The sequence below is a fragment of the Eleutherodactylus coqui genome, chromosome 2 (assembly GCF_035609145.1).
Source record: "Eleutherodactylus coqui strain aEleCoq1 chromosome 2, aEleCoq1.hap1, whole genome shotgun sequence".
Taxonomy (NCBI): Eukaryota; Metazoa; Chordata; class Amphibia; order Anura; family Eleutherodactylidae; genus Eleutherodactylus; species Eleutherodactylus coqui.
In genome coordinates this window covers 37,929,574-38,073,752 of record NC_089838.1, presented here as the reverse complement: position 1 = coordinate 38,073,752, position 144,179 = coordinate 37,929,574, and the positions used below count along the sequence as shown (strand labels likewise).

The window sequence follows — 144,179 nt, the reverse complement described above, 5'->3', positions numbered from 1 at the left end:
AGAACAGAAATCGCAGATCGCACCTATCTGCGATCTGCGATTCCTGTTCTCTTCTCTATATGCGCTCAATGGGCCGGCGGCAGCAGCGCCGACCCCAATGAGAGCATATAGAAGACAAATCATTCTTCTCTGCCACAGCTGGAACAGCTGTGGCAGAGAAGAACGATGTTTGCCCATTGAATTCAATGGAGCGGCAATACAGCCGCTCCATTGAAAGCAATGGGCTGCCGGCGTGCGCGAGGTTAATTGTCGGGAAGGGGTTAAATATATAACCCCTTTCCTGCAATGCATCCTGAAAAGTGAAAAAATAAAAAAAAAGGATGTACTCACCTGCTCCCGGCAGCCTGAGATCCCCGCGGCGGTCCTGCAGTGGGTGTGAAGGGGGTGTGACTCAGGCTTGCCCCTGATTGGCTCAGCCTGAGCCAATCAGAGACTGATCTCAGTCACACCCATTCATGAATTCATGAATGGGTGTGACTGAGACTTGCTTCTGATTGGCTCAGCGCTGAGCCAATCAGGGGCAAGCCTGAGTCACACCGCCTTCACACCCACTGCAGGCCGGCCGCCGGGATCTCCAGCTGCCGGGAGCAGGTAAGTACATACATTTTTTTTATTTTTTCACTTTTCAGGATGCATTGCAGGAAAGGGGTTATATATTTAACCCCTTCCCGACAATTCATCCCACACTCGCCCGCAGCGCTTGCATTTAATGGAGCCGCTGTATTGCCGTCTCCATTGAATGCAATGCGCTGGACAGCTCCGGCCCGTTTCTAATGAAACGCGGCTAGGAGCAGATTTTCGGGCGATTTTTGGGCCGATTTTTGGGCGCCGGTCACGCGATTTGCGCATGCGCATCCGTCATGCGATGCGCAAATCGCGTGAAAAAACGCCCGTGTGACTAAGGCCTAAGGGTGACTACATATGAAAGTTATTATACTTAGGGTGACTACCCTTTACAGTTCTTTTTCACTGCGAAATTTGCAGTGGTTTTTTTCTCCAGGGGTCTATGGGACTTGTTAATGTTAAAATCACAATCGGGATCGAAATCGTGATTTTGCGCGATCGCGATTTTAACATTAACATGTCCCATAGACACCTGGAGAAAAAAAATGCTGTGAATTTCGCAGTGAAAAAGAACTGTAAAGGGTAGTCACCCTGAGTATAATAACTTTTATATGTTGTATGTTGTGTCCATGACTAGAAAAATGCTTTGCCACAGGTAAGTCTGTCTTTCCCTCTTTAATCATGTGGTGTCTTTAGTTTTGTTCCATTATGCCTGAGGAAAAACCCTGAGTAGGTTCAAAAGCTTGCTATAACATCGTGTATTTTTGTTAGCTCTTAAAAGATATCATATCTGCAGGATTACTTGGTTTCTCTTACTGAGAACAATCACATTTTGCTCTACTGGCGAACTGAGTAGTAAGCTTTTTTCATTAAAAAACAAAATGCGGCAAATTTAAGTTTTTTCCTGTTTGGCTTTTGGATTTTGATACAAAAAAGGTATTTTTTTTCCAAAAAACATATTTTTATTGTAAAAAACTACTAAAACATAAAAACTATATTATATGTATTTAATTAACACTGTGTGACACTTTTACTGTTAATACTTTGTCAAAATTGTGCATTCTGTTTTGTGTAATTCAGCTTCGACACATGTATTATTTATTTGAACCAAACATAACTGATATTGAGTTTCACTATAGACTTGTCAAAAGTGTTAAGAAAAGGCGTCATTTCAGCTGTGTTAGGTATTAGGCATTAGTCACACGGGCGTTTTTCGCGCGATTTGCGGATCGCATGACGGATGCGCATCCGCAAATCGCGTGACCGGGGCCAAAAGAATCACCCGAAAAATCTGCTCCTAGCCGCGTTTTATTAGAAACGGGCTGGAGCTGTCCAGCGCATTGAATTCAATGGAGCCGGCAATATAGCCGGCTCTATTGAAAGCAATGCGCTGCGGGCGAGCGCAGGATGAATTGTCGGGAAGGGCTTAAATATATAAGCCCTTCCCTGCAATTCATCCAGAAAAGTGTAAAAATAAAAAAAATCTACATACTCACCTTGTCCCGCCAGACGGAGTTCAGAGCAACCGGCCTGCAGTGGGTGTGAAGGGGGTGTGAGTCAGACTTGCCTCTGATTGGCTCAGCGCTGAGCCATATGTTCTCAATGGGGTTGGCGCTGCTGCCGCCGGCCCCATTGAGCGCATATAGAGAAGAGAACAGGAATCGCAGATCGCAGATAGGTGCGATCTGCGATTTCTGTTCTATAATTTATCGGACGAGCGCATAAAAAGCGCTCATGTGTCCGATACCATTGCAAGGCAATGGTTTTTTAAAATCGCCGGACGCATGCGCAAATCGCGCGAAAAAACGCCCGTCTGACTAAGGCCTTAGACTGACTTATGGATTGCAACTTTTAAAAAAGTTGCAAAATTAAGTGTGATTTCTCTGCAGGGATGGCAACTCCAGTTTACCTAGTAATCCAAACTGATGTCAGTTGCAACAAATTTACCATACATTGTGTATCTTTTGATAAATGTGTAACAAAGAATGGCAATGCAGCCTCCAACACAACTGGCTTTTAGAAAACATACATGATAACTTCCCCCATTAGTTATACTGCATTGTAAACAGTATTAAAAGTGTTTGGAAAAAACTATATCGGAATTGCCTTTGTTACCACATTCCCTACCAAAGAATTTATAAAAGTTAATCAATAGATTAAACATACCCCAAAATATTTGCAATAAAACTAGAAATTCTCCAGTATATAGTTTTCATTTGTTTATGATGACTGGACAATAAAAAAGTTATGGCTCTTGGAATATAGCAATGGGAAAAAAAGATCAGCTATGTAAAATTTGCATTATTCATGGGCTTGGAGTGACAATCGCTGTTGCTAGGGGTAACATCAAAGAACATACGAAGTTTGAAGTGAAAAAAGAAAGTTCAGACTTTAAAAAGCAAGTTCAAGTTCACACAAATATTCAGAATTCAGAGGTTAGATTTAGTAGAGCTGAACATGTTATTCTGACACAAGAAAACTTAATTTGCAATAAACCAGATACAGGTTAAGAGACTGGCGAAGAACAGGTACATAGTCATAGGGAGATTAGGATTGACCTATTAACAGAGCTGAACATTTAGAACAGCGGGGCATTCCAGTTCAACAGCAGGAGTGGTTATCTTCAATGGAGCATAGTTTATATAATGTTTAAATGGAAGCTGTCACCTTCAAAGTTCTGTTTATTCTGCAGGCACGATGCTATAAAACAAAAGTAGCTGAGCAGATTGATGTATGTTTTGGTGGGAAAAGATTCAGTAGAACCTAAAAGGGGTTATAGCAGAATATCAATTTATATTATAACTGCTGACTGGAGGGGGTTTTATTAGGAGCACTTCATAGTTCGAAATTTTAGCCCATCAGCTGCTTTATGCATTATTAGGGCTCAGCCACACGGGCGCATCCGGGCGCCGATGCGCCCGTGTTACTGCAGGATAAGACGGCCATACTGCAGGTGCAGACGACTCTCCGCACTGCCGGAAAAAAAGAACACATGACCGGCTCCATTGCCGGTCATGTGTTCTTTCTTCCGGCGGTGCGAAGAGTCATTCTCACCTGCAGTGCGGCCGTCTTCTTCATGCAGTAACACGGGCGCCCGGATGCGCCCGTGTGACTGAGCCCTTACAGCGAGAAATAGTGTATCATCATGATTTTATATTAGGCATTTCTAAATAATATTTTTGATTTTCTGTTATGTTCTACATTATGTTTAGAAAGAAATTTTAGGATATATTATTACATGAATTGCAAAATGAAATACTTTTAAACAAATGAAGGATTTCTGTTTTCTTTCAAAAATATAAATAAGAAATATAAATTTATATCAATAGAAATAAAAATATATTGATGAAGGCAAATATAAAAGAAGATATTAAAATGAAAGAGTTATGATACAAAGGGAAACAAATAATAAAACAACATTAGTATTAGTTTTCATTACACTTTTGATTTTCTGTATTGTTTGCTACAAAGCCACAAATAAAATGATATACATTGATAATGAGGGAAAATGAATCAAGTTGTTAAAGGTTTAGATTGCAATAAAATATGATACGATTTATGATATAGTTTACTATTTATAAACAATATATACAAAAGTTTGATATAGTTTATTTACGATTGTAAGAATAGCATTGCAGTTCTTACATTTCACCTCATGATGGCACTGTTGGATAAGATGGTAGACAAGCTGAATATTCTGTGTGTAGAGCTGGTGATTTTTGGAATACTCATATACTGCAGATCTTAATGAAGGATAGTGACATTGCTACGCTTCCTCCTTGAATTTGGATATTTTTTCCCTATGATTTAAAATCATACATTGCAGTTTTCCTTGGATCTTAAAGAAAAGTAGAAGACTTTTCCACTATAGACAACATGACCTGGCAAGTAATATTTCTATGTTTTGCATTATGTCCTGTGTCTGCTTCTAACCAACTTCACTATTCAATTCTAGAGGAGATGAAGATAAATGCTGTCGTTGGGAATTTAGTGAAGGATTTGGGATTAAATACTAATGAATTAGAAATAAGAAAATTGAGGATTGTATCTCATAACAATAGGAATTATTTCAATGTGAGTTTGGAAAATGGCAACTTATTTGTCAATGACAGGATAGATAGGGAAAAGCTGTGTGGATCAGAGCAGAGCTGCTTTATGGACCTGGAGCTTCTGGCCGAAAATCCTGTGAATGTTTATCCTGTCAAGGTGGAGATCCAAGATATAAATGATAATTCACCATTATTTTATAAGAGTACATTTGAGCTAGGAGTAAGTGAGTCTGCTTCCCCGGGGGCACGGTTTATTCTGGGAAATGCACTGGATCCAGATATTGGGACTAATTCCTTACAGAGCTATACTCTGAGCCCAAATACACATTTTGCTTTGAATGAAAAAACTGACAGTGAAGGAAAAAAACATCCAGAGTTGATCTTGGAGCAAAGTCTAGATCGTGAAAAGCAACAAAAGTATGCATTAATTCTGACTGCATCCGATGGAGGAAAACCTCTAAAGACTGGAACTGCTGTTATTGTAATTGAAGTGCAAGATGTAAATGACAATTATCCTGTGTTTAGTCAGGACACCTATAGAATCAATTTAAATGAAGATTCACCAGTTGGGTCTGTTGTTCTTCAGCTTAATGCTACTGACAAAGATGAAGGATCCAATGCAGAAGTTACATATTCATTTAGCCATATGTCTGAAAACGCCAATAATGTATTTAGTATGGAGTCTGGAACCGGTATTATTAAAACAAAAGGAGAACTAGATTATGAAACAACAAGAAGTTATGAGATGATGGTGGAAGCAGCAGATGGGGGCGGCCTTGCAGCCAAATGTACTATCATAATACAAATAGTGGATGTCAATGATAATGCACCCGAAATAATGCTTGCTTCACTGACAACACCTATTCCTGAGGATTCTACACCTGGGACACTTGTGGCATTAATTCATATTAAAGATTTAGACTCTGATAAAAATGGTGAAGTTTCATGCCAGATATCAGAAACCATCACATTTATATTGATTCCATCATCTAACAATTACTACAAACTTGTGACTGCAACCCACTTGGACAGAGAGAAAAACTCTACTTATAACATCACAGTTATGGCTGAGGATGGAGGCGTCCCTCAAATGGTTACCAAGAAAACAATTAATCTAACCATTTTTGATATAAATGACAATTCTCCACTATTTGATAAACCAATCTATGTTGCTTATATTCCAGAGCATACTCCAGCAGGAGCTTCATTGTACACTGTCCATGCATCAGATCCAGATGATAATGAGAATGCCAATATAATTTACTCTATAATAAATATGAATATAGATAATATTCCAGTCACATCTTATATTTCCATCAACTCAATGACTGGAGTTCTCTATGCCCAGAGATCATTTGACTATGAACAGTTGCGGGAATTCCAGTTCCAGGTGATGGCTAAAGACAGTGGATCTCCTCCTCTAAGCAGTAATGTCACTGTGAGGATATGTATCATTGATAAGAATGATAATGCCCCTAAGATCCTCTACCCATCACCAGACACTGAGGGGTCGGCATTGTTTGAGTTTATTCCTCACTCTGCTGAGAAAGGTTATCTAGTCACCAAAGTGATTGCAGTGGACGCTGACTCTGGACACAACGCCTGGCTCTCCTATCACTTACTACAAGTTCAAGAACCATCACTATTTATCATTGGCCAACATACTGGTGAAATCAGGATTGGAAGAGATCTTCCAGATACAGACTCACTAAGACAAAAGATTATTGTTCTGGTGAAGGATAATGGAGTCCCATCTCTGTCCTCTACAGTCACAATAACAATGGTTGTAGCAGAAACCTTTCAGCAGGTCTTACCAGAGATAAAGCGTCATCCCAGTAAATCAGATATTCCCTCTAACGCCACCTTCTACCTTGTAATCGCCATTGGTTTGATCTCCTTATTGTTTATTATAACAGTATTGATCACAGTTATTTTTAAGTGCCGAAAGTCAAGTATTCCACCAACTTTTGGAACATATAACAGAAATATATATCCTCAGTTCACGCTGGGATGTCCTTCTGAGATCAGTGATACAAGTTTACCTTTCCCATTCTCATATGATGTGTGTGTGACTATGGACTCAAAGCAGAATGAAATTGCTTATCTGAAACCAGTGCAGAACGTCCCTACAGAGAATCTCATAGACACTAATGATTCTGTTGTTGGTGAAAATGTTTCCACTAAACAAGTTGCACAGGTAAGATATGTATTTTTTGCTTTATTTTGAGAATTGTAGAAATCTTCCACTCTCATGATTTATTGAAAAAATAAGGAAACCTGTGAGAACAGGAGATTGAGGTAGGGATCTGTATAAAAGAAAGAGATTCTGGATCTACACCTTAGACACCAGAGTCCCAATATTACTTAATTTGTAGACCACTCTTATGTATATTTATTCTTATACTGGTTTGTTCCATATTTTTTATTTATGGCATATAGTTATATAATAGTTGATTTCATTATTGTGTTGTGTTGTGCCAATATGTATGCATACAGTATGTAGCCACCTCTGATTGTAAATGGAGTGTAAGGTCATATATTATACATAGGATTAAAGTGTACAATTTGCACATGGGTGGGGGGGGGGGGAGAAAGGTGGGTAGAATTGTAATGTCCGCTGTTATGTTTAATATGTTTTTATTGAAATTTTAACATATTTATACATATAGACAAAGAAAAAAACAACCTACAGCAGGTCACACAGGACCATAGCATTGGCTCAAAATTTAGGAAAGGCAAATATCTTAATAAACAGAACAGGTGAAGCCTCTGTTAAAAAGTCTTGCCGCTACATTCTTAATGACTGTATGTATAGAATACTATAACATGACACCAGAGTCTCTGAACCAGCACTTCCTCCTACTTTCAATTGATTCTATAATTACAAATAAGTGAAATCATAAAACAAATTAAAACTAGAGCCTTTAAAGGAAACTAGGAAAGAGAAAAACAGAGAGACACACATAGGATGCAGAGAAAGAGAAAGTAGGAAGAGGGGGGGGGGGGCGCCCGAGGTCGCATGGGTAGACAGGAACACTCTGTAGAGAGGGAGCGCAACCCTCTGTTGCAGCCCATTTGCCACTGCTTGGTACTTCACCTCACCCCGACCACATCACTACCCCAGCCACCCCCCCCAACCTCTGGTGTTAGATAAAACGAAAAGGATGTGAAAAGAACTGGTATGGAGGCGCAACACTCTAAGCTACTGGAAGATGTAGATCAAAGTCCAATGTGTGATGGTGAAAGCACTTCTTTTTTATTATTTTTTCAGAAATTAAAAACCAGCAATGGAATACGCGTTTCGGGGAAGAACCCCTTCGTCAGTTCGGCTGGATAGGACAACAGGATGCCTAGGGGTGACACGATTCCAAAGATGTATAGAATGTGTCGGAGGTCCTGTGTGCAGGAGGACAGGGGAGAAAAAAAAATGCTTTAACCTTTTTTTTTTTTTTTTTTTTTCTCCCCTGTCCTCCTGCACACAGGACCTCCGACACATTCTATACATCTTTGGAATCGTGTCACCCCTAGGCATCCTGTTGTCCTATCCAGCCGAACTGACGAAGGGGTTCTTCCCCGAAACGCGTATTCCATTGCTGGTTTTTAATTTCTGAAAAAATAATAAAAAAGAAGTGCTTTCACCATCACACATTGGACTTTGATCTACATCTTCCAGTAGCTTAGAGTGTTGCGCCTCCATACCAGTTCTTTTCACATCCTTTTCGCTACACTTACGCCCACACTGGTGGAGCGTCATCTGGTTGGCAGCACCTCCACCATTCAAAATACTCAATCATTGAAAACTCTTTGTACTCCATAAATATTCCACTACCCTCACTGGGTCTTGCTCCACCCTCCTTTTTCATTTCTGGTGTTAGATGGTAGGCGAAGTTATTACTAAGAATGCTGTGTTTGGTCTTAAGAACATTTGAATCTTTTTCCAAAGCTCTGCACTGATAATGTTTATAAGGTAATGGGAAAGGTCTAATGTTTTTATGAAGAAGAAATGAGTGCTGAATTCTATTGTTGCTTAGAACTTTCACATTGTATCCGTGGCCAATGGGTGGTTTTCTCCTGCACATTTGCACCATTTGAAATGTGGATTGTTAGCAGTGGGCTGGCAAACAAAAATTCCATTTTCTTGCTGAAATGGTCTCATCATACTAAATGCTGTAAGAGAAAGGGATTGCAAAATGTCTTCGCAATAAACCTACTAATAATCTTACTGTAAAACTCTGGAATACTTGTGAATGTATGTTATAAAGAAAAGACCCTCTGGTTCCCTAGAACAGCAACTTGTAAAAATTAGGTAGTATAGTATTGACATAAGGTGAGCTGATCCATGTCCATATGTTAAGCCAGTGGGAGGCATATATAATTAACAAGAATCATGAATCTTTGCATGTAACCATCTGACAGATTCTCAGGATTGACAGTGCTTAACGTTAGGTTATAGGGAGGGCATATGGAGCACCCACACTGTGGGCCTACCACCAAGGCCATTAATGGGCCTTTGCCATTCCTGCATAATATATTTAAAATGGTTTCAGGCATTTTAAAAATAATAAAACTTCATCAACCCTTCTTGAGATAGTTACATATGAACTTCAGAAAGGAAGGACAATTAAAGGGCCTATGCATGCAGCGACTGTAGAAATTATGAGTGCTGGATGCTACACATGGATTGGAACCGTGCTTCCGCTCGGAACCCAGTGTATCCCGGCGGGCACTGTCTGGATAGCCCCTTTAATGACATCATGGTAACGTGACAATTGGTGCACTGAGAGCAGCACACTGGTCTTTTACTTAGTCGGTGGAGCTTCTGCAGGGGATATTTCATGAAGTAGGATTAATGCATATACAATGTTCTTGTGTGTGAGCTATATATGTATGTGAACTGCATGTGTGTGAAATGTGTGTTTAGGAAGTGTGTTAACTGTATATGTATGAATTATGTATTTATGAAATGAGCATGTATGAACTGTGTGCGAGGTATATATAAGGGTTGCCAGCCGTCCAGAAATTCCTGGACAGTTCATAAAATAAGGCATTGTTTTCCAGTGTTTTCCAATTATCATTTTGCAGCTCATAGTGTATGCTTATAATGCATTCGTATCAGTTGCTGATCCATAATTAAGTATCACTTATAATATTTATGGTTTTCCTATTTGTAAAAAATATTGTCTGTCCTTAATTTCTTATAAGTTGTCCAGAAAAAAAAATCTGATTGGCAGCTGTGATGTATGTTTAGGAGGTTTGTAAGGTGATTAAGTCTATAAGATATATGTATGCTTACCATCATTTTAAACACCAAATTCAATAAATGTAAGCACTGTCCCCAGAAAACCTTGAGAAGGACCTCCAAAATACCCAGTAGAGCCTCCAAAATGCCCACTTTTTGGGGATTGTTATGCATACTTTCACCCTGTTTATAGTCTGGTTTGTGAGATTGTCCAGCCAAAATTGGGGCTATTGGCAAGACTGACTATATATATGCATGGTACAGTGTTTGTGATATTTGTGTGAACTAATGTAAATGCATTTATGGGCTGTTTCGTTTATTTATACTAGATACCATACAATCTGACCTCGCTGCCCATAGCAATAAGAATGAACACCTTGTTCTAGCACTATTTACACTAGACTTTGGAATGTTTAATAGAGATGAGCGAACGTACTCGTCCGAGCTTGATATTCGTGCGAATATTAGGGTGTTCGAGATGCTCGTTATTCGTAACGAGTACCACGCGGTGTTCCGGTTACTTTCAGTTTCCTCTCTGAGACGTTAGCGCGCTTTTCTGGCCAATTGAAAGACAGGGAAGGCATTACAACTTCCCCCTGTGACGTTCAAGCCCTATACCACCCCCCTGCTGTGAGTGGCTGGGGCGATCAGATGTCACCCGAGTATAAAAATCGGCCCCTCCCGCGGCTCGCCACACATGCCTTGTGAGTTAGCTGAGGGAAAGTACTATCGTGCTGGTGCTGCTGTAGGGAGAGCGTTAGGAGTCAGTGTAGGCTTCAAGAACCCCAACGGTCCTTCTCAGGGCCACATCTACCTGTGTGCAGGCTGCTGCTAGCAGTGTTTTGTTTTTTTTTTCCTCAAAATCGGCAGTGCAGAGCATTGCACCCGGCATTAGGGACAGAAGTGGTGTATAGGCAGGGAGAGTGTTAGGAGTGAGTGTAGCCTTCAAGAACCTCAACGGTCCTTTCTAGGGCCAAATTTAACCGTGTGCAGTACTGTGCTGGCTGCTGTTAGCAGTGTTGCATTTTTTTTCTAAAAATCGTCTGTGCAGAGCATTGCACCCTCCATTGATACTACAGGGACAGAATTGTGTAGGCAGGGCCACAACACAGTTATTGTTCATTGAATATACGCAGTGGGTCCTTCCCTTTGCTAAAAAGGACAAAAAATTATATTTGGCCAGCCTGTGTCAGTCCTAAGGTCTCCGTGTACGTGTGTGCTGTGTGGAGAACGTACAAAAATCAGACGCAACCAGCTACGGTTTATTGCAGGCTTGCGCCATTGTCTTTCCTGACTGGCAAATACCTGCTCTGCTAGAGTTAATGACTCTGCTACACTATAGTTGTGTGACACTTTTTGAGGGCCACACCACAGATATTAAACTTCTTGTTCATTGAATATACGCAGTGGGTGCTTCCCTTTGCAAAAAAGGAAAAGAAATTATATTTGGCCTGCCTGTGTCAGTCCTAAGGTCTCCGTGTACGTGTGTGCTGCGTGGACAACGTACAAAAATCAGACGCAACCAGCTACGGTTTACTGCAGGCTTGCGCCATTGTCTTTCCTGACTGGCAAATACCTGCTCTGCTAGAGTTAATAACTCTGCTACACTATAGTTGTGTGACACTTTTTGAGGGCCACACCACAGATATTAAACTTCTTGTTCATTGAATATACGCAGTGGGTGCTTCCCTTTGCTAAAAAGGAAAAGAAATTATATTTGGCCTGCAGGCTTGCGCCAATTTATTTCCTGCCTGGGAAATCAAATCACTAGTAATACAGCATGCTGAGGGGTAGGGGTAAGCCTAGAGGACGTGGACGTGGCCGAGGACGCGTAGGCCCAAGTGAGGGTGTGGGCACAGGCCGAGCTCCTGATCCAGGTGTGTCGCAGCCGACTGCTGCGCGATTAGGAGAGAGGCACGTTTCTGGCGTCCCCACATTCTTCGCCCAATTAATGGGTCCACGCGGGAGACCTTTATTAGAAAATGAGCAGTGTGAGCAGGTCCTGTCCTGGATGGCAGAAAGTGCTTCGAGCAACCTATCGTCCAGCCACAGTTCTGCGCCGTCCACTGCTGCAAATCCGAATCCTCTGTCTGCTGCTCCTCCTTCCTCCCAGCCTCCTCACTCCACTACAGTGACACCTGCTCAGGAGCGGGAACACTCCCAGGAACTGTTCTCGGGCCCCTGCTTAGATTGGGCAGGAGTGGTTCCTCTCCCACCAGAGGAGTTTATCGTCACTGATGCCCAACCATTGGAAAGTTCCCGGGGTCCGGGGGAAGAGGCTGGGGACTTCCGCCAACTGTCTCAAGAACTTTCTGTGGGTGAGGAGGACGATGACGATGAGACACAGTTGTCTTGCAGTGAGGTAGTAGTAAGGGCAGTAAGTCCAAGGGAGCAGCGCACAGAGGATTCGGAGGAAGAGCAGCAGGACGATGAGGTGACTGACCCCACCTGGTGTGCAACGCCTACTCAGGACAGGTCTTCAGAGGGGGAGGCAAGGGCATCAGCAGGGCAGGTTGCAAGAGGCAGTGCGGTGGCCAGGGGTAGAGGCAGGGCCAGACCGAATAATCCACCAAGTGTTTCCCAAAGCACACCCTCGCGCCATGCCACCCTGCAGAGGCCGAGGTACTCTAAGGTCTGGCAGTTTTTCACAGAGACGCCTGACGACCGACGAACAGTGGTGTGCAACCTTTGTCGCGCCAAGATCAGCCGGGGAGCCACCACCAACAGCCTCACCACCACCAGCATGCGCAGACATATGATGGCCAAGCACCCCACAAGGTGGGACGAAGGCCGTTCACCGCCTCCGGTTTGCACCGCTGCCTCTCCCCCTGTGCCCCAACCTGCCACTGAGATCCAACCTCCCTCTCAGGACACAGGCACAACCGTCTCATGGCCTGCACCCACACCCTCACCTCCGCTGTCCTCGGCCCGATCCAGCAATGTCTCGCACCGCACAGTCCAGCCGTCGCTAGCGCAAGTGTTGAAGCGCAAGCGCAAGTACGCCACCACGCACCCGCACGCTCAATCGTTAACCGTCCACATAGCCAAATTTATCAGCCTTGAGATGCTGCCGTATAGGGTTGTGGAAACGGAGTCCTTCAAAGCTATGATGGCGGCGGCGGCCCCGCGCTACTCAGTTCCCAGTCGCCACTACTTTTCCCGATGTGCCGTCCCAGCCCTGCACGACCACGTCTCCCGCAACATTGTACGCGCCCTCACCAATGCGGTTAGTGGCAAGGTCCACTTAACTACGGACACGTGGACAAGCACAGGCGGGCAGGGCCACTACATCTCCCTGACGGCACATTGGGTGAATTTAGTGGAGGCTGGGACAGAGTCAGAGCCTGGGACCGCTCACGTCCTACCCACCCCCAGAATTGCGGGCCACAGCTCGGTGGTGGTATCTGCGGCGGTGTATGCTTCTTCCACTAAAGCACCCTCCTCCTCCTCCTCCGCAACCTCTGTCTCGCAATCTAGATGTGTCAGCAGCAGCAGGACGTCGCCAGCAGTCGGTGTCGCGCGGCGTGGCAGCACAGCGGTGGGCAAGCGTCAGCAGGCCGTGCTGAAACTACTCAGCTTAGGAGATAGGAGGCACACGGCCCACGAATTGCTGCAGGGTCTGACAAAGCAGACGGACCGTTGGCTTGCGCCGCTGAGCCTCCAACCGGGCATGGTCGTGTGTGACAACGGCCGTAACCTGGTGGCGGCTCTGCAGCTCGGCAGCCTCACGCACGTGCCATGCCTGGCCCACGTCTTTAATTTGGCGGTTCAGCGCTTTCTGAAAAGCTACCCACGCTTGTCAGACCTGCTCGTAAAGGTGCGCCGGCTCTGCGCACATTTCCGCAAGTCCCACACGGACGCTGCCACCCTGCGCACCCTGCAACATCGCTTTAATCTGCCAGTGCACCGACTGCTGTGCGACGTGCCCACACGGTGGAACGCTACGCTCCACATGTTGGCTAGGCTCTATGAGCAGCGTAGAGCTATAGTGGAATACCAACTCCAACATGGGCGGCGCAGTGGGAGTCAGCCTCCTCAATTCTTTTCAGAAGAGTGGCCCTGGTTGGCAGACATCTGCCAGGTCCTTCGAAACTTTGATCAGTCTACCCAGGTGGTGAGCGGCGATGCTGCAATCATTAGCGTCACCATTCCTCTGCTATGCATCTTGAGAACTTCCCTGCAAACCATAAAGGCAGCCGCTTTGCGCTCGGAAACAGAGCCGGGGGAAGACAGTATGTCGCTGGATAGTCAGAGCACCCTCCTGTCTATATCTCAGCGCATTCAGGAGGAGGAGGAGGAGGATGAGGAGGATGAGGAGGAGGGGGAAGAGACAGCTTGGCCCACTGCTGACGGTACCCATGCTGCTTGCCTGTCATCATTTCAGCGTGTATGGCCTGAGGAGGAGGAGGAGGAGGAGGATCCTGAAAGTGATCTTCCTAGTGCGGACAGCCATGTGTTGCGTACAGGTACCCTGGCACACATGGCTGACTTCATGTTAGGATGCCTTTCTCGTGACCCTCGCATTTAACGCATTCTGGCCACTACGGATTACTGGGTGTACACACTGCTCGACCCACGCTATAAGGAGAACCTTCCCAGTCTCATTCCCGAAGAGGAAAGGGGTTCGAGAGTGTTGCTATACCACAGGACCCTGGCGGACAAGCTGATGGTAAAATTCCCATCCGACAGCGCTAGTGGCAGAAGGCGCAGTTCCGAGGGCCAGGTAGCAGGGGAGGTGCGTAGATCGAGCAGCATGTACAGCCCAGACAGTGCAACAGTCTTTAAGGGCCTGGCCAGCTTTATGGCTCCCCAGCAAGACTGTGTCACCGCTCCCCAGTCAAGGCTGAGTCGGCGGGAGCACTGTAAAAGGATGGTGAGGGAGTACGTAGCCGATCGCACGACCATCCTCGGTGACGCCTCTGCCCCCTACAACTACTGGGTGTCGAAGCTGGACACGTGGCCTGAACTCGCGCTGTATGCCCTGGAGGTGCTTGCTTGTCCTGCAGCTAGCGTCTTGTCGGAGAGGGTGTTTAGTGCGGCTGGGGGAATCATCACAGATAAGCGTACCCGCCTGTCAACCGACAGTGCCGACAGGCTAACACTCATCAAGATGAACAAAGCCTGGATTTCCCCAGACTTCTCTTCTCCACCAGCGGACAGCAGCGATACGTAAGCAATACGTATTATGCACCCGCGGATGGAAGCTACGTTCTCTCTCACCATCCAAAACGGGGACATTTCTGCTTCATCAATCTGTGTCTAATATTCCTCCTCCTCCTCCTGAAACCTCAGGTAATCACGCTGAATGGGCAATTTTTCTTAGGGCCACAAGGCTCACTCATCTAATTTTTCGAAACAATTTTTATATGTTTCAATGCTCTTAAAAGCGTTGAAACTTTAACTTGAACCAATTTTTCGTTAAACTGGGCTGCCTCCAGGCCTAGTTACCACTTAAGCCACATTAACCAAAGCGATTAATGGGTTTCACCTGCCATCTTGGTTGGGCATGGCCAATTTTTACTGAGGTACATTAGTACTGTTGGTACACCAATTTTTGGGGGCCCTCACCTACAGTGTAATCATAGCAATTTGTATGTTCTTCACCTGCACTCATGGTACAGAAGTGTGTGTGGGGTTGGCCTACACTTTAGCTACATAAATGTAACTTGGGCCTTGGCTATACAGCAGCTACTGAAATGGAACGAAGACTGCGCTCCCACTATACTGCTGCTTCGGAATTATTACTGGGGCCTGTCTTGAGTGCTACTATTGCTGAAATGGAACGAAGACTGCGCTCCCACTATACTGCTGCTTCGGAATTGTTACTGGGGCCTGTCTTGAGTGCTACTATTGCTGACATGGAACGAAGACTGCGCTCCCGCTATAATGCTGCTAGTGATATGTTAGTGGGGCCTGTCTTGAGTGCTACTATTGCTGACATGGAACGAAGACTGCGCTCCCGCTATAATGCTGCTAGTGATATGTTAGTGGGGCCTGTCCTAATGCTACGGCTGAAATCTTACGAATTCTGGGCTCTGCCTATACCGCTGCTAATGGTATGTCTCTGGGGTGTGGAAACAGAGGCTTCCCAAAGACATGATGGCGGCGAGGCCATTTCCCACCAACGCGGTTACTGTAAAGGTGCATATAACCACGGACACGTGTAGAGGACACGTAGTGCCTCAAAAACATCCCCCTCCTCCTCCAACAGGGAAAACAAACATTCTTGGCAAATGCCTTTGCATTGGTTCGTCTGGTGGCAGTCCAAGAATTTCACCTTTACCGACACTACAAGAGAGACCCCCCACCATCCCCCCGCCACGGCCCACTTAATCCTGGCCACATTCCGAAAACCAACAAAATAAAACCACGCTACTAGGTCCGCAGTCACCACCACATTACCACCAACGCGGTTACTGTTAAGGTACATATTACCAGTCTGACTGGGGCATGCAGAGACACCTTGACAGAATGAATAGTGTGTGACACATAGGTTCCCCATTGCTATGCCCACGTGTGCAGCTCCTGATGGCGGTGGCACAGGATTCTATTTCTCATTGCTTCTGTACAGCATTGTGGGCTATCGCCCCGCCACTTTTAAAGAGGGTCGCTGCCTAGCCGTGCCAACCTCTGCAGTGTGTGCCTGCGGTTCCTCCTCATGGCAGACGCACTTCTAAATAGACATGAGGGTGGTGAGGCATTAGGGTAGCTGAAGGCTGCGCAGGGACACTTTGGTGTGCGCTGTGGGGGGGAGGGGGGGCGGTTGGGCAGCATGTAACCCAGGAGAAGTGGCAGTGGAGTGTCATGCAGGCAGTGATTGTGCTTTGTTGGAGGTAGTGTGGTGCTTAGCTAAGGTATGCCATGCTAATGAGGGCTTTTCAGAAGTAAAAGTTTTTGGGAGGGGGGGGCCCCACTCTTGCCGCTATTGTGGCTTAATAGTGGGACCTGTGAACTTGAGATGCAGCCCAACATGTAGCCCCTCGCCTGCCCTATCCATTGCTGTGTCGTTCCCATCACTTTCTTGAATTGCCCAGATTTTCACACAAGGAAACCTTAGCGAGCATCGGCGAAATACAAAAATGCTCGGGTCGCCCATTGACTTCAATGGGGTTCGTTACTCGAAACGAACCCTCGAGCATCGCGAAAAGTTCGTCCCGAGTAACGAGCACCCGAGCATTTTGGTGCTCGCTCATCTCTAATGTTTAACCTCTGTATTTTCTGTATTTACACCAGAAATCTGCCTGAACACTAGAGATGAGCGAGCATACTCGCTAAGGCAAATTACTCAAGCAAGTATTGCCATTTTTGAGTACATGCCCGCTCATCTCAAAAGATTCAGGGGCTGGCTGGGTGTGGGGGTGGCGGGGAAGAGCAGGCAGGAACGGGGGAAGATCTCTCTCTCCCCCCCCCCCCCTCCCCCTGCTCACTTTTGCAACTCACCGCTCACCCCCACCGGCCCCCGAATCTTTTAAGACCAGCGGGCATGTACTCAAAAATGGCAATACTCACTCGAGTAATTTGCCTTAGCAAGTACGCTCGCTCATCTCTACTGAACACCAAAAATGATTTGCTGCAATGTTTTTGTCCTTGATTCTCATAGCTTTCAAATGTTATAGAAAAACATCCAAGCTGGGACTTGCTGGGAATAGTAAGCTTGGGCAGTGTTTTCATTTAGATTCTCTAGTCTTCTCTTTCTATTTACGTTGTGAATTCTGGAGTGGTTTGTGTTGATGAATAGGTCAATCAGAGACATGGGGTTTAAAGGAGCAAAAGAATAGCATATCCTCAATAGCAGAGGTTGCAAATGTGATCTGAACTAAAACTCATAGATGTTGGTCATACCTATGACAATTTTAGTTTAGGTATCTTTTACTGATGTAGTGCTAGTTGTTGGCATTTTTAAAGGGACTGAGGACTTTTTGGAAATGTATCCTGCTGGTGGACTAAACTATTTTTTTTTTAAATGTTTTACTCCAATATACTGCTGAATCCTGAAACAAACAGTTAGGATAAGGGATGCATAAATGATTTTAAGTTTTTTCATGTAAACTTATTGTGATGAAAATATGGAAAAATAGCTTTTTTTGTTAGCTAAATAAATTATATGCTAAATGTTTTTAATCTAATGTGCTTTTGTTTTCTGATAGTCTATTGAAAGTTTTTTTTCTTTAAGTTCCTCCATAAAGTTAAGAATATAGAATATAGTCAGATTATATCTGTATACTCCAGCTGACATTTTTTATTCTGTATTGTGCCATTATTTATTTTATCTTCTGGTCTAAGATTTTGTAAACACCTATAGAATTAAAATTAGCCACAATGAAGAAAACGATCCAATATCATATTTAAACGTTTATACTTTTACAACACAACATGTCATTAAGATGTTTATAAGGGAGATGGAATAAATCCTCCACAGTAATTAAGATGTTTTTAATACATATGTAAAATATTTCCTCATTAATTGCTAATTGTATAAAAATATATGTTTGTAAATATATGCAGTGTATCTCAAAATAAGTGTATTATTAATCATTTAGCAAACATTGTATTTCCTCTTATTGAACAGCTTCAATGTAGTACCTAAATAAATGCTCACGATGGTGCTATTGCCTCAATGTTCAGCACAGCTATTTGAACAGCATGTGGAGCTAGTGATCCTTTATAACACAAATACTGCAGATCTCAACAAGAAACCAGACTGTACTCCAGTATATCTCCTTTATATTGTGTTTTGGACAATAACCTTCAGTTTTTACCATTTTTGGATGTTAAGACAGCAGCTGCAAGGATTCAGCATTTAACTTCACACACACCATGGCTTGGCAAGTATTATTTTTCTACTTTGGTTTCTTTTCTATGGCTCTTTCTAATCAGTTCTACTACTCAATTCTAGAGGAGATGAAGCTGAATTCTATTGTTGGAAATGTAGCAAAGGATTTAGGACTGAACAGCAGCAACCTCAAACTGAGAAAATTAAGGATTGTTTCTCATCACAACAGAAATTATTTTAACATCAGCACTGAAAATGCTAATTTATATATCAGTGACAGGATAGACAGGGAGGAGATCTGTGGGTCGGAGCAGAACTGCTTCCTGGATCTTGAAATTTTAGCAGAAAATCCAGTGAATGTTTTTCCTTTAAAAATTGAAATACAAGATATTAATGACAATCCACCAAGTTTTTCCAAGGACAGCTTTACTGTGAGAATAAGTGAGTCTGCTTTGCCTGGAGCACAGTTCGTTCTTGGGAATGCGCGAGATCCAGATTTAGGTTCTAATTCTTTACAGAGTTATAATCTTACTCCCAATCCATATTTTTCACTGGTAGAGAAGTCTGAGTCAGAAAGGGAATATCCAGAACTCATCTTAGTGCAGTCTGTAGATCGTGAGAAACAGCAAAAATATGAATTAACACTAACTGCATTTGATGGAGGAAAACCTTTAAAATCTGGAACTGCAATAGTCAGGATTGCGGTTCAGGATGCTAATGACAATTATCCAGTGTTCAGTAAAAAGCATTATAAAGTGAGTTTAGATGAAAATGTACAGATTGGTTATACAATTTTACATGTAAATGCCAGTGATAAGGATGAAGGATCCAATGCAGTAATCTCATATTCATTCAGTCATATCCCTGAAAATGCTCAGCAAGTGTTCACCATGGACTCTCAAACTGGTGTCATCCAGACAAAAGGTGAACTGGACTTTGAAACAGCACAGACTTACGAGATGACAGTGGAAGCTACTGATGGTGGAGGCCTAGTTGCACAAAGTTCTGTTTTAATACAAATTGTGGATGTTAATGATAACGCTCCTGAGATTACGATTGCTTCACTGTCTACACCAATTCCAGAGGATTCTGCACCTGGGAGTCTTGTGGCCTTAATACATGTGAAGGATTTGGATTCTGGGAAATATGGAGAAGTGAATTGTCAAATAACTGATACTCAAGCACTGAAATTAGTTCCATCATCCAATAATTATTACAAGCTTGTAACTGCAGGTCTGCTGGACAGAGAAAGAACCTCAGCATATAACATCACAATTATAGCAGAAGATGAAGGCTCTCCACCAATAGTAACTAAGAAAACAATCCACATTACTGTTTCAGATATGAATGACAATCCACCAGTCTTTAATGTGCCCTTTTATATTTCTTATATCCCAGAGCACACCCCAGCAGGAACATCAATACAGAGTATTCAAGCATCTGACCTCGATGAAAACGAGAATGCTAGGATTACATATTCTATCATGAACATAAATATTGATGACATTCCAGTTACATCTTATGTTTCCATCAACTCAATGACTGGAGTTCTCTATGCTCAGAGATCATTTGACTATGAACAGTTGCGAGAATTTCAGTTCCAGGTGATGGCTAAAGACAGTGGATCTCCTCCTCTAAGCAGTAATGTCACAGTGAGGATATGTATCATTGATAAGAATGATAATGCCCCTAAGATCCTCTACCCATCACCAGACACTGAGGGATCGGCAATGTTTGAGTTTATTCCTCACTCTGCTGAGAAAGGTTATCTAGTCACCAAAGTGATTGCAGTGGACGCTGACTCTGGACACAACGCCTGGCTCTCCTATCACTTACTACAAGTTCCTGATCCATCACTATTAACAATTGGCCAATATAATGGTGAAATCAGGATTGGAAGAGATCTCCCAGATATAGAGACTTTGAGGCAAAAGATTGTGGTCCTGGTGAAGGATAATGGAGTCCCATCTCTGTCCTCTACAGTCACATTAAACTTGGTTGTGGCTGAAAATTTTCAACAAGTTGTACCAGAGATAAGACGCCAACCCAGTAACTCAGCCACTGCTTCTTTTACAACATTCTACCTTATGATAGCTATAGGACTGATCTCTCTGTTATTTATTGTGACAGTGCTCATTGTAATGCTATATAAATGTAGAAAAGAGACCACTCCAACATCGTTTAGCGCTTATAGTAGAAATGTGTATCCTCAGTTCACGCTGGGATGTCCTTCTGAGATCAGTGATACAAGTTTACCTTTCCCATTCTCATATGATGTGTGTGTGACTATGGACTCAAAGCAGAATGAAATTGCTTACCTGAAACCAGTGCAGAACGTCCCTACAGAGAATCTCATAGACACTGAAGATTTAAATTCTGCAACTAATTCTGCAAATTCCAACTTGCCTACAAGCACCGAAATCCAGGTATGAATCAGAAAATTATAGAAATTTGAAAAATTATATTAATTTACTTTTCTGATTTAATTATGGTTCTACATGTTTTCTTATAACATAAAATGATTTCTTTAATATAACTTATTAACATTACTTTATGTAAGCTTTCTACAAGTTTCAAGAAAATATATGAAAACGTAAGCAGTAATCAAGGTCCATCAAGACACAGGTCAACATTATATTCTAAGCTGGGTATCAGGGCAGGACAAATTGACTATTTGACAATACTGTATGGCCAGGAAAATGTAAAATTATATCTTTTTGTTTTAATAAAATCTAACTATTCAGAACTATATTTGGGCCCTGGCAATTCCAACAGCAACTAAATTGATGCATATATTTGTATCTAAAGTTCTTCCTTTCTTACATTTGTATTTAAGTTATGGAAACATGAATACATGTTGTGGATGATGTGTAAAGGACCATTTTTGAAAATCAGCTTGAGCTGTTAATTTTTGCAGTAAAAGCTTTTAGATGAGGTAGTTACGCTTCGTCTTGTCCCTATACCTGTAGTGGGAAAGACAGCTAAGAATCATCAAGTAGCAAAAAACTTAAATAAAATCTCTTTTATTTTGGGGGCATTATTTTTGAACATTTACCTGTAGGCTTAGTACATGCCTTCCTACCCATTAGCATGTTTTTTTTTATGTCATTCTTCTATTTGCTTCTATTATCATCACTAAGAAATTCGAACATTAATCTTTCTATAGACATACAGTACCTTGACTGTATGTCCTAGTTTTTTATGAATATAAAGTTCGTCATTACTTTTAGGTAAATTATTGGTATTTTTACATTGATTAGTTATATGGAGTTTTTTATTAAATTGATTGTTGTATATTCCGCCCTTTTTCATGAATGTATTGAAAATCTATAACTTTCTATATTAGTATATTGAAAAGACATTCAGTTTTAGGTAAGTGTAAAACACTACCATGCTAGTTTCAAATAAACTGAAAGAACTGAAAAACAGTGCATCAAACATGCCACGAGTACAGTGATTGCTATGTATTATATGACTATCCTTAGTGGTTGGATAATGTTCTGAGTATTTCGAAAAAAATCTCTCTTTCATACTTTATTTTTTTATGTCTTTCATTGTAATGCAAAATGTACATTTAGACAATGCTTCTGTTTTAATGACAAAAATTAAGATTAATTATAAGCTCATTGTTCTGAAGGCAGTGATCTCATTACTAGTGAAAATGGTCATTTTCACCAGTGAAGTTTTAGTTAGAGAGTTTTGCCACCGAAAACTTTTATTCCATTTCAACAGGATAGGGGATTAATGTCTGAGTGCTGAGGGTAGACTGCTAAGACCCACAGAAATTCCAAGAAATATACCTTGCAATGCCTCTGTGAATGGAGCAGTGTATGTACATGTAGACACCGTTCCATTAACGTCTACGGTATAAATTGAGATTGCCGAGCGCATTACTCTTCACCTGTCCCATAGAAGTGAATGGAGGAGTGGTTAAGCATGCACAACACTGCTCTATTCACAGAGGCCGTAAAAGGGCAGCTCTCAGGATCAATAGGGGCTCCAACTGTTTGACCCCCCCAGCAATCAGAAATGTATTCCTTATCTGTGGAAAATAGATAAATGTCTTTGGTGGTAAAACACCTTTAGTGTTAATTTATATATTCCATTTAATTTCTCTAAAGGCATATAGCTTACCATTCTGGCACTACAAGAATTATTCAAGAAGCTGGTCAACATATCTTTAGGCTGATAATATTTTTATGCCTCTATGTTGAGCAAACAGCTATATTGAATATGACAACTACCATCAGATATATTATCTCTTGTGCGTCTTTGAAATGGTCACACAAAGGATTCTCCTTTCACGTGTTATTGGTGGCATATTTCATATTCTTCTAACTCTTCAGACATGTGTTTAATTGAATCTATGTCTATAGTATTCTAGAAGGAACCAAAGGGTAACGTGCCCTGGGGTCCTCACCATATGAGAAGTTTCACATCATGTCTGAGCTCGGTAACCTGGGAATTGAGCACTATTACTTGGATATTGTTTGAAGGCTGTGTACACCTTCATAACCTATTTTTATTATCTTAATGCATCTAAAATGAAAAATGAGTGACTTTTACAGTATGTTTAAGTTAATAATGTTTAATTCTGGGTCTGTTACTCTAGTCAGACCTGTCTAGCTACATGGTAACATACGATGAACAAACCTTATATAATCTGATTCTGCTGTCATACTTTCTTACATTTGTTCCAAACTTTGCTAAGATATATTCAGCAGGTTACCAAAAAGTAAGGGACTGATGGAGAGCTGTATGACTAAAGGATCAGACTACGCAGTATTGGTTTGTTGTATGTTATAATGGAGATGTTTAGGCTTCCATAGGAGCTGTATAAACTAAATGATAAGAAACTGTTAATTCTTACTTGTCACTTTATTTTTTTATATTTTTTATGCAGCAGCATAATGATACTATTGTTTATGCACTTTTTAATACATTAGGTTTCGAAAGACTATGTTTAGAATGTAGACCTAATTTTCATTTAGTCCAGTAGGACCACAGAGAATGTTTTACCTGGGGTCTTCACACACTTTGTTTAAGCTCGAAACATGGTAAAGTTGGGTAGCTCACTCATTCAATGGCAGCATGTGTTGTTAATGGCTCCAGCCAACCATTCAGTATACCTTAAACACCAGTAATGAAGGATATAGGTAGTAATGCTTTAGTTTCCAACTTTGCCACTTCAACCTGTTTGGTGCTAATACACAAAGTATAATCTTTATATGATGCATTACTTTAAAAAATAGAGTCTCTTACAAGTCCTGAAGCAATGACCTGAGACAATGACCGAAAAGTTTTAATTGAATTAATAAGACTTAATATTAATACTTTAAATTGATTTTATTAAATTAAAAATGTAATTAATCATATAATTGTGCTTTCATTCATTATATGTTTGCAAGTTAATTAAAAGAGTATGTTTAGTATGTTGTAAAAAAGGTATTGTAGTTCCCATATTTTGCCTCATGATGCCACTGTTGGATAGGCTGGTAGACAAGCTGAATATTCTGTATGTGCATCTGGTGATGCTTTCAATACTGATATACTGCAGATCTTAAGAAAGGGTAGTGGCATTTCTACTTCTTTTTAAATTTGGATAATTTTACTCTTTTGATTCTGGATCAAGCATTGCGGCTTTCTGTGGATTTTAAAGAAATACAGAAGACTTTGCCTTTATAGACAACATGACCTGGCAAGTAGTATTTCATTTTTTTACATTATGTTCTGTGGCTTTTTCTCATCCACCTCACTATTCAATTCTAGAGGAGATGAAGATAAATGCTGTAGTTGGGAATTTAGTGAAGGACTTGGGGTTAAATACTAATGAATTAGAAATAAGGAAATTGAGGATTGTTTCTCATAACAATAGGAATTATTTCAGTGTGAATTTAGAAAATGGCAACTTATATGTCAGTGACAGGATAGATAGGGAAGAGCTGTGTGCATCAGAGCTGAGCTGCTTTATGGACCTGGAGCTTCTGGCTGAAAATCCTGTGAATGTTTATCCTGTCAAGGTGGAGATCCAAGATATAAATGACAATTCACCATTATTTTCTCACAGTACATATAAGCTTAAAATAAGTGAGTCTGCTTCCCCGGGGGCACGGTTTATTCTTGGAAATGCACTGGATCCAGATATTGGGACTAATTCCTTACAAAGTTATACTCTGAGCCCAAATCCCCATTTTTCTTTAGGGGAAAAAACTGACAGTGAAGGAACAAAGCATCCAGAGTTGATCTTGGAGCAAAGTCTAGATCGTGAAAAGCAACAAAAGTATGCATTAATTCTGACTGCGTGCGATGGAGGAGAACCTCAAAAAACTGGAACTGCATTTATTGCAATTGAAGTGCAAGATGCAAATGACAATTATCCTGTGTTTAGTCAGGACACCTATAGAATCAATTTAAATGAAGATTCACCAGTTGGTTCTGTTGTTCTTCAACTTAATGCTACCGACAAAGATGAAGGATCCAATGCAGAAGTTACATATTCATTTAGTCATATTCCTGAAAAAGCACATGATGTCTTCACTATGGACTCTCAGTCTGGAATCATTAAAACAAAAGGACAACTAGATTATGAGTTAACAAAAATGTACCAGATGACTGTGAAGGCTGCAGATGGGGGAGGCCTTCTTGCCAAATGTACTATCATAATACAAATAGTGGATGTCAATGATAATGCACCCGAAATAATGCTTGCTTCACTGACAACACCTATTCCTGAGGATTCTACACCTGGGACACTTGTGGCATTAATTCATATTAAAGATTTAGACTCTGATAAAAATGGTGAAGTTTCATGTCAGATATCAGAAACCATCACATTCATATTGATTCCATCATCTAACAATTACTACAAACTTGTGACTGCAACTCACTTGGACAGAGAGAAAAACTCTACTTATAACATAACAATCACTGCTATAGATGAAGGATCTCCTCCTATGGTAACAAAGAAAACAGTAAATATAATTATTTCAGATACAAACGACAATTCACCAGCTTTTGAGAAATCATTTTATAATGCTTACGTTTTGGAGCATACCTTAGCGGGAGCTTCAGTGCTTCATGTCCATGCATTAGACCCAGATGATAATGAAAATGCAAAGATAATATATTCTATTATAAATATGAATATAGATGACATACCAGTCACATCTTATATTTCCATCAACTCAATGACTGGAGTTCTCTATGCCCAGAGATCATTTGACTATGAACAGTTGCGGGAATTCCAGTTCCAGGTGATGGCTAAAGACAGTGGATCTCCTCCTCTAAGCAGTAATGTCACAGTGAGGATATGTATCATTGATAAGAATGATAATGCCCCTAAGATCCTCTACCCATCACCAGACACTGAGGGATCGGCATTGTTTGAGTTTATTCCTCACTCTGCTGAGAAAGGTTATCTAGTCACCAAAGTGATTGCAGTGGACGCTGACTCTGGACACAACGCCTGGCTCTCCTATCACTTACTACAAGTTTCTGATCCAACAATATTCACCATTGGTCTATATACTGGGGAAATCAGGATTGGACGAGATCTTCCAGACATCGGATCTTTGAGACAAAAGATTGTGGTTCTGGTAAAAGATAATGGAGTCCCATCTCTGTCATCTTCAGTCACAGTAACAATGGTTGTAGCTGAATCCTTTTTGCAGGCTGTACCGGAGATAAAGCGTCATCCCAGTAAATCGGATAATCCCTCTAATGTTACCTTCTACCTTGTAATTGCCATTGGTCTGATCTCCTTACTGTTTATTATAACAGTATTGATTACAGTTATTATTAAGTGCCGAAAGCCAAGTATACCACCATCTTTTGGAGCATATAGCAGAAATGTGTATCCTCAGTTCACCCTGGGATGTCCTTCTGAGATCAGTGATACAAGTTTACCTTTCCCATTCTCATATGATGTGTGTGTGACTATGGACTCAAAGCAGAATGAAATCGCTTATCTGAAACCAGTGCAGAACGTCCCTACAGAGAATCTCATAGACACTGGGGATTCTGTTATTGCTGGTGAAAATGTTTCCGTTGAACATGTTGCACAGGTAAGGTATATTTTTCACTTCGTTTTCAGATCTATAATAATAGAATTTGTATGCTTTTTTATGTTCTTAGAGCAATAGTTTATGAAATGACTTATGATTGCACATACCATTAATGTCATTTTAGACACCAGGAATCCTTTATAAAATATATTATGGAGTACTGATCTAACACCGCAGCTTGTAAAAACTGAGTCTACTGTAAGCATAAGGTAATTTAGAACAAAAGGATGGAAAAAAACCCTATATGGGCTTGGTCACCTGAAAATAAAATTCTGTGCTGCTAGTGCACAAAAGCTCCTATGGGAACCTGAAAAGTTTGCAGCCCGCACCACAGAGTATGTGAGCGGGCTGCTTCATGGAGCTGAGGCAGCCTGTTCACACAATCCTCACAGCGCTGTTAGCAGCAAGCAGTGCTCGCTGCTACCAACACAGAATTTTACTTCCCTGTGACCAAGCCCTAAGACTAACCTACTTTGATAAAAGATTATAGTAAACTAGGACTTACTTGGATAAGGGAAGTCCCTATTTGGAAGGGAACTTATCAAAGTAGCACAGTTTTATAGAGTTTTTAAAAAATCCTTTTTACTATTGTTGCCTGGATCACTTAGTGGGTTCTGGTGTCTCCACTAGACTAGCAGCTCTCCACCATCCAGTGGATTTTACAAATGCCATTAGTCCCTTTTATTGGTGAAGGTTTCTTCTTTACTTTGGTCAGTTAAAATCCCCCTTTGAAGGGGCCCTGACTTCTCTCTATATATTTAATGGTTATTTGATACTTTTTACCAAACCGCTCTCCTTTCTTTTTTCTTAATTTGGATAAGGTAATTTGATTTACTTGTAAATATGTCGTACTAAGAGCATAACTAAGCTTTTGGGTGATTTCTCAGAATAAGCTGTCGTGTGCGTTTTTTAGGAATCACATTATTTCTGGCCATGACTTATATATGGCATTATTCACCAGTTTTCACCTCTGCATGCTCTATCTCTAATTCTCAGTCTTTCCCAAGCTGCTGAGTAGAGTATAGCTACTATGCCTCCTATACAAAGCACACACAGAAGAGGGGGTCTTGCTTTTCCATATTTCTATGTCACATGCTCAGAAAAAGCAGCAGCATAGAAGACATTTTACAACATTACTTCAAATGTGATTCCAGCACTGAAGTGAGATAAAACTCTTCCTAAAAGCTTCAGTCATGTCTCTATGTGAATTTCTCTCTGCCTGCTTCCAGTAGCTCATTCTTTCTCCTCCCCTATCCTCTCCATACAATTCTCTGGTCAGCACGAGACACCAACCAGCAAAGCTGGCTGTGCGTGAATTGGTACTGAAAGGGTTCTTTTACATGGGACTACCTATCAGGCACAGATGCTCGACTGGTTGTTCCAGCAATAATTGTTTTTGTGCTCTTATACAGGAAGGATCTTTGCTTAGTGAATGGAGGTAGAGCGGGCCGGGAATCGTTCTGCCATGCCTCCATTCACAGTAAACAGGCAATTGTTCATAAATGAACTACTGCCCATTTATACTGTCTGCTTTGCATTTCAGTTTTATGCATGCAGAAATTGAGTAAGAAGTGAACGAATTGTCATTCGCCGCTCAGTCAGTGCATGTATTTAGACTGAACAGTAGAGTTGAGCGAACATACTCTGCCGAGCTTGATGCTTGATGCTCATTCGAGTATTAGCGTACTCAATGGTGCTCGTTACTCGAACGAGCATCAAGCCGTGTTTGACCCTACCCCAGTTTTTGGCTCCTCCCCACTGTGACGTGCCTGCTTTGGCCCCTCCCCGCCACGACGCAGCGCGCGTCATTGGCAAATTTTTGTCTGGCAGGCAGGAGTAAGAGAGAGAGAGAGAGAGACGGATGAACCTAGAAGAAAAAAAAGAAAAAGCTCGGCACACGGCGTCCCACATACAAAAATGCTCGAGTCTCCCATTGTAGTCAATGGGGTTCGTTACTCGAGTAGAGCTCTCGAATATTACAAAAAGCTTGACTCGAATAACGTGGACCAGAGCATTTGGGTGCTCGCTCATCTCTACTGAGCAGCAATCATTTAGATTTTTGCTGGATGCGGGAATCTGAACTATTAAATGGCCCATGTAAAAGGACTACTGGTTTAAACTGTGTGTTTGCTAACTGTGTGAACTTTGGTCCATATTGATCATTGTGGTTACACATTTATAGTGCTGTAAACATTGCTTGAACGGCCTACTTCAAGCTACTTCGGAACCTATTGGTTCCTATTAGAAGCACATTCTGTGCACTGCTAACAGCACAAAAACAGCGCTTGTCTGAATGAGCCCTGATATAGAGAGAAGACATCACACCAGGCTGAAGGGGGGACCATATACATAGTCCCTCAAAGCCAGTGGGTTTTGTTGTGGAGGTGTTGTTGTTTATTAGGGTTCGGATGGAGCTATATATTTGTAACAATTCTAACCAGAGATGTCCTGGGATGGAGTATTTGTCTATGAATTGTTGTGGTGTAAGGAGTTTGCATTGTGGTATGTAATAGTAGAGTAAAGTTAGGCCTCTATTTCGCCACCAGAGGAAGCTATTTTCTTGGGAACTTAATGCAAACTCTTGATTGGGGATAATGTGTAGCAGTGGGGGAAGATTTGACATCAGCGAGAACTTGAATCTGCATCTACTCCAAATAAGAAAGAGATGGTAGGTTAGTGGTGATAGGTGGATGGCTTTGAGCAGCTATTTTTAAGTTGCAAATGTATTTTAACAATTAAAAATTTCTACTGATTATTTAGATTCCTAATTGCTTTTGTATCCTATAATTTTTCCAGTGCCTTTTCAAGGAATATTAGAAGATTTAAAGTAACTTAAACAATCAAACTTGTGTAAAATGAGACAAAATAAAGAACGCCAAAGAATAACTAAAGTAAGTAAGGGTATATTAGTGGATTATCTAAAATATATTGGAAAAATATATATAAAGAAAAGTATGATAGTTAACTTTAAAATAAAAGTAAAAAGAAATTAAGGATTGGAGCATTTATACCAAATGTCATAAAGAAATTACCACCCTGAGTTACTCTGATTTCAAGTTTTACAAGCTTTATTCTTCTTTATTCCATCTATCTCCTCCCTTTTTTTTTTTACCTTGCACTATTTATTTTACTTGAGTAATAGAAATAAAAAATGCTAAAGGAAAAATCTTATCAAGAAATTAAATTATTAAATAAATACAGTTTCCAAGACAGTTATTTAATATATGGAATTTTAAACAAAATACTGTCAAGATAGACTTTAGATAATTAAAAATATTTCAAAATGTAAACCCTTTGCTGAGCAAATCCTTTACTACAAAATACGTCATTGTGTACATACAGTATTTTTAAAATGTAAGTAGATGTAATAATCGTGTATTGGAAAATATGTTTTGGCATCTTTTTTTTTCATTACAAATAAATGTTTCATGACTAGAGAATGCTCAAAAACCAATGCAACTACCTACATCAAAAAAGTTATTTTTTGATAATATATGTATTTAAAAAAATATTCAGAATAATGAGTCATTTTAATTACTGTTTCATTTTAATAATAACTAAACATATAACATTTTTTAGAATAAACAATATTCTTACTAAAAAAAAAGTTTTCCGGTAGTACCAAAATTCATCCTCATGATGGTGCTGTTGTATAATAATACAGAGAAGCCATCTGAGCATCGTGTTGAGCTAGTGATTCACATCTAATACATAGACATTGCAGCTATCAATAAGAAGAAAGGCTGCGTTTCTGTATTTCTCCATTATATTGTGTTTTGAATATTACGCTACAGTTTTCATCTGTATTTGGATGCTAAGAGAAAAACTGCAAGGATTCAGCATTTCACTTTACATAGGACATGGCTTGGCAAGTATTATTTTTCTACTTTGGTTTCTTTTCTTTGGCTGCTTCTAATCAGTTTCACTACTCAATTCTAGAGGAGATGAAATTAAATTCTGTTGTTGGGAATGTTGCAGAAGATTTAGGATTGAGCAACAGCAGCAACCTCAAACTGAGAAAATTAAGGATTGTCTCTCATCACAACAGAAGTTATTTTAATATCAGTGCAGAAAATGGCAATTTATATGTCAGTGACAGGATAGACAGGGAGGAGATCTGTGGGTCAGAACAGAGATGCATTTTGGATCTTGAAATTTTAGCAGAAAATCCAATAAATGTTTATTCCATAAAAATTGAAATCCAAGATATTAATGACAATGCACCAAGTTTTTCAAATGAGATATTCAATATAAGAATAAGTGAGTCTGCTTTGCCTGGAGCACAGTTTGTTCTTGAGCATGCACGAGATCCGGATTTAGGCACCAATTCTTTACAGAGTTATAGTCTGAGTTCCAACCCATACTTCTCATTGGTGGTAAAACCTGAGATTGGAATAGAATATCCGGAACTTACTTTAGTACAGTCTGTAGATCGTGAAAAGCAACAAAAATATGAATTAATTTTAACTGCTTCTGATGGAGGAAAACCATTGAAAACTGCGACTGCAATTATCAAGATTTCTGTTCAGGATGTAAATGACAATTATCCAGTGTTCAGCCAGAAAATGTATAAAGTCAGTTTAGAAGAAAACTTACCAACTGATTATATTGTTTTACATATGAATGCCAGTGATAAGGATGAAGGCTCCAATGCACAAATTTCATATTCTTTTAGTCATATTCCTGAAAATGCACGACAGGCATTCACTATTGATTCTCAAACTGGAGTCATTAAGACAATCGGAAAACTAGATTATGAAACAACACAGACTTATGAGATGACAGTGGAAGCTGCTGATGGTGGAGGCCTAGTTGCCAAATGTACCGTCTCAATACAAATTGTGGATGTTAATGATAATGCTCCAGAAATAACAATTGCATCCCTGTCTACACCAATTCCAGAGGATTCTGCACCTGGAAGTCTCGTGGCCCTAATTAATGTAAAGGATTTGGATTCTGGGAAATATGGAGAAGTGAATTGTCAAATAACTGATACTCAAGCACTGAAATTAGTTCCATCATCCAATAATTATTACAAGCTTGTAACTGCAGGTCCGCTGGACAGAGAAAGAACCTCGGCATATAATATCACATTTATAGCAGAAGATGAAGGCTCTCCACCAATGGTAATTAGGAAAACAATTCACATTACTGTTTCAGATAGGAATGATAATGCACCAGTCTTTGACAGAACCTTTTATATTTTCTATATCCCGGAGCACACCCCAGCAGGAACATTAATACAGAATGTGCAAGCATCTGACCTCGATGAAAACGAGAATGCTAGGATCACATATTCTATCATTAACATAAATATTGATGATATTCCAGTGTCATCATATATTTCCATCAACTCAATGACTGGAGTTCTCTATGCCCAGAGATCATTTGACTATGAACAGTTGCGGGAATTCCAGTTCCAGGTGATGGCTAAAGACAGTGGATCTCCTCCTCTAAGCAGTAATGTCACAGTGAGGATATGTATCATTGATAAGAATGATAATGCCCCTAAGATCCTCTACCCATCACCAGACACTGAGGGATCGGCATTATTTGAGTTTATCCCTCACTCTGCTGAGAAAGGTTATCTAGTCACCAAAGTGATTGCAGTGGACGCTGACTCTGGACACAACGCCTGGCTCTCCTATCACTTACTACAAGTTCCTGATCCATCACTATTAACAATTGGCCAATACAATGGTGAAATTAGGATTGGACGAGATCTTCCAGATATAGAGACTTTGAGGCAAAAGATTGTGGTCCTGGTGAAGGATAATGGAGTACCATCTCTGTCCTCTACAGTCACATTAAACTTGGTTGTAGCTGAAAGTTTTCAACAAGTTGTACCAGAGATAAGACGCCAACCCAATAACTCAGCCACTGCTTCTTTTACAACATTCTACCTTATGATAGCTATAGGACTGATCTCTCTGTTGTTTATTGTGACAGTGCTCATTGCAATGTTATATAAATGTAGAAAAGAGACCACTCCAACATCGTTTAACGCTTTTAGTAGAAATGTGTATCCTCAGTTCACCCTGGGATGTCCTTCTGAGATCAGTGATACAAGTTTACCTTTCCCATTCTCATATGATGTGTGTGTGACTATGGACTCAAAGCAGAATGAAATCGCTTATCTGAAACCATTGCAGAACGTCCCTACAGAGAATCTCATAGATACAGATAGTTCTGCTGTTGGTATTGATTCAACAATTGTCAACTTTACAACAAGCAACAATGTCCAGGTATGAGGAATTTATTTATTTATTAGTGTTTTGCTGTAAGGTGATATTAGTGTTGTGAGTCAACTTAAAAATGCAAAGAATGCTTAATTTTTGCATTATAGTGTTTAGGCCTCATGTTCACGGGGAAAATCAGGCCCGCTACGGATTCTCCATGGAGAATCCGGAGCGGGTCCCTCCTGGCCCGCGGACATGAGCGCTGAAAATAAGAATAAATCAGAATTAACTCACCTCCCGCACGCTCCGGATCCTTCCTTCGCTGCGGTGTCATCTTCTCTGCGTCGCAGCCGGATCTTCTTTCTTCGGCCCGGCGGATGCGCAGGATGACGTCGGTGACGTGCCCCGCGCATGCGCCGGCCCGAAGCAAAATGATCCGTCCGCGACTGAGAGAAGATGGCGCCGCGGCGAAGAGAAGAAACGGAGCGGGTGAGTAAAATCTGATTTTTGTCTCCCGCGGATCCGGACGGCTTCCATAGGCTTCAATAGAAGCCCGCGGGAGCCGTCCCCGCGGGAGACCCGCACGAAAATGGAGCATGGTCCAGATTTTTTCATGCTCCATTTTTTTTTAAATCACTTTTATTGACCATCTGCGGGTATTTATCTACCCGCGGGTGGTCAATGCATCCCTATGGGGTGCGGATCCGCGGGCAGGAGAAGAGTTAAAATCTGCTGCGGATTTTAATTCTTCTTTTGCCCGTGGACATGAGGCCTTAATGTGTTTAATTTAAAGAAATAGTAGTGCTATCTACTTTAATTTTATTTCCTCTTGTTGCTTTAATGTTCAATGTGAAGAGATCCAAATTCATAAAACATTCATATAAGATATAGGATAATGGAATGAGCACAGATTTTTGGCATTATTGCTTTTAAAAGAATGATATGTAACTCAAGAAATCATCTCTATCAAATCAGTAACCACTTTTTCTGACATCTTCCCTTCACTCTATGCCAGTAGTTATATATGTGCCTAATTATGACAGTAGTCTATTCTAGTAAATAGGTGTATGTAGGTGTATATAGCAGTTTATTACATATAAAGCATTGGACTGTAAAATCAATTGGCCATCTATGTAGTGTGTTTTGCTAACTTCTATAGACTTCAATGGAGAGGGCCATATACTTGGTCATTTCACCATTGATGAATTTAGAGAGTGTTTTTCCAGCAACTTAAGAATGATGGTCACTTCACTGGAAAATGAGTGAAACCTAACCCATTTTCTCCTGATAGGTGAAGATCGCAGAGGCTGGACCCATATACTGCATATCAGGCATTTTTGATGTTTCTTATGAATATACACTAACTGTGTAAATTGATTCTACCCTTTTAAGGATAAAATGTAGTAATTATAAAAACATTAACATCATGTTTTACCTGCTAAATTTGGACTGGGTTTAGTAGTTCAGGAATATTATTGATTTTTTTAAAAAAAGGGTCTACACAAGTGGTATGAAAAAGTCTCAAGCTGTGACTACTATGTTGTGTAACCTTTATGTAGCATGATCCTGTCATCAGGCATGGCCAGCACCATGTTCACTGTATTTTCTGTGGCAGACACTGCATCTCCTGTTAGTTTCTGGTTCCCATTGAGTGAGAGTATGCAACCAGTCTACCTCTTAAATGGTCAGCGTACGTTCCCAGTTTTCCAGTCCCCAATAAATTCTGACTGGTCCTCGACTATTTAGGACTGCTCCACCCATCAGCAGTTGTCTCAGAAATTGGTCTCCATACTGAGACTGATGGGTGCAAGTTTGTTTCTTTTTGATCTCCTGGTATTGTATCCATGCCTGAACCACTCTTTCTTGTACTCTCTAATCCCGACTTTGGCATGTTATTTGACTACATTTTTCTTGTATGCTATGTGCCCTGATCCTTTGCCTGGCCTACGTTGTGAAAGTATTCTACCTGCTCTGACTTCAGCTCGGTTCTGACAAAAAAAAGCAACTTTGGCAGCATCAATAGGTGCAAATACCATAAATCCGTTTATTCTTCCATAACGCACAGATACAGGCCACATTTTGACCATTGTGGTATTTGTCTTCAGTTTTCAGCTCTTTTCTGTGACTACACATTCTGAAACTGTATTATGGAGAACCTGACCAAGTGCATCAGCTGCCTCTAGCTGTGATTGTTCTATGTAAGAGAAAGAAAGTAATTGTGTGGATAGGATACCTTTAATTGGCTAGCAAAAACACGTGATGTTACAAAACGACTTGGGTTTCTTACTCAAGCTTCTAATAAGATCTCTCTCACACTTTTTTTTACATTTTGTTATGTTGTGGCCTTCTGCAAATAAAATAAAATGATTCAATTATTTCCCCATCATATTGCAGTCAATACTCTATAATTCATAGAAACATAGTATATTAGGCTGAAGGGAGACAACGTCCATCTAGTTTAGCCTGTTTCCACCCCCCCTGTTGATCCAGAGGAAGGCAAAAAAAAAAAACACTGAGGCAAGGCCAATTAGTCCCCTTGGTGGGAGAAGATTTCTTCCCGACTCCATTATGGCAGTCACAATAATCCCTGGATCAACTTTCAATAGTTTCTACCTGACTCTAAGACCTGGATCAACAACCCCGCTTGTTATTTAATGTCTATATCCTGTAATATCATAGCGCTTTAGAAACACATCTAGTCCCCTCCTAAACTCCTCTATCAATTTTGCCATCACCACATTCTCAGGCAGAGAGTTCCACGGTCTTACTGCTCTTACAGTAAAGAACCCCTTTCTATGTTGGTGATGAAACCTTCGTTCCTCTAAACATAGAGGATGCCCTCTTGTTACCGTTGCAGTCCTAGGAATAAACAGATCATGGGAGAGATCCTTGTATTGTCCCCTAATGTATTTATACATAGTTATTTGATTGCCATTTAACCGTCTTTTTTACAATGTGAATAATCCTAATTTTGACAGCATTTCTGGGTATTACAGTCCTCCTATTCTGTTTATTAATTTAGTTGCCCTTCTTTGTACCCCCTCAAGCACTGTAACATCTTTCCTGAGCACTAGTGTCCAGAACTGTACACAGTATTCAATGTGAGATCTGACAAGGGCCTTATATATTGGAAGAATAATATTCTCATCCCTCGCCCCTATACCTCTTTTAATGCACCCCAAGACTTTATATGCTTTTGCAGCGGCTGATTGGCATTGATTGCTACAGTTAAGTCTACAGTCCACTAGTACCCCCAGGTACCCTCAGGTCTTTTTACATATCACTTTTCCCTAGCAGTACCCCATTTAGTGTATATTGGTGACATTGTTTCTCCTGCCCATGTGCATAACCTTACATTTATCAATATTGAACTTCATTTGCCATCTTTCTACCCAAGCCCCCACTTATCTAGGTCCATTTGCAGCTGTACAATGTCCTTCTTTGTATTAATTACCTTGTATAATTTCATATCATCTGCAAATATCAATATTTTACTGTGCAGTCCCTCTATCAGGTCATTGATAAATATATTGAACAGAATGGGGCCTAATACATTTATTATCAACCTCTACTTTCTATCTCTGAGCCAGTTCTTTATCCAGATACACACGTTTTCACCCAGACTGAGCTGTCTCATTTTATTTATTAGCCTATTATGCAGCATAGTGTCAAATGCTTTTGAAAAATCCAGATATACAAGATCAATAGACACTCCCGGGTCTAGCCTAGAACTTACTTCATTATAGAACCTGATCAGATTGATCTGACATGATCGACCCCTCATGAACCCATGCTGATGAGGGGTTATACTATTGTTTTCCTTGAGGTATTCCAGAATGGCATCTCTCAGAAACCCCCCAAATATTTTTCCAAATATTAAAGTGAGACTTACCGGACTGTAGTTACCAGGATCCCTTCTTGACCCCTTTTTGTATATTCAAACCACATTGAGAATACGCCAATCCAGTGGTACAACCCCAGTTTCAATAGTGTTACTAAATATAAGAAATAGCTGTCTGACTATCATGTCATTTATCTCCCTTAGAGCCCTTGGGTGTATTCGATCTGGGCCCGGCACTTTGACGATTTTTATCTCTTTTAACTGGCTTTGCATGTCCTCCTGAATTAGGCAGGTAATAATGACAAGTGAAAACACAATGTTAGAAATCTTTGTACATTTTTAAAAATTGAAAACTAACATTTTGCATTAAAATAAGTATTCAGATCCTTTGGTATGACACAAGAAATTTAGCTGTGGGGGTCTCTCATTTCTCTTAATCATCTTAAAGATGTTTCTACACCTTGATTGGAGTCGCCTGTGGTAAATTTGTTGACTGGGCATAATTTTAAAAGACACACCCCTGTCTATATAAGGTCTCACTGCTCACAATGCATATCAGACTCAAACCAAGCCATGCGGAGGAAATAACTGCCTGTAGAGCTCAGAAAAAGAATTGTGTGGAGGCACAAATACAGAGAAGGATACAAAATCACAGTGCCTTCTATAATTCTTGAATGGAAGAAGTTTGGAACAACCAGGACTCTTCCTAGAGCTGGCTGACTCGACAAACTAAGTAATCAGGGGGAGAAGGGCTTAGGAAAGAGAGAGGGCCAAGAATCCAGTGGTCATTCTGGTTCCAAACATCCTTTGTGCAGTTGAGAGAAACTTATAATAGGTCAATCATGACTGCAGCACTCCACTAGTCTGTTAGCGTTGTCAAAGTGGCCAGAAAAAAGCCTCTCCTTAGTAAAAGACACATGAAAGCCCACCTGGAGTTTGCCAAAAATCACCTAAAGACTGTGAGAAACAAGATTGTCTAATGAAACAAAATGTAAAAGAGTGAAAGGGTCTGAAGACTTTCCAAACCCCTTGTATACACATAAAAGGGCACAGATAAGATGTGGATAATTTGCATTTAAAACAATAATAGAACAGTATTAGCTGTATAGTAAATGCCTTATTAGTCTACAGATATGAATGTAAGAGTTTTATAGTCTTTAAATTTATGTCAGTTAAGAGGCTTAGTGCCCCCTTTATCTCTGCACCAGATTGCTCAGATAGCCTCTTCAACTATAAAATCCTGGGAAATGTTCAGAACTGTGTTGAGAGCATCAAAAACGGTCAGAAATTTCTATCCACAGATTGCTCAGTGTCATTGGAATTTGAAATTGCCCTTTAATATAATAACCAAAATTCTCAGCCTCAGGTAACTCAGTTTTAAGCTTTTACTTTAAGTTTTTGTCCTGTTTCTCCAAAATAAAGGTATCATATCCACAAGACTACTTTGCTTCTCTTACTGAGAATAATCACATTTTGTTCTACTGGCTAACACAGTACCAAACTTTTTATTTCTGCCTCTGAGATTAATTTTAGGGTAACGGCCTGGGGGTCCACGCAGTGAAGACCAGATCCTGAATGGTGGGGGGAAACCCAAGTGCAGCCCCTGGAACAAGCCCTAAGTCATATCAGTTCTGAGGTACAGCGAATGCACATCTGCTGTTGTAACATTGATGTTTATAGAGTACATTTTTTGAATTTTGAGCTTCATTGTGGTAGTCACTTTATTTGAATCAGAAAGTGTGTCTTGTTATACTTGAACTAATAGATTAGGCAGGGCTGTAGATACTATATAGCTAAAGGAGGGAAATAGAGGCTGAGATTGTGCTGCTGCTTCTGGTAAGTGTTTTTTCTCACTACATTACTGGATTCATATATTCACTCCAAAGCACCAATATAAAAGTTAGTCATATTAGCTCCTTCCCTTAAAAAAATATCCAGCAGCCATATTTGGCCTTTATCAGGCTAAATACAATGTAGACAAAAAGACGAGTCTTTATGTAACGAATTAATAAACTAACTTTTATACTTAAGAAGCTGGCGCCTTAAACTCCATGGTGTCTGAAGAGGAGCAGGGAAATTGGAACTCTAATATAAAAACAGAGCTCAAACTTTTATAAAGATATGTTTTGAAATGAAAGAGCACTGATTGCACATGGAGTGTCTTTAAATTAATAAAAAGAAAGAGATATACTTCAAATAATAATATAGTCAGGATGTTGATTTTAAATCACCAAGTAGCAAAAGTAATTGATTTATGTATTAAAATTTGGTATCTAAGAAAGCTTTATGTTGTGAGAAACCTTTAATTGATTACAAATCTTGAATTTAGTAAGATTTTTAATTATGCATCATTGTATTTGTTCATAAGTTTAGGCAGGACTGTAATATGGTACACTTCATGTAAACTTAAAAGACTTGAGAATTTCTGAATGTCAGGATAAGTAATACATCTACATAGAATCATGACATTAAATTAGACCATGATTAAATGACGACCGTCATGGCATAACTCTTCAGGATGTATAACGTGTGTTAAAATATGTTAGAATAAGTGTATAGAATTGAAAATAAGATGACTGCAATACCTTGTTGTGAACTCTGAGTGTCACTAGAAGACTATAAAATGGTTTTATTCTGTATGGATGAGGAAACCACTTAGAATCTTAAAAGTGTAGAATAAAAGACAACACTGCAGTGTTAAAAGCCTTCCTTCTCCAGTTTGGATTACCCTGATCATCTTTAAAGAAAAACATTGGATATTTTACATTCATCCCAAGTTTCTGAGGAATTCCTCAAGAAGACAGGCAGTAGAGACAACCTGCTTTATGATGAAGAACTCCAATAGAGAAAGAAGCATTCCAAGATTGATTGCTTGGCAAGTATTTATCTCTCTGCTATTTTCTTTACAGCAGATTTCTGGCCAGTTACAATACTCAATATCTGAAGAAACAAAGAAGGGATCTGTAGTTGGGAATGTGGCTAAAGATTTAGGAGTAAATGTTAAGGATTTGCAATTAAGAAAAATGCAAATTGTTTCTCAGACAAAGAAACAGTATTTTGCTGTCAATTTAGAAAATGGAGATTTAATTATTTCAGAGAGAATTGACAGAGAAACATTATGTGGGGTTAAACAAATTTGTTTTATAAACATAGAAGCCGTGATTGAAAACCCTTTGAACTTTTACACAATCACTATAGAAATCCAGGATATGAATGACAATGCACCTATGTTTTCTAAAAAGCATTTTGATATAGGGATTAGTGAGTCTTCTGTTCCTGGAGTACATTTTCCATTAGGGAATGCACAAGATCCAGACATAGGTACCAATTCAATACAAAGTTACACTCTTCCTGAAAATGAATACTTTAGGCTTGGAGAAATAACCACTAAGGATGGTATTAAATATCCAGAAATTATACTGCAAAAATCATTAGACAGAGAAACACAGAGTTTCTATGAGTTCATATTAACGGCTTATGATGGGGGTAAACCTCTTAAAACCGGCACTGCCATAATTAAGATCACCGTTCAAGATGTTAATGACAACTTTCCAGCATTTGCCCAGGACACATATCACATAAGATTACCTGAGAATGCACCTATTGGTTTTCTAGTGATTCAATTAAATGCAACCGATAAAGATGATGGCGTTAATGGACTGGTTTCATATTCTTTTAGCCACATTACTGAAACTGCTCAGGAATTATTTACTATAGATTTATTAACTGGAGATATTAAGATAATAGGAAATTTGGACTATGAAACTACAGAAACATATGAAATAACCGTTGAGGCTAAAGATGGGGGTGGTCAAGTAACACATTGCAAGTTGTCAATACAAATAATTGATGTCAATGATAATTCACCTGAAATAAGAGTAACCTCTTTATTAGCATCACTCCTTGAAGATTCTCCTCCAGGAAGTGTTATTGCAATTCTAAATGTGCGCGATTTGGATTCTGGCATAAATGGTGATGTTGCTTGTCAAATTTCAGACACATTTGAATTTCAATTAATTCCATCTTCGAGCAGTTATTATAAACTTGTAACTGCAGTTAGCATGGACCGAGAAAGAAAGTCTTTATATAATGTTACAATTCAGTGCATGGATAAAGGATCTCCGCCACTGTCTACCAATAAAACCATTCAGTTGATAATCTCTGATGTGAATGACAACGCTCCAATCTTTGAGAAAACAAACTACATTGTCTACATTATAGAGAATAATCATCCAGGGACTTCCACTCATAGTGTCCATGCTTCAGATCTTGATTTTGATGAGAATGGGAAAGTCACATACAGCATCCTGAATAACAATATAGAGGATATACCTGTATCATCTTATATTTCCATCAACTCAATGACTGGCGTTCTCTATGCCCAGAGATCATTTGACTATGAACAGTTGCGGGAATTTCAGTTTCAGGTGATGGCTAAAGACAGCGGATCTCCTCCTCTAAGCAGTAATGTCACAGTGAGGATATGTATCATTGATAAGAATGATAATGCCCCTAAGATCCTCTACCCATCACCAGACACTGAGGGGTCGGCATTATTTGAGTTTATTCCTCACTCTGCTGAGAAAGGTTATCTAGTCACCAAAGTGATTGCAGTGGACGCTGACTCTGGACACAACGCCTGGCTCTCCTATCACTTACTACAAGTTCCTGATCCTTCATTAGTCATCATTGGACAGCAATCTGGAGAAATCAGGATTGGACGAGATCTTTCAGATCTAGAGGCTTTGAGACAAAAAATTATAATTTTGGTGAAAGATAACGGAGTTCCGTCTTTGTCATCTACAGTCAGTATGAACTTAGTTGTTGCTGAAAACTTTCAACAAGTTGTACCAGAGATAAAAAGACAACCCAACAATTCAGAATCATCGTCTAAGATGTCATTTTACCTAGTCGTAGCTTTAGTTCTTATATCATTTTTTTTTATTGTGACAGTGGTCATAACAATAATTTTAAAATGCAAGCAAAGTAATACGCCAACATCTTTCGGAGCATACAATAGAAATGTCTATCCTCAGTTCACACTGGGATGTCCTTCTGAGATCAGTGATACAAGTTTACCTTTCCCATTCTCATATGATGTGTGTGTGACTATGGACTCAAAGCAGAATGAAATCGCTTATCTGAAACCAGTACAGAACGTCCCTACAGAGAATCTCATAGATACAGAAGATCCAGCTGTGAATGATTCCTCCAGCAATAAGTTGAAGTCTACCAATATTGCACAGGTATGAAAAAGCTATTTAAATATCCGAAGAGTCTGTCCATTACTAAGTGTCTAAGATAAAAAGGGAACCAGCCTTACATAATTTTGTGGGTAAAAGAAGTAGAAAACAAGATGCAAAATCCTATGATAGTAATACTTCAGCACTTAACTATAAGTGAAATTATTTACCCATTACTATGACATTTTGATGTTCTAGTTGCCTTTTTCCCTGAGTATTGGAGTGCTGCAGTACCTGTGTGGAAGGTATTATATCACTCTGCTCTTTATTTGCATTACAAATTTTACTATTTTGAGCAGTATTTGTCCCATAGTTAGTCTCTAATTCTTATATTCCTATGTGGAAAAGCACTGCAGTACTTACTTCTCTGTAGGTATGCTGTTTCTCCTATCATTTCTATCGTGTGCTCCCCAGCTCTGCATAGTTGGAAGCATAATGTTGAAATTCCTATGCTGAAAAAATTATAGTATTTTGTTCCCTGCTAGTATGTAGTCGATATTCAACAGTACCATCAATTAGAATTTTATAAACGTGTAGCCCTCAAATGACTGCTTTGCTTCTGTCTCATTGGGTTTTTTTTCCCTTCCTCTGGGTCAACAAGGGGGGTGGAAACAGGCTGAACTATATAGACATTGTCCCCCTTCAGTCTAACACACTATGTTACTATGTAGATACCTGCAGAACATACTACATAAATACATGAAAGCAGCATGTGATCCTGTTGTCTGCTAACAGATGATTTGCTTGGTGTGTTCTCTAACAACATACAGCACAGAGCTACTCTCACCTGAAGATGATAAATATCTTTTGCAGTGGCTATCAATAATCAAATTGAGGAGCACTAGTGAATATCGGATAGATATCTGTCTGGGATTATTTAGTGAATCCTGCACTGAGCAGGGGGTTGGACCCAATGACCCTGGAGGTCCCTTCCAACTCTACCATTCTATTATTCTATGAATATAATCTTGAAATTATCTGGATTGTAACTTTTGGGCATAAATTATGTAATTGATAATATTTGTCTATTTAAAATCTTTGTTATAAGCAAAGAGTGGCATCTTTTGTTACTGTATCTTTCAACAGCTAGGCCTCAGTTTAAATAGTCACTGATAAGGGAGTAAAGGTTTTATGGTCCCTGAATTAGTATTGGAGGGGTCACCAGCGCAGCAGTGTTATCTCTGCTATAGATGTCTTATACTTTGCAGTCACATATGAATCCACATAAAGAATTTAACACTCTATTGAAAGTGTCAAAAGTTGTTACAAATTTATATTCCCAAATTCTTCTATGGCTTCGTGACTTGAAATTGTCTTTCAGCATCATAATTTTCATATCTTCTATGTCGCGTCCATGACTAGAAAAGTGCTCGGCCACAGATAAATCTGTCATTCTCTGTGTAATTGTGTGGCAGGTGAAACCTCATCTTCATTTTCAGTTTTTATCCTGTTTCTCCAACATAAAGGCCCCAAACAGGACATTTACTGCACATGATCAGGTACACAACATCAGACGTGGAATATGTGAATGTCCCCAGGATCTTAAAGTCCACGGTCCGTACATGTGAGCAGGTCTTACAGCTTCTTACCTTACATGGATACGTTCCTTTTTGTGTGTCAGAGGGCAATGCTCTCCTGACTATAAAGTTACTCAGACTTGGAGATTGCCTGTAACACAGAAGGAGAGGGTCCCAGAATATGGTGATTAGATGGTAATCCTTGTGTAGGGTGTGGTTGAGTTTCTTTGTGGTTTTCCTTAGTACCTCTAGCTGTGAATTGTAGGTCACTACTAGAGGTACACAATTGTTTATTTCCTTCTCTGTGTATTGGAGTAGTTGATTCCTGGGTATCCTGCTGAATAAACCCCTTCATGCAGTTTGGTTTTTTATAAAGTAAAGCTTGTATATTTTACATTCGTAACAGAGGCAATTTATGGCTTAGTAGGCATCAACAAATGTTTTATTATATGCCATTTTTATGTACAATAATATATTTTTTATTAGTTTTTGTTTATTAAAAATATTGTAAAACATTATTGTGATTGTAAGCTGTATACATTTTTAAAACATCTTATTAGCAATTACTAAAATTGCTATATTCATATGTTTGCAGTAAACCTAAGTTTTTCAAATAATGCTATTTAATCCATAATTAACATGTTAGTTATTATACATAGAAGAGAAGCTGTATTTTGACCTCTCATTTATTCTACCTTGTGTTATATACTGAACGATATGCTATGATATTTTACAATTAAAAGAATTCAAACGTTAAAAGAAAACCAAACAAAAAGGAATGCAAAATTAAACCTTAAGTCATAAAGTCTGCAAATCTGCTTGCTATAGAATAGCTGCAGTTTTTAGTTTAGAACACTGAGTGGCACTATAAGACTGTGTATGAAGTTTTGTACAACCCAGAAAGAAAATCCACTGATTTCACTGTAGTCTAACAGAACAGGATATAGGGAAACATTGCAAGATATCTAGAGGACACAAAGACTCTGCTCTATGGGAATAATCTTTGCCAAGGATTGTCCATTTTAAAGGAATATATTCCCCTTCTTGTGGATTATAGCAAAAGAACTTTTATATAAGAGTTTTATGAAAATGGATCACACAGCAAGTCACCGAAGAAAGCAGTGGGAGCAGATATATCAGGTATTTTACTTAGTTTTCCTATTTATCAATGATACCTATGGTCAACTACAATATTCAGTACCTGAAGAAATGAAGAGAGGGTCTGTGATTGGGAATGTGGCAAAAGATCTTGGATTAAGTGTAAAGGAATTGGCAGATAGGAAATTTCAGCTTATTTCATCAGAAAAAAAACAATATTTTGATGTTAATTTTGAAAATGGAGGCTTATTGGTATCAGAGAGAATTGACAGAGAAACATTATGTGGGATCAAATCAATCTGCTTTATAAACCTAGAAGCTGTCATTGAAAGTCCTTTGACATTTTACACAATCACCATTGAAATCAAAGATGTGAATGATAATGCACCGATATTTTCAGAAAATAATTTTGAAGTAGAAATCAGTGAAGTCACATTGCCTGGCGCCCGCTTTGCTTTAGGAAATGCACAAGATCCAGATTTAGGCACCAACTCTATAGAAAGTTATACACTGACTGGCAATGAAAACTTTGGCCTTAGAGAGAAAATAACAACAGATGGAATTAAATATCCAGAAATTATACTAGAAAAATCACTGGACAGAGAGAAACAAAGCTTCTATGAGTTAATATTAACAGCTTTGGATGGAGGGAACCCACAGAAATCAAGCACTGCTACAGTGAAGATTATTGTCCAAGATTTTAATGACAACTTTCCTATGTTTAGTCAAGACACATATCATATAAGATTACAGGAAAATGCAGCTATTGGATCGTTTATAATTCAGTTAAATGCAACTGATGAGGATGAAGGCTCTAATGCTCAAATTTCTTATTATTTTAGTCATATTTCTGACAATGCAAGACAATTATTTACTATAGACTCACTAAATGGCAACATCAAAGTATCACGAAATTTGGATTATGAAACGTCAGATACCTATGAAATGACTGTGGTGGCAAAAGATGGTGGAGGTCATGTGGCACATTGCAAGGTGTCAATTCAAGTCATTGATGTCAATGACAACCCTCCCAAAATGACAATGAAATCTATCTCATCAACAATTCCAGAAGATTCACCACCAGGAACTGTTATAGCATTACTGAATGTCCGTGACTCGGACTCTGGGATGAATAGTGAAGTTGTTTGTCATATCTCAGACACATTGGCTTTTCAGCTAATTCCATCCTCCAGTAGTTATTATAAACTAGTAACTGCAGGTACCATGGACCGAGAAAGAAATCCTTCGTACAATGTGACAATACAGTGTATGGATAGCGGATCTCCTCCACTGTCTACCAACAAAACCTTTCACCTCAACATCTCAGATGTAAACGATAACGCTCCAGATTTTGGGAAGATGAACTACATTCTGTATATTGGAGAAAATAATCAGCCTGGTACATCAATATACACTGTCCATGCCTCAGACAGTGATTGTGATGAAAATGGGAAAATTACTTACAGCATTCTAAACAGCAATGTAGAAGAGATTCCTGTGTCATCGTATATTTCCATCAACTCAATGACTGGAGTTCTCTATGCCCAGAGGTCATTTGACTATGAACAGTTGCGGGAATTTCAGTTCCAGGTGATGGCTAAAGACAGTGGATCTCCTCCTCTAAGCAGTAATGTCACAGTGAGGATATGTATCATTGATAAGAATGATAATGCCCCTAAGATCCTCTACCCATCACCAGACACTGAGGGGTCGGCATTATTTGAGTTTATTCCTCACTCTGCTGAGAAAGGTTATCTAGTCACCAAAGTGATTGCAGTGGACGCTGACTCTGGACACAACGCCTGGCTCTCCTATCACTTACTACAAGTTCCTGATCCAACAATATTCGCCATTGGTCTATTTACTGGTGAAATCAGGATTGGAAGAGATCTTCCAGACAAAGATACCTTAAGACAAAAGATTGTGGTTCTGGTGAAGGATAATGGAGTCCCATCTTTGTCATGTACTGTTTCAGTTCATTTAGTTGTGGCTGAAAACTTTCAAGAGATTGTTCCAGAGATAAAGCGACAACCCAATGTGTTACATACTTCTTCCAATGTAACATTCTATCTGGTTGTATCCATAGGTTTTATTTCAATTTTATTCATTGCAACAGTGTTGATTACCATAGTTTTGAAATGCAGGAAATCTAACACTCCAACAACCTATGGAGCATATAGCAGAAATGTGTATCCTCAGTTCACCCTGGGATGTCCTTCTGAGATCAGTGATACAAGTTTACCTTTCCCATTCTCATATGATGTGTGTGTGACTATGGACTCAAAGCAGAATGAAATTGCTTATCTGAAACCAGTACAGAACGTCCCTACAGAGAATCTCATAGACACCGATGAATCTACAGCTGTGAATTGTTCTTCCAGCAATGATCTGAATCCTATCAATATTGCACAGGTATGTAGCAGCGACATTTTATTAAATCATACTTGTTCATATCTTCTCACTTTTGCATAACTTAGTAATATTTACGTGAATTCAAATATGGGGTGTCCTACTTACTGGACGCCTGCTGTACCAATACTTACTGTATTACAAGCAGTTTTTGCTAAATTTACAGAGAGCGAGTATAAAAAGAACTATAGGCCACAGAATGTTAAGAAACATATTGGGTGGTTTTATACAAATTACAAGGCGTCCCAATGGCTGGATGCCCAGAAAATTCTGCTATAATTCCAAGACTAATTAATAAATTTTAATGAAATTTGGTCAAAGCATACCTTACTCAATGAGAATAAGGAACCCTTCATTACACGTGTTGGAATTGTTCCCTGTTGGTGCTAAAGCATGCCTGAACCTAACACTCCTCATTGCTGAATGTTCTGGTTAGCACGTCCGGTAAAAAGCAATCAAAAAGTCGTAGGTATTCCAAACTTGAACCAACAGAAACTACAGAATTTCCTGCACAAAATGAGCCCTCGCACATTTATGTTGACATAAAAATAAAAACGTTATGGCTGTCAGAAGATGGCGACAAAAAAGAATGAAAAAAAAATTAAATATTTAAAAAAAAAAATAGAAGTAGTACAGCAAGAAAGAAACTATGTAAGTTTTGTATCTTAGTAGTCATACTGACCCATAGAACAAAATTATCATGTCATTTGTGCTGCAGTGTGTACGCCATAAAAACAAGACGCACTCAAAAATGACGGAATTTCATTTTTTTTCCATTTTACTCAACATACAATTTTATAAAAGTTTTTAGTACATCATGTGGTACATTAAGTAGTACCATTGAAAAATACAACGTCCTGCAAAAATAAAGCCCTCATGCAGCTGTGTCGAAGGTTAAATAAAAGAGCTATGATGTTTTAGAAGCAGGGAGGAAAAACAAGCTAGGAACCAAGATAGGACATACAAGTGCCAACTCGCATGTTGGCTCAAAGGTGCGGGCAAAGATAGGACATGTCCTATCTTTCCTGCATGTTTTCCATAGGCTCCTATGGGAGCCTTGAAAACGTGCAGCACGGGCCTGGCCTCATGTCCACGGGTAAAATCAGGCCCGCTACGAATTCTCCATGGAGAATCCGCAGCGGGTCCCTCCTGCCCCGCGGACATGAGCGCTGAAAATAGAATATACTCACCTGCTGCGGGCCGTGCGTGTCTTCCCTTCTTCCCGGCCGGATCTTCTTTCGTCAGCCCGGCGGATATGCTCGGCACGCCGGCTGCGTACCGCGCGCACGCGCCGGGCACATCCGCCGGGCCGAAGCAAGAAGATCCGGCCGGGAAGAAGGGAAGACACGCACAGACCACTGCAGGTGAGTATATTCTGATTTTAGGTCTCCCGCGGATCCGGACGGCTTCCTGGCTTCAAGAGAAGCCTGCGGGAGCCGTCCGTGCGGCAGACCCACACCAAATGGAGCATGGTCCGGATTTTTTTCTGCACGCGGATCCGCGTCTGCAGGGAAAAATGACATCGGCAGGTATTTAACTACTTGCAGGTGTCTAATGCATCCCTATGGGGCGCGGATCCGCGTGCAGGAAAAACGCTGCGGATTTAAAATTTAAATTTATAAGTGGACATAAGGCCTATGTTAATTACTAAAAAAATAACTGTATATAATGAGATAAATGGATAAACAAACATGCAATAAACTAATATATATATTTTTTGGTATTTTAGATTGCTTTAGCAACTTGGTAAACTTAAGTGTCATAAAGAATATAATATAATGTAGTAGCAGAACAAATAATATGGGGCAAATATATTTATTGAGCTCTCAGGATCTTGATAAACAATATAAAGTTTGTGACTGCAAATTTTAGCATGCTGAAAATACTTTGCAATTCCGTCCTGACCGAGCGCTGATGTAAGCATTAAGCAATTTCAGAAAACATATGGTTTCCAATTTGTAAAATGTCCTTAAACTTTGAACTGTATGAAGGTGCCAATAGTGATTCAAACATGAGACTAGCTGACAGATGAACACTGGGGTGTACAGAGGCAGCAGTGACATCCAGCTCTGGTTCTGGGAAGGCCAAAAAGCTCTTCAGTCATATATTAATACACAAGTATTATAAGACTCAAATAGTAAGAGGAGGACCTTTAGAGGGGTTTCCAGAGAAAGATTATTGGTGATGTTTCCTTAAGATTGGTCATCAATAGCATATCTGCAGGGATCTGCTGCTCGGTTCCCCCCGCTGCTCAACTAATCAGAAGATGTTGTGGATGGCTGAAATACTCTAAATGTTGTTTATAACATAGCAGCTTGGTTCGGCATTATAGCACTCTCCTATTCACTTCCATGGGAGAGACCTGCAATACCAAACCAGATTACTGCCAGCTAGACAACATTTTGGTCCTGCTGGCCGTCGGCAGCATCTTCTCATTAGCTGATTGGCGGATTTTGCATGAAGTGAAACCTTGTTGATTTGCTATTGATGAAGTAACAGAAATTATAAAATCAGTAACTTTTAATGTAATATGTACTGTACTTGGTAAACACAAGATGAGTTTGGATATAAGATGTTAAAAAGTTTCCTGTTTTATTTACTAGTTATTTCTGGCAGTAAAACAATTATTCATTTGCTATTATGGGGCTTTCAAGCGTCACATAACCAATCCTAGGAATGGCAGTGATGTCTGATTCGTTAAGCAGGAGTAGTTTTCTTAGTTAATCACAAATTAATTGAGGCCAACCCCAATTCAAAAAAAATAAATTGTGTTTTCTGCTCTCTGTTACTTGAATTTATGAATGTGGCTATTTAGGAGTAATATTGCAGGTTAGATACTGGGGCTGAATCATCACAACTGTCTAAAACTAAAATTTGTTGCCCATGCCAACTATTCACAGGACAGTTTTCATTATATCAGAGCAGTCTCAGAAATTAAACCTGAGTTCTAATTGGTTACTAGAGACAACAAAGAAAGTTTTGCTTTAGACACTTTTGATAGATGTTATCTCATAATCTATGTAATGTACCTGGACAGTTTTTATAAAGTAAAGCATGTACATTATACATTTATAACTGATGCAATCTATGGCTTAGTAGACAAAAAAAAAGGTTTTACTATATGCTATTTGTATGTACTATGATGGATTTTATTCGTTTTTTTTTAATTCGAAATATTTTAAGAAATCAAAAAGATTATAATCTGTATACAATTTTAAAACGTCATATTTTCAATTATTAAAACGGTTAAAATTAAAAGAATTTAAAAGTTATAAGAAAACCAAACAAAAAAGAATGCAAACTGAAACCTTAAGTCTAAAATCTGCTTGCTATAGAGAGAGTAGCTGCAGTTTTTAGTTCAGAACACTGAGTGGCACTATAAGACTGTGTATGAATTTTTGTACAACCCAGAAAGAAAATCCACTGATCTCACTGTAGTCTAACAGAACAGGATATAGGGAAACATTGCCAGATATCCAGAGGACACAAAGACTCTGCTCTATGGGAATAATCTTTGCCAAGGATTGTCCATTTTAAAGGAATATATTCCCCTTCTTGTGGATTATAGCAAAGGAACTTTTATATAAGAGTTTTATGAAAATGAATCACACAGCAAGTCACCGAAGAAAGCAGTGGGAGCAGATATATCAGGTATTTTACTTAATATTCCTATTTATCAATGACACCTATGGTCAACTACAATATTCAGTACCTGAAGAAATGAAGAGAGGGTCTGTGATTGGGAATGTGGCAAAAGATCTTGGATTAAATGTAAAGGAATTGGCAGATAGAAAATTTCAGCTTATTTCATCAGAAAAAAAACAATATTTTAATGTTAATTTTGAAAATGGAGACTTATTGGTATCAGAGAGACTTGACAGAGAAACATTATGTGGGATCAAATCAATCTGCTTTATAAACCTAGAAGCTGTCATTGAAAATCCTTTGAATTTTTACATAATGAGCGTTGAAATCAAAGATGTGAATGATAATGCACCAATATTTTCAGAAAATAATTTTGAGGTAGAAATCAGTGAACTGACCTCTCCTGGTGCCCGCTTTGCTTTAGGAAATGCCCAAGATCCAGATTTAGGCACGAACTCTGTACAAAGTTATACACTAAGTGGCAATGAAAACTTTGGCCTTGGAGAGAAAATAACAACAGATGGAATTAAATATCCAGAAATTATACTAGAAAAATCACTGGACAGAGAGAAACAAAGCTTCTATGAGTTAATATTAACAGCTTTGGATGGAGGTAACCCACAGAAATCAAGCACTGCTACAGTGAAGATTATTGTCCAAGATTTTAATGACAACTTTCCTATGTTTAGTCAAGACACATATCATATAAGGTTACAGGAAAATGCAGCTATTGGATCTCTTGTAATTCAGTTAAATGCAACTGATGAAGATGAAGGCTCTAATGCTCAAATAACCTATTCTTTTAGTCATATTTCTGACAATGCGCGCCAATCATTTACTATAGACTCATTAAATGGGGAGATCAAAGTATCAGGAAATTTGGATTATGAAACGTCAGATACATATGAAATGACTGTAGTGGCAAAAGATGGTGGAGGCCATGTGACACATTGCAAGGTGTCAATTCAAGTCATTGATGTCAATGACAACGCTCCCAAAATGACAATGAAATCTATCTCATCAACAATTCCAGAAGATTCTCCAGCAGGAACTGTTATAGCATTACTGAATGTCCGGGACTCGGACTCTGGGGTGAATAGTGAAGTTGTTTGTCATATCTCAGACACTTTGGCTTTTCAGCTAATTCCATCCTCTAGTAGTTATTATAAACTAGTAACGGCAGGTACCATGGACCGAGAAAGAAATCCTTCCTACAATGTGACAATACAGTGTATGGATAGCGGATCTCCTCCACTGTCTACCAACAAAACCTTTCACCTCAACATCTCAGATGTAAATGACAATGCTCCGGTTTTTGAGAAGATTAACTACATTCTGTATATTGGAGAAAATAATCAACCAGGTACATCAGTGTACACTGTCCATGCCTCAGACAGTGATTGTGATGAAAATGGGAAAATTACTTACAGCATTCTAAACAGCAATGTAGAAGAGATTCCAGTGTCATCATATATTTCCATCAACTCAATGACTGGAGTTCTCTATGCCCAGAGATCCTTTGACTATGAACAGTTGCGGGAATTTCAGTTCCGGGTGATGGCTAAAGACAGTGGATCTCCTCCTCTAAGCAGTAATGTCACAGTGAGGATATGTATCATTGATAAGAATGATAATGCCCCTAAGATCCTCTACCCATCACCAGACACTGAGGGATCGGCATTGTTTGAGTTTATTCCTCACTCTGCTGAGAAAGGTTATCTAGTCACCAAAGTGATTGCAGTGGACGCTGACTCTGGACACAACGCCTGGCTCTCCTATCAATTAATACAAGCTCCTGATCCAACAATATTCACCATTGGTCTATATACTGGTGAGATCAGGATTGGAAGAGATCTTCAAGACAAAGACACCTTAAGACAAAAGATTGTGGTTCTGGTGAAGGATAATGGAGTCCCATCTTTGTCATGTACCGTTTCAGTTCATTTAGTTGTGGCTGAAAACTTTCAAGAGATTGTTCCAGAGATAAAGCGACAACCCAATGTGTTACATACTTCTTCCAATGTAACATTCTATCTGGTTGTATCCATAGGTTTTATTTCAATTTTATTCATTGCAACTGTGTTGATTACCATAGTTTTGAAATGCAGGAAATCTAACACTCCAACAACCTATGGAGCATATAGCAGAAATATATATCCTCAGTTCACCCTGGGATGTCCTTCTGAGATCAGTGATACAAGTTTACCTTTCCCATTCTCATATGATGTGTGTGTGACTATGGACTCAAAGCAGAATGAAATTGCTTATCTGAAACCATTGCAGAACGTCCCTACAGAGAATCTCATAGACACTGATGAGTCTACAGCTGTGAATGGTTCTTCCAGCAATGATCTGAATTCTATTAATATTGCACAGGTATGTAGCAGCGATATTTTATTAAATCATACTTATTCATAGCTTCTTTTTTTCATAATTTAGTAATATTTACATGAATTCAAATGTGGGGTGTCCTACTTATTGGACGCCTGCTGTATCAATAGTTACTGTATTACAAGCAGTTTTTGCAAAATTTACAGAGAGCGAGTAAAAAAGGAACTATAGGCCACAGAATGTTAAGAAATATATTGGGGGGTTTTATACAAATTACAAGGCGTCCCACTGGCTGGATGCCCAGAGAATTCCGCTATAACTCTAAGACTAATTAACAAATTTTAATGAAGTTTGGTCAAAGCATACGGAGATTAAGGAAGCCCTCATAACATGTGTTGGAATTGTTCCCTGTTGGTGCTAAAGCATGCCTGAACCTAACACTCCTCATTGCTGAATGTTCTGGTTAGCATGTCCGGTAAAAAGCGATCAAAAAGTCATATGTATTCCAAACTTGAACCAACAGAAACTACAGAATTTCCTGCACAAAATGAGCCATCGCACATTTATGTTGACATAAAAATAAAAACGTTATGGCTGTCAGAAGATGGTGATGAAAAATAATTTTAAAAAAATTAAATATTTTTGAAAAAAAAATAGAAGTAGTACAGCAAGAAAGAAACTATGTAAGTTTTGTATCTTAGTAGTCATACTGACCCATAGAACAAAATTATCATGTCATTTTTGCTGCAGTGTGTACATCATAAAAACAAGACGCACTCAAAAATGACGGAATTTCATTTTTTTTCCATTTTACTCAACATACAATTTTTAAAAAGTTTTTAGTACATCATGTGGTACATTAAGTAGTACCATTGAAAAATACAACATGTCCTGCAAAAATAAAGCCCTCATGCAGCTGTGTCGAAGGTTAAATAAAAGAGCTATGATGTTTTAGAAGCAGGGAGGAAAAACAAGCTAGGAACCAAGATAGGACATACAAGTGCCAACTGGCATGTTGGCTTAAATGTGCGGGCAAAGATAGGACATGTCCTATCTTTCCTGCATGTTTTCCATAGGCTCCTATGGGAGCCTTGAAAACATGCAGCACGGGCCTGGCCTCATGTCCACGGGGAAAATCAGGCCTGCAACGGATTCCCTATGGAGAATCCGCAGCGGGTCCCTCCTGCCCCGCGGACATGAGCGCTGAAAATAGAATATACTCACTTGAAGCGGTCCGTGCGTGTCTTCCCTTCTTCCTGGCCGGATCTTCTTTCTTCGGCCTGGCGGATGTGCTCGGCACGCCGGCTGCGTGCCGCGCGCATGCGCCAAGCACATCCGCCGGGCCGAAGCAAGAAGATCCAGCCGGGAAGAAGGGAAGACACGCACGGACCGCAGCAGGTGAGTATATTCTGATTTTAGGTCTCCCGCGGATCCGGACGGCTTCTACAGGCTTCAATAGAAGCCTGCTGGAGACCCGCACCAAATGGAGCATGGTCCAGATTTTTTCTTGCACGCGGATCCGCGTCTGCAGGGAAAAATTACATCTGCAGGTATTTAACTACTTGCGGGTGTCTAATGCATCCCTATGGGGCGCGGATCCGCATGCAGGAAAAACGCTGCAGATTTTAAATTTTAATTTATAAGTGGACATGAGGCCTGTGTTAATAACTAAAAAAAATAACTGTATATAATAAGATAAATGGATAAACATGCAATAAACTAATATATATATTTTTTGGTATTTTAGATTGCTTTAGCAACTTGATAAACTTAAGTGCCATAAAGAATATAATATAATGTAGTAGCAGAACAACTAATATGAGGCCAATATATTTATTGAGCTCTCAGGATCTTGATAAACAATATAAAGTTTGTGACTGCAAATTTTAGCATGCAGAAAATACTTAGCAACTCAGTCCTGACCGAGCGCTGATGTAAGCATCAAGTAATTTCAGAAAACGTATGGTTTCCAATTTGTAAAATTTCCTTAAACTTTGAACTGTATGAAGGTGCCAATAGTGATTCAAACATGAGACTAGCTGACAGATGAACACTGGGGTGTACAGAGGCAGCAGTGACATCCAGCTCTGGTGCCTGGGAAGGCCAAAAAGCTCTTCAGTCATATATTAATACATAAGTGTTATAAGACTCAAATAGTAAGTGGAGGACCTTTAGAGGGGTTTCCAGAGAAAGATTATTGGTGATGTTTCCTTAAGATTGGTCATCAATAGCATATCGGCAGGGATCTGCTGCTCGGTTCCCCCCGCTGCTCAACTAATCAGAAGATGTGGATGGCTGAAATACTCTAAATGTTGTTCATATCATAGCAGCTTGGTTCGGCATTATAGCACTCTCCTATTCACTTCCATGGGAGAGACCTGCAATACCAAACCAGATTACTGCCAGCTAGACAACATTTTGGTCCTGCTGGCCGTCGGCAGCATCTTCTCATTAGCTGATTGGCGGATTTCGCATGAAGTGAAACCTTGTTGATTTGCTATTGATGAAGTAACAGAAATTATAAAATCAGTAACTTTTAATGTAATATGTACTGTATTTGGTAAACACAAGATGAGTTTGGATATAAGATGTTAAAAAGTTTCCTGTTTTATTTACTTGTTATTTCTGGCAGTAAAACAATTATTCATTTGCTATTATGGGGGTTTCAAGCGTCACATAACCAATCCTAGGAATGGCAGTGATGTCTGATTCGTTAAGCAGGAGTAGTTTTCTTAGTTAATCACAAATAAATTGAGGCCAACTCCGATTCAATAAAAGTAAATTGTGTTTTCTGCTCTCTGTTACTTGAATTTATGAATGTGGCTATTTAGGGGTAATATTGCAGGTTAGATACTGGGGCTGAATCATCACAACTGTCTAAAACTAAAATATGTTGCCGATTACAACTATTCACAGAACAGTTTTCATTATATCAGAGCAGTTTCAGAAATTAACCCTGAGTTCTAATTGGTTACTTACTAGAGATAACAAACTAAGTTTTGCTTTAGACACTTTTGATAGATGTTGTCTCATAATCTATGTAATGTACCTGGACAGTTTTTATAAGGTAAAGCATGTACATTATACATTTATAACTGATGCAATCTATGGCTTAGTAGACAAAACAAAATGTTTTACTATATGCTATTTGTATGTACTATGATGGATTTTATTTGTTTTTTTTAAATTAGAAATATTGTAAGAAATCAAAAAGATTATAAGCTGTATACAATTTTAAAATGTCACATTTTCAATTATTAAAACGGTTACAATTAAAAGAATTCAAAAGTTATAAGAAAACCAAACAAAAAAGAATGCAAACTGAAACCTTAAGTCTAAAATCTGCTTGCTATAGAGAGAGTAGCTGCAGTTTTTAGTTCAGAACACTGAGTGGCACTATAAGACTGTGTATGAATTTTTGTACAACCCAGAAAGAAAATCCACTGATTTCACTGTAGTCTAACAGAACAGGATATAGGGAAACATTGCAAGATATCTAGAGGACACAAAGACTCTGCTCTATGGGAATAATCTTTGCCAAGGATTGTCCACTTTAAAGGAATATATTCCCCTTCTTGTGGATTATAGCAAAAGAACTTTTATATAAGAGTTTTATGAAAATGAATCACACAGCAAGTCACCGAAGAAAGCAGTGGGAGCAGATATATCAGGTATTTTACTTAATCTTCCTATTTATCAATGATACCTATGGTCAACTACAATATTCAGTACCTGAAGAAATGAAGAGAGGGTCTGTGATTGGGAATGTGGCAAAAGATCTTGGATTAAATGTAAAGGAATTGGCAGATAGAAAATTTCAGCTTATTTTAAAGGCGAAAAAACAATATTTCAATGTTAATTTTGAAAATGGAGACTTATTGGTATCAGAGAGACTTGACAGAGAAACATTATGTGGGATCAAATCAATCTGCTTTATAAACCTAGAAGCTGTCATTGAAAATCCTTTGACTTTTTACACAATCACCATTGAAATCCAGGATGTGAATGATAATGCACCGATATTTTCAGAAAACAATTTTGAGGTAGAAATCAGTGAAGTGACATTACCTGGCACCCGCTTTGCTTTAGGAATTGCTCGAGATCCAGATTTAGGCACCAACTCTGTACAAAGTTATACACTGAGTGGAAATGGAAATTTTGGGCTTGGAGAAAAAATAACAACAGATGGAATTAAATACCCAGAAATTGTACTAGAAAAATCACTGGACAGAGAGAAACAAAGCTTCTATGAGTTAATATTAACAGCTTTGGATGGAGGTAACCCACAGAAATCAAGCACTGCTACAGTGAAGATCATTGTTCAAGATTTTAACGATAACCTGCCTATGTTTAATCAAGACACATATCATATAAGGTTACAGGAAAATGCAGCGATTGGATCTCTTGTAATTCAGTTAAATGCAACTGATGAAGATGAAGGATCTAATGCTCAAATAGCTTATTCTTTTAGTCATATTTCTGACAATGCACGCCGATTATTTACTATAGACTCAGCAAATGGAGACATCAAAGTATTAGGCAATTTGGATTATGAAACCTCAGATATATATGAAATGATTGTAGTGGCAAAAGATGGTGGAGGCCATGTGGCACATTGCAAGGTGTCAATACAAGTCATTGATGTCAATGATAACTTCCCAGAAATAACAATGAAATCTTTCTTATCAACAATTCCAGAAGATTCACCACCAGGAACTCTCATGGCATTACTGAATGTCCATGACTCGGACTCTGGGGTGAATAGTGAAGTTGTTTGTCATATCTCAGACACTTTGGCTTTTCAGTTAATTCCATCCTCCAGTAGTTATTATAAACTAGTAACGGCAGGTACCATGGACCGAGAAAGAAATCCTTCCTACAATGTTACAATACAGTGTATGGATAGCGGATCTCCTCCACTGTCTACCAACAAAACCTTTCACCTCAACATCTCAGATGTGAATGACAATGCTCCAGTTTTTGAGAAGATGAACTACATTCTGTATATTGGAGAAAATAATCAACCGGGTACATCAATATATACTGTCTATGCCTCAGACAGTGATTGTGATGAAAATGGGAAAATTAGTTACAGCATTCTAAACAGCAATGTAGAAGAGATTCCTGTGTCATCGTATATTTCCATCAACTCAATGACTGGAGTTCTCTATGCCCAGAGATCATTTGACTATGAACAGTTGCGGGAATTCCAGTTCCAGGTGATGGCTAAAGACAGTGGATCTCCTCCTCTAAGCAGTAATGTCACAGTGAGGATATGTATCATTGATAAGAATGATAATGCCCCTAAGATCCTCTACCCATTACCAGACACTGAGGGATCGGCATTGTTTGAGTTTATTCCTCACTCTGCTGAGAAAGGTTATCTAGTCACCAAAGTGATTGCAGTGGACGCTGACTCTGGACACAACGCTTGGCTCTCCTATCACTTAATACAAGTTCCTGATCCAACAATATTCACCATTGGTCTATTTACTGGTGAAATCAGGATTGGAAGAGATCTTCCAGACAAAGATACCTTAAGACAAAAGATTGTGGTTCTGGTGAAGGATAATGGAGTCCCATCTTTGTCATGTACCGTTTCAGTTCATTTAGTTGTGGCTGAAAACTTTCAAGAGATTGTACCTGAGATAAAGCGACAACCCAATGTGTTACATACTTCTTCTAATGTAACATTCTATCTGGTTGTATCCATAGGTTTTATTTCAATTCTATTCATTGCAACAGTGTTGATTACCATAGTTTTGAAATGCAGGAACTCTAACACTCCAACAACCTATGGAGCATATAGCAGAAATGTATATCCTCAGTTCACCCTGGGATGTCCTTCTGAGATCAGTGATACAAGTTTGCCTTTCCCATTCTCATATGATGTGTGTGTGACTATGGACTCAAAGCAGAATGAAATTGCTTATCTGAAACCAGTGCAGAATGTTCCTACAGAGAATCTTATAGACACTGATGAATCTACAGCTGTGAATGATTCTTCTAGCAATGATCTGAATCCTACCAATATTGCACAGGTATGAAGCAGCGATATTTCATTAAATCATACTTATTCATGGCTTCTCAGTTTTGCATAATTTAGTAATACATACGTAAATTCAAATATGGAGTGTCCTGCTTACTGGACATATGCTAGATCACTACTTACTGCATTACAAGCAGTTTTTGCAAAATTTACAAGGGGCGTGTAGGCAAGATAAAAGGAACTATAGGCCACAGAATGTTAAGAAATATGGTGGATTTTTTACAAATTACAAGGCGTCCCAATGGCTGGATACTCAGAGAATTCCGCTATAACTACAAGAATAATGAACTTATTTTAATGAAATTTAGTCAAAGCATTCCTTACTCAATGAGAATAAGGAACCCCTCATTACATGTGTTGGAATTGTTCCCCATTTCTGCTAAAGCATGCCTGAACCTAACACTTCTCATTGCTGAATGTTCTGGTTAGCATGTCTGGTAAAAAGCGATCAAAAAGTCGCATGTATTCCAAACTTGAACTACCAGAAACTACAAAATTTCCTGCCCAAAATGAGCCCTCGCACAATTATGTTGATGTAAAAATAAAATTGTTATGGCTGTCAGAAGATGGTGATGAAAAAAAATTAACAAAAATTAAATATTGTTGAAAAAATAGAAGTAGGACACCAAAAAAGAAACTAGATAAGTTTTGTATCATAGTAATCATACTGATCCATAGAACAAAGTTATTGTGTCATTTTTGCTGCAGTGTGTACGCCGTAGAAACGAGACGCACTCAAAGATCACAGAATTTCATTTTTTTTTCCATATCACTCAAATTAGAAGTTTTAAAAAGTTTTTCAGTACATTATGTCATACATTAAGGGCTCAGTCACATGGGCATTTTTCCGTGCATAAAAAAGATCGCACTAAATAGAACCAAGGCTTTTCAATGGCAGCGATCACATGTATGAACTTTACATGCAGAAAAATGTCTGCGGTGAAAATAATAGGACACCATTTTTGAAATTGCAGGTAACTGCGGCATCAGTGTTTTTTGATTGTGAAACCCCTGGATGCTGTTGCATCCAGGGGCTTCACCTTGTGCCCCATGGGGCCAGCGGCAGCAGCACCGACCCCATTGAGAACATACAGTGAAGATCGCCAACCTCTGGCACAGCTGTCACTGCTGTGGCAGAGGAGTGCAATGTTCTCTCATTGAATTCAGTGAAGCTGGCTCTACAGCCAGCTTCATTGAAAGAAATAGGCTGCCAGCAAGCCATGCAGTGATTTTCGAGGAAAGGCTTTAAATATAAGCTAGTCCCTGAAAATGATCCCTAAAATGTGTAAAAAATAAAAATATATATACTGTGACCACACGGGGGTTAAATATCACACCAAACGGTCACTTTCCTTCTTTTTTTTCATTTATTCACATAAACTTTAACCAACACAAAGATGACTGGGTCTCCAGGGGTAATAATCAATACCTGAAACAACAAAGTCTCTGATAGCTTTAACCCTTCACATTCCGTAGGCAAAGCAAGTACATCCTCCGCTGAGGCAGCAATACAAGTCCATAGGTTCTGCACAGACCTGTGGGTATCCAGGGCACAGCTGGTCCTCAGTCTTTAGTGCCTTCAGTCTCTTCAGACTCTAGTCCAAGGCAGGCGTTCCCCAGGGATCCTGCTACCTCTCACAGAGCCTTGTCCACAGCGCCTCTCCGCTCACAAAGGGAATCACCACAGCCTGGATCTCCCAAACACACACCTCTCCTAGGTGTTGAGGTGAGGGGCGTCTCCCTGTCCACCTCTGGCCTTCTCAGCCACACACTGGGCCTGGCAGCCCCAGCTTCACTGAGCTGTCTTCCTGGCTCACTCTGCCAGACACTCTCTGGCTCTTTCAGCCACACACTCTCTGTCACTTCAGCAGGAACCACCCTTTTTATACCACTGACCACACCTGTGGACGTTTTCCCTCTTGCTTCAGGCCCCAGACTGATTGTCTGTTGCTCCCTACAGGCCATCTTCTGTAGTGCACCCCTACAATACTCACCTATCTGCAGCTGCAGGGGCTCAGGCGCACCTAGCCAGGTCTTCTCCTGAACTGCTATGAAGAGCTTCCAGCAGATGGGGATTTAAAATCCCCACCTGCTAAAGGGCCTGCCTCTGATTGACTGAGCACTCTGATCAGTCAGAGGCAGCTCTCAGCTATTGAATAACAGCTGAGAGCTGTAGCGCCGCCTCCATTGAATTCAATGGGAGAACATTGCGGTCCTCTGCCACAGCTGTGACAGTGCTGTGACAGTGTTCAGTAACAAGGGGACTGATGGCTGAGATGACGAAATCCTCTGCCACATCTGTCACAGCTGTATCAGAGGATCGCGATGTTCTCTATAAATCAATGGAGCCCCATTGACCAAAGGTGAAACCCCTGGATGTGACAGTATCCAGGGGTTTCACATCCAAGAAATCCCCTGCTGCAGCTGTCAAAGCCGCAGCAGGGTATAGCAGGCAGTGCACTCGCTGTGTGGAAAAACGTGGCCAGGTCCAGTTATTTCTGCGTGCCGCCTGCTTTGGTCACTCAAAGTTTTGAACACATGGGTTATGCACACGTCAAAACGCCCATGTGACTGAGCCCTCAGTAGTATTATTGCACATACAACATGTGCCGAGAAAATAAAGCCCTCATGCAGCTGTGTCGATAGTTAAATAAATGAGCTATGATTTTTTAAAAGCGGGGAGGAGAAATTAGCTTCTATAGGAACCAATAGGTTCCAAAAAATTGCTTAGATGGTTGATTTTTAGACATGCTGAATCAGCGCATCTAACAAAGTTAGGGCATGCAAGTGCGAACTCGCATGTTGGCTCCAAGGTGTGGGCAAAGATAAGACATGTCCTATCTTTTCCAAGTGTTTTCCATAGGCTCCTATGAGAGCCTTGAAAACACACAGCACACACCTCAGATGGTGTGAACCGGCAACTTCACGAAACTTTAAGCCACCCGTTCACGCAGTCTTTTCACTCCTATAGCTGTGCTGTTTTCTCACTGCTAAAGGGGTTATTAACTATAAAATTACTGCATATAATGAAATAAATGGATACATAAAACATGCAATAAACTAATATATTTTTTATTTTCGTATTTCAGATTGCTTTAGCAACTTAACAAACTTGAGTGACATAGAGAATATAATTAGAGATGAGCGAGCATGCTCAGATACAGCAGTTACTCGAGCGAGCATCGCTCTTCTCGAGTAACTTCTTACTGGTCCGAGCAGGCTCGAGGGGGCGGCGGGGTGTAGGGGGGGTAGAGTGAGAGTGATCTCTCCCCCCCCCCCCTGCTCACCCCCGCCGCCCCCTCAAGCCTGCTCGGACCAGTAAGCAGTTACTCGAGAAGAGCGATGCTCGCTCTAGTAACTGCTGTAGCTGAGCATGCTCGCTCATCTCTAAATATAATATAATGTAGTAGCAGAACAAATAATATGAGGCAAATATACTTATTGAGCTCTCAGGATCTCGATAAACAATATAAAGTTTGTGACTGCAAATTTTAGCATGCTGAAAATACTTTGCAAGTCAGTCCTGACCGAGCGCTGATGTAAGCATTAAGCAAATTCAGCAGCTTGGTTCGGCATTATAGCACTCTCCTATTCACTTCAATGAGAGAGACCTGCCACACCAAACCAGATTCCTGCCAGTTACACAACATTTTATCCTAAGGACGAGTTATGAATGGTTTTCACCTGGAAAAACCTCATTAAAAGCAGCAACAGAAATGCTAAAATCAGTAACTTTTTATGCAATATATGTATATGGAAAAAAATACAATATGAATTTAGTTAGAAGATGATAAAAAGTTTCATGTTTTATTTACTAGTTATTTCTGGCAGTAAAAGAGTTATTCATTTGCTATTTTGGGGGGTTTCAAGCATCACATAACCAATGCTAGGAACGGCAGTGATGTCTGATTCGTTAAGCAGGAGTAGTTTTCTTAGTTAATCACAAATAAATTGAGGCCAACCCCAATTCAATAAAAATAAATTGTGTTTTCTGCTCTCTGTTACTTGAATTTATGAATGTGGCTATTTAGGGGTAATATTACAGGTTAGATACTGGGGCTAAATCATCACAACTGTCTAAAACTAAAATTTGTTGCCCATACCAACTATTCACAGAACAGTTTTCATTATATCAGAGCAGTCTCAGAAATTAAACCTGAGTTCTAATTGATTACTACAAATAACAAACTAAGTTTTGCTTTAGACACTTTTGATAGATGTTGTCTCATAATCTATGTAATGTACCTATACAGTTTTTATAAGGTACAGCATGTAAGGATTAGTAGACAAAACTAAAGGTTTTACTATATGCCATTTGTATGTACTATGATGTATTTTATTTGGTTTTTTTTATTAGAAATATTGTAAGAAATCAAAAAGATTGTAAACTGTATACAATTTTAAAATGTCACATTTTCAATTATTAAAGCAGTTACAATTAAAAGAATTCAAACATTATAAGAAAACCAAACAAAAAGGAATGCAAAATGAAACCTTAAGTCATAAAGTCTGAAAATCTGCTTGCCCTAGAGTAGCTGCAGTTTTTAGTTCAGAACACTGAGTGGCACTATAAGACTGTATGAAGTTTTGTACAACCTAGAATGAAAATCCACTGATTTCACTGTAGTCTAACAGAACAGGATATAGGGAAACATTGCAAGATATCTAGAGGACACAAAGACTCTGCTCTATGGGAATAATCTTTGCCAAGGATTGTCCATTTTAAAGGAATATATTCCCCTTCTTGTGGATTATAGCAAAGGAACTTTTATATAAGAGTTTTATGAAAATGAATCACACAGCAAGTCACCGAAGAAAGCAGTGGGAGCAGATATATCAGGTATTTTACTTAATCTTCCTATTTATCAATGACACCTATGGTCAACTACAATATTCAGTACCTGAAGAAATGAAGAGAGGGTCTGTGATTGGGAATGTGGCAAAAGATCTTGGATTAAATGTAAAGGAATTGGCAGATAGAAAATTTCAGCTTATTTTAAAAGCAAAAAAACAATATTTCAATGTTAATTTTGAAAATGGAGGCTTATTGGTATCAGAGAGACTTGACAGAGAAACATTATGTGGGATCAAATCAATCTGCTTTATAAACCTAGAAGCTGTCATTGAAAATCCTTTGAATTTTTACACAATCGCCATTGAAATCAAAGATGTGAATGATAATGCACCGATATTTTCAGAAAATAATTTTGAAGTAGAAATCAGTGAAGTGACATTACCTGGCGCCCGCTTTGCTTTAGGAAATGCTAGAGATCCAGACTTAAGCACCAACTCTGTACAAAGTTATACACTGAGTGGCAATGAAAACTTTGGCCTTGGAGAGAAAATAACAACAGATGGAATTAAATACCCAGAAATTATACTAGAAAAATCACTGGACAGAGAGAAACAAAGCTTCTATGAGTTAATATTAACAGCTTTGGATGGAGGTAACCCACAGAAATCAAGTACTGCTACAGTGAAGATCATTGTTCAAGATGTTAATGATAACTTTCCTATGTTTAGTCAAGATACATATCATATAAGGTTACAGGAAAATGCAGCTATTGGATCTCTTGTAATTCAGTTAAATGCAACTGATGAAGATGAAGGCTCTAATGCTCAAATAACTTATTCTTTTAGTCACATTTCTGATAATGAACTCCAATTATTTACGATAGACTCAGCAAATGGAGACATCAAAATATCAGGAAATTTGGATTATGAAACGTCAGATACCTATGAAATGACTGTAGTGGCAAAAGATGGTGGAGGTCATGTGGCACATTGCAAGGTGTCAATACAAGTCACTGATGTCAATGACAACCCTCCCGAAATGACAATGAAATCTATCTCATCAACAATTCCAGAAGATTCACCACCAGGATCTCTTATAGCATTACTAAATGTCCATGACTTGGATTCTGGGATGAACAGTGAAGTTGTTTGTCATATCTCAGACACTTTGGCTTTTCAGCTAATTCCATCCTCCAGTGGTTATTATAAACTAGTAACTGCAGGTACCATGGACCGAGAAAGAAATCCTTCCTACAATGTGACAATACAGTGTATGGATAGCGGATCTCCTCCACTGTCCACAAACAAAACCTTTCACCTCAACATCTCAGATGTAAACGATAACGCTCCAGATTTTGAGCAGATGAACTACATTGTGTATATTGGAGAAAATAATCAACCAGGTATATCAATATACACTGTCCATGCCTCAGACAGTGATTGTGATGAAAATGGGAAAATTACTTACAGCATTCTAAACAGCAACGTAGAAGAGATTCCAGTGTCATCTTATGTTTCCATCAACTCAATGACTGGAGTTCTCTATGCTCAGAGATCATTTGACTATGAACAGTTGCGGGAATTCCAGTTCCAGGTGATGGCTAAAGACAGTGGATCTCCTCCTCTAAGCAGTAATGTCACAGTGAGGATATGTATCATTGATAAGAATGACAATGCCCCTCAGATCCTCTACCCATCACCAGATACTGAGGGATCGGCATTATTTGAGTTTATTCCTCACTCTGCTGAGAAAGGTTATCTAGTCACCAAAGTGATTGCAGTGGACGCTGATTCTGGACACAACGCCTGGCTCTCCTATCACTTAATACAAGTTCCTGATCCAACAATATTCACCATTGGTCTATTTACTGGTGAGATCAGGATTGGACGAGATCTTCCAGACAAAGATACCTTAAGACAAAAGATTGTGGTTATGGTGAAGGATAATGGAGTCCCATCTTTGTCATGTACCGTTTCAGTTCATTTAGTTGTGGCTGAAAACTTTCAAGAGATTGTACCTGAGATAAAGCGACAACCCAATGTGTTACATACTTCTTCCAATGTAACATTCTATCTGGTTGTATCCATTGGTTTTATTTCAATTCTTTTTGTAGCAACAGTGTTGATTACCATAGTTTTAAAATGCAGGAAATCTAACACTCCAACAACCTATGGAGCATATAGCAGAAATGTATATCCTCAGTTCACACTGGGATGTCCTTCTGAGATCAGTGATACAAGTTTACCTTTCCCATTCTCATATGATGTGTGTGTGACTCTGGACTCAAAGCAGAATGAAATTGCTTATCTGAAACCAGTACAGAACGTCCCTACAGAGAATCTCATAGACACTGATGAATCTACAGCTGTGAATGGTTCTTCCAGCAATGATCTAAATTCTATCAATATTGCACAGGTATGAAGCAGCGATATTTCATTAGATCATACTTATTCATAGCTTCTCAGTTTTGCATAATTTAGTAATACTTCTGTGAATTCAAATATGGGGTGTCCTACTTACTAGACATCTGCTAGATCACTACTCACTGCATTACGAGCAGTTTTTGCTAAATTTACAGAGGGCTTGTAGGTAAGATAAAAGGAACTATAGGCCATAGAATGTTGAGAAATATGGTGGATTTTGTACAAATTACAAGGTCTTCCACTGGCGGGATGCCTAGAGAATTCCGCTATAACTCTAAGTCTAATGAACAAATGTTAATAGAAATTTGGTCATAACATACCTTACTCAATGAGAATAAGGAACCCCTCATAACATGTGTTGGAATTGTTCCCCATTTCAGCTAAAGCATGCCTGAACCCAACACTCCTTATTGCTGAATGTTCTGGTTAGCATCTCGGGTAAAAAGCAATCAAAAAGTTGTATGTAATCCAAACTTGAAACAACAGAGACTACAGAATTTTCTGCACAAAATGAGCCCTCGCACAATTATGTTGACGTAAAAATAGATCGTTATGGCTGTCAGAAGATGGTGATGAAAAATAATTTAAAAAATTAAATCTTTTAAAAAAAAAAATAAAAGTAGAACAGCAAAAAAGAAACTATATAAGGTGTGTATCATAGTAGTCATACTGACCCATAGAACAAAATTATCATGTTGTTTGTGCTGCAGTGTGTACGCCGTAGAAACAAGACAAACGCAAAAATGGTGGAATTTCATTTTTTTTCCATTTCACTCAACTTAGAATTTTTTAAAAGCTTGTCAGTACATTATGTGGTACATAAAATAGTACTATTGAAAAATACAACATGTTCCACAAAAATAAAGGCCTTATGCAAATGTGTCAATAGTTTAATAAAAGAGCTAGGATTTTTTTTAAAAAGGGAGGAAAAATGAGCTTTTATAGGAACCAATATGTTCCAAAAAAGCACTCATGTGGGCAGTTGTTAGACGTGCTGAATCAGTGCGTCTAACAAAAATAGGACATGTGAGTCCCAAATCACATGTTTGCTCCAAGGTGCGAGCAAAGATAAAACATGTTCTATCTTTTCCATGTGTTTTCCATAGGCTCTTATGGGAGCCTTGAAAACATGCAGCACATGCCTTTAGATGGTGTGAAACGGTGAATTCCCTGAAATTGAAGCCATCAGTTCACGGAGTCTTTTCACTTCTATAGCGGTGCGGTTTTCTCGCTGCATAAGGGGTTAATAACTATAAAATTACTGCATATAATGAAATAAATGGAAACATAAAACATGCAATAAACTAGTATATTTTTTCTTTTCGTATTTTAGATTGCTTTAGCAACTTGACAAACTTGAGTGTCATAAAGAATATAATATAATGTAGTAGCAGAACAAATAATATGGGGCAAATGTATTTATTGAGCTCTCAGGATCTTGATAAACAATATAAAGTTTGTGACTACAAATTTTAGCATACTGAAAATACTTTGCAATTCAGTCCTGACCTAGCACTGATGTAAGCATCAAGTAATTTCAGAAAACGTATTATTAAGGACCGCTTCCTGGTCACATAACCTTTCAGCTCTTGAACTCCAAATTAGTCCGTACCTGGGTGCACCAGGGAAACCAAGAACTAGACTCAAAGACAGTTATCAGTTTCCTCAGATACGTAGAGTGGAGCCACGGCAAGTATACAGCTCACTCTGCATAAGGCGGGCATACTCTGAGCGTTTATTAACTGTATATATGGGTTATTAGTCACAGCGTTAATCTCATTGGGTTAGACAAACATTATGAATCATGCATTGTTCAGCAATCGGCATAGCGTGAGAGTCTATGAAATGTCCTTCAAAATATCTGTTTATCCGGCGTGTCTGGAGCTTCCCTTAGGATTCAATTGGCCGTAGTATCTTGTTAACACAGTCAGTTCTTTTGTCCAAATCTCTGAATGGAGGCGTGGGGGAGCCTTTTTCTGATAACCGTTGTACATCTGGCACCCAGACTTGTTTTTTTCTCGGACAAGATAAAAACAGATGTCATGAGACACTGTACCGTACTTCCTGCTCTAAACTTATTTCTGCTTTGAATTATTGTTTTACTACGCACAAGCTTATTTACATCTTATAATGCTCCATTTTGTATCTACCGGCCATTTCAAGACAGATTCTTTATTTATTATGGACCTGTACCTTCTCAACCCCCCCTAGAAACTGTCTCAAAATAGACAATACCTTCATAACTTCTACAGAACGGGGTAAGGTTTGCTTTCCCTGTCTCTAGCTTATGATCTATGCCCTACCTATCATTGTTGGCCAGCTGTTCAAGGGCTAATCCCTTCCCCGACAACTAATCCTAACTAACTAAATGTGAAGACCTAATAGACACAGAAGGGAAATGTGATATTCTTTAAGCAAATTCATTATTAATCTAATCCTGCCTGCAATGTCTCATCAAATTTGAGGAAACAAAAAACTTTTACTACCTGCTCAAGATTCTCACCCCCTCCTTTGTGGACAAGAGAGGTATGACCCATTACGTACTTTTACATCATCTAGCTCCACCCCTTCGATACTAGCCGTTTGCGTCTTTCTTCACACTTTCATTAAAGGAAAAAACAGAATCTCAGCACCTCACATATAATAAAAATAATCAAATATAATAAATGGTGAGTGTCCACTCACCTGGTGCACAGCAGACCCCTCTGAACAAAGGAGCCACCGGCACCCAGTTTCCATGATAGCTTCTCAAAAAGGAACCTGGTCCCCAATCCTAAATCCTAGGAGAGACGTCCCGAGGTAGAAAGCCCTCGCATGGGCTTCAAATATCCAAAATGGCAAACAAGAAAAAAGGACCCCCGCACTCCGGAACCAGGATCACAGTCTATATTAATATTCTACTTTATTATTGCGACGCGTTTCAACGGACACAGCTGTCTTTTTTAAGCATAAGTTATGCTTGAAAAAGTCGGCTGTGTCCGTTGAAACGCGTCGCATTAATAAAGTAGAATATTAATATAGACTGTGGTCCTGGTTCCGGAGCGCGGGGGTCCTTTTTTCTTGTTTGCCATTTCACACTTTCATTCAAACTCCACAGTCTGCCCATCCACATCTCAAACAAGCAAAGTCTTATGCAGAGGGTGAAGGAACACTTCTATCCCTAGTCAATATCTGCATCACACATTTTACATTCATCACAGTCTGAACACGGGTCACTAACTCTCATCCATTCATGCGGTCAAGTCTTGCTCTCTCATATTAATATTAAGCCTCCACAGAAAGGCTGACTAGAAATATTTCTCCTACAGAACAATCTCACAGAGACAGTACAATACTAACAGCATTTAGCAGTTATACACACGTCCGACCAATCGCAGAACTGACGTTTACACAGCAAGAATATACATTAAAATTCCTATCCTTCCTATTTTAAGACAGTATGATTCACTGGATTCATTACGGGTTCTATTCTATTAAAGCAAACAAAGCTACTTTCCAAGGTTAGATTGAAATTCTGCTTCGCTCTAATCTCTTGGCCTTGAAAAGTTAGACGAAGACAAAAACAAAGGGAGGGGGGTTTGAGACAAGTGGGGGGGGAGACTTGCAGCTGCGGCTTTTCACAGATCAAGCATTAACCCCTTATCTACTTATATATATATATATATATATATATATATATATATATATATACATATATATAATCACGTATTGACCCTCTCCTTCCTTCTGTAAGCTTTTCTACTGCCGTCTGCGATCCTCGCACCTATAGTGACCTTTTTTCCTCAGCAGTATCTGACTTATGAGGAATGGACAACACGTACAGCAATGACACAATGTTAGGACATTAAAATATACAGGACAAACAGTACGGTGGTTAATTGTCACATAGTTGTTCACAGATTCTGCATGAACTTGCCCCATGTTCCTTCTTGCGACAACTACATTTGTGGGCAATTTTAAGCACAAACCTACTTGGGATGGGGGTGCTAAACACAGACTGCAGAACAGAAATTCAGGAAAGGCACTCATCATTGCAGTGCAAAGAATTGGTATGCCAGGTAAAAACATACATAGATGGGAGATGAGAAACTAGCTCATTTCTGCTGCAGAGCTAAGATGACGTCTGAGCGGTAACTGAAGGTATTGTTGCAACAGATGCTAAAATGGCTGCTGGGCCATGACTGGCACTGAAAGGGCCACCGAAGGGTCCAGGAATACTACATACTAGACACCTATCAAGATATACCAACTGGTATTGGCCCCAATAACAACACGGCTATCTAGGGGCAGGGCAAAAGGGAGAAAAACATCATCCATGACACAGCCAGGGCGGTGCCCTTAGATGGTGAAGAAGGGCTGGCCTTCCTTTGTCTTCAACTCAAAACATATGAACAAAAGCCATCTTGAAACTGACTTCAACTTTCCGTCACTTACTGAAACATTTTTCTCTGCAAACTTGAGCAATCGTTTATTCACCAAAATTCCTTCATTATCAGCTAACACACTTTTCCTTCCCTACATACTACCAACTGGACAGGATCCAAAGACCATCATCTACAGTCTTTTTCTCTAAAAAAAAATAAATTTGAACATGTATCACTATGGCCTAATTAACAGTACTTGCAACTCACTTATACCTGAGGCAACCGTCACTAGCCCGAACAGGAACTATTGCTACGTCCACCTAGTACCAATATGACTACTGGCCAGACTTATCTAACAGCGCTGCATACGGGACATCCAAAAGGACTAGGATATTCTCACAACCCCATCATCCAGAAGGACTAGGATATTCTCAAAACCCCATATACCTAGGACGGTCGACCTCAGCCCGACAGGACCTACCGTCACGTCTGATGGCACTGCGTACAGGTGATTTAACAACACTCCTGTCCAGTTAGTAGTTAGTAATATATTAAACACTCAAGACCTGGGGTACACTTCTCTATCAGCAGTGACTTAACAACAGGACATCAGACACCTGACTGACCAGAAAGACCAACAATCAACTGTGCCAGAACAGACCAACGGTAGACATCATATTATAAATATGACACTTACCGGGCTGTGTGAGGGAGGGTGATCAGGCCTCCATTCTGGCACAATAGATATAAGAATTCCTCGTCCAACGTCACTGTCCGATGTCTGTTAATAGTCCCGACTGATAAAGATCCTGCCGACTACGCCAATTGTTAAGGACCGCTGCCCGGTCACATAACCTTTCAGGTCTTGAGCTCCAAATTAGTCCGTACCTGGGTGCACCAGGGAAACCAAGAACTAGACTCAAAGACAGTTATCAGTTTCCTCAGATACGTAGAGTGGAGCCACGGCAAGTATACAGCTCACTCTGCATAAGGCAGGCATACTCTGAGCATTTATTAACTGTATACATGGGTTATTAGTCACAGCGTTAATCTCATTGGGTTAGACAAACATTATGAATCATGCATTGTTCAGCAATCGGCATAGCGTGAGAGTCTATGAAATGTCCTTTAAAATATCTGTTTATCCGGCGTGTCTGGAGCTTCGCTTAGGATTCAATTGGCCGTAGTATCTTGTTAGCACAGTCAGTTCTTTTGTCCAAATCTCCGAATGGAGGCGTGGGGGAGCCTTTTTCTGATAACCGTTGTACATCTGGCACCCAGACTTGTTTTTTTCTCGGACAAGATAAAAACAGATGTCATGAGACACTGTACCGTACCTCCTGCTCTAAACTTATTTCTGCTTTGAATTATTGTTTTACCACGCACAAGCTTATTTACATTTTATGTTTAATCTCTTTTTATTAGATTTTCCAAAATATTTTACAACCATTAGAAAATAGCAGTACAAGTAGGAAAGAACACAAAAAAGCAATAGAATAGAAAAAGGTCTCGCAGGGCCTTCAATTCACATTGTATAACAAATAGGCACGTCTTCTTGTGAACAATAGAAATATAACAGTCAATTCGTTTAGCCCATGGTTGATCCCCAGACCACCTTCCCCCAATCAACTATTCTTTTACTATATCACCGCATAACTGACTGAACATAGAGGTGGGGTCTGCGTCATAGTGAGTGTTACGAATTATCTAGTGGAAAACCTTTTCTTTAGAAGGAGAGAAGTGGAAAGAGAAAAAAGGAAGAGAGAAGAAGGAAAGAAGAGAAGAGGGAAACGATATAGAAGCCGTCTGAACGGGTTGAACAGATATGTCAGAACAACAAGACACTTCGACAATAACACGCACATGTACACGAACAAAACAAAACAAAACGAAAAAAAAAAGGAAGGGGGGGGGTATGTACAATTAGGGAAACGGGGGACACCTTGAGCATCTTATTTTCGGTCCCCACCTCCAAAGGGCCTGTGTCCCCTTCAGGGCTCGTGGATGAGTCTAGTAAAACAGACTGTAAACTCTGTTGAAGACTCAAACATGATCCAGGGCTGCCAGGTCTTTCTATATTTTTCCTTTTGTTTTTCGGGCTCTCGCGAGTGCTCCGCACATAGCTCCTCCATCTGGTTAAGGTATGTCATTTCTTGCTGCCATTCTCTCATTGAGGGAACTTGTGTGGTTCGCCAGTGGTGAGGGATGACTGCTCTGGCTGCTGCAATGCAAAAGCGGAGCAGGTCTCCCTTTTGCGCACTAATGGGGCCCGGCAGAATGGAGAGGAGGGCTATCTGCGGCGTATTGCTAATCGATTTTCTGCACATTGAGTTATATGTGGCAAACACCCTGTTCCAGAAAGGCCATAATTTATCGCAACCCCACCAGACATGTAGTAGGGTGCCTCTATCAGTCCCACAGCGCCAACACATGTCCGACACCGAGGGGAATATCGCGTGTAGTCGCGTTGGGTATCTGTACCATCTAGCAAGCACCTTGTACCCTTTCTCTTGAGCAGCACATGCCATGGTTAATTTGTGTGTGAAGATAAATGATTTTTGCCAGTTGCTCTGTGTGATTTCCTCTCCTATTTCCTGCTCCCAAGGCCACTTGAAGCCCGGGCTAGTGCGACTAATCTCTTGCATCAGTAGGCCATATATTTGTGACAGCACGTGCTCTGGGGGTTGGGGGCGGGCGCAGCTCAAACAACCTCTTCGAAGGCTGTCAATTCCACACCCGGGGTGTCGCTTCCCTCCCAAGGCACAAGGAAGGAGCGTAACTGAAAATACTCAAGCCAGGAGATGTGGATATCTCCAAATCAGTGTTTAAGTTCCTGCATAGAAGGGATTGGTTGTCCACCCAGGACCTGCTGGACCCTAGTGTCCTCCCAATTCTCCCAACCCAAAAAGCGTTCTCGCTCCCTCCCTGGTGGGAAAGCTGGGTTATTAAATAATGGTGTCAAAGGGCTATTTTCTCTGGACAATATCTGTTGACGTATTTGTGCATCCCATAATCTAAGTGTACCCCTTAGGAAGTAGTTTGAACCTACAGATTGTGCCCTATCCCCTTTTTTCACCCATGGGAGTAGCCTCAGAGGGACTGTACAATCTGTTTGCTCCAATGCTATCCATTGTTTGTTGTTGGTGTGGTAATGCCAGTCTAGCAGGTGCGTAAGAATCGCCGCCGTGTGATAGTTTTTAAAATCGGGTAAACTAGTTCCTCCTTGTGATTTGGGATACGATAACGTGCGCATGCTAACTCGTGGTCTCTACCCCCCCCCCCCCCCTCCTCCCCAGACGAATCTGATCAGTGCAGATTTTAGCTTGTTAAAAAATGTTTGGGGTACCGTTATAGGGATGGTTTGAAAAATGTATAGGAATCGGGGTAGGACATCCATTTTAATGGTATGTATCCTCCCGAACCATGACAAGACTCTGGTGGCATAGGTGGAGAGGTCTTTTAGGGTGCGGTCCAGTAGGGTCGAGTAGTTCATGGGGAATAGTTTAGAGTGGTCCGATGGAATGTGCATTCCCAAATATTTTATTGCCTCCTGCTGCCACTTAAAGGGAAAGTGTTCTGTTATATGTTTTTTTGTTTCTGGGCCCAAGGATATATTTAGGGCTTCAGTTTTGCTGTAATTAATTTTAAAGTTGGATAAGTTGCCAAATTTTTCAAATTCTTCAATGAGGGAGGGCAGGGTGATGCGTGGTTGTGTGATATATAGCAGTACGTCGTCAGCATATAAAGCAGCTTTATACTAGGTCCCCCTCACTGTCAGTCTGCTGATGTTCTGGTTATTTCTGATTGCCGTCGCTAGATGCTCCATCACTAAGACGTACAGCAGGGGGGACAGGGGGCAGCCCTGCCTGGTGCCGTTCCTGATGTGGATGGGGGAGGATAGTGTGCCATTTATCCTAACCCTGGCCGTGGGGCAGGTGTATAGAGCAAGTGTTCTGGACAAAAATTTAGGACCCAACCCTATCTGCTTGAGGGCTGCCTCCAGAAATTCCCAGCGAACCCTATCAAAGGCCTTCTCCGCATCTACCGACAACAAACACATTGGATTAGCGCCATCTCGAGCCTTAGCCACAAGAGGCAGGGTTTTTATTACATTGTCTCTGGCTTCTCTCCCTCTGACGAAGCCCACCTGGTCTGTGTGTATAATGTTCAGGAGATGCGGAGAAAGCCTGTTGGCCAGGACCTTCGCATAGATTTTTATGTCCACGTTGATCAGTGAGATCGGTCTATAGTTAGTGGAAAGTGTGGGGTCCTTTCCCAGTTTTGGGATTATGCTTATGTGTGCCTCAAGGGCCTGTTGCGGAAAGGGGGACTCCTGAGAGACCGCGGAGAAAGTCCTGGCTAGAAAAGGGGCAAGCTGCTGTTTAAGACACTTGTAGAAGGCGGGGGTGAAGCCGTCGGGCCCTGGGCATTTCCCTGCGGGGGTACTTTTGATAACCTCCTCTATCTCGTCTACCGTGATATCCCCTTCCAACGCGTCTCTGAAGTTGGAGCTTATTACCGGTAGAGCCATCTCTGCTACATATTTGGAAATTCGGTCTTTTAATAAAGTTGGATTCATGTCAGCGAATTGTCCCTTAAGATTGTAGAGTTGGGAATAGTATTTCTGGAATATATCCAGGATTTCCGTAGGGTTATATGTATCGGTGCCAGTCGCGTTTTTGATTTGTGGAATGAATGTCTGTGCAGCTCTCAGGTGGATCAGACGGGACAGGGGTTTGCCCGTTTTGTTGGAGTATTCATATTGAAAGCGTTTGTATTGGTTTCTTACGTGGGTATATGCCTGGTCTAGTTTTGATTTTAGCTCTTTCCTGACCCGGGCCAGATCCGCCAGGATATCCGGTGAGAGAGTTATTTTATGTGCCGACACTGGGGTGTGGATCTGTTTCAGGAGTTTGTCGTAATGGCTCTTTCTTTTTTGAGCCGAGAGCCATGTTTTATTAGGGTGCCCCTCAGGACGCACTTCAGTGCCTCCCACTGAATAGGAGCCGAAGTGGTGTCTGCGGCATGCGTCACAAGAAACGTCTCTATCTGTTCTTTAACTTCCGATTCACATACGCTATCTTTCAGGAGGTTGTCATTCAACCTCCACGTCCACTGGCGAACTATTTGATCTGGTAAGGTTAGGGTCAGGAATATAGGAGCGTGGTCCGACCACACCATATCCCCTATTGTGGCCTCAGGCTGCCACGACAGGGCATGGTGTCCCAGAAGAAAGTAGTCTATGCGACTGTAAGAATTATGTGGGTGTGAAAAGAAGGTGTAATCCTTATCTTGTGGGTGTAGGATGCGGCATACATCCACCAGTTGAAGTGCATTGCATTTTTGAGGGTCCGTAGTTGCCCGAGAGGGACATTGCCCCTGCCCGCTGAGGAATCTATGTCTGGATTTAAGGTCATGTTGTAGTCCCCTCCGGCTACAACGACTCCCTCTGCAAACTCCGCCACTACTTTTAAGAAGGTTTGGGTAGCTACTGCCTGCTGTTGGTTTGGTGCATACCAGTTTACGATTGTGATTTTAGTAGTTCCTATTTTCACTTTAATGAGGACATATCGTCCCCCAGGATCTATTTTAGTTTCTATGAGGTGGTGAGCTAGGGTTCTATGTATCGCGATGGAGACCCCACCCGACCGGCTGTCGGGGTTGGCGCTGTGGAACCAATGCGAGTAGTACCTATCTCGTATGGCAGGGACGTCTCTCTTGAAATAATGCCACTTGGACCCTCTGTTTGTGCAGCTGGTATAGGACTTGTGGTCTTTTCTGTGATATTTACATTTTATAATGCTCCCTTTTGTATCTAGCGGCCATTTTGAGACAGATTCTTTATTTATTATGGACCTGTACCTTCTCAGTATGGTTTCCAATTTGTGAAATTTCCTTAAATTTTGAAATGTATGAAGGTGCCAATAGTGATTCAAACATGAGACTAGCTGACAGATAAACACTGGGGTGTACAGAGGCAGCAGTGACATCCAGCTCTGGTTCTGGGAAGGCCAAAAAGCTCCTCAGTCATATATTAATACACAAGTATTATAAGACTCAAATAGTAAGTGGAGGACCTTTAGAGGGGTTTTACAGAGAAAGACTATTGGTGACATTTCCTCAAGATTCGTCATCAATAGCATATCTGCAGGGATCTGCTGCCCGGTCCCCCCGCTGCTCAACTAATCAGAAGATGTTGTGGATGGCTGAAATGCTCTAAATGTTGTTCATATCATAGCAGCTTGGTTCGGCATTATAGCACTCTCCTATTTACTTCAATGAGAGAGACCTGCCATACCAAACCAGATTACTGCCAAGTAGACAACATTTTGGACCTGCTGGCCATCTGCAGGATCTTTTCATTAGCTGATCGGCGGATTTCTCAAGAAGTGAAACCTTGTTGATTTGCTATTGATTTCCTCTCCTAAGGACAAGTCATGAATGGTTTTCACCTGGAAAAACCTAATTAAATACAGCAACAGAAATTATAAAATCAGTAACTTTTAATGTAATATGTACTGTATTTGGTAAACACAAGATGAGTTTGCATATAAGATGTTAAAAATCTTCATCTTTTATTTACTAGTTATTTTTGGCAGTAAAACAATTATTCATTTGCTATTATGGGGGGTTTCAAGCATCACATAACCAATCCTAGGACTGGTAGTGATGTCTGATTCTTTAAGCAAGAGTAATTTTCTTAGTTAATCACAAATAAATTGAGGCCAACTCTGATTCAATAAAAGTAAATTGTGTTTTCTGCTCTCTGTTACTTGAATTTATGAATGTGGCTATTTAGGGGTAATATTACAGGTTAGATACTGGGGCTAAATCATCACAACTGTCTAAAACTAAAATTTGTTGCCCTTACCAACTATTCACAGAACAGTTTTCATTATATCAGAGCAGTTTCAGAAATTAAACCTGAGTTCTAATTGGTTACTAGAGGCAACAAAGAAAGTTTTCTTTCTAGACACTTTTGATAGATGTTATCTCATAATCTATGTAATGTACCTGGGCAGCTTTTATAAGGTAAAGCATGTACATTATACATTTATAAGTGATGCAATCTATGGCTTAGTAGACAAAAACAAATGTTTTACTATATGCTATTTGTATGAACTATGATGGATTTTGTTTTTTTTATTAGAAATATTGTAAGAAATCAAAAAGATTATAATCTGCATACAATCTTAAAACATCATATTTACAATTCTTAAAACGGTTAAAATTAAAAGAATTCAAACGTTATAAGAAAACCAAATAAAAAGGAATGCAAAATGAAACCTTAAGTCATAATGTCTGAAAATCTGCTTGCTATAGAGAGAGTAGCTGCAGTTTTCAGTTCAGAACACTGAGTGGCACTATAAGACTGTGTATGAATTTTTGTACAACCTAGAATGAAAATCCACTGATTTCATTGTAGTCTAACAGAACAGGATATAGGGAAACATTGCAAGATATCTAGAGGACACAAAGACTCTGCTCTATGGGAATAATCTTTGCCAAGGATTGTCCATTTTAAAGGAATATATTCCCCTTCTTGTGGATTATAGCAAAAGAACTTTTATATAAGAGTTTTATGAAAATGGATCACACAGCAAGTCACCGAAGAAAGCAGTGGGAGCAGATATATCAGGTATTTTACTTAATTTTACTCTTTATCAATGATACCTATGGTCAACTACAATATTCAGTACCTGAAGAAATGAAGAGAGGGTCTGTGATTGGGAATGTGGCAAAAGATCTTGGATTAAATGTAAAGGAATTGGCAGATAGGAAATTTCAGCTTATTTCAACAGCAAAAAAACAATATTTCAATGTTAATTTTGAAAATGGAGACTTATTGGTATCAGAGAGAATTGACAGAGAAACATTATGTGGGATTAAATCAATCTGCTTTATAAACCTAGAAGCTGTCATTGAAAATCCTTTGAATTTTTACACAATCACCGTTGAAATCAAAGATGTGAATGATAATGCACCGATATTTTCAGAAAATAATTTTGAAGTAGAAATCAGTGAAGTGACATTACCTGGCGCCCGCTTTGCTTTAGGAAATGCTAGAGATCCAGACTTAAGCACCAACTCTGTACAAAGTTATACACTGAGTGGCAATGAAAACTTTGGCCTTGGAGAGAAAATAACAACAGATGGAATTAAATACCCAGAAATTATACTAGAAAAATCACTGGACAGAGAGAAACAAAGCTTCTATGAGTTAATATTAACAGCTTTGGATGGAGGTAACCCACAGAAATCAAGCACTGCTACAGTGAAGATCATTGTTCAAGATTTTAATGATAACCTGCCTATGTTTAATCAAGACACATATCACATAAGGTTACAGGAAAATGCAGCTATTGGATCACTTATAATTCAGTTAAATGCAACTGATGAAGATGAAGGCTCTAATGCTCAAATAACTTATTCTTTTAGTCATATTTCTGATAATGAACTCCAATTATTTACTATAGACTCATTAAATGGGGAGATCAAAGTATTAGGAAAGTTGGATTATGAAACATCAGATACCTATGAAATGACTGTAGTGGCAAAAGATGGTGGAGGCCATGTGACACATTGCAAGGTGTCAATTCAAGTCATTGATGTCAATGACAACGCTCCAGAAATGACAATGAAATCTATCTCATCAACAATTCCAGAAGATTCACCACCAGGGACTGTCATAGCATTACTGAATGTCCGTGACTTGGACTCTGGGGTGAATAGTGAAGTTATTTGTCATATCTCAGACACTTTGGCTTTTCAGCTTATTCCATCCTCTAGTAGTTATTATAAACTAGTAACTGCAGGTACCATGGACCGAGAAAGAAATCCTTCCTACAATGTTACAATACAGTGTATGGATAGCGGATCTCCTCCATTGTCTACCAACAAAACCTTTCACCTCAACATCTCAGATGTAAACGATAACGCTCCAGATTTTGAGCAGATGAACTACATTGTGTATATTGGAGAAAATAATCAACCAGGTACATCAATATACACTGTCCATGCCTCAGACAGTGATTGTGATGAAAATGGGAAAATTACTTACAGCATTCTAAACAGCAACGTAGAAGAGATTCCAGTGTCATCTTATATTTCCATCAACTCAATGACTGGAGTTCTCTTTGCCCAGAGATCATTTGACTATGAACAGTTGCGGGAATTTCAGTTCCAGGTGATGGCTAAAGATAGTGGATCTCCTCCTCTAAGCAGTAATGTCACAGTGAGGATATGTATCATTGATAAGAATGATAATGTCCCTAAGATCCTCTACCCATCACCAGACACTGAGGGATCGGCTTTATTTGAGTTTATTCCTCACTCTGCTGAGAAAGGTTATCTAGTCACCAAAGTGATTGCAGTGGACGCTGACTCTGGACACAACGCCTGGCTCTCCTATCACTTACTACAAGTTCCTGATCCAACAATATTCACCATTGGTCTATATACTGGTGAAATCAGGATTGGAAGAGATCTTCCAGACAGAGATACCTTAAGACAAAAAATTGTGGTTCTGGTGAAGGATAATGGAGTCCCATCTTTGTCATGTACCGTTTCAGTTCATTTAGTTGTGGCTGAAAACTTTCAAGAGATTGTTCCAGAGATAAAGCGACAACCCAATGTGTTACATACTTCTTCCAATGTAACATTCTATCTGGTTGTATCCATAGGTTTTATTTCAATTCTATTCATTGCAACAGTGTTGATTACCGTAGTTTTGAAATGCAGGAAATCTAATTCTCCAACAACCTATGGAGCATATAGCAGAAATGTATATCCTCAATTCACCCTGGGATGTCCTTCAGAGATCAGTGATACAAGTTTACCTTTCCCATTCTCATATGATGTGTGTGTGACTCTGGACTCAAAGCAGAATGAAATTGCTTATCTGAAACCAGTGCAGAACGTCCCTACAGAGAACCTCATAGACACTGATGAAACTACAGCTGTGAATGGTTCTTCCAGCAATGATCTGAATCCTATCAATATTGCACAGGTATGAAACAGCGATATTTCATTAAATCATACTTATTCATAGCTTCCCACTTTTGCATAATTTTAGTAATACTTACAAGAATTCAAATATAGGGTGTCCTACTTACTAGACATCTGCTAGATCACTAATTACTGCATTACAAGCAGTTTTTGCAAAATTTACAGAGTAGGAAAGTTAAAAGGAACTATAGGCCACAGAATGTTAAGAAATATATTGGGGTTTTTTATACAAATTACAAGGCGTCTCAATGGCTGGATGCCCAGAGAATTCCGCTATAACTCCAAGACTAATGAACTAATTGTAATGATATTTGGTCAAAACATACCTTACTCAATGAGAATCGGGAACCCCTCTTAACATGTGCTAGAATTGTTCCCCATTTATGCTAAAGCATGCCTGAATCCAACACTCCTCATTGCTGCATGTTCTGGTTAGTATGCCTGGTAACATTCTTGCCTGGTGAACGTCATCAGAAAAAAAAAATAACACCAGAAATGCGCATTTTTGGTCCCCATCATCTCCAATAAAAATGCAATAAAATGCAATAAAAAAGCCGTATGTATTCCAAAATTGTATCAACAGAAACTACAGAGTTTCCAACATAAAATGAGCCCTCGCATAATTATGTTGATGGAAAAATAAAAAAGTTAGGGCTGTCAGAAGATGGCGACAGAAAATACTTTAAAAAAATTAAATGTCTTTGAAAAAAAATTAAATTAATACAGCAAAAAAAAGCTAAATAAGTTTTGTATCATAGTAATCATACTGACTCATAGAATAAAATTATCATGTAATCTTTGCTGCAGTGTGTATGCCGTACAAACAAGGGGCACTCTAAAATAGCAGAATTTTATTTTTTTTCCATTTCACTCGACTTACAGCTTTTTAAAAGTTTTTCAGTACATTATGTGGTACATTAAGTAGTGCCATTAAGAAATACAACTTGGCCTGCCAAAATAAAGCCCTCATGCAGCTGCGTCGATGGGTAAATAAAAGAGATAGGATTTTTTAAAAGCAGGAAGGAAAACGTGCTTCTATAGAAACCAATAGGTTCCAAAAAAACGCTCACGTGCCAGATTGTTAGACGCGCTGAATCAGTGCGTCTAACAAAGATAGGACGTGTGAATGCGAACTTGCATGTTGGCTCCGAGGTCTGAGCAAAGATGGTTGTCCTGTCATTGCTGCGTATTTTCCATAGGCTCCAATGGGAGCCTTGAAGACATGCAGCACGCGCCTCAGATCGTGTGAATGGGCCACTTCACAAAATTTAAAGCCGCCTTCATGCGATCTTTTCAGGCCCATAGCAGCGCTGTTTTCTTGCTGCTTAGCAGCGTGAAAACAGCGCTCATCTGAACGAGGCCTTAAGTGGTTAATAACTAAAATCACTGTATATAATGAAACAAGTGGAAACATAAAACATGCAATAAATGAATATTTTTTCTTTTCGTATTTTAGATTGCTCTAACAACTTGACAAACTTGAGTGTCATAAAGAATATAATATAATGTAGTAGCAGAACAAATAATATGAGGCCAATATATTTATTGAGCTCTCAGGATCTCGATAAACAATATAGAGTTCATGACTGCAAATTTTAGCATACTGAAAATACTTTGCAATTCAGTCCTGACCGAGCGCTGATATAAGCGTCAAGTAATTTCAGAAAACTCATAGTTTCCAATTTGTAAAATTTCCTTAAAGTTTGAAATGTATGAAGGTGCCAATAGTGATTCAAACATGAGACTAGTAGAAAGACTAATGAACTGGGGTGTACAGAGGTGCCAGTGACATCCAGCTCTGGTGCCTGGGAAGGCCAAAAAGCTCCTCAGTCATATATTAATACACCAGTATTATAAGACTCAAATAGTAAGAGGAGGACCTTTAGAGGGGTTTTACTGAGAAAGACTATTGGTGACGTTTCCTCAAGATTGGTCATCAATAGCATATCTGCAGGGATCTGCTGCCCGATCCCCCTGCTGCTCAACTAATCAGAAGATGTTGTGGATGGCTGAAATGCTCTAAATGTTGTTTATAACATAGCAGCTTGGTTCGGCATTATAGCACTCTCCTATTCACTTCCATGAGAGAGACCTGCCACACCAAACCAGATTACTGCCAGGTAGACAGCATTTTGGTCCTGCTGGCCATCTGCAGGATCTTCTCATTAGCTGATCGGTGGTGATCCCGAGAAGCGGAACCTTGTTGATTTGCTACTGATTTCCTTTTCTAAGGACAAGTCATGAATGGTTTTCACCTGGAAAAACCTAATTAAATGCAGCAACAGAAATGATAAAATCAGTAACTTTTTATGCAATATGTATTTTGAAAAAAAAACAAGATGAATTTGGATATAAGTGTCAGGACCGGCGGCTCGCGGGGGCGCTGTGCCCATACCGCCAGCTCTATTAGCTGGACTGCAGCGTTGCGGCACAGGGGAGTCCTGGTTCTGGTAACCTCCCCTGGCCACCAGAATCCTACTCACGGTCGGGTTACTAAGGACACGGCGGGTGCCACCCTGCGTCTCCGTCACCATGATGACCAGGCGTGCATCCTGGGTCTCACTCACAGCTAGTGGAGAGAGTTTCCACCGAGCAAGTGCCTCAGTGATTGACTTGCTGCTGTCAGGCTCCCCGGCCCAATCAGCTGTTGGGGTGGGCGTTCTGACAGCATTTAAATGCCTCTGTTCCTTCCAGAATTTGCCAGTTTTAGTTTGATCTCCTGCTACACTTGCGTCCTTTGCACTGGCCTGATTCTCTATCTTTATGTATTGCTTTAGACCCCGACTTCGCCTTCGCCTGATCCCTGGTACCGTGTTTTCTCAAGTTGCTGTCCCGTACTTCCTGACTTGCCTCTGTGTTTCTTTGTCTCTGTATCTGTTTGTACGTCTGACCCCTTGCCCTGCTTCCTTAGTGAGTATAGGGACTGTCACCCAGTTGTCGCCCTGGGGCCTAGCCCAGGGGGACAAGTAGGTAGGGACAGGGGTTGCGGTAAGCTTTTAGGGGCTACCAGTACCAGACCCCAGTACCCTGACAATAAGATGTTAAAAAGTTTCATGTTTTATTTACTAGTTATTTCTGGCTGTAAAACAATTATTCATTCGCAATTTTGGGGGGTTTCAAGCATCACATAACCAATGCTGGGAATGGTAGTGATGTCTGATTCTTTAAGCAGGAGTAATTTTCTTAGTTAATCACAAATAATTGAGGCCAACTCCGATTAAAAAAAAAAAAAAAATTATGTTTTCTGCTCTCTGTTGAATTTATGAATGTGGCTGTTTAGGGGTAATATTACAGGTTAGATACTATATGTATGAACTATGATGTATTTTATTTGTTTTCTTTATTAGAAATATTGTAGGAAATCAAAAAGATTATAATCTGTATACAATTTTAAAACGTCATATTTTCAATGATTAAAATCAGAAGAATTTAAACGTTATAAGAAAACCAAACAAAAAAAAAAAAGCAAAATAAAACCTTAAGTCTAAAATCTGCTTGCTATAGAGAGAGTAGCTGCAGTTTTTAGTTTAGAACACTGAGTGGCACTATAAGACTGTGTATGAATTTTTGTACAACCCAGAAAGAAAATCCACTGATTTCACTGTAGTCTAACAGAACAGGATATAGGGAAACATTGCAAGATATCCAGAGGACACAAAGACTCTGCTCTATGGGAATAATCTTTGCCAAGGATTGTCCATTTTAAAGGAATATATTCCCCTTCTTGTGGATTATAGCAAAGGAACTTTTATATAAGAGTTTTATGAAAATGAATCACACAGCAAGTCACCGAAGAAAGCAGTGGGAGCAGATATATCAGGTATTTTACTTAATATTCCTATTTATCAATGACACCTATGGTCAACTACAATATTCAGTACCTGAAGAAATGAAGAGAGGGTCTGTGATTGGGAATGTGGCAAAAGATCTTGGATTAAATGTAAAGGAATTGGCAGATAGAAAATTTCAGCTTATTTTAAAGGCCAAAAAACAATATTTCAATGTTAATTTTGAAAATGGAGACTTATTGGTATCAGAGAGACTTGATAGAGAAACATTATGTGGGATTAAATCAATCTGCTTTATAAACCTAGAAGCTGTCATTGAAAGTCCTTTGACTTTTTACACAATCACCATTGAAATCAAAGATGTGAATGATAATGCACCGATATTTTCAGAAAATAATTTTGAAGTAGAAATCAGTGAAGTGACATTACCTGGCGCCCGCTTTGCTTTAGGAAATGCCCAAGATCCAGATTTAGGCACCAACTCTGTACAAAGTTATACACTGAGTGGCAATGAAAACTTTGGGCTTGGAGAGAAAATAACTACAGATGGAATTAAATACCCAGAAATTATATTAGAAAAATCCCTGGACAGAGAGAAACAAAGCTTCTATGAGTTAATATTAACAGCTTTGGATGGAGGTAACCCACAGAGATCAAGCACTGCTACAGTGAAGATCATTGTTCAAGATTTTAATGACAACCTGCCTATGTTTAGTCAAGATACATATCATATAAGGTTACAGGAAAATGCAGCGATTGGATCTCTTGTAATTCAGTTAAATGCAACTGATGAAGATGAAGGCTCTAATGCTGAAATAACTTATTCTTTTAGTCATATTTCTGATAATGCAAGACAATTATTTACGATAGACTCACTAAATGGCGACATCAAAGTATTAGGCAATTTGGATTATGAAACATCAGAAAACTATGAAATGACTGTAGTGGCAAAAGATGGTGGAGGTCAAGTGACACGTTGCAAGGTGTCAATACAAGTCATTGATGTCAATGACAACGCTCCAGAAATGACAATGAAATCTATCTCATCAACAATTCCAGAAGATTCACCACCAGGATCTCTTATAGCATTACTGAATGTCCATGACTCGGACTCTGGGATGAATAGTGAAGTTGTTTGTCATATCTCAGACACTTTGGCTTTTCAGCTAATTCCATCCTCCAGTAGTTATTATAAACTAGTAACGGCAGGTAATATGGACCGAGAAAGAAATCCTTCCTACAATGTGACAATACAGTGTATGGATAGCGGATCTCCTCCACTGTCTACCAACAAAACCTTTCACCTCAACATCTCAGATGTGAATGACAATGCTCCGGTTTTTGAGAAGATGAACTACATTCTGTATATTGGAGAAAATAATCAACCAGGTACATCAATACAGACTATCCGAGCTTCAGATAGTGATATTGATGAAAATGGGAAAATCACTTACAGCATTCTAAACAGCAATGTAGAAGAGATTCCAGTGTCATCTTATGTTTCCATCAACTCAATGACTGGAGTTCTCTATGCCCAGAGAACATTTGACTATGAACAGTTGCGGGAATTCCAGTTCCAGGTGATGGCTAAAGACAGTGGATCTCCTCCTCTAAGCAGTAATGTCACAGTGAGGATATGTATCATTGATAAGAATGATAATGCCCCTAAGATCCTCTACCCATCACCAGACACTGAGGGATCGGCAGTATTTGAGTTTATTCCTCACTCTGCTGAGAAAGGTTATCTAGTCACCAAAGTGATTGCAGTGGACGCTGACTCTGGACACAACGCCTGGCTCTCCTATCACTTACTACAAGTTCCTGATCCAACAATATTCACCATTGGTCTATATACTGGTGAGATCAGGATTGGAAGAGATCTTCCAGACAAAGATACCTTAAGACAAAAGATTGTGGTTCTGGTGAAGGATAATGGAGTCCCATCTTTGTCATGTACTGTTTCAGTTCATTTAGTTGTGGCTGAAAACTTTCAAGAGATTGTACCTGAGATAAAGCGACAACCCAATGTGTTACATACTTCTTCCAATGTAACATTCTATCTGGTTGTATCCATTGGTTTTATTTCAATTCTATTCATTGCAACTGTGTTGATTACCATAGTTTTAAAATGCAGGAAATCTAACACTCCAACAACCTATGGAGCATATAGCAGAAATATATATCCTCAGTTCACGCTGGGATGTCCTTCTGAGATCAGTGATACAAGTTTGCCTTTCCCATTCTCATATGATGTGTGTGTGACTATGGACTCAAAGCAGAATGAAATTGCTTACCTAAAACCAGTGCAGAACGTCCCTACAGAGAATCTCATAGACACTGATGAGTCTGCAGCTGTGAATGATTCTTCCAGCAATGATCTGAATTCTATCAATATTGCACAGGTATGAAGCAGCGATATTTCATTAAATCATACTTGTTCATAGTTTTTTACTCTTGCATAATTTAGTAATACTTCCGTGAATTAATTGATGGGGTGCCCTACTCACTGGACGCCTGCTAGTTCACTACTTATTGTATTACATGCAATGTACTGAGGATTGAAGTGTTTTTGTAAAATTTAAAGATAGTGTGTAGGCAAGAAAAAGGGAACTATAGGCTAGAAAAGGGTAAGAAATATGCCCTAACTGGTAGATTTTGTAAAAATTACAAGGTGTTCCACTCGCTGGATGCTCAGAGAATTCAGCTGCAACTCCAAGACTAATGAACACATTTTAATGAAATACGGTCAAAACATGGCTTACTCAATGAGAATCAGGAACTAGAGATGAGCGAGCGTACTCGTCCGAGCTTGATACTCGTTCGAGTATTAGGGTACTCGAGATGCTCGTTACTCGAGACGAGCACCACGCGGTGTTCGAGTCACTTCCATTTTCTTCCCAGAAAAGTTTGCGCCGTTTTCTGGCCAATAGAAACACAGGGAAGGCATTACAACTTCCTCCTGTGACGTTCCAGCCCTATCCCACCCCCCTGCAGTGAGTGGCTGGGGAGGTCAGGTGACACCCGAGTCTCCAAACTGGGGCCGGCCGCGGCTCGCCACTGACATTAGGGAAAGTGCCGTCCTGCTGTAGCTGCTATAGGGAGAGTGTTAGGCTTTTATCTTCATCTTCAAGAACCCCAAGGGTCCTTCTTAGGGCCACATCTGACCGTGTGCAGTACTGTTGAGGCTGCTTTTAGCAGTTTTGCACATTTTTTTTTTTGTATTTCGGGCGTGCAGACCATTGCGTCCTCAGTCTGCAGTCATTTTACTGAGTATAGGGGCAGTACTGGTGAGGCAGGGATGGTGGTACAGGGAAAGAGATATACTGGCTATATAGGCAGTGGGCTTTTTCAAAAAACATTGGAAAAAAAAATCTTTGGGCTGCCTGTGACCGTGTTCAGTTTACTGCGTGTCTGCTGGGGGTAGTAGTTGCTCATTAATACCCTTGACTGCTACTACTACTGAAATGGAACTAATACTGTGCTCCCCCTATACTGCTGCTTTGGAATTGTTACTGGGGCCTGTCTTGACTGCTACTATTACTGAAATGGAACTAATACTGTGCTCCCCCTATACTGCTGCTAGTGATATGTTACTTGGGCCTGTCTAGACTGCTACTACTACTGAAATGGAACTAATACTGTGCTCCCCCTATACTGCTGCTAGTGATATGTTACTGGGGCCTGTCTAGACTGCTACTATTACTGAAATGGAACTAATACTGTGCCCCCCCTATACTGCTGCTTTGGAATTGTTACTGGGGCCTGTCTTGACTGCTACAATTACTGAAATGGGCGGTTGGGCAGCATGTTAGCCAGGAGAAGTGGCAGCGGAGTGTCATGCAGGCAGTGATTGTGCTTTGTTGGAGGTAGTGTGGTGCTTAGCTAAGGTATGCCTTGCTAATGAGGGTTTTTCAGAAGTAAAAATTGTTGGGGGGGGCCCGCTCTTGCCGCTATTGTGGCTTAATAGTGGGACCTGGAAACTTGAGATGCAGCCCAACATGTAGCCCCTCGCCTGCCCTATCCGTTTCTGTGTCGTTTCCATCAATTTTTTTGAATTTCCCAGATATTCACAAATGAAAACCTTAGCGGAGCATAGGTCCCATACAAAAATGCTCAGGTCGCCCATTGACTTCAATGGGGTTCGTTACTCGAAACGAACCCTCGAGCATCGCGGGAAGTTCAACTTGAGTAACGAGCACCCGAGCATTTTGGTGCTCGCTCATCTCTATCAGGAACCCATCAAAACATGTGCTGGAATTGTTCCCCGTTTGTGGTAAAGCACGCCTGAACTGAACACTCCTCATTACTGAACGCTCTGGTTAGCACGCGCAGTGTCATTGCAGCAATTTCTTGCAAGATGTTCCTTCTCCATTCCTAAATAGTTCGTAGCTTACTCCAGTAAAACGTTGTCTTCAAAAGGTAGCAAAGGCTCTTATTGACTAAAGGACTGAAGCAACGCATGGCTATTGTGGTGGAATGGTGTGCCCAGCGAAGCAGCCAGGCTAATCACTTAAGCTAGCCATTTTGTTTCCCTTGCCAGTGACTGCTGCCATATGGACAGTGACAGTCATAGTAAGCTTCTGGGTATAGGAAAACTAAGTCGGAAAATGACTCTGACTTTTAAGAGAGTATGCAGTGAGTATGCCCTGTGCCATGCCGGTTCTACTGTTAGAGGAGGGAGAGGATCAACTGAATTGTCTCTATAATTCTATTGTAATCTGTTTTTATTTTCTGACTCTTTTATTTCTATTATGTTTTTTTCATGAATGTGGGGCCAATCCTCTTTCTTGATCTGCTATAACAGCAGCGGCTAAGACTTGCTTCATAGTTAGCACCCGTATAAAGTTAAGAAATAGATAGAGTACAGTTGGCATTCTCTGCGTCATGACCAATAGTCCCTGTGCGGGGGGGGGGGGGGGGGGGAGAGGAGCCTCTGGTCTTATAATAGAGGTATTCTCTTTTAATAATCCAGCTCTTTCATGATGAGATGAAAAACCACAAAATAAAAAGTGATCTCATCAAAGCAGGACATGTCAACCTATTTTGAGAGTCACTGTAGAAAACTGCAGTAATTTGGGTACTTTATATAGTTGTTAACATGAGAAATAAGGAAATGTATTTTTTATGAAAAAAATTGAATAAAACAACAGGGGAAGTTTTGGAACTAAATTGTCTTTTCTGGTGAAACTTTGGAATCCTTTGTGATTCAGAATAGTTATAGGCAAATATTTAAGGAGAAGGTCAGTGCATTGCTATTGCTGAGCCCTACATAATGTCTGGCTAGGCCACAATCATATTTAGGTAAATGTTATAAGTGACCTGCACAGATACTATTTTTTTTTCTTCATATCATTTTATAAAAGGCTCAGATTATAACTGAAAATGCTTCAGAAATGTCTAAGAATGAAATGAATATACTGTAATTACAAAAATAAAAAACAAACGATTTATTAGATACTCCATTCATATATTATTTCCTATTAATATGTTCTTTTTTCAATCTGTAAAAATCTTAGTTTTGATCTAGAAATATTATTCTATTGTATTTATACACTCTTAATAATGGAAATATACTTTACTGTCATTTAAATACGATAAAAAGCATAGAAATGCAAATATAACACTGTAAACTAGTTCAATTCCAAAGCAACTGCAGTTCTCACATTTGAACTCCAAGTGGCAGTATAAGACTGTTTAAAAAATTTTTAAGCCAAGATACAAAGAAAATCTAGTAACTGTGACTGTAATCTCACACTGTAGGATATAGGGAAGCACTATTATATTTCCAGAGAACACATTGCAATCTGGACTCCAAGAAGCATATTTCCTTAGGATTTTTCATAATTAGGACAAATATTTTTTTTTGTGGATTTATACCAAAGAGAACTTTAATATCACAGCTTTCTGAAAATGAATGATACAGCAAGACACAGAGGAACACAGAGGGGGCAAATCTATCAGGTATTTGGCTTTATTTTCCTCTTTATCAGTGACACCTATGGCCAGTTACAATATTCAGTACTTGAAGAAATGAAGCAGGGATCTGTAATTGGGAATGTGGCAAAAGATCTTGGATTAAATATAAAAAACTTGGCTGATAGAAAATTCCAGCTTATCTCACAGACAAATAAACAATATTTCAGTGTTAATTTGGAAAATGGGGACTTATTTTTATCAGACAGAATTGATAGAGAAACATTATGTGAAATTAAACTGAACTGCTTTCTAAACCTAGAAGCCATGATTGAAAATCCTTTGAATTTGTATACAATCACCATTGAAATCCAGGATGTGAATGATAATGCACCGATATTTTCAAAAAAGCATTTTGATTTAGAAATCAGTGAAGTGACCTCTCCTGGTGCCCGCTTTGCCTTGGGGAATGCGCAAGATCCAGATTTAGGCACCAACTCTGTACAAAGTTATACGCTGAGTGGCAATGAAAACTTTGGCCTTGGAGAAAAAGCTACAGCAGATGGAATTAAATACCCAGAAATTATACTAGAAAAATCACTGGACAGAGAGAAACAAAGCTTCTATGAGTTAATATTAACAGCTTTGGATGGAGGGAACCCACAGAAATCAAGTACTGCTACAGTGAAGATCATTGTTCAGGATTTTAATGACAACCTGCCTATGTTTAGTCAAGATACATATCATATAAGGTTACATGAAAATGCAGCTATTGGATCCCTTGTAATTCGCTTGAATGCAACTGATGAAGATGAAGGCTCTAATGCTCAAATAACTTATTCTTTTAGTCATATTTCTGACAATGCACGCCAATTATTTACTATAGATTCATTAAATGGGGATATTAAATTATTTAAAAATTTGGATTTTGAAAAGTCGGATACCTATGAAATGACTGTAGAGGCCAAAGATGGTGGAGGTCATGTGACACATTGCAAGGTGTCAATACAAGTCATTGATGTCAATGACAATGCCCCAAAAATAATGATGAAATCTATTGCATCATCAATTCAAGAGGATTCACCGCCAGGGACAATCATAGCATTAATCAATGTCCGTGACTTGGACTCTGGGATGAATAGTGAAGTTGTTTGTCATATCTCAGACACTTTGGCTTTTCAGCTAATTCCATCCTCCAGTAGTTACTATAAACTAGTAACTGCAGGTACCATAGACCGAGAAAGAAATCCTTCCTACAATGTGACAATACAGTGTATGGATAGCGGATCTCCTGCATTGTCTACCAACAAAACCTTTCACCTCAACATCTCAGATGTGAATGACAATGCTCCGGTTTTTGAGAAGATGAACTACATTCTGTATATTGGAGAAAATAATCAACCAGGTACATCAATACAAACTATCCGAGCTTCAGATAATGATTCTGATGAAAATGGGAAAATTACTTACAGCATTCTAAACAGCAATGTAGAAGAGATTCCAGTGTCATCTTATATTTCCATCAACTCAATGACTGGGGTAATTTATGCCCAGAGATCATTTGACTATGAACAGTTGCGGGAATTCCAGTTCCAGGTGATGGCTAAAGACAGCGGATCTCCTCCTCTAAGCAGTAATGTCACAGTGAGGATATGTATCATTGATAAGAATGATAATGCCCCTAAGATCCTCTACCCATCACCAGACACTGAGGGGTCGGCATTATTTGAGTTTATTCCTCACTCTGCTGAGAAAGGTTATTTAGTCACCAAAGTGATTGCAGTGGACGCTGACTCTGGACACAACGCCTGGCTCTCCTATCACTTAATACAAGCTCCTGATCCAACAATATTCACCATTGGTCTATTTACTGGTGAAATCAGGATTGGAAGAGATCTTCCAGACAGAGATACCTTAAGACAAAAGATTGTGGTTCTGGTGAAGGATAATGGAGTCCCACCTTTGTCATGTACTGTTTCAGTTCATTTAGTTGTGGCTGAAAACTTTCAGGAGATTGTACCTGAGATAAAGCGCCAACCCAATGTGTTACATACTTCTTCCAATGTAACATTCTATCTGGTTGTATCCATTGGTTTTATTTCAATTCTTTTTGTAGCAACAGTGTTGATTACCATAGTTTTGAAATGCAGGAAATCTAACACTCCAACAACCTATGGAGCATATAGCAGAAATGTCTATCCTCAGTTCACCTTGGGATGTCCATCTGAGATCAGTGATACAAGTTTGCCTTTCCCATTCTCATATGATGTGTGTGTGACTATGGACTCAAAGCAGAATGAAATTGCTTATCTGAAACCAGTGCAGAACGTCCCTACAGAGAATCTCATAGACACTGATGAATCTACAGCTGTGAATGATTCTTCCAGCAATGATCTGAATCCTACCAATATTATACAGGTATGAAGCAGATATATTTGAATAAATAAATAAATTATATGCATTGATCATTTTTGCATGTTTTATAAATTACCATTATTTATGTGAACGTAAAAAACTTCACAACATATGCCAGGAGGTGTATATTATTTTGCTTCCAGCGGGCTTTTCCCTGCTCCCTCTCTCTGTGCTTATTGTAATTATTGCCAAAATTTCTCAGTTCCCAAAATACTGATTGTAATGCTGCTTGTAGTGGCTATGTTATGCCCTTGTCAGACCTACCTTAGGACATGAAATAAACAACATCGGTGTACTTTGGTTAGAGTTTTTTATAAGTATTTGTAAGCCAAAACCAGGAGTAAATGCTTTTTGAACATTTCAAACCAAAATATGTCCATATGAAAGCTACTTAAATTGTGTTTACTTTAGTGCAAAGTGCTGAGTAATACAGCTATCACTAGGATTTAGAAGATTGGTTTCTAATCTGAGGCCTGTAATTCTAATGGCAGATAGTTTTACAAGAACTGAATGATTATGGGTGGTAGCAACCTAGATGGCTTAAGCTTCATTTACATGCAAAGATGATTGCTCAAAATTTGCTCAATAGACAGTTTGAGTGATCACTTTGCATAACTAGGAATTGGCACTAATGCCTATTATTAGCTTGTTAGCTTCATTTGCATTTAAATGAAACTTCATTTGCTTTATGCAGATAACAGCAGGTGGTCTGTTATCTGCATACAGCTGCATTGTTCTTCCCCAGGACAGCAGCTGAAAACAATGTTATCAGCACTCCTGCAGAGAATCACAGCATGCGGTTCCTGCTATCTGCAAGCTGGCCTAAGGATGGTTCCCACGCTGAACTAAAAATCATCATTCGTCCGAAAACCTAACGATGGTAGCATTTATACACAATGATTTTCATTTGAAAATTTGTTTGAACGAATCTTGAGCGATAGTCGTTGTGTGTAAATGGGCCTTTAAGCTATACTTTTGTTCCATTGATATTTTAAGGTACAGGTAATGAAGTATAACAAAAACAATTCAGGACTGTGTTAGCCATATAAAAACTATGTGTTGCTAAATATTTTTAATCTTAAAAAGGCATGTATATTCTAGGAGCTTTTACTAGCTAACCAGAAAAAATATATATTTGCAAGCTTCTGTAGCACCGTGGTCCCTTCTTCAGACTGATTAAAAAATGAAATGCCTGATAAATGGGTCTCTGTGCTACAAAAGCTTGCAAACATAATTTGTCGGGTTAATCAATATATACACTACTAGTAATTATTAGGAAATTATAGTACCAGTGTTTCTGGTGGCACATCACACACACAGTACCTTGATTACCACACAAGACAACACAGCTTGGCTCCTCCCACAGCAGTGACATCACCACAGGTCCTTCAGCCCACCCAATCTCTGTGGTGGTGGTAGGTCAGTGTGTTCTGTCAGGACTGCTGAGTTGTGTCTGACATAATAGCGGTTTAGTTGTATTCTCATTTAGTTCTTTTTGTCCTCCCCCTAACTGTGTTGTTCCTCCGTCGGTCAGACTCTGTTTTATATATGTTGTGGGACCTTCAATGATGTCACCAGGGGCAGAGCGATGACATCACCAGGGGTGGAGCATAAGAATCACACACATATACATACATACTCACAGACAAGTGGTCGTTAGTAGTTTGACTACTCATTAATTTCAATGCACCCTCAGATTTGTCAATTTCTCTATAAAGGATGAATACAATACATATGTGTTGCACAGAAATGGGTAAACCTGTATTCAGTATTTTAAACACTATTAGCACTCACATGCATCATATTTATTTATTGTTTATAAATATCCTGAAAACTGTCGTTTTTGTAGAAACAGGGCTAGGAAATCTGTGTAACCAAGAAACTTTTTGTTGCCCATAGCATCCAATCACAGTCTAGTTTTCATTTTTCAAAAGCAGAATATGAAATTAAAGCTTGCTGTACTTGTCTGCTATGGGCAACAGAGAAAGTCTCTTTTTTGCAAAGGTTTCTAAATCGCCACTGTACACAGTGAAAGAACATAGATGAATTCATAGCCTTGAATTGTGATATCCTATAGACTTGTGAAAACATGTAAAGGAAAATAATCAAAATGGCTTTTGCCAATAATCCCATTCTAATACATTGTGAGTTTATGACATATACCTGTATACTTTTCTATATTTCTCTTCCATGCTAAAAAGATGCATTCAAAGTAACAAAGCTCTGTCCTGAAAATGTTTTGTATGTGAGACCTGCTGATAAGATAGGGTGTTTGGTAAAACAGAAGGTGTATAGGAAAACAGAAAATGTCTGGAAAATCATGTCTGTAGGGAGCATATACAAAATAATCGTCATAAATTGCATGTGTGCTGTATGTGCAAATTGCTTAACATTGTGTGTAGATAATCCATGGCAAGCTAGAATTTTGCCTTGGAAGCTGGTTGGGCAGACTGCACTATACCTCTGTGAATTCTCTGTGAATACATTATCTGATTTAGCTTACTTTTATTTGGTAACTCTTATTCTAAACAAACTGTGTTGTTGTTGTTAGCTGATTAATTGTTCACGACCATTGATGACCCTAAAGCCGAGCTCCCTCCATGTTTTTTGTTTTTGCACTGCTTCTTTCAGTTGTTTGATAACCATGCCAGCATCAGCTCTGACAGGTTCAACACATTATGTTCTTTGGTGGCCAGGTCTTTTAGTGCCACTGATCTGTCCTAGGATTATAGATTTTTCTAGCAATTCTGCTCACATTATATGGCCAAAATCCGTGAGTCTCAGTCTGGTCATCTTGCCCTCCAGTGATATATATTGGTTCTTATACAATTCAGGATTTCTCTGTTCTTCTTGCTGTCCAGGGTATATGCAGCAGCTTTCGTCAGCACCACACTCAAACACATCAATCCTCCTACTATCAGCTTTTTCACACTCCAGCTTTTGCATCTATACATGTCCATGGGGAAAATAATGGTTGCGTTATCCTGCGTTTAGTTGCTATGCCGATATCCCTATTTTTCCAGATTTTGTTCGCATTATGCTTTGACCTAAGGCTATTCTACATTTTATCTGTAGCTTACATTTTACATCCTGGTCAATTTTCAAACCAAGGAATATAAAGTCTTGCATGCAGTCTATGGCCTCGTTGTTGATTTTGATTTGAATTTGGCAATTTTTCTTGACGCAAGATCACTTTGTCCCTTTCCGTATCAGAGTTACCAATCAAAAAACAAACCACCATAATCACTTTGAGAAATGAAGGGCATAGTTGGTGTGAAATTGCTTGCCTGGGGAAGGTTTCTCTTGGTGGAATGTAGTCTAATTTCAGTCCATACACATGAAAACAAGAGTGTATGTGATTGACCACAACTTGGACAATCTCAAGTGACCACAAAACAGGAGGTCAAATTCATCAGAGTGTTTGCCAAATAGGACAGATTCAAAACAGCTCATAAAATTTGTGCTGCTCTGAAAAAGAAAAGGAGTAAAAGTGTGCAAATTAAGACAATTAAATGCTGCCTTCTAGCCAGTAGTTGGAAGAGACATGTTGCAGCCAGAGAACCATTATCTAGACCCATTAATAAAAAGAAGATGCTATTGTGGGCTAAAAAGGAGCTGATTACTAATCAGTGGAAGAAGGTTAAATTCACAGGCAAATCAAAGTTTGGGTTGAAGATGTTTGGGTCCAAGTGGCAAAAGGTTGTTTGCCATGTGACAGGTGAGGGCATGTTTCCTGCAGCCCACAGTCAAACATGAAAGACGTTCCATTACGGTCTGGGGATGTTTCAAAAGTGGTGTAATTGGTGACTTACTAAAAATAGAGTTTGAGAAAAGAAAAATGGCAACCACGCTCTAAGGAAGTAAACGAACTTCGAGGAAGGGGTTAAACTGCAGGAAAAACCTCTTCCTAATGCCCACAGAGCTCAGCAGGTATCAATAGGGTCCAAAAGGTGGAAGGTGCTGATAACAGAAATGTTTATTCCCTAAAGAGTTTATACAATGTGTTTCAGTGCACATAGGTGCTCTTTTCAAGTCCCTGTGTGCACTGAAACCCATTCTATCACTCATATAATACTTTCACTCTTTTTTTTAAACAAACATACTTATCAGCACACTATACAACTAATAAAGATGTATGTTAATATATTATCTAGTTTGCTATACTCCCTTGGCTGTGATTGTATATATTTTTTACTTCTATTTCTGTATGTGATTATGGAGGTAGCTGTCTTGCCGGTTTCTGCTCCAACAGCAACATCTGAGATTTGTTTCATAGCAAACTATGAGAAAACTAAATTAGGAAATAACTCTTTGACTTATAAGAGAGTATATTGTATGCCTGCCCTGTGACATGCATTTGCTAGTGCTCAGGGAGAGAAACGTGAACCTGAACTGTGTCCATAACTGTATTATAATTAGAGATGAGCGAGCACACTCGCTAAGGCAAACTACTCGAGCAAGTAGTGCCTTATGCAAGTACCTGCCCACTTGTCTCAAAAGATTTGGGTGCCGGCGGGGGGCGGGGAGTGGTGGGGATGAGCGGGGAGGAACGGGTGGGAGATCTCTCTCTCACTCTCCCCCTCCGCTTCCCCCTGCTCACTCCCGCAACTCACCGTTCTCCCCCGCCGGCACCCAAATCTTTTGAGACGAGCGGGCAGGTACTTGCATAAGGTACTACTCATCTCTAATTATAATCTTTATTTATTTTCTTGTTTCATTTTTTCAATTCTATTCACATGGATGTGGGACAGCCATCTTGCCTCAAATGCTATGACAATGGCAGTTGAGATTTGCCTCATTGCAATCACTGCAATACAGAAAAACTAAGTTAGAATATAATTCATTGGCAGACTGCAGTGTTCATGAGCAGTAGTCACTATGCAGAAAGTGGGAGGAGGAGCTTCCAGTCTAATAATGGAGGTATTTTCTTCTTATAATCCAGCTCTCTGGGGATAATTAGATGATTCATCGAAAACCGGCTCACCCACACTGGACTTAATCCCAAAATCCTCAGAAGTAGCGGTGCAAAGAAGGAAAAACACTGCTGCTGATACAAATTCCAGTGCAAAAAGTGATTCCTCCAGCACTCCAAATGTATACATATAAAACTTAACTTTTATTTAGAACTAGAGATGAGCGAATATACTCGTTTCGAGTAATTACTCGATCGAGCACCGCGATTTTCGAGTACTTCCGTACTCGGGTGAAAAGATTCGGGGGGCGCCGGGAGGCGGGGGGAGGCGTGGCGGAGCGGGGGGTAGCAGCGGGGAACAGGGGGGAGCCCTCTCTCTCTCCCTCTCCCCCCCACTCCCCGCTGCAACCCCCCACTCACCCACGGCGCCCCCTGAATCTTTTCGCCCGAGTACGGAAGTACTCAAAAATCGCGGCGCTCGGGCGAAAAAGGGGCGTGGCCGAGTAGGTTCGCTCATCTCTATTTAGAACCAATTAAAAACACAAGATAAAAATATATGCAGGAACACTTTTACTCATTTTTACAGGCTCTTACTTATAATATGGTTCCTGGATTGTTGCTCTACAATTAAAAGCGGCAACCTACACATGCGAACAATGATTAATTCACTTACGAACATAGTCAAACAAACATAAGTCACTATAAATATTAAATAGTTAAGCATTACACAGTTAAGTCACATTATTATGACCATCTTCTATTTTTGACTTTGGCAGCATGTAGCCAAGCCAGCCCATGACGTGTCATGGGCTGGCTTGGTGGATATATAAGGTATGTGATAGGATGTCTGCTTACATATCACTTGTCATGAGTAAAAGGGGTGATTTATCAGTGTTGCAAAAAGGGATGATTACTGGCTTTTGGGTCAAGGGTCGTAGTATTTCTCATACATGCTGCTGTGGTGAAAGTGTATTGTGAGTGGACAAAAGGCACCATTGGGAATAACCAACATGGAAACTGCAGAGCACCACATGCCACTGATGTGAGAGGTGAATCTTGGCTATGCAGGTGTGCGATGGCTAACCGATACGCTACAGTGGAGCAGCCCACCATGAAAATAAACCAGAAGGCTACCAGATGTGTGTCTCAAATGACAGCTCAGTGAATGCTGCTGTGTATGGGGCTCCAAATGGTTACTGAACCTCTGCTAACAAAGGTGCATAGGAAGAAAAGGCTTCAAATGTCATGGCAGTATAGGTGTTGGACCACCCCTGATTGGCAAAGGGTTGCCTTTTCCAATGAGTTATGTTTTCTGCTGCATCAAAAAAGTTATGACAGCTGAGAGCTGCCCCTGATTGGTCCCTGCGCTGAGCCAATCAGAGGCAGCACTCACTCACCCATTCATGAATTCATGAATGGGTAAGTGAGAGCTGCCTCTGATTGGTCAGGCTGTGAGCAATGAGAGGCAGCTCATTCAGCAGGCGGGGATTTTAAATTCCTGGCTGCTGAATACTACTCAGAGCAGTTTAGGAGAACTGCCCGCCGGCCGCGGCTGAACTCCGTCTGCCGGAACAGGTGAGTATATATATATTTTTTGTTTTTACACATTTCTGGATGAATTTCCGGGAAGGGCTTATATTTTTAAGCCCTTCCCAAAAATTCATCGTGCTACATTTGTAGGTATAGTTACTGGTGTCCATATAATGTCAGGTTCAGCCCAAATCATGTACAGATACATATTATGTTATCTTTTAATTCATGTTATTTCGTAAAAGGTTTAGATTACAATTGAAAATGCCACAGAAAATTCTGAAAACAAAGTGGATAAAACCATGAAAAAACATACTTTGTAAACAGTTTATATCATATTCAATATAATAATAATATTGTATGTTATATATTCTAAAATCAAAATTGGAATAATGAATCCACTATCTATGTTAATTTTCACTCATAGCATAGCAGTCTCATTTTGATCAAACAATAATACTCTATTGCATTTACATACATGTTCTCTTAATATTACAAATACCATTTAATGTCACTTAAATATGTTAAAGTAGAAAAGCAAAAATAAAGTAAAATCTAATTTATAAACAGATTTAATTCTACAGGACTTATTGCAGAGCAACTGCAGTTCTTACATTTGAACTCTAAGTGGCAGTATGAGACTGCGTAAAAAAATAATTCAAGCTAGAATGAAAATCTAGTAACTGTGACTGTAGTCTCACATTATAGGATATAGGGAAGCACAGCAATACTCTCAGAGAACACATTATAGTCTGCACTCCAAGAAATAGCTTTACAAAGGATTTTCATCATTAAGAATTATTTTCTCCTTGTGGATTACAGTAAAGAGAACTTTTATATCACAATTTTCTGAGAATGATTAATACAGCAAGACACAGAGGACAACAGTGGGAACAGATCTATCAGGTATTTTGCCTTATTTTCTTCTTTGTTAATGATGCCTATGGCCAACTACAATATACAGTACTTGAAGAAATGAAGCAGGGATCTGTAATTGGGAATGTGGCAAAGGATCTTGGACTAAATGTAAAGGAACTAGCAGATAGAAAATTCCAACTTATTTCTCAGACAAATAGACAATATTTCAGTGTTAATTTGGAAAATGGAGACTTATTGGTATCAGAGAGGCTTGACAGAGAAACATTATGTGGGATTAAATCAATCTGCTTTATAAACCTAGAAGCTGTCATTGAAAATCCTTTGAATTTTTACACAATCACCATTGAAATCCAGGATGTGAATGATAATGCACCGATATTTTCAAAGAAGCATTTTGGTTTAGAGATTAGTGAACTTACATTACCTGGTGCCCGCTTTGCTTTAGGAAATGCGCAAGATCCAGATTTAGGCACCAACTCTGTACAAAGTTATACATTGAGTGGAAATGCAAATTTTGGCCTTGGAGAAAAAACTACAACAGATGGAATTAAATACCCAGAAATTATACTAGAAAAATCCCTGGACAGAGAGAAACAAAGCTTCTATGAGTTAATATTAACAGCTTTGGATGGAGGTAACCCACAGAAATCAAGCACTGCTACAGTGAAGATCATTGTTCAAGATGTTAATGATAACTTTCCTATGTTTAGTCAAGATACATATCACATAAGATTACAGGAAAATGCAGCTATTGGATCTCTTGTAATTCCATTAAATGCAACTGATGAGGATGAAGGCTCTAATGCTCAAATAACATATTCTTTTAGCCATATTTCTGATAATGAACTCCAATTATTTACTATAGACTCACTAAATGGAGACATCAAAGTATCAGGAAATTTGGACTATGAAATGTCAGATACCTATGAAATGACTGTAGAGGCCAAAGATGGGGGAGGTCATGTGACACATTGCAAGGTTTCAGTACAAGTAATTGATGTCAATGACAACGCTCCAGAAATAACGATGAAATCTATCTCACCATCAATTCCAGAAGATTCTTCAGCAGGAACTGTTATAGCATTACTGAATGTCCGGGACTTGGACTCTGGGATGAATAGTGAAGTTGTTTGTCATATCTCAGACACTTTGGCTTTTCAGCTAATTCCATCCTCTAGTAGTTATTATAAACTAGTAACTGCAGGTACCATGGACCGAGAAAGAAATCCCTCCTACAATGTGACAATACAGTGTATGGATAGCGGCTCTACTCCACTGTCTACCAACAAAACCTTTCACCTCAACATCTCAGATGTGAATGACAATGCTCCGGTTTTTGAGAAGATGAACTACATTCTGTACATTGGAGAAAATAATCAACCAGGTACATCAATATACACTGTCCATGCCTCAGACAGTGATTGGGATGAAAATGGGAAAATTAGCTATGGCATTCTAAACAGCAATGTTGAAGAGATTCCAGTGTCATCTTATGTTTCCATCAACTCAATGACTGGAGTTCTCTATGCCCAGAGATCATTTGACTATGAACAGTTGCGGGAATTTCAGTTCCAGGTGATGGCTAAAGACAGTGGATCTCCTCCTCTAAGCAGTAATGTCACAGTGAGGATATGTATCATTGATAAGAATGATAATGCCCCTAAGATCCTCTACCCATCACCAGACACTGAGGGATCGGCATTATTTGAGTTTATTCCTCACTCTGCTGAGAAAGGTTATCTAGTCACCAAAGTGATTGCAGTGGACGCTGACTCTGGACACAACGCCTGGCTCTCCTATCACTTAATACAAGCTCCTGATCCAACAATATTCACCATTGGTCTATATACTGGTGAGATCAGGATTGGAAGAGATCTTCCAGACAAAGATACCTTAAGACAAAAGATTGTGGTTCTGGTGAAGGATAATGGAGTCCCATCTTTGTCATGTACCGTTTCAGTTCATTTAGTTGTGGCTGAAAACTTTCAAGAGATTGTTCCAGAGATAAAGCGACAACCCAATGTGTTACATACTTCTTCCAATGTAACATTCTATCTGGTTGTATCCATAGGTTTTATTTCAATTCTTTTTGTAGCAACAGTGTTGATTACCATAGTTTTAAAATGCAGGAAATCTAACACTCCAACAACCTATGGAGCATATAGCAGAAATGTCTATCCTCAGTTCACCTTGGGATGTCCTTCTGAGATCAGTGATACAAGTTTACCTTTCCCATTCTCATATGATGTGTGTGTGACTATGGACTCAAAGCAGAATGAAATTGCTTACCTGAAACCGGTGCAGAACGTCCCTACAGAGAATCTCATAGACACTGCAGTTGTTAATGAATTCTCCAACAATGATCTGGGTACCAGCAATATTGCACAGGTATGAAGTAGTAATAGTTAATCAACCTGCAGCTTATTGTTAATAATTTCAGTTTTGTATAAATCATAAGTATTTATGTGACTGCAAAAAATATTTGCCTTCAAGCATTAAAATTATATTCCTACCTAAGGCCCTCATAGCATATGCCATAAAAATCAGGTAAGTGTGTGTCACACCTGTGGAACCTGCACTAAGCTCCTTAGCAGATCTGTGCATGGTTAAGATTAAAGAAACATGTGAAAATGGCCAAGTGTGCTTTGCTATGCTAATTCCGTAACACCGTAGAAGTCAGTAGGAGTTATGCAGACAGTGTAACACAGTGAACTATGCTATTTTCATAACTCTTGCATTATAGAAATAGCACACCTCCATGCACTATGCTGTTTGCTAAACTCTCATTAACTTCCACAAACCAGCATAGCCCTGTAATACTCAGATGCTTCTGTAACCCCAACTACCCCCGTCCGGGATGAGAACACCTAGTTATAGTAGAAAATATACATTTTTAAAAGGACTTTTTAGGTTAGATACATAATAACTGAATACATTGCACTTTAATATATAACTACACTGCAGGAGTGTTTTTCATTATTTTATATGTAAACTTTATCAAATCTATATACTCCTAATATTTAATTTGCATACTGTATATAACAAAAGTTGTGAATAGATCAGCCGATAGATCAGGATATCATTAAAAAGGAACCAGATTTCAATATGAATAAAATTATGATTCAGAAAATATAAAGAAGGGCAGCTTATATAATTCTAGTGTAGAGAAATGCAATAGGTGTTAAAATTGGCTTTGAATATATGTTAGAGAAGCTTCCAGCAATGTTCTTCCAGTGTTGATATTTTACTGCTCAGACAATAACAATTTAATGATTTTATCAAACGAAAAAATGTGTTTGTAGCTAAATCAAGCCCAATGTTCAATTATGAACATTTTGTATTTACACTTATTAAAAAAAGTTTTTTCTCAGATATTCTAAGGCTAATACTAGAATAGCGCCACCCCCTTCTTCCATTGAGCAGCCTTTTTTTTGTCTAGCGCTCCTCAGTAAATTTTCAAGGCAGACACACTTACTCAGGCTTGCTTTAATGAAATGAATCAGAGAGAAAAGCAAGACTAAGCAGTCCAAACAATTACTGAGGTGGACACCAAATTAAAACACTAGATAGCACTATTCTAACGTTAGTCCTGGAATATCAGGAGATAGAAACATCTATATATATAAATATGAAAGCCCTCACTCACTGACTCATTGACTGACTGATTCACCACTAATTCTCTAACTTTCCAATGTCATGCAAACATGAAATTTGGCACGGCCATTCTTTAGGTCCTAAATAGGAAAAGTAAAGGGGTCACAACTCGAATTTTTCAATGCTAATTGCAAAAGTATTGGCACTCCTATGTAATGTACCTAATCTAATTCTTTAACTTTCTGGTGTCGTGCAAACATGAAATTTGGCACGACTATTCTTTAGGTCCTAAATAAGAAAAGTTAATTGGTCTCAACTTGGTCTCAACTCACATATTCAATGCTAAGTGCAAAAGTATTGGGACCCCTGTGTAAAGTACCTAATCTAATTCTCTAACAGAGATGAGTGAGCACCAAAATACTTGGGTCCTCATTACTTGAGCCGAGCTTTTTGTAATGCTCGAGAGCACGTTTCGAATAACGAACCCCATTGAAGTTGATGCGAGACTCGAGCATTTTTCAAGGTGACCCATGCTCTGCATTGTTTTCATTGGAGCCACGGTTGCTACCGGGGGCTCTTTTGAAAACAATGGTCTGCCGACACCCCTGAATTGTTTTTCAGGGAAGGGCTTCATGCATAAGCCATTCCCTGAAAAACAATAATTTTAGTGTAAAAAAATAAATAAATAAACTTGCCTCTCTGCTGTGCCCATGTCCTCCGCGGGAATGAAGAACACATCTGTTGCATGTGGCAGATGTTTCCTTTATCCTTGCTAGTAAAAAGAATTCCCTGCTACTGCACCTGCCACATCTGTGACAGAAGCAGTAGAGGAATTCTTCAATTCCCTACCGCAGCTGTCACACCTGATTTTAAATCCCCGCCTGCTAAATACTACTGAGAGCAGTGCAGGGAGAAGAGCCGGCTGGACGCGGCTGTGCCCCGGCAGCTGAAGAATGGTGAGTATTCTTTTTTAAAATTTTATTCACCATTTCTTCTTGTTTTTCAGGGACTGGCTTATATTTGAAGCCCTTCCCTGAAAAACAATTTCAGGATGCTGGCAGCAGGATTCCCTACCGCAGCTGTCATCTGTGACAGCTGTGGTAGGGGATTCTTTATTCCCCGCAGGGATGAAGAATTCCTTTGTTGCATCTGTCACAGATGTGGCAGGTGCAGTAGGGAATTCTTTTTCCTCGCGGGGATGAAGGAAACATCTGCCACATGCAGCAGATGTGTTCTTCCTCCCTGCAGGGACATGGCAGCAGCGGACAAGTACGTTTTTTGGGATTTTTTTTACAGTAAAATTATTGTTTTTCAGGGAAGGGCTTATGTTTAAAGCCCTTCCCTGAAAAACAATTACCGGTGCGGGCAGCAGGATCCTCTACCGCAAGTGACATGTGTGACAGTTGCAGTAGGGAATCGAAGAATTCCCCTGCTGCATCTGTCATAGATATGGCAGACGTAGCATCAGGGAATTCTTTTTACTAGTGGGGTTGAAGGAAACATCTTCCACATGCGGCAGATGTGTTCTTCATCCCCGTGGAGGACACAGCAGCGGCGGGGAGATAAGTTTATTTTTTTATTTATTTATTCTTTTACACTAAAATGGTCGTTTTTCAAGGAAGGGCTCATGTTTAAAGCCCTTCCATGAAAAACAATTCATTGGTTCCGACAGAACATTGTTTTTAATGGAGTCGCCGACATCAGCCACAGCTCCATTAAAAACATGTGGGGAGGAGAGGGTGACATTTTTTTGAGCACTCTAGCACCGCGGGGTGCTCGGCTCCAGTAACGAGCATCAATCTTGGATGAGCATGCTCGCTCATCTCTATTCTCTAACTTCCCGGTGTCATACAAGCGAGAAATTTGGCTCAAGCATTCTTTAGGTCCTAAATACGAAAACTAAAGGGGTCACAACTTGATTATTCAATGCTAATTGCAAAAGTAAGTACGCTCCTATATAATGTAACTACCTAGTGTCTTACAAGCATAAAATTTGGCAAGTGCATTCTTTAGGCCCTAAATAAGAAAAATAAAGAGGTCACAACTCGATTATTCAATGCTTATTGCAAAGGTAAGTGCACCCTTATGTAATGTAACTTTCCGGTGTCATACAAAATGTCATACGAAATTTGGCACAAGCATTCTTTAGGTCCTAAATAGGAAACGTAAGATCTTAAATAAGAAAAGTAAAAGGGTCAACTCAATTATTCAATGCTAATTGCATGAATGAATAGCTAAGAGCTATCTGCCATTGGCTGAGCGCTCAGCCAATAGCTAAGCACTAGCTGCTATTGGCTGAGCGCTCAGCCAATAGCTAAGCACTAGCTGCTATTGGCTGAGCCCTCAGCCAATCCGCACAGCCCTTTCAGGAGGCGGGGATTTTTAACCACTTTTTGATGATTATCGGCAAAGGGCTTATATTTCAAACCTTTCTCTGATAATAATTCTGCAGGGCTTGTCAGAAACCACTGCTTTCAATGGGATCGGCAGCAGTGCCGATCCCATTGAAAGCAATGGGATAGCATGCCTCGGACTTCTGCCACAGCTGTGACAGCTGTCACAGCTGTGGCAGAAGTCTGCGGCATTCTCCATATCTTTTCAATGGGGCTAGCGCTGCTGCCGCTGGCCCCATTGAAAAGACTGGTGATGTCGCAGCGATCTCCCAGCGTTTTTCTCGCATTTCTCTGCGAGACTTTTTACTTACTCTCGCAGTGCAGTGGAGAAAAAACGCCAGTGGGTGGGAGCCCTAAAGGGGTCACAACTCTATTATTCAATGCTAATTGCAAAGGTAAGCGCCCCCCTATGTAATGTAACTTCCTGGTGTCGTACAAGCGTAAATTTGGCATAAGCATTCTTTAGGTGCTAAATAAGAAAAGTTAAGGGGTTGCAACTCCTTTGCTCAATGCTAATTGCAAAAGTAAGTGCACCCCTATGTAATGTAACTTCCCGGTGTCATTCAAGTGTGAAATTTAGCACAAGCATTCTTTAGGTCCTAAATAGGAAACGTAAGGTCCTAAATAAGAAAAGTAAAAGGGGCACAACTCGATTATTCAAGGCTATTTGCAAAAGTAAGTGCACCCATGTGTAATGTAACTTCCTGGTGTCATACAAGTGGGAAATTTGGCACAAGCATTCTTTAGGTCCTAAATAGGAAACGTAAGGCCCTAAATAAGAAAAATAAAGAGATCACAACTCGATTATTCAATGCTAATTGCAAAAGAAAGTGCACCCCTATGTAATGTAACTTCCCGTTGTCGTACAAGCGTGAAATTTGGCACAAGAATTCTTTAGGTCCTAAATAGGAAATGTAAGATGCTAAATAAGAAAAAAGATAAGGGGTCACAACTCGATTATTCAATGCTAATTGCAAAAGTACGTGCACCCATGTGTAATGTAACTTTCCGGTGTCATACAAGTGGGAAATTTGGCACAAGCATTCTTTAGGTCCTAAATAGGAAATGTAAGGCCCTAAAAAAGAAAAATAAAGAGATCACAACTCGATTATTCAATGCTAATTGCAAAAGAAAGTGCACCCCTATGTAATGTAACTTCCCGTTGTCGTACAAGCGTGAAATTTGGCACAAGAATTCTTTAGGTCCTAAATAGGAAATGTAAGATGCTAAATAAGAAAAAAGATAAGGGGTCACAACTCGATTATTCAATGCTAATTGCAAAAGTACGTGCACCCATGTGTAATGTAACTTTCCGGTGTCATACAAGTGTGAAATTTGGCACAAGCATTCTTTAGGTCCTAAATAGGAAATGTAAGGCCCTAAATAAGAAAAATAAAGAGATCACAACTCGATTATTCAATGCTAATTGCAAAAGAAAGTGCACCCCTATGTAATGTAACTTCCCGTTGTCGTACAAGCGTGAAATTTGGCACAAGAATTCTTTAGGTCCTAAATAGGAAATGTAAGATGCTAAATAAGAAAAAAGATAAGGGGTCACAACTCGATTATTCAATGCTAATTGCAAAAGTACGTGCACCCATGTGTAATGTAACTTTCCGGTGTCATACAAGTGGGAAATTTGGCACAAGCATTCTTTAGGTCCTAAATAGGAAATGTAAGGCCCTAAATAAGAAAAATAAAGAGATCACAACTCGATTATTCAATGCTAATTGCAAAAGAAAGTGCACCCTTATGTAATGTTACTTCCCGGTGTCATACAAGCGTGAAATTTGGCATGAGCATTCTTTAGGTCCTAAATAGGAAACTTAAGGTCCTAAATAAGAAAAAAGTTAAGGAATCACAACTCGATTATTTAATGCTAATTGCAAAAGTAAGTGCACCCCTGTGTAATGTAACTTCTCAGTGTCGTACAAGCGTGAAATTTGGCAAGAGCATTATTAAGGCCCTAAATGAGAAATATATAGAGGTTGCAACTCGATTATTCAATGCTAATTGCAAAATAAGTACACCCTTATGTAATGTAACTTCCCGATGTCATACAAGCGTGAAATTTGGCATAAGCGTTCTTTAAGTCCTAAATAGGAAAAGTAAGGTCCTAAATAGGAAAAGTAAAGGGGTTACAACTCGATTATTCAATGCTAATTGCAAAATTAGGTGCATCCCCATGTAATGTAACTTCCCAGTGTCGTGCAAGCGTGAAATATGGCATGAGCATTTTTTAGGTCCTAAATACAAAAAGTAAAGGGGTCGCAATTCAATTATTCAATGCTAATTGTAAAAATAAGTGTACCCCTATGTAATGTAACTTCCCGGTGTCATACAATTGTGAAATTTGGCAGAAGCATTCTTTAGGCCCTAATTAGCAAAAGTAACAGGGTCACAACCTGATTATTCAATGCTAATTACAAAAGTAACTGCACCCGTTATGTAATGTAACTTCCCAGTATTATACAAGCGTGAACTTTGGCACTAGCATTGTTTAGGTCCTAAATAAGTAAGGTAAATGGGTCATAAAATGATTATTCAATGGTCATTGCAAAAGTAAGTGCCACCTTATGTAATGTAACTTCCAGTGTTGTACAAGTGTGAAATTTGGCATGAACATCCTTTAGGTACTAACTACGAAAAGTTAATGGGTCACAACTGAATTATTTAATGCTAATTGTAAAAATAAGTGCACCCGTTATGTAATGTAATTTCCCAGTGTCATACAAGCATGAACTTTGGCATCAGCATTGTTTAGGTCCTAAATAAGTAACGTAAATGGGTCACAAATTATTATTCAATGGTAATTGCAAAAGTAAGTGCCCCCTTATGTAATGTAACTACCGGTGTTGTACAAGTGTAAAATTTGGCATGAGCATCCTTTAGGTACTAACTACGAAAAGTTAATAGGACGCAACTCAATTATTCAATGCTAATTGCAAAAATAAGTGCACCCATATGCAATAAAACTCCTTGGTGTTGTAGAAGCATGAAATTTGGCATGAGCATTCTTTAGGTCCTAAATACAAACAGTTAGCTCCTAAATAGGAAAAGTAAAGGGGTCACAACTCGATTATTCAATGCTGATTGCAAAAGTAAGTGCACCCCTATATAATGTCACTTCCTGGTGTTGTACAAGCATGAAATTTGGCACAAGCATTCTTTATGTCCCTGTTAACAAAAGAAGAGGCTCATAACTTGATTATTCAATGCTAATTGTAAAAATAAGTGCACCCCTGTGTAATGTAACTTCCAGGTGTTGTGCAATTGTGAAATTTGGCACAAGCATTGTTTAGTTCCTAGATATGAAAAGTAAAAGGGGCACAACTCAATTATTCAATGCAAATTGCAAAGGAAACTGCACCTCTATGTAATGTTACTTCCCGGTGTCGTAGAAGCCTGAAATTTGGCATGAGCATTCTTTAGATCCTAAATACAAAAAGTAAAGGGGTTACAGCTTGATTATTCAATACCAATTGCAAACATAAGTGCACCCTTATGTAATGTAACATCCCAGTGCCATACAAGCGTGAAATTTGACAGGAGCATTCTTTAGGTCCTAAATAGGAATACTAAAGGGGTCACAACTTTATTATTCAATGCTAATTGAAAATAAGTGCACCCCCATGTAATGTAACTACCCAGTGTCTTACAAGCATTAAATTAGGCATGAGTATTCTTTAGTTCCTAAGTGAGGAGAGTGGGATGGTGGCACATTCTGCAGAGGGACATCGGTACATGCAGCCTGAGGAGAATCTAGCACTTTTCTATGTGTATACATATTTTATTCCTCAGTTCCTCTAAACACCTGTATCAAATTAACTCAGGCGAAGCTGGGTATATCTGCTACTTATTAATATGTGGAATTTGAGTGTACATAAACTCTAACAAATATGGGCTGGATTTAAAGGGACTATTTCACCATTTTTCTTTTATTAATTAAAACCAGATGGAGACACATATTCAATTTTTAAAATCTGTTTGTATTTTCTGAGTGGCAACATAAAAGCCTGAGATGATTTATTTATTTCAAGAACTCTACGAGGATATATAACATAAAAGTCAATTTACATGAGCAGATAATCAGTCAAATTTATTATTGCCTTTTTATTATCTTTACAATGGTAAGGTAACTTGTTACAGCAAGATTTTGCTACATTTGTTGGTATAATTACTGATGTCCATATAATGTCAGGCTCAGCCAAAATCATTAGAGATGAGCGAACGTACTCGTCCGAGCTTGATACTCGTTCGAGTATTAGCGTGTTCGAGATGCTCGTTACTCGTAACGAGTACCACGCGATGTTCGGGTAACTTTCACTTTCATCTCTGAGACGTTAGCGCGCTTTTCTGGCCAATAGAAAGACAGGGAAGGCATTACAACTTCCCCCTGCGACGTTCAAGCCCTATACCACCCCCCTGCAGTGAGTGGCTGGCGAGATCAGGTGTCCCCCGAGTATAAAAATCGGCCCCTCCCGCGGCTCGCCACAGATGCGTTCTGACATAGAGGAGGGAAAGTGCTATCTTGGTGGAGCTGCTATAGGGAGAGTGTTAGGAGTATTTTAGGCTTCAAGAACCCCAACGGTCCTTCTTAGGGCCACATCTAACCGTGTGCAGTACTGTGGAGGCTGCTTTTTGCAGTGTTGCACTTTTTTTTTTTTGGTATATCGGCCGTGCAGAGCATTGCGCCCTGCAGTAATACTCCAGGGCCAGAAGCGCTTAGGCAGGGACAGAAGACATATTGATTGAATATAGGCAGTGGGCCTTTGCAAAAACATTTTGGGAAAAAAATCTATTTGGGCTGCCTGTGAGTGTCCTCAGTGTTCTGGGTTTCAGCTGGGTGTAGTAGTTCTCCAAATTCATACGCAGCCAGCTAAGTGTTACAGCAGGCTTGCGCAAAATTATTTCCTGGCTCTGTCTGGGCTGTTAAATCACTGCTGTATTGCAGTCCACAGTGCAACACTCTGCAGTTCTTTGACATACTCCAGGGACAGAAGCGCTTAGGCAGGGACAGAAGACATATTGATTGAATATAGGCAGTGGGCCTTTGCAAAAACATTTGGGGAAAAAAATCTATTTGGGCTGCCTGTGAGTGTCCTCAGTGTTCTGGGTCTCTGCTGGGTGTAGTAGTTCTCCAAATTCATACGCAGCCAGCTAAGTGTTACAGCAGGCTGGCGCAAAATTATTTCCTGGCTCTGTCTGGGCTGTTAAATCACCACTGTATTGCAGTCCACAGTGCAACACTCTGCAGTTCTTTGACATACTCCAGGGACAGAAGCACTTAGGCAGGGACAGAAGACATATTGATTGAATATAGGCAGTGGGCCTTTGCAAAAACATTTGGGGAAAAAAAATCTATTTGGGCTGCCTGTGACTGTCCTCAGTGTTCTGGGTCTCTGCTGGGTGTAGTAGTTCTCCAAATTCATACGCAGCCAGCTAAGTGTTACAGCAGGCTTGCGCAAAATTATTTCCTGGCGTTCCGTAAGCGAAGTCAGCCTCCAACCACAGGCCAATAAGCGGCACATTTAATTACAGCGTTCTGTTTCTGCATTACTGGTAATACAGCATGCTGAGGGGTAGGGGTAGGCCTAGAGGACGTGGACGCGGCCGAGGACGCGGAGGCCCAAGTCAGGGTGTGGGCACAGGCCGAGCTCCTGATCCAGGTGTATCGCAGCCGACTGCTGCGGGATTAGGAGAGAGGCACGTTTCTGGCGTCCCCACATTCATCGCACAATTAATGGGTCCACGCGGTAGACCTTTATTAGAAAATGAGCAGTGTGAGCAGGTCCTGTCGTGGATGGCAGAAAGTGCATCCAGCAATCTATCGTCCACCCACAGTTCTGCGCCGTCCACTGCTGCAACTCAGAATCCTCTGGCTGCTGCTCCTCCTTCCTCCCAGCCTCCTCACTCCATTACAATGACACATTCTGAGGAGCGGGCAGACTCCCAGGAACTGTTCTCGGGCCCCTGCTCAGATTGGGCAGCAGTGGTTCCTCTCCCACCAGAGGAGTTTATCGTGACTGATGCCCAACCATTGGAAAGTTCCCGGGGTCCGGCGGATGAGGCTGGGGACTTCCGGCAACTGTCTCAAGACCTTTCAGTGGGTGAGGAGGACGATGAGACACAGTTGTCTATCAGTGAGGTAGTAGTAAGGGCAGTAAGTCCGAGGGAGGAGCGCACAGAGGATTCGGAGAAAGAGCAGCAGGACAATGAGGTGACTGACCCCACCTGGTTTGCTACGCCTACTGAGGACAGGTCTTCAAAAGGGGAGGCAAGGGCAGCAGCAGGGCAGGTTGCAAGAGGCAGTGCGGTGTCCAGGGGTAGAGGCAGGGCCAGACCGAATAATCCACCAACTGTTTCCCAAAGCGCCCCCTCGCGCCATGCCACCCTGCAGAGGCCGAGGTGCTCAAAGGTCTGGCAGTTTTTCACTGAGAGTGCAGACGACCGACGAACAGTGGTGTGCAACCTTTGTCGCGCCAAGATCAGCCGGGGAGCCACCACCACCAGCCTCACCACCACCAGCATGCGCAGACATATGATGGCCAAGCACCCCACAAGGTGGGACGAAGGACGTTCACTGCCTCCGGTTTGCACCACTGCCTCTCCCCCTGTGCCCCAACCTGCCACTGAGATCCAACCCCCCTCTGAGGACACAGGCACTACCATCTCCTGGCCTGCACCCACACCCTCACCTCCGCTGTCCTCGGCCCCATCCACCAATGTCTGTCAGCGCACCGTCCAGCTGTCGCTAGCACAAGTGTTTGAGCGCAAGCACAAGTATGCCACCACGCACCCGCACGCTCAAGCGTTAAACGTGCACATTGCCAAATTTATCAGCCTGGAGATGCTGCCGTATAGGGTTGTGGAAACGGAGTCTTTCAAAAATATGATGGCGGCGGCTCCGCGCTACTCAGTTCCCAGTCGCCACTACTTTTCCCGATGTGCCATCCCAGCCCTGCACGACCACGTCTCCCGCAACATTGTACGCGCCCTCACAAACGCGGTTACTGCTAAGGTCCACTTAACAACGGACACGTGGACAAGCACAGGCGGGCAGGGCCACTATATCTCCCTGACGGCACATTGGGTGAATTTAGTGGAGGCTGGGACAGAGTCAGAGCCTGGGACCGCTCACGTCCTACCCACCCCCAGAATTGCGGGCCCCAGCTCGGTGCTGGTATCTGCGGCGGTGTATGCTTCCTCCACTAAACCACCCTCCTCCTCCTCCAACGCAACCTCTGTCTCGCAATCAAGATGTGTCAGCAGCAGCAGCACGACGCCAGCAGTCGGTGTCGCGCGTCGTGGCAGCACAGCGGTGGGCAAGCGTCAGCAGGCCGTGCTGAAACTACTCAGCTTAGGAGATAGGAGGCACACGGCCCACGAACTGCTGCAGGGTCTGACAGAGCAGACCGACCGTTGGCTTGCGCCGCTGAGCCTCCAACCGGGCATGGTCGTGTGTGACAACGGCCGTAACCTGGTGGCGGCTCTGCAGCTCGGCAGCCTCACGCACGTGCCATGCCTGGCCCACGTCTTTAATTTGGTGGTTCAGCGCTTTCTGAAAAGCTACCCACGCTTGACAGACCTGCTCGGAAAGGTGCGCCGGCTCTGCGCACATTTCCGCAAGTCCCACACGGATGCTGCCACCCTGCGCACCCTGCAACATCGGTTTAATCTGCCAGTGCACCGACTGCTGTGCGACGGGCCCACACGGTGGAACTCTACGCCCTCACATGTTGGCCAGGCTCTATGAGCAGCGTAGAGCTATCGTGGAATACCAACTCCAACATGGGCGGCGCAGTGGGAGTCAGCCTCCTCAATTCTTTTCAGTAGAGTGGGCCTGGTTGGCAGACATCTGCCAGGTCCTTGGAAAGTTTGAGGAGTCTACCGAGGTGGTGAGCGGCGATGCTGCAATCATTAGCGTTACCATTCCTCTGCTATGCCTCTTGAGAAGTTCCCTGCAAAGCATAAAGGCAGACGCTTTGCGCTCGGAAACAGAGCCGGGGGAAGACAGTATGTCGCTGGATAGTCAGAGCACCCTCCTGTCTATATCTCAGCGCGGTGAGGAGGAGGAGGAGGAGCATGAGGAGGAGGGGGAAGAGACAGCTTGGCCCACTGCTGAGGGTACACATGCTGCTTGCCTGTCATCCTTTCAGCGTGTATGGCCTGAGGAGGAGGATGAGGATCCTGAAAGTGATCTTCCTAGTGAGGACAGCCATGTGTTGCGTACAGGTACCCTGGCACACATGGCTGACTTCATGTTAGGATGCCTTTCTCGTGACCCTCGCGTTACACGCATTCTGGCCACTACGGATTACTGGGTGTACACACTGCTTGACTCACGGTATAAGGAGAACCTTTCCACTCTCATACCCGAAGAGGAAAGGGGTTCGAGAGCGATGCTATACCACAGGACCCTGGCGGACAAACTGATGGTAAACTTCCCATCCGACAGCGCTAGTGGCCGAAGGCTCAGTTCCGAGGGCCAGGTAGCAGGGGAGGCGCGGAGTTCAGGCAGCATAGGCAGGGGAACACTTTCTAAGGCCCTGGACAGCTTTATGGCTCCCCAGCAAGACTGTGTCACCGCTCCCCAGTCAAGGCTGAGTCGGCGGGAGCACTGTAAAAAGGATGGTGAGGGAGTACGTAGCCGATCGCACGACCGTCCTCCGTGATGCCTCTGCCCCCTACAACTACTGGGTGTCGAAGCTGGACACGTGGCCTGAACTCGCGCTGTATGCCCTGGAGGTGCTTGCTTGTCCTGCGGCTAGCGTCTTGTCAGAGAGGGTGTTTAGTGCGGCTGGGGGAATCATCACGGATAAGCATACCCGCCTGTCAACCAACAGTGCCGACAGGCTTACACTCATCAAGATGAACAAAGCCTGGATTTCCCCAGACTTCTCTTCTCCACCAGCGGACAGCAGCAATAGCTAAGTAATACGTAGGCTGCACCCGCGGATGGAAGCATCGTTCTCTATCCCCATCAAAAACGGGGACCTTTTTGCTTCATCAATCTGTGTATAACATTCCTCCTCCTCCTCCTGCTCCTCCTCCTGAAACCTCACATAATCACGCCGAACGGGCAATTTTTCTTAGGCCCACAAGGCCAAGTCATATAATTTTTGTAAACAATTTTTATACGTTTCAATGCTCATTAAAGCGTTGAAACTTTCACCTGAACCAATTTTTATTTTAACTGGGCTGCCTCCAGGCCTAGTTACCAATTAAGCCACATTAACCAAAGCGATTAATGGATTTCACCTGCCCTCTTGGTTGGGCATGGGCAATTTTTCTCAGGTACATTAGTACTGTTGGTACACCAATTTTTGGGGGCCCTCGCCTACAGTGTAATCAAATGAATTTTTAGCCCACCTGCATTACAGCTGACGTTACATCAGCTGTGTTGGGCACTGCAATGGGATATATTTATGTACCGCCGGTGTCTTCCTGGCACCCACCCATGCTGTCGGTCCACAGGGAGTTGTAACTGCATGTGTCCACTTCTAAAGAACCCCAGTCTGACTGGGGCATGCAGTGTGGGCCGAAGCCCACCTGCATTAAACATGACATTACCTCAGCTGTGATGGGCAATGCAATGGGATATATTTATGTACCGCCGGTGGCTTCCTGGCACCCACCCATGCTGTAGGTCCACAGGGAGTTGTAACTGCATGTGTCCACTTCTAAAGAACCCCAGTCTGACTGGGGCATGCAGTGTGGGCCGAAGCCCACCTGCATTAAGCATGACATTACCTCAGCTGTGATGGGCAATGCAATGGGATATATTAATGTACAGCCGGTGGGTTCCAGGGAGCCACCCATGCCGTGGGTCCACAGGGAGTTGTAACTGCATGTGTCTACTTTTAAAGAACCCCAGTCTGACTGGGGCATGCAGTGTGGGCCGAAGCCCACCTGCATTTAATCGGACGTTACCTCAGCTGTGATGGGCACTGCAATGGGATACATTAATGTACAGCCGGTGGGTTCCAGGGAGCCACCCATGCTGTGGGTGCACACGGAATTCCCATTGCGGAGTTGTACCTGCCTGTGATTATTTATAAAAAAACGCGGTCTGACTGGGGCATGCAGACACCTTGACAGAATGAATAGTGTGTGGCACATAGGTTCCCCATTGCTATGCCCACGTGTGCAGCTCCTGATGGAGGTGGCACAGGATTGGATTTCTCATTGCTTCTGTACAGCATTGTGGGCTATCGCCCCACCCCTTTTAAAGAGGGTCGCTGCCTAGCTGTGCCAACCCTCTGCAGTGTGTGCCTGCGGTTCCTCCTCATGGCAGATGCACTTATAAATAGACATGAGGGTGGCGTGGCATGAGGGCAGCTGAAGGCTGGGCAGGGACAGTTTGGTGTGCGCTGTGGACACTGGGTCGTGGGGGGGGGGGGTTGGGCAGCATGTAACCCAGGAGAAGTGGCAGCGGAGTGTCATGCAGGCAGTGATTGTGCTTTGTTGGAGGTAGTGTGGTGCTTAGCTAAGGTATGCATTGCTAATGAGGGCTTTTCAGAAGTAAAAGTTGTTGGGAGGGGGGGCCCACTCTTGCCGCTATTGTGGCTTAATAGTGGGACCTGGGAACTTGAGATGCAGCCCAATATGTAGCCCCTGGCCTGCCCTATCCGTTTCTGTGTTGTTCCCATCACTTTCTTGAATTGCCCAGATTTTCACAAATGAAAACCTTAGCGAGCATCGGCGATATACAAAAATGCTCGGGTCGCCCATTGACTTCAATGGGGTTCGTTACTCGAAACGAACCCTCGAGCATTGCGAAAAGTTCATCCCGAGTAACGAGCACCCGAGCATTTTGGTGCTCGCTCATCTCTAAAAATCATATACAGATACATATTATGTTATCTTTTATATCATTTATAAAATGTTTAGATGACAATTAAAAAAGCAACAGAAAATTCTGAAAATTAAATGGATAAAACCATAAAAAAACTGCTTTCTAAACAGCTTATTTCATATTCAATATAATAATATATTATATATTATAAAATCAAAATTAGAATAATGTATTCACTATTTACGTTAGTTTTCACTCATAGCATAGCAGTCTCATTTTGATCAAACAATAATACTCTATTGCATTTACATACATGTTCTCTTAATATTACAAATACCATTTCATGTCACTTAAATATGTTAAAGTAGAAAAGCAAAAATAAAGTAAAATTGAATTTATAAACAGATTTAATCTACAGTACTTATTGCAGAGCAACTGCAGTTCTTACATTTGAACTCTAAGTGGCAGTATGAGACTGCGTAAAAAAATAACTCAAGCTAGAAAGAAAATCTAGTAACTGTGACTGTAGTCTCACATTATAGGATATAGGGAAGCACAGCAATACTCTCAGAGAACACATTCTAGTCTGCACTCCAAGAAATATCTTTACAAAGGATTTTCGTCATTAAGAATTATTTTCTCCTTGTGGATTTTTATATCACAATTTTCTGAGAATGATTAATACAGCGAGACACAGAGGACAACAGTGGGAACAGATCTATCAGGTATTTTGCCTTATTTTCTTCTTTGTTAGTTGTATCTATGGCCAACTACAATATACAGTACTTGAAGAAATGAAGCAGGGATCTGTAATTGGGAATGTGGCAAAGGATCTTGGATTAAATGTAAAGGAATTGGCAGATAGAAAATTCCAGCTTATCTCACAGACAAATAGACAATATTTCAGTGTTAATTTGGAAAATGGGGACTTATTTGTATCAGAGAGGATTGACAGAGAAACATTATGTGGAATTAAACCAAACTGCTTTATAAACATAGAAGCTGTCATTGAAAATCCTTTAAATTTTTACACAATCACCATTGAAATCAAAGATGTGAATGATAATGCACCGATATTTTCAAAGAAGCATTTTGGTTTAGAGATTAGTGAAGTGACATTACCTGGCGCCCGCTTTGCTTTAGGAAATGCACAAGATCCAGATTTAGGCATCAACTCTGTACAAAGTTATACACTCAGTGGAAATGGAAATTTTGGGCTTGGAGAGAAAATAACAACAGATGGAATTAAATACCCAGAAATTATACTAGAAAAATCACTGGACAGAGAGAAACAAAGCTTCTATGAGTTAATATTAACAGCTTTGGATGGAGGTAACCCACAGAAATCAAGCACTGCTACAGTGAAGATCATTGTTCAGGATTTTAATGACAACTTTCCTATGTTTAGTCAAGATACATATCATATAAGGTTACATGAAAATGTAGCTATTGGATCTCTTGTAATACAATTAAATGCAACTGATGAAGATGAAGGATCTAATGCTCAAATAACTTATTCTTTTAGTCATATTTCTGATAATGAACTCCAATTATTTACTATAGACTCAGCAAATGGAGACATCAAAGTATCAGGAAATTTGGACTATGAAATGTCAGACACCTATGAAATGACTATAGAGGCCAAAGATGGTGGAGGTCATGTGACACATTGCAAGGTTTCATTACAAGTCATTGATGTCAATGATAATGCTCCAGAAATAACAATGAAATCAATCTCATCATCAATTCCAGAAGATTCTCCAGCAGGAACTGTTATAGCATTACTGAATGTCCGGGACTCGGACTCTGGGATGAATAGTGAAGTTGTTTGTCATATCTCAGACACTTTGGCTTTTCAGCTAATTCCATCCTCCAGTAGTTATTATAAACTAGTAACTGCAGGTACCATGGACCGAGAAAGAAATCCCTCCTACAATGTGACAATACAGTGTATGGATAGCGGATCTCCTCCATTGTCTACCAACAAAACCTTTCACCTCAACATCTCAGATGTGAATGACAATGCTCCGGTTTTTGAGAAGATGAACTACATTCTGTATATTGGGGAAAATAATCAACCAGGTACATCAATATACACTGTCCATGCCTCAGACAGTGATTGTGATGAAAATGGGAAAATTAGCTATGCCATTCTAAACAGCAATGTTGAAGAAATTCCGGTGTCATCTTATATTTCCATTAATTCTATAAGTGGAGTAATTTATGCCCAGAGATCATTTGACTATGAACAGTTGCGAGAATTCCAGTTCCATGTGATGGCTAAAGACAGTGGATCTCCTCCTCTAAGCAGTAATGTCACAGTGAGGATATGTATCATTGATAAGAATGATAATGCCCCTAAGATCCTCTACCCATCACCAGACACTGAGGGATCGGCATTATTTGAGTTTATTCCTCACTCTGCTGAGAAAGGTTATCTAGTCACCAAAGTGATTGCAGTGGACGCTGACTCTGGACACAACGCCTGGCTCTCCTATCACTTAATACAAGCTCCTGATCCAACAATATTCACCATTGGTCTATATACTGGTGAGATCAGGATTGGAAGAGATCTTCCAGACAAAGATACCTTAAGACAAAAGATTGTGGTTCTGGTGAAGGATAATGGAGTCCCATCTTTGTCATGTACCGTTTCAGTTCATTTAGTTGTGGCTGAAAACTTTCAAGAGATTGTTCCAGAGATAAAGCGACAACCCAATGTGTTACATACTTCTTCCAATGTAACATTCTACTTGGTTGTATCCATTGGTTTTATTTCAATTCTTTTTGTAGCAACAGTGTTGATTACCATAGTTTTAAAATGCAGGAAATCTAACACTCCAATAACCTATGGAGCATACAGCAGAAATGTCTATCCTCAGTTCACGCTGGGATGTCCTTCTGAGATCAGTGATACAAGTTTACCTTTCCCATTCTCATATGATGTGTGTGTGACTATGGACTCAAAGCAGAATGAAATTGCTTATCTGAAACCAGTGCAGAATGTTCCTACAGAGAATCTCATAGACACCGATGAGTCTGCAGCTGTTAATGAATTCTCCAACAATGATCTGGGTACCAGCAATATTGCACAGGTATGAAATAGTAATAGTTCATCAACCTACAGCTTATTGTTAATAATTTCAGTTTTGTATAAATCATAAGTATTTATGTGACTGCAAAAAATATTTGCCTTCAAGCATTAAAATTATATTCCTATCTAAGGCGCTCACAGCATATGCCATAAAATTCAGGTAAGTGTGTGTCACACCTGTGGAACCTGCACTAAGCTCCTTAGCAGATCTGTGCATGGTTAAGATTAAAGAAACGTGTAAAAATGGCCAAGTGTGCTTTGCTATGCTAATTCTGTAACACCGTAGAAGTCAGTAGGAGTTATGCAGACAGTGTAACACAGTGAACTATGCTATTTTCATAACTCTTGCATTATAGAAATAGCACACCTCCATGCACTATGCTGTTTGCTAAACTCTCATTAACTTCCACAAACCAGCATAACCCAGTAATACTCAGATGCTTCTGTAACCCCAACTACCCCTGTCCGGGATGAGAACACCTAGTTATAGTAGAAAATATACATTTTTAAAAGGACTTTTTAGGTTAGATACATAATAACTGAATACATTGCACTTTAATATATAACTACACTGCAGGAGTGTTTTTCATTATTCTATATGTAAACTTCATCAAATCTATATACTCCTAATATGTAATTTGCATACTGTATTCAACGAAAGTTGTAAATAGATCAGCCGATAGATCAGGATATCATTAAAAAGGAACCAGATTTCAATATGAATAAAATTATGACACAGAAAATATAAAGAAGGGCAGCTTATATAATTCTAGTGTAGAGAAATGCAAAAGGTGTTAAAATTGGCTTTGAATATATGTTAGAGAAGCTTCAAGCAATGTTCTTCCAGTGTTGATATTTTACTGTTTAAGCAATAACAATTTAATGATTTTAGGGCGGCTTCACACGGCCGTGACGGGCTCCGCCACGGAATTCCGCGGTGGAGCCCGTCATGGCGCCCCCCCCCCCCCCCAGAGACCCCAAGGGCTCATTCATACGAGCACTATAGGCGCACAGTATAGCCGCGTGAAAAGATTGCAACTATTGTGCTCTAAAGATCGTGTGAATGGGTTAATTACAGCTATTTGAAGTAGCCCGTTAACGTGATCTGTGGTGTGGGGTGCGTGCTTTCCAGCTCCCGTGGGAGTCTATGAAAAGCCAAATATAGGTCAGGCCCTATCATTGCACTCACCAGGGAGCCTAGATGCGACCTGAAGTCACATGTCCTGTCTTTGTTAAGTGTACGAATTTAGCCTCTAATGCGCACAGACAGCGCTCGTCTGAGCAAGGCCTTATAGTAAGTCAAATGTATGATGGAGGCTTCAAATCTTTTCTCTCAGCTCTAGAATATTTCACTATGGACTGTGAGATAAATTATGTTATTCTATTTAATAACATTGGTCAACCTCTGGTAAATTTTGTGAAATACAAAAAGTATGAATATGCAATACAAGGACTAGTGGATAATGTATGTGCATGAGTTATGCAAATGCTAATCATAAATGGTAGAGACGCAAAATGGGATAAAGCCAGCAAAAATGTATCACAGTAATCTGTATGATGATGGTTATCAAACAAAAAGTGTGTTTATAGCTAAGTAAAGCCCAATGTTCAACTATGAACATTTTTGTACTTACACTTATTAAAAAAAGTTTTTTTCTCAGATATTCTAAGGCTAATACTAGAATAGCGCCACCCCCTTCTTCTATTGAGCAGCCTTTTTTTGTCTAGCGCTCCTCAGTAAATTTTCAAGGCAGACACACTTACTCAGCCTTGCTTTTATGAAATGAATCAGAGAGAAAAGCAAGACTAAGCAGTTCAAACAATTACTGAGGTGGACACCAAATTAAAACAGTAGATAGCGCTATTCTAACATTAGTCCTGGAATATCTGTAGATAGAAACATCTATAAATATAAATGTGAAAGCCCTCACTCACTGACTCGCTGACTGACTGATTCGCCACTAATTCTCTAACTTTCTGATGTCATACAAGCATGAAATTTGACACGACCATTCTTTAGGTCCTAAATAGGAAAGGTTAAGGGGTCACAACTCGAATTTTTCAATGCTAATTGCAAATGTATTGGCACTCCAATGTAATATACCTAATCTAATTCTTTAACTTCCCAATGTAGTACAAGCATAAAATTTGTCACGACCATTCTTTAAGTCCTACGAAGGAAATGTTAATGGGTCTCAACTTGATTATTTAATGCAAAGAGACAAAGTATTGGTACCCCTATACAATGTACCTAATCTGATTCTCTAATTTCACAATGTTGTGCAATTGTGAAATTTGTCACGACGATTCTTTAGGTCCTAAATAGAAAAGTAAAGGGGTCACAACTTGAATATTCAATTTTAAGTGCAAAAGTATTGGCACCCCTGTGTAATGTACCTAATCTAATTCTCTAATAGAGATGAGCGAGCACCAAAATGCTTGGGTGCTCATTACTCGAGTCAAGCTTTTTGTAATGCTCGAGAGCTTGTTTCGAGAAGCGAACCCCATTGAAGTCAATGGGAGACTCGAGCATTTTTCAAGGTGACCGATGCTCTGCATTGTTTTCATTGGAGCCACGGCTGCAACCGGGGGCTTCATTGAAAACAATGGTCTGCCGACACCCCTAAATTGTTTTTAAGGGGGAGCTTTACATATAAGCTATTCCCTGAAGAACAATAGTTTTAGTGTAAACAAAATAAATAAATAAACTTGCCCCTATGCCGCTCCTGTGTGCCCTGCAGGAATGAAGAACACATCTGCTGCATGCAGCAGATGTTTCCTTCATCCCCGCTAGTAAAAAGAATTCCCTGCTGCGGCACCTGCCACATCTGTGACAGATGCAGTAGAGGAATTCTTCAATTCCCTACCATAGCTGTCACACATGACAGCTGCGGTAGAGGATCCTGCTGCCTGCACCCCGTCATTGGTTTTTAGGGAAGGGCTTTAAACATAAGCCCTTCCCTGAAAAACAATAATTTTAGTGTAAAAAATTTTTTTAAAAACTTACCTCTCTGCCGCTGCCTTGTCCCCGCGGCGATGAAGAACACACCTGCCGCATGCGGCAGATGTTTCCTTCATCCCTGCAAGAAAAAAGAATTCCCTGCTGCATCTGCCATATCTGTGACAGATGCAGCAAAGGAATTCTTCATCCCTGTGGGCAATAAAGAATTACCTATCATAACTGTCACAGATGACAGCTGCGGTAGAGGATCCTGCTGCCGGCACCAAATAATTGTTTTTTAGGGAAGGGATTAAAACATAAGCCCTTCCCTGAAAAACAAGAATAAATAGTGAATAAAATTTAAAAAAAAAGAATACTCACCTTTCTTTACCTGCCGGGGCTCAGCCGCATCTAGCCAGCTCTTATCCCTGCCCTGCTGTCAGAAGTATTCAGCAGGTGGGGATTTAAAATCTCCGGCTGCTGAGTAGGCTGCCTCTTATTGGCTGAGCACTGTGACCCATCAGGGGGAGCTCTCAGCTATTGAATGACAGCTGAGAGCTTCCTCTGATTGGTCCCTGCGCTCAGCCAATCAGAGGCAGCACTCACCCAATTATGAATTCATGAATGGGTTAGTGCTGCCCCTGATTGGCTTAGCACTATGACCAATCAGAGGTAGCTCTCAGCTATTGCATGACAGCTGAGAGCTCCCTTTGATTGATCCCTGTGATCAGCCAATCAGAGGCAGCATGAATGGGTGAGTGCTGCGTCTGATTGGCTGAGCGCAGGGACCAATCAGAGGCAGCTCTCAGCTGTCATTCAATCGATGAGACCTGCCTCTGATTGCTCACAGTGCTCAGCCAATCAGAGGCAGCCCATTCAGCAGGCGGTGATTTTAAATCCCCGGCTGCTGAATACTACTGAGAGCAGTGCAGGTAGAAGAGCCCACTGGATGCGGCTGAGCCTTGGCAGCTGAAGAAAGGTGAGTATTCTTTTTTAAATTTTATTCACTATTTCTTCTTGTTTTTCAGGGAAGGGCTTATATTTAAATCCCTTCCCATAAAAACAATTTCAGGATGCTGGCAGCAGGATTCCCTACCGCAGCTGTAATCTGTGACAGCTGTGGTAGGGAATTCTTTATTCCCCACAGAGATAAAAAATTCCTTTGCTGCATCTGTCACAGATGTGGCAGGTGCAGCAGGGAATTCTTTTCCCCCGCAAGGATGAAGGAAACATCTGCCACATGCGGCAGATTTGTTCTTCATCCCTGCGGGGACATGGCAGCGGCGGACAGGTATGCTTTTTTTGTGTTTTTTTTTACACTAAAATGATTGTTTTTCAGGGAAGGGCTCATGTTTAAAGCCCTTCCATGAAAAACAATTCAGGGGTGCCGGAAGACCATTGTTTTCAATGGAGCCACCGACATCAGCTGCATTGAAAACATGTGGGGAGGAGAGGGTGAAATTTATTCGAGCACCCTAGGACCGCGGGGTGCTTGACTCAAGTGACGAGCATCAATCTTGGACTGATTTCTATTCTTTAACTTCCCAGTGTCATAGAAGCGAGAAATTTGGCTCAAGCATTCTTTAGGCCCTAAATACAAAAACGAAAGGGGTCACAACTTAATTATTCAATGCTAATTGCAAAAGTAAGTGCGCTCCTATATAATGTAACTACCTAGTGTAGTACAAGCGTAAAATTTGGCAAGAGCATTCTTTAGGCCCTAAATAAAAAAATAAAGAGGTCACAACTCGATTATTCAATGCTGATTGCAAAGGTAAGTGCCCCCCTATGTAATGTAACTTCCCGCTGTCGTACAAGGGTAAATTTGACATGAGCATTCTTTAGGTACTAAATAAGAAAAGTTAAGGGGTCACAACTCAATTATTCAATGCTAATTGCAAAAGTAGTACACCCCTATGTAATGTAACTTTCCGATGTCATACAAGCGTGAAATTTGGCACAAGCATTCTTTAGCTCTTAATTAGCAGAAAGGAACATGGTCACAACTTGATTATTTAATGCTAATTGCAGAAGTCAGTGCACCACTGTGTAATGTAACTTTCCGGTGTTGTGCAATTGTGAAATTTGGCACGAGCATTCTTTAGCTTATAAATAGGAAAAGTAGGGTCCTAAATAGCAAAAATAAAGAGGTTGCAACTGCATTATTTAATGCTAAATGCAAAAGTAAGTGCATCCCTATGTAATGTAACTCCCCAGTGTTGTGCAAGTGTGAAATTTGGTATGAGCATTTTTTAGGTCCTAAATGCAAAAAGTGAAGGGGTTGCAACTCAATTATTCAATGCTAATTGTAAAAGTAAGTGCACCCCTATGTAATGTAACTTCCTGGTGTCATACAAGTGTGAAATTTGGCAGAAGCATTCTTTAGGCCCTAATTAGCAAAAGTAACAGCTTGATTATTCAATGGTAATTGCAAAAGTAAGTGCCCCCTATGTAATGTAACTTCTGGTGTTGTACAAGTGTGAAATTCAGCACGAGCATCCTTTAGGTACTAACTACGAAAAGCCAATGGGTCACAACTCAACTATTCAATGCTAATTGCAAAAGTAAGTGCACCCGTATGCAATGAAACTACTTGGTGTTGTAGAAGCATGAAATTTGGCATGAGCATTCTTTAGGTCCCAAATATGAACAGTAGGGTCCTAAATAGGGAAAGTAAAGGGGTCACAACTCGATTATTCAATGCTGATTGCAAAATTAAGTGCATCCCTATGTAATGTAACTTCCTGGTGTTGTACAAGCATGAAATTTGGCACAAGCATTCTTAAGGTCCTAGTTAGCAAAAAGAACATGCTCATAACTTGATTATTCAATGCTAATTGTAAAAATAATTGTGCCCCTGTGTAATATAACTTCCAGGTGTTGTGCAATTGTGAAATTTGGAACCAGCATTCTTTAGGTCCTAAATAAGAAATGTAAATGGGTCATAACTTGATTATTCAATGGTAATTGCAAAAGTAAGTGCCCCCCTATGTAATGTAACTTCCAGTGTTGTACAAGTGTGAAATTTGGCATGAGCATCCTTTAGGCACTAACTACGAAAAGTTAATTGGTCACAACTCGATTATTCAATGCTGATTGCAATATTAAGTTCATCCCTATGTAATGCAACTTCCCGGTGTCGTACAAGCGTGAAATTTGACAGGAGCATTCTTTAGGTCCTAAATAGGAATACTAAAGGGGTCACAACTTTATTATTCAATGCTAATTGAAAATAAGTGCACCACCATATGTGGAATTTGAGTGTACATAAACTCTAATAAATATGGGCTGGATTTAAAGGGACTATTTCACCATTTTTCTTTTATTAATTAAAACCAGATGGAGAAACATATTCAATTTTTAAAATCTGTTTGCATTTTCTGAGTGGCAACATAAAAGCCTGAGATGATTTATTTATTTCAACAACTCTATGAGGATATATAACATAAAAGCCCATTTACATGAGCAGATAACCAGTCAAATTTATTTAACTTTTTATTACCTCTTTATTATCTTTACAATGGTAAGGTAACTTGTTACAGCAAGATTTTGCTACATTTGTAGGTATAGTTAGTGATATAATGTCAGGCTCAGCCAAAATCATGTACAGATACATATTATGTTATCTTTTAATTCATATCATTTTATAAAATGTTTAGATGACAATTAAAAATGCAACAGAAAATTCTTAAAATTAAATAGATAAAACCATGAAAAAAAACTGCTTTCTAAACAGCTTGTGTCATATTCAATTTAATAATATATTATATATTATAAAATCAAAATTAGAATAATTAATCCACTATTTATGTTAGTTTTAACTTATGGCATAGCAGTCTTATGTTGATCAAACAATAGTGTTCTATTGCATTTACATATAGTTATTCTTAGGGCGCCCACCCACTGGCGATTTTTTTTCCTTTGCGTTTTGCGTTTTTTCTCAAGAGCAATTAGTTTTGAATGTACTCCTGTCCACTGGCGTTTTTTGTTTCAGTCCGTTGCAATTTTTAACATAGGAACTGTCAGTTGCATATGTGTCCTTATTTTTCTCTTAATGCACCCATGAATGTCAATGTAAATTAACGCAAAAAGCCACGAAAACGCCGCGGAAAACGCCCCAAAAACGCGACGAAAACGCTGCATTTTTCACGCACGAAAATCGCAAACGCCAGTGGGTGGGCGCCCTAACTGCAGTTTTATATTTACTGTAATAGATTTTATATTATCTATATATATAAAATTGAATGTATGTCTGTCTGCGTGCGTGCGTGTTTGTCCTTTATGCGCTACTACACCATTCATCCGATCGCCATGAAACTTTGGGAAGTTGTTGAGTACACTCCTGGGAAGATTATAGGCATAGTACAAATATCCTACGATAAATGGCGCGCGAGCGTCGTCGAAAGTTACGCCCCCCCCCACGTAGATCGAATAAGTAAGCCACCTGCTATTGTGATGTCATCACTGATGTCATCAACATCGGACGCCCTTGAACATGCCCCAACATGTTCTATAAAGCTGCATTGTGATGTCATTAAGGCTCTATTATGACACGTACAGCTTGGAACCACTAGAGCACGCCAGCCAATTACCATTGGAGTTGGAAGTGGGTAAACAAGTACTAGGATATCTTCCTAAGAAGCCACAGCAGCCGGATAAATTGTATGTTCCACCCAACGGCTATTTTATTCAGCCCGCAAGGGGGAAGCAGCGGCCTACAAAATCTAATTCTCTCATTTCCTGATGTCATAGATAGATAGATAGATAGATAGATAGATAGATAGATAGATAGATAGATAGATAGATAGATAGATAGATAGATAGATAGACTGTATGCAATGACACGTACAGCTTGAAACCATAAATACTAGAGCACGCCAGCCATTTACAGTCAGTCTCCATTGAAGTTGGAAGTGGGCAAACATGTACTAGGCCAGTAAAATTGAATGTATGTCTGTCTGCGTGCGTGCGTGCGTGCGTGCGTGTTTGTCCTTTATGCGCTACTACACCATTCATCCGATCGCCATGAAACTTTGGGAAGTTGTTGAGTACACTCCTGGGAAGATTATAGGCATAGTACAAATATCCTACGATAAATGGCGCGCGAGCGTCGTCGAAAGTTACGCCCCCCCCACGTAGATCGAATAAGTAAGCCACCTGCTATTGTGATGTCATCACTGATGTCATCAACATCGGACGCCCTTGAACATGCCCCAACATGTTCTATAAAGCTGCATTGTGATGTCATTAAGGCTCTATTATGACACGTACAGCTTGGAACCACTAGAGCACGCCAGCCAATTACCATTGGAGTTGGAAGTGGGTAAACAAGTACTAGGATATCTTCCTAAGAAGCCACAGCAGCCGGATAAATTGTATGTTCCACCCAACGGCTATTTTATTCAGCCCGCAAGGGGGAAGCAGCGGCCTACAAAATCTAATTCTCTCATTTCCTGATGTCATAGATAGATAGATAGATAGATAGATAGATAGATAGATAGATAGACTGTATGCAATAACCTAGATAGATAGATAGATAGATAGATAGATAGATAGATAGACTGTATGCAATGACACGTACAGCTTGAAACCATAAATACTAGAGCACGCCAGCCATTTACAGTCAGTCTCCATTGAAGTTGGAAGTGGGCAAACATGTACTAGGCCAGTGATGGCGAACCTTTTAGGGACCGAGTGCCCAAACTACAACCCAAAACCCACTTATGTATCGCAAAGTGCCAACACGTCAGGGGGCGGGGCTTATCACAACGTATGATTTTACCCCCGTCGTTCTAAAAAGGACAAGGCTGTTTCAGAATAGACCGGGTGCAGATTCTGACTGCTTTTTGGACGCGGAAATACTGCAGAATGTGCTCAGCGGAGATTTCTGTGGAAAATTCTGCAGCATTTCCGCATCTAAAAAGCAGTCAAAATCTGCACCCGGTCTATTCTGAAAGAGCCCTGCCCATTTCTGCCACATGTACACATACCCCAGCGGTAATAGTGACACCTTCACCCCAGCGATAATAGTGACATCCCACAGCAGTAATAATAGTGACACTCCCCCCATTAGTAATAAGAGTGACATACCCCAGCGGTAAACCTCAGTGGTCGCTGCTGCCGTCATCTAGATATATAAAAACGTAGTATGTATGTATGTCTGTCTTCGCAGCAACGCGCGAACATGCCCCAACATGTTCTCATAAGCTGCATTGTGATGTCATTAAGGCTCTATTATGACACGTACAGCTTGGAACCACTAGAGCACGCCAGCCAATTACCATTGGAGTTGGAAGTGGGTAAACAAGTACTAGGATATCTTCCTAAGAAGCCACAGCAGCCGGATAAATTGTATGTTCCACCCAACGGCTATTTTATTCAGCCCGCAAGGGGGAAGCAGCGGCCTACAAAATCTCATTCAGGTAGGTAGGTTCAGTTCTTGGAGGTTGGGGAATGCTTATGGGCAAGGCCTTATGTCTCATCCCAACTCGATTATTCAATTCTAAGCGCAAAAGAATTAGCGTCCAAATTTTATGTACGGAATTTAATTCTCTCATTTCCCAATGTCATAGAAACTTGAAATTTGGCTCGAGCATTGATTATGTCATAAATAGGAAAAGTTAATGGGTCCCAACTCGATTATTCAATTCAAAGCGCCAAAGAATTAGCGTTCAAATTTTACGTACGGAATCTAATTCTCTCATTTCCTGATGTCATAGATAGATAGATAGATAGATAGATAGATAGACTGTATGCAATAACCCAGATAGATAGATAGATAGATAGATAGATAGATAGATAGATAGACAGACTGTATGCAATGACACGTACAGCTTGGAACCATAAATACTAGAGCACGCCAGCCATTTACAGTCAGTCTCCATTGGAGTTGGAAGTGGGCAAACATGTACTAGGCTATCTTCCCAAGAAGCCACAGCAGCCGGATAAATTGGATGTTCCACACAACGGCTATTTTATTCAGCCTACAAGGGGGAAGCAGCGGCCTACAAAACCTCAGTGGTCGCTGCTGCCGTCATCTAGATATATAAAAACGAATGTATGTATGTCTGTCTGTCTTCGCAGCAACGCGCGACGGGTACGCTAGTATGTTATAAAATCAAAAGAAGAGTAATAAATTCACTATTTACGGTAGTTTTCACTCATGGAATAGCAGTCTCATTTTGATCAAACAATAATATTCTATTGCATTTACATACATGTACTCGTACTATTACAGATACATTTTAATGTCACTTAAATATGTTAAAGTAGAAATGCAAAAATAAAGTAAAAACTTTTTTGTAAACAGATTTAATCCACAGGATTTATTGCAGAGCAACTGCAGTTCTTATATTTGAACTCTAAGTGGCAGTATGAGACTGCGTAAAAAAATAATTCAAGCTAGAATGAAAATCTAGTGACTGTGCCTGTAGTCTCACATTATTATAGGATATAGGGAAGCACAGCAATACTCTCAGAGAACACATTCAAGTCTGCACTCCAAGAAATATCTTCACAAAGCATTTTCATCATTAAGAATTATTTTCTCCTTGTGGATTTTTATATCAGAACTTTCTGAGAATGATTAATACAGCGAGACACAGAGGACAACAGTGGGAGCAGATCTATCAGGTATTTTGCCTTATTTTCTTCTTTGTTAATGATGCCTATGGCCAACTACAATATACAGTACTTGAAGAAATGAAGCAGGGATCTGTAATTGGGAATGTGGCAAAGGATCTTGGATTAAATGTAAAGGAATTAGCAGATAGAAAATTCCAACTTATCTCACAGACAAATAGACAATATTTCAATGTTAATTTGGAAAATGGGGACTTATTGTTATCAGAGAGGCTTGACAGAGAAACATTATGTGAAAATAAACCAAACTGCTTTATAAACATAGAAGCTGTGATTGAAAATCCTTTGAACTTTTACACAATCACCATTGAAATCCAGGATGTGAATGATAATGCACCGATATTTTCAAAGAATCATTTTGATTTAGAAATCAGTGAACTGACCTCTCCTGGTGCCCGCTTTGCTTTAGGAAATGCACAAGATCCAGATTTAGGCACCAACTCTGTACAAAGTTATACACTGAGTGGAAATGGAAATTTTGGCCTTGGAGAAAAAACTACAACAGGTGGAATTAAATACCCAGAAATTATACTAGAAAAATCACTGGACAGAGAGAAACAAAGCTTCTATGAGTTAATATTAACAGCTTTGGATGGAGGTAACCCCCAGAAATCAAGTACTGCTACAGTGAAGATCATTGTTCAAGACGTTAATGATAACCTGCCTATGTTTAGTCAAGATACATATCATATAAGGTTACAGGAAAATGCGGCTATTGGATCTCTTGTAATTCAGTTGAATGCAACTGATGAAGATGAAGGCTCTAATGCTCAAATAACTTATTTTTTTAGCCATATTTCTGATAATGCAAGACAATTATTTACGATAGACTCAGCAAATGGAGACATCAAAGTATTAGGCAATTTGGACTATGAAATGTCAGATACCTATGAAATGACTGTAGAGGCCAAAGATGGGGGAGGTCAAGTGGCACATTGCAACGTGGCAATACAAGTAATTGATGTCAATGATAATGCTCCAGAAATAGCGATGAAATCTATCTCACCATCAATTCCAGAGGATTCACCACCAGGAACTGTTATAGCATTACTGAATGTCCGTGACTCGGACTCTGGGATGAATAGTGAAGTTCTTTGTCATATCTCAGACACTTTGGCTTTTCAGCTAATTCCATCCTCCAGTAGTTATTATAAACTAGTAACTGCAGGTACCATGGACCGAGAAAGAAATCCTTCCTACAATGTTACAATACAGTGTATGGATAGCGGATCTCCTCCACTGTCTACCAACAAAACCTTTCACCTCAACATCTCAGATGTAAATGACAATGCTCCAGATTTTGAGAAGATGAACTACATTCTGTATATTGGAGAAAATAATCAACCAGGTACATCAATATACACTGTCCATGCCTCAGACAGTGATTGTGAAGAAAATGGGAAAATCACTTACAGCATTCTAAACAGCAATGTAGAAGAGATTCCAGTGTCATCTTATATTTCCATTAATTCTATAAGTGGAGTAATTTATGCCCAGAGATCATTTGACTATGAACAGTTGCGGGAATTCCAGTTCCAGGTGATGGCTAAAGACAGTGGATCTCCTCCTCTAAGCAGTAATGTCACAGTGAGGATATGTATCATTGATAAGAATGATAATGCCCCTAAGATCCTCTACCCATCACCAGACACTGAGGGGTCGGCATTATTTGAGTTTATTCCTCACTCTGCTGAGAAAGGTTATCTAGTCACCAAAGTGATTGCAGTGGACGCTGACTCTGGACACAACGCCTGGCTCTCCTATCACTTACTACAAGTTCCTGATCCAACAATATTCGCTATTGGTCTATATACTGGTGAGATCAGGATTGGAAGAGATCTTCCAGACAAAGATACCTTGAGACAAAAGATTGTGGTTCTGGTGAAGGATAATGGAGTCCCATCTTTGTCATGTACCGTTTCAGTTCATTTAGTTGTGGCTGAAAACTTTCAGGAGATTGTTCCAGAGATAAAGCGACAACCCAATGTGTTACATACTTCTTCCAATGTAACATTCTATCTGGTTGTATCCATTGGTTTTATTTCAATTCTTTTTGTAGCAACAGTGTTAATTACCATAGTTTTAAAATGCAGGAAATCTAACACTCCAACAACCTATGGAGCATACAGCAGAAATATATATCCTCAGTTCACGCTGGGATGCCCTTCTGAGATCAGTGATACAAGTTTACCTTTCCCATTCTCATATGATGTGTGTGTGACTATGGACTCAAAACAGAATGAAATCGCGTATCTGAAACCAATGCAGAACGTCCCTACAGAGAATCTCATAGACACTGATGAATCTACAGCTGTTAATGAATTCTCCAACAATGATCTGAATACCAGCAATATTGCACAGGTATGAAGTAGTAATAGTTCATTAATTTACAGCTTGTTGTTAATAATTTCAGTTTTGTATAACTCATTAGTATTTATGTGACTGCATAAAAATATATGCTATAAGCAAACATGCTTGCCTTCAAGCATTAAAATTATATTCCGCTTTAAGGCCTCGGTCAGACGACCGTTTTTTGCCGCGATTTGCGAATCGCATGACGGAGGCGCATTCGCAAATCGTGTGACCGGGGCCGACGATTCGCCGAAAAATCTGCAGCTAGCAGCATTTTCGGCGAAACGGGCCCGATCAAAGGAGCGCTGTCCGCCCATTGAAATTCAATGGAGCCGGCAATACAGCCGGCTCCATTGAAAGCAATGGCCTGCCGGCAAGCGCAGGATGAATTTTCGGGAAGGGCTTAAACATATAAGCCCTTCCCTGAAAACCATCCAAAATGTTTAAAAATATATATATACTCACCTTGTCCCTGCAGCCGGAGTTCAGCCAGTATTCAGCAGGCGGGGATTTAATGATGGCTATTGAATGACAGCTGAGAGCTGTCCCTGATTGGTCCCTGCACTCAGCCAATCAGAGACAGCACTCACTCACCCATTCATGAATTCATGAATGGGTGAGTGACAGCTGCCTCTGATTGGTGAGGGCTGTGACCAATCAGAGGCAGCCCATTCAGCAGGCGGGGATTTTAAATCCCCGCCTGCTGAATACTACACAGAGCAGTTCAGGAGAACTGCTGGCCGGCCGCGGCTGAACTCCGGCTGCAGGGACAAGGTGAGTATATATTTTTTTTATTTTTACACATTTTTGGATGGTTTTCAGGCAAGGACTTATATTTTTAAGCCCTCCCCGAAAATTCATCCAGCGTTCGCCGGCAGCCCATTGCTTTCAATGGAGCCGGCTGTATTGCCGGCTCCATTGAATTCAATGGGCGAACATCGTTCTTCTCTGATCTTTGTAGTATATGTTCTCAATGGGGTCGGCGCTGCTGCCGCCAGCCCCATTGAGCGCATATATAGAACACAAGGAATCGCAGAACGCAGATAGGCGCAATCTGCGATTCGTTGTGTCCTATAATTTATCGCATATCCTCATAAAAAGCGGACATGTGACTGATCCCATTGCGAAGCAATGGTTCTATATATGCGCAGATCGCATGCGCATGCACAAATCACGGCAAAAAACGGTCGTCTGACCGAGGCCTAAGGGTCTACTTGATGATTGGTCAATATTGACTGGCAGCACCCCGAGGGTGGGCTCAAGGCACACCATATAGTCTGGGATTCACCAGGATATCTCCATATACTCTGGCCTACCATCAAGACCAGTGGTCTTGCTCCTTTTTTTTTTCTAATCTGGGGGAAATCTTGAATGGGGTGATTTCACTCATAGCTAGGCCATGCATTAAGCCCCTGTGACTAAGGGACTATTAAAATATTAAAATGAGAGTCTAGGCAGATGGGGTTTTGAACTTCACCTCAAAGATTAGGAATGGAACTCTTTTATGCATAATGAGATGGTGGCTGTAGCATAGAAATTGCTCTATCAGCTAAATTAGCATTATTGATCAGATAACATTGAGTGGCTCCAGGTCTCTGTATCTAATCTGAATTAAGTTCATTGCTGCTTCTATTCAGCATCCATAGGATTTGTATATTCCAAACCTTGAATGAAAGTAATAGGAGCCAATTACCAAGCCATGTCAACCCATACCTGACATTAACCTACAGCTTATTGTTAATAATTTCAGTTTTGTATAACTCATTAATAGTTATGTGACTGCATAAAAATATATGCTATAAGCAAACATTTATAAGCAGCTCACTGCACAACTCCTTTTTCTTTGCCTTTAAGCATTCAAATTATATTCCTATCTAAGACATTCATAGCATATGCCATAAAATTCAGGTAAGACCTCGGTCAGGCGAGCATTTTTTCCGCGCATTAATAGGCACACAAAAAGATTGCCCCTCACATGTGGAAAAATTTGCCTGACTGGGTGAATACCAGCTATTTGAAGTAGCCCATTCACACGATTGGAGGTATGTGTTTTCCAGCTCCCGTAGAAGTCTATGGAAAGCACACTCCAAAGATAGGACAGGTCCTATCTTTGCACACACCACAGACCTTAAAATGCGAGTTGTACTAGCATGTCCTATCCTGCAGGTGCGAGTATTTTGCGCCTCTAAAAAACATACATGTGAACGCTTTCACAGAAAAGCATTGGTTCTAATAGACGCAATCTTTTTGCGCGCCTATTTGTGCTTCAAAAAAACGTTCGTCTGACCAAGGCCTAAGTGTGCATCACACCTAAGGAACCTGCACTTAGCAACTGTTCGGGCCCCCACCGCCCCAGATCTGTACAATGTACCAGTGCATGGTTAAGATTACAGAAACGTAAAAATGGCCACGTGTGCTTTGCTACGCTAATTCCATAACGCCGTAGAAGTCAGTAGGAGTTATGCAGACAGTGTAGCACAGTGAACTATGCTATTTTCATAGCTCTTGCGTTATAGAAATAGCACACCTCCATGCACTATGCTGTTTGCTAAAGTCTCATTAACTTCTACAAGCCAGGACAGCCAAGTAATACTCGGATGCTTCCGTAACCCCAACTACCCCCGTCCGGAATGAGAACACCTAGTTAAAGTAGAAAATATACATTTTCAAAAGGACTTTTTAGGTTAGATACATAATAACTGAATACATTGCACTTTAATATATAACTACAGTCCAGGAGTGTTTTTCATTATTTTATATGTAAACTTCATCAAATCTATATACTCCTAATATGTAATTTGCATACTGTATACAACAAACGTTGTCAATAGATCAGCTGATAGATCAGGATATCAATAAGAAGGTACCAGATTTCATCAGAAATAAAATTCTGAGACAGAAAATATAAAGAAGGGCAGCTTATATAATTCTAGTGTAGAGAAATGCAATAGGTGTTAAAAATGGCTTTGAATATATGTTAGAGAAGCTTCCAGCAATGTTCTTCCAGTGTTGATATTTTACTGCTCAGACAATAACAATTTAATGATTTAATACATCTAGATCTAGATTGCTTGACTACCTACTGAACATTTCAGTTAGGGCTCATTCACATAATCACTGTGTGTGCATGGTATAACTACATGAAAAGATTGCAGCTGTTCTGCTCCAAAGATCGCATGAACGGGTTAATTACAGCTACTTGAAGTAGCCCATTCACACAATCCGTGGTGCGGGGGTGCATTCTTTCCAGCTCCCTTAGGAGTCTATGGAAAGCACGCACCAAAGATAGGTCAGGTCCTATCATTGCGCACACCACGGAGCTTAGATGTGACCTGCAGTCGCATGTCCTGTCTTTGTTAGGTGCACAAATTTAGCCCTCGGACAGCGCTTGTCTGAGAGAGGCTTTATAGTAAGTTATAGTAAGTTAAATGCATGATGGAGGCTTCAAGTTTATTTTATAACATTGGTCAGCTTTTGGCAAATTTTGTGAAATATAAAAAGTATGAATATGCAATGCAAGGACTAGTGGATAATGTTTTTGCATGAGTTATGTAAAGGCTAAGCATAAATAGTAGAGAAGCAAAATGGGATAAAGCCAGCAAAAATGTATCACAGTAATCTGTATTATAAGATGGTTATCAAAAAATAAGTGTTTTTAACTAAATCAAGCCCAACTATGAACATTTTTGTATTTACACCTATTAAAAAATGTTTTTTTTCTTCAGATATTTTAAGACTAATACTAGAATAGCGCCACCTGCTTTGTTTTTTGAACAACCTTTTTTCGTCTAGTGCTCCTCAGTAAATTTTCAAGGCATACACACCTACTGAGGCTTGCCTCTATGAAATGAATCAGAAAGAAAAGCAAGACTAAGCAGTCCAAACAATTACTGATGGGGACACAAAATTAAAACAGCAGGTAGTTCTATTCTAACATTAGTCCTGGAATATCTGGAGATAGAAACATCTATATATAAAGACGAAAGCCCTCACTGATTGACTCACTGACTAACTGACTCGCTACTAATTCTCCAACTTCCCGATGTCGTGGAAACATGAAATTTGGCGCAAGCATAGATTATGTCCAAAATAGAAAAAGTTAATGGGTCCCAACTCAATTATTCAATTCTAGCGCAAAAGAAATAGCGTCCAAATTTTACGTACGTAATCTAATTCTCTCACTTCCCGAAGTCATAGAAACTTGGCAGGAGCATTGATTATGTCATAAATAGAAAAAGTTAATGGGTCCCAACTCGATTATTCAATTCTAAGCGCAAAAGAATTAGTGACCAAATTTTACGTATGTAATCTAATTCTCTCACTTACCGATGTCATAGAAACTTGAAATTTGGCACGAGCATTGATTGTGCCATAAATAGGAAAAGCTAATGCGTCCCAACTCGATTATATAATTTTAAGCGCAAAAGAATCAGCGTCCAAATTTTACTCATGGAATCTAATTCTCTCACTTCCCGATGTCCTTTTATATAAAGGAAACGTTGCATGATTACCAAAATGGTGAACAAATTTTTCCCGGTATCTCTAAAGTAACCACGACTTCATAACATTTTCTGTGTGAACACCAGATAAACATCAGTACCAAATTAACTCAAGCGAATCCCGGTGTATCAGCTAGTCTATATATAAAGATAAAAGCCCTCTCTGACTGACTCGCCACTAGTTCTCTAACTTCCTGGTGTTGTACAAACACGAAATTCGTCTGGAGCATTCTTTAGGTCCTAAATAGGAAAAGTAAAGGCATCAAAACTTAATTATTCAATGCTAATTGTAAAAGTAAGTGCACCCCCATGTTGTGTAACTTCCCGATGCTGTACAAGCATGAAATTTGGCACGAGCATTAGGTCCTAATTGAAAAAAGTTATGGCGTCACAACTCAATTATTCAATGCTACTTACAAAAGTAAGTGTACTACTCTGTAATGTAACTTCTCGGTGTCATTCAAGTGTGAAATTTGGCACAAGCATTCTCTAGGTCCTACATAGGAAAAGTAAAGGGGTCACAACTCGATTATTTAATGCTCATTGCAAAAGTAAGTGCACCCCGATGTATATAAATTCCTGGTGTTATACAAGCGTGAAATTTTGCATGAGCATTCTTTAGGTCCTAAATGAGAAAAGTTATGGGGTCACAACTCGATTATTGCAAAAGTAAGTGCATCTCTATGTAATGTAACTTCCCGGTGTCGTACAAGTGTGAAATTTGGCGCAACCATTCTTTACGTCCTACATAGAAAAACTTAAGGAGTCACAGCTCAATTACTCAATGCTAACTGCAAAAGTAAGTGCACCTCTATGAAATGTAAGTTACCGGTGTTGTGCAACCCTAAAATTTGCCACAAAAATTCTTTATGTCCTACATCGCAAAAGTATCTGGGTCACAGCTCGATTATTCAATGCTAAGAGCAAAAGTATTGTCACCTCTATGTAATGTACCTAATCTAATTCTGTAACTTCCCGGTATTGTACAATCATGAAATTCGGCTGGAGCATTCTTTAGGTCCTACATAGGAAAAGTAAAGGCATAAAAACTTGATAATTCAATGCTAATTGCAAAAGGAAGTGCACCCTGATGTATATAAATTCCTCGTGTTGTACAAGCGTGAAGTTTGGCATGAGCATTGTTTAGGTCCTAAATAGCAATAGTAAAGGGTCACAATTCGATTATTCAATACTAATTGCAAAACGAAATGCATCCCTATGTAATGTAACTTCCCGATATCGTGCAAATCCGAAATTTGACATGAGCATTCTTTAGTTCCTACATGGGAAAAGTAAAAGCTCTAAATAAGAAAAGTGATGGAGTCACAACTCGATTATTCAATGTTAACTGTAAAAGTAAGTGCACCCCTACGTAATTTAACTTCTGAGTGTCATACAAGTATTAAACTTGGCATAAACAATCTTTAAGTGCTAAATACGAAAAGTAAAGGGGTCGCAACTCAATTGTTTAATGCTAATTGCCAAAACATTGGCAGCCCTAATTAATGTACCAATCTAATTCTCTAACTTCTCGGTGTCATACAAACATGAAATTTGGTGCTAGCATTCTTTAGGCCCTATATAGGAAAAGTAAGGCCCTACATAGGAAACGTAAAGGGGTCAGAACTCGATTATTCAATGGTTACTGCAAAAGTAAGTGCACCCCTATGTAATGTAACTTCTCGGTGTCATACAAGCATGAAATTTGCATGAACGTTCTTTAGGACCTAAATACGAAAAGTAAAGGGGTCACAACTCAATTATCTAGTGCTAATTGCAAAAGTATTAGCACCCCTATGTAATGTAATTTCCCGATGATGAGAATTCTTTATGTCCTAAATAGAATAATTAAGGTCCTAAATAGGAAAAGTAAAGGGGTCACAGCTCGATTATTCAATGCTAATTGCAAAAATAAGTGCACCCTTTGTAATATAACTTGTCTGTGTAGTACAAGCGTGAAATTTGACCTGAGCATTATTTAGGTCCTAATAGGAAAAGTAAAGGGGTCACAACTCGATTATTTAATGCTAATTGCAAAAGTAAGTGCACCTCTATGTAATTTACCTACCCGATGTCTTACAAGCGTGAAATTTGGCATGAGCATTCTTTAGGTTCTAAGTGAGGAGACTGGGAGTGGTGGCACATTCTGCAGAGGGACATCGGTACATGCAGCCTGAAGAGAATCTAACACTCCTCAATGTTTATACATATTGTATTCCTCGGTTTCTCCAAAGTAATCACAACTTCATAAAATGTTCCGTGCGCACAACACGTGAACACCTGTAGAAAATTAACTCAGGTGAAGACGGGTATATCAGCTAGTTATTAAGTGGAAATAGAGTGTACATAAAGTCTAATAAATATGGACTTGTTTTAAAGGGACTATATCACCATTTTTATAAATTAAAATCAGATGGAGAAATATATTCCATTTTTCTATACTGTTTTTATTTTCTGAGTGGCAACATGAAGGCCTGAGATGATTTATTTATTCCTGGAACTCTACAAGGATACATAACATAACAACCCATTTACTTCAGCAGATAACCAGTCAAATTTAACTTTTTATTGCTTTTTTATTATCTTTACAATGGTAAGGTAACTTGTTGCAGCCAGATTTTGCCACATTTGTAGGTATAGTTACTGATGTCCATATAATGTCAGGCTCAGCCAAAATCATGTACAGATACATATTATGTTATGTTTTAATTCATGTCATTTTATAAAAGGTTTAGATTACAAATGAAAATGCTGCAGAAAATTCTGTAAATAAAATGGATAAAACCATGAAAAAACATACTTTGTAAACAGTTTATTTCATATTCAATGTAACATATTGTACAATATATATTATAAAATCAAAATTAGAATAAGGAATCCACTATTTGTGTTAGTTTTCACTCATAGCATAGCAGTCTCATTTTGATCAAACAATAATATATTATTGCATTTACATACATGTTCTCTTAATATTACAAATACCATTTCATGTCACTTAAATATGTTAAAGTAGAAATGCAAAAATAAAGTAAAATCTAATTTATAAACAGATTTAATCTACAGCACTTATTGCAGAGCAACTGCAGTTCTCATATTTGAACTCTAAGTGGCAGTATGAGACTGCGTAAAAAAAATAACTCAAGATAGAAAGAAAATCTAGTAACTGTGACTGTAGTCTCATATCGTAGGATATAGGGAAGCACAGCAATACTCTCAGAGAACACATTCTAGTCTGCACTCCAAGAAATAGCTTTACAAAGGATTTTCATCATTTAGAATTATTTTCTCCTTGTGGATTTTTATATCAGAACTGAGAATGATTAATACAGCGAGACACAGAGGACAACAGTGGGAACAGATCTATCAGGTATTTTGCCTTATTTTCGTCTTTGTTAGTGATATCTATGGCCAACTACAATATACAGTACTTGAAGAAATGAAGCAGGGATCTGTAATTGGGAATGTGGCAAAGGATCTTGGATTAAATGTAAAGGAATTGGCAGATAGAAAATTCCAACTTATCTCTCAGACAAATAGACAATATTTCAATGTTAATTTGGAAAATGGAGACTTATTGGTATCAGACAGAATTGATAGAGAAACATTATGTGAAATTAAACCAAATTGCTTTATAAACCTAGAAGCTGTGATTGAAAATCCTTTGAATTTTTACACAATCACCATTGAAATCCAGGATGTGAATGATAATGCACCGATATTTTCAAAGAAGCATTTTGATTTAGAGATTAGTGAATTGACATTACCTGGTGCCCGCTTTGCCTTGGGGAATGCGCAAGATCCAGATTTAGGCACCAACTCTGTACAAAGTTATACATTGAGTGGAAATGAAAATTTTGGCCTTGGAGAAAAAATAACAACAGATGGAATTGAATACCCAGAAATTATACTAGAAAAATCACTGGACAGAGAGAAACAAAGCTTCTATGAGTTAATATTAACAGCTTTGGATGGAGGTAACCCACAGAAATCAAGCACTGCTACAGTGAAGATTATTGTCCAAGATGTTAATGACAACCTGCCAATGTTTAGTCAAAATAGATATCAAATAAGATTACATGAAAATGCAGCTATTGGATCTCTTGTAATTCAGTTAAATGCAACTGATGAAGATGAAGGCTCTAATGCTCAAATAACTTATTCTTTCAGTCATATTTCTGATAATGCACGCCGATTATTTACTATAGACTCAGCAAATGGAGACATCAAAGTATCAGGCAATTTGGACTATGAAATGTCAGATACCTATGAAATGACTGTAGAGGCCAAAGATGGTGGAGGTCATGTGGCACGTTGCAAGGTTTCAGTACAAGTAATTGATGTCAATGACAACGCTCCAGAAATAACGATGAAATCTATCTCACCATCAATTCCAGAAGATTCTCCAGCTGGAACTGTTATAGCATTACTAAATGTCCGGGACTCGGACTCTGGGGTGAATAGTGAAGTTGTTTGTCATATCTCAGACACTTTGGCTTTTCAGCTAATTCCATCCTCCAGTAGTTATTATAAACTAGTAACGGCAGGTAACATGGACCGAGAAAGAAATCCTTCCTACAATGTTACAATACAGTGTATGGATAGCGGATCTCCTCCATTGTCTACCAACAAAACCTTTCACCTCAACATCTCAGATGTGAATGACAATGCTCCGGTTTTTGAGAAGATGAACTACATTCTGTATATTGGAGAAAATAATCAACCAGGTACATCAATATACACTGTCCATGCCTCAGACAGTGATTGGGATGAAAATGGGAAAATTACTTACAGCATTCTAAACAGCAATGTAGAAGAAATTCCGGTGCCATCTTATATTTCCATTAATTCTATCAGTGGAGTAATTTATGCCCAGAGATCATTTGACTATGAACAGTTGCGGGAATTTCAGTTCCAGGTGATGGCTAAAGACAGTGGATCTCCTCCTCTAAGCAGTAATGTCACAGTGAGGATATGTATCATTGATAAGAATGATAATGCCCCTAAGATCCTCTACCCATCACCAGACACTGAGGGATTGGCATTATTTGAGTTTATTCCTCACTCTGCTGAGAAAGGTTATCTAGTCACCAAAGTGATTGCAGTGGACGCTGACTCTGGACACAACGCCTGGCTCTCCTATCACTTGCTACAAGTTCCTGATCCTTCATTATTCATCATCGGTCTATATACTGGTGAAATTAAAATCGGACGAGACCTTCAAGACATGGATTCGTTAAGACAAAAGATTGTGGTTCTGGTGAAGGATAATGGAGTCCCATCTTTGTCATGTACTGTTTCAGTTCATTTAGTTGTGGCTGAAAACTTTCAAGAGATTGTTCCAGAGATAAAGCGACAACCCAATGTGTTACATACTTCTTCCAATGTAACATTCTATCTGGTTGTATCCATAGGTTTTATTTCAATTCTTTTCGTAGCAACAGTGTTGATTACCATAGTTTTGAAATGCAGGAAATCTAACACTCCAACAACCTATGGAGCATACAGCAGAAATGTCTATCCTCAGTTCACCCTGGGATGTCCTTCTGAGATCAGTGATACAAGTTTACCTTTCCCATTCTCATATGATGTTTGTGTGACTATGGACTCAAAGCAGAATGAAATTGCGTATCTGAAACCAGTGCAGAACGTCCCTACAGAGAATCTCATAGACACTGATGAATCTACAGCTGTGAATGAATTCTCCAACAATGATCTGAATACCAGCAATATTGCACAGGTATGAAGTAGTAATAGTTCATTAACCTACAGCTTATTGCTAATAATTTCAGTTTTGTATAACTCAGTAATATTTATGTGACTGCATAAAAATATATGCTATAAGCAAACATTTTTAAGCAGCTCACTGTATATCTCTTTTTTCTTTGCCTTCAAGCATTAAAATTATATTCCTCTTTAAAGGTCTACTTGATGATTGGTCAATATTGACTGGCACCACCCCGGGGGTGGGCTCAAGACACACCATATATTCTGGGATTCACCAGGATATCTCCATGTACTCTGGCCTACCATCAAGACCAGTGGTCTTGCTCCTTTTTTATTTTCTAATCTGGGGGGAATCTTGAATGGACTGATTTAACTCATAGCTAGACCATGCATTAAGCCCCTGTGACTAAGGGAGTATTAAAATATTAAAATGAGAGTCTAGGCAGATGGGGTCTTGAACTTCACCTCAAAGATTAGGAATGGGGCTCTTTCATGCATAATGAGATGGTGGTTGTAGCATAGAAATTGCTCTATCAGCTAAATTAGCATTATTGATCAGATAACATTGGGTGGCTCCGCGTCTCTGTATCTAATCTGAATTAGGTTCATTGCTGCCTCTATTCAGCATCCATAGGATCTGTATATTCCAAACCTCAGATGAAAGTAATAGGAGCCAATTACCAAGCCATGTCAACCCTGACCTAAAGGGAGGCTGGCTTTCAATATTTAGGATTACACCCTCTACTTTGGGGCTAACAGAGTGATTGTGACCTAGATATATTAGACACTGCAACATTATCATAAGCACCTTACGCAGAAACACCCTTAGACTCTAGTTCTGATAATCACAATATCTAAAATCATCATAGCCAGTGGAGCTGCAGTAATCCGCTAAGCTCTTGAACCTCCTGAAGATCCGTTTTACCTTGCGGTGAAATGCGTTGCATTATAGAGTTATATACTGAGCTGGATTTCGCATATTGATGTATTATAATCTGAGATTCACTAAGCTTGAGTCCGACTTTTGTATATTGAACAAGTCTCCAAACTATGCTCTAAACCAAACTTACTTCTAGAATTTAAGATTTAAATTCACCACCTAGATAGATTATTTTG

At 40.0% G+C, this 144,179-nt stretch overlaps 11 protein-coding genes across 11 annotated transcripts; all 11 read left to right on the top strand.

Annotated features, from left to right (window-relative positions):
• Positions 1–44,557: 44,557 nt before the first annotated feature.
• LOC136609951 (protocadherin gamma-B4-like) lies at positions 44,558–47,038 on the top strand. Its single transcript, XM_066589229.1, has one exon. It carries the CDS (start codon positions 44,558–44,560, stop codon positions 47,036–47,038), a length of 2,481 nt encoding a protein of 826 aa, XP_066445326.1.
• Positions 47,039–50,575: 3,537 nt separating this feature from the next.
• On the top strand, positions 50,576–53,038 carry LOC136609949 (protocadherin gamma-B4-like). The gene has a single exon (XM_066589228.1). The coding sequence runs from the start codon at positions 50,576–50,578 to the stop codon at positions 53,036–53,038; it is 2,463 nt and encodes an 820-aa protein (XP_066445325.1).
• Positions 53,039–56,571: 3,533 nt separating this feature from the next.
• On the top strand, positions 56,572–58,998 carry LOC136609948 (protocadherin gamma-B5-like). The gene has a single exon (XM_066589227.1). It carries the CDS (start codon positions 56,572–56,574, stop codon positions 58,996–58,998), a length of 2,427 nt encoding a protein of 808 aa, XP_066445324.1.
• Positions 58,999–63,789: 4,791 nt separating this feature from the next.
• LOC136609947 (protocadherin gamma-B4-like) lies at positions 63,790–66,216 on the top strand. Its single transcript, XM_066589226.1, has one exon. The coding sequence runs from the start codon at positions 63,790–63,792 to the stop codon at positions 66,214–66,216; it is 2,427 nt and encodes an 808-aa protein (XP_066445323.1).
• Positions 66,217–78,170: 11,954 nt separating this feature from the next.
• LOC136609946 (protocadherin gamma-B4-like) lies at positions 78,171–80,597 on the top strand. The gene has a single exon (XM_066589225.1). It carries the CDS (start codon positions 78,171–78,173, stop codon positions 80,595–80,597), a length of 2,427 nt encoding a protein of 808 aa, XP_066445322.1.
• Positions 80,598–84,359: 3,762 nt separating this feature from the next.
• Positions 84,360–86,786, top strand: LOC136609945 (protocadherin gamma-B4-like). Its single transcript, XM_066589224.1, has one exon. It carries the CDS (start codon positions 84,360–84,362, stop codon positions 86,784–86,786), a length of 2,427 nt encoding a protein of 808 aa, XP_066445321.1.
• A 3,502-nt stretch (positions 86,787–90,288) lies between these two features.
• LOC136609944 (protocadherin gamma-B7-like) lies at positions 90,289–92,715 on the top strand. The gene has a single exon (XM_066589223.1). The coding sequence runs from the start codon at positions 90,289–90,291 to the stop codon at positions 92,713–92,715; it is 2,427 nt and encodes an 808-aa protein (XP_066445320.1).
• Positions 92,716–100,003: 7,288 nt separating this feature from the next.
• On the top strand, positions 100,004–102,421 carry LOC136609943 (protocadherin gamma-B1-like). Its single transcript, XM_066589222.1, has one exon. The coding sequence runs from the start codon at positions 100,004–100,006 to the stop codon at positions 102,419–102,421; it is 2,418 nt and encodes an 805-aa protein (XP_066445319.1).
• Positions 102,422–117,486: 15,065 nt separating this feature from the next.
• On the top strand, positions 117,487–119,913 carry LOC136609942 (protocadherin gamma-B4-like). The gene has a single exon (XM_066589220.1). The coding sequence runs from the start codon at positions 117,487–117,489 to the stop codon at positions 119,911–119,913; it is 2,427 nt and encodes an 808-aa protein (XP_066445317.1).
• A 10,515-nt stretch (positions 119,914–130,428) lies between these two features.
• Positions 130,429–132,855, top strand: LOC136609941 (protocadherin gamma-B4-like). The gene has a single exon (XM_066589219.1). It carries the CDS (start codon positions 130,429–130,431, stop codon positions 132,853–132,855), a length of 2,427 nt encoding a protein of 808 aa, XP_066445316.1.
• Positions 132,856–140,655: 7,800 nt separating this feature from the next.
• Positions 140,656–143,082, top strand: LOC136609940 (protocadherin gamma-B1-like). Its single transcript, XM_066589218.1, has one exon. The coding sequence runs from the start codon at positions 140,656–140,658 to the stop codon at positions 143,080–143,082; it is 2,427 nt and encodes an 808-aa protein (XP_066445315.1).
• The last annotated feature ends 1,097 nt before the right edge of the window (positions 143,083–144,179 follow it).

Bases quoted from the DNA above. Each gene is read 5' to 3' on its own strand.
- LOC136609951 (XM_066589229.1), top strand. From the start codon at position 44,558: ATGGATCACACAGCAAGTCACCGAAGAAAGCAGTGGGAGCAGATATAT.
- LOC136609943 (XM_066589222.1), top strand. From the start codon at position 100,004: ATGATTAATACAGCAAGACACAGAGGACAACAGTGGGAACAGATCTAT.
- LOC136609945 (XM_066589224.1), top strand. From the start codon at position 84,360: ATGAATCACACAGCAAGTCACCGAAGAAAGCAGTGGGAGCAGATATAT.
- LOC136609944 (XM_066589223.1), top strand. From the start codon at position 90,289: ATGAATGATACAGCAAGACACAGAGGAACACAGAGGGGGCAAATCTAT.
- LOC136609942 (XM_066589220.1), top strand. From the start codon at position 117,487: ATGATTAATACAGCGAGACACAGAGGACAACAGTGGGAACAGATCTAT.
- LOC136609940 (XM_066589218.1), top strand. From the start codon at position 140,656: ATGATTAATACAGCGAGACACAGAGGACAACAGTGGGAACAGATCTAT.
- LOC136609949 (XM_066589228.1), top strand. From the start codon at position 50,576: ATGAATCACACAGCAAGTCACCGAAGAAAGCAGTGGGAGCAGATATAT.
- LOC136609948 (XM_066589227.1), top strand. From the start codon at position 56,572: ATGAATCACACAGCAAGTCACCGAAGAAAGCAGTGGGAGCAGATATAT.
- LOC136609946 (XM_066589225.1), top strand. From the start codon at position 78,171: ATGGATCACACAGCAAGTCACCGAAGAAAGCAGTGGGAGCAGATATAT.
- LOC136609941 (XM_066589219.1), top strand. From the start codon at position 130,429: ATGATTAATACAGCGAGACACAGAGGACAACAGTGGGAGCAGATCTAT.
- LOC136609947 (XM_066589226.1), top strand. From the start codon at position 63,790: ATGAATCACACAGCAAGTCACCGAAGAAAGCAGTGGGAGCAGATATAT.